The 142,035-nt window shown below is 45.9% G+C and overlaps 1 protein-coding gene across 1 annotated transcript; it reads right to left on the minus strand.

Annotated features, from left to right (window-relative positions):
* Positions 1–578: 578 nt before the first annotated feature.
* ENPP6 (ectonucleotide pyrophosphatase/phosphodiesterase 6) lies at positions 579–76,018 on the minus strand. The gene is made up of 8 exons (XM_052661548.1): positions 75,778–76,018; positions 44,927–45,106; positions 26,293–26,404; positions 21,289–21,430; positions 19,261–19,440; positions 16,276–16,413; positions 5,980–6,109; positions 579–790 (listed from the first exon to the last, which is right to left on the minus strand). Exons 1-8 carry the CDS (start codon positions 76,016–76,018, stop codon positions 579–581), a joined length of 1,335 nt encoding a protein of 444 aa, XP_052517508.1.
* Positions 76,019–142,035: the final 66,017 nt, after the last annotated feature.

The raw sequence follows: 142,035 nt of genomic DNA on the forward strand, positions 1-142,035 counted from the left end.
TCAGACTTTGGGAAGGAACCCATATCTTTCACTTTGTTCTCTGCATTCTGCAATTCTTAGTGAGTTTGACTGATGAGTGAGCCAAACTAAGATATGCCTTTTCTGGGACTTCATATAAGGTGAAGAAACATCACGAGCTGGGTCAGAAATAGACAGCAGCTACCGCTTTCAAATGGGCCTCCGTTTCCGCGCCCTCCCCCCACCCCCATGGAAGAAGACATACAGCATGGCTCCCAGGTGTAGACAGACCCCAGACAAGAGCCTGCTTTGTGCAAAACAGAGGGGCCAGGACTCCATAGAATACCCACCTGGGGTCTGGTCACTACAGCGGGATGCCCTGTTCAGACAAGCCATCTGAGTACATGAAAAAACAAAAGAAAATAACCTATAGTTGAACAAATGACAAGCTAGAATTTTCCTTACCTCTAGAAAAAATAAACAAAAAAATTTCTAAAGAAATAGGCACTTTTGTGTATGGAATCATCCGAGAAGAGATTAACAGTTGTATGGCCTTGCATGAATCAAGGAGGAGGTTAATTCACCCACTGTGCGGAGTGTTGGGGACACGGCGCAAGCAGCTAGGCCAGCATCACCAGCAGTGCCAGCAGGACGGTGACCAGTGCACCGCTGGGTGGGGCGCCCGGGGCCGAGCTGGCCGGGTCCTTCAGCATACACATCACCCGGGACCAGGACCCGTTGTTGGGCAGGGGGGTGACGCCTGTCACCTTGCACATGAGGTTGTAGATATCCACGACTCTGATGGGAGCAGCTCTGAAGTCGGATTTGAAATCTGCAAGGGAAAGGCAAGGAAGCAAGTGGTCAAGGCCACTCCTGGGCTAGGCAGGGCAGAGAGGGGTGAGTCACGTGGTGGAGGGATTATGCTTGGCATTTCAGCAGCTCTAGGACTGGTAGATCCCCCTTGTCCACAAGAACCTGGCCAAGGGATTGTGAACCTGGAAGGTGATCTGGAAGGTTCTAGGTGTGAAAGGAAGTTGCTTTCTATGGTTTATGGAGATGTGAGTATGTGCTAAGTCGCTTTAGTGTCTCTGACTCTGTGACTGCATGGACTATAGTCCGCCAGACTCCTCTGTCCATGGGATTCTCCAGGCAAGAATACTGGAGTGAGTTGCCATTTCCTTCTCCAGGGGAATCTTTCCAACTCAGGGGATGAAGCTGCGTCTCTTACGTCTCCTGCATCTGCAGGTGGGATCTTTACCACTTAGCGCCATGTTTCTTTGAAAGACAAATCAGACAACAAACTGATTTGTGCATAACTGTGCTTCCCTTTGTAACAACAGAACTTTCCTTGAGGACCCAAAGGCCACTTGAAGCTGCTCATTTCTGCAAGCCTCATCTTGCCCACCTCCTCAAACCCAATTCAGTTGCATAGGTCTCTACCAGGCCACCTATCTGGCAGGGACTGGTTAGCCTGGGTGCCCCCAGCTCAAGAATGTTTCCCATTTTTCTGCCACGTGGAGGTCCCAGGACTGGACAGAACCAGCAATTGTATAGTTTTTCTCAGTGTGGCTAATGCACAAGCCACAGAGATGGTCTCCCAAGTGTGTCTGGAAGATCAGTGGAACATTCCTTGGGAGCTTTTCACTAGCAGATAAAGTAACTTAGCTGTGGGGAAGATAAAGAAGCTGGTATTGGAGTTGGGGACCTGAGTGAAGGCTGCAAACCATCTCATGAAGGAGAATGCTTCCACCCAGTCGCTACGTGGACACAGGCCCCCAGGGGCAGGGCTGGCTGTTCACAGCATAGAAAGTAAGGCGCTGAGGGGACCTTCTCTTTCTCCATAGGAGGCAGAAGAGATGCTGAATGAATATCATTGACTCAATGGACATGAGAATGAGCAAACTCCAGGAGACAGTGAAGGACAGGGAAGCTGGGTGAGCTGCAGTCCATGGGGTTGTGGAGTCAGACATGACTAACTGACCGAACAACAACAAAGAGTGAATGTGAGACGTTAGTGATATTCATAAGCCGCTTCATGGTTAGGTTCCAAACTGGTGCTTCCAACAAAGTACCCAAAACTATTGAAGTTGAATTTAGGAGGGACTTTTATCTATCAATAGTGGCTTCCCTGGTGACTCAGTTGGTAAAGAGTCTGCCTGCAGTGTGGGAGACATGGGTTCGATCCCTGGCTCAGGAAGATCCCGTGGAGAAGAAGATGGCAACCCACTCCAATATTCTTGCCTGGAAAATCCCATGGACAGAGGACCCTGGTGGGCTACAGTCCACGGGGTCACAAAGAGTTGGACTTGACTGAGTGACTAACTTTCACTTTATCCATCAATAAAGGCCCAGACATGTGCTCTTTTAGTCCCTCCATAATTTTTTTAAAAGGTAGTTTGGGGGCTATAAGGACAAGTTTTCTATCTTAGAAAATAATCTTTATAATTGCTTTGCTAAAACAATCACGTATCCTTGATTTAAAAGCAAAGAAACACTAATAGCGACAGCAATGTGACCCAGAAGTGTCCACACCAAATTCTGCTCTTAACGTTAACCCTGAAATTACAAATACAGAAGCAACAGAGAGAGCTCTGCCAGAGTGTGTTAGATCCAGAGCAACAACTCAAATGATGGGTTTTGCTCATTTTGAGATATAAAAGAATTCCATATAAAGAAGTTCACGGGCTTTACAGAGCAGCCTGCAGCCACTCACCAGCTGGATAACCTCAGGGGATGGTCAGAGATGCTGCCTAAATCCTAGTTGCAGGCTCCTGTCTGTGCTCAATTGATGGGAGCTGTTGATATTAATAGAATAAGTGCCCAGCAAGGGAAGGTTCGCATTGAAAATATTTACCCCATAGCTTATGTGAAATGTTCACTTACTTCTAGGGTAGGGAGGGTAAGGATCTGCATTGCCTCAGGGAAAACACTAATTTCAAACAAATTCAGAGCCGCCCTGGGAAGGAGAATGTAGAGGCTGGAGTGCCAACCCTTCTCATCTGAAGGAAAACATTAAATTAGCTGAGGATGGTGGTTGTTGCTGCTGCTGCTGCTGCTGCTAAGTCGCTTCAGTCATGTCCGACTCTGTGCGACCCCATAGACAGCAGCCCACCAGGCTGCCCCCGTCCCTGGGATTCTCCAGGCAAGAACATTGGAGTGGGTTGCCATTTCCTTCTCCAATGCATGAAAGGGAAAAGTGAAAGTGAAGTCGCTCAGTCGTGTCTGACCCTCAGCAACCCCATGGACTGCAGCCTACCAGGCTTCTCTGCCCATGGGATTTTCCAGGCAAGAGTACTGGAGTGGAGTGCCATCACCTTCTCCGGAGGATGGTGGTTACACCTCCCCAGAGAAGAATCAGCCACAGCTGAGGAATCAGTGGGGAGGTGGTCCCGTGACACGGAAGACTTATCTCCCTGACTTGCTGTGGATGTAAGGTCACCCTGCCACATCACGTGGTGGCCGTGTCCTGTCACGTGTGCAGGTGGAGGTCAATAGCAAATCCAAGACAGCCGTCCCCAGCCTTTCAGACATCTCCTTCTTTAACATTTGGCAAGAAAAATTGAGGTCAAGCTCTTCTGACCAAAAAAAAAAAGTTAGTGGATGGACTTAGAGATTGTTAAGTAAGTCAGGCAGGGAAGAAGAAATATCATATGTGCTTAGTCACTCCGTTGTGTCCGATTCTTGGTGACCTCATGGACTATAGCCCTCCATGCTCCTCTGTCCGTGGGATTCTCCAGGCAAGAACACGGGAGTGGGTCATGGCCTCCTCTAAGGAATCTTCCTGACCCAGGGATCAAACCTTCATCTTCTGCACTGCAGGCGAATTCTTTACCATCTGAGCCACTAGGCTACCTAGAAATAATGTATGACATCCCTTATATGTGGAATCTAAAAAGAAATGATATAAATGAACTTCCTTACAAAACAGAAGGAAGACTTAGAGACTTAGGGCAAGGTTAGATTGTTCCAATTAGGAGCTGGGATTAACCAGAGAGAGCCTGTCTTCCAGAATGATTTCCCTTTCGCTTAGCTGGACCAGACTTCCTGACTTCTAAAGCTGTATCTGGGCAGCCGTAGTGATGCTCAGCATCCTGTATGAGCGAGAATTACCTCCAATTAATCAGGAGGGGAGTACGTTTATCTCAAAGTGCAGCTAGATTGTTATAAAAGACCTCGCTCTTAAATTTTCTTCTGCGTAAACAGTCAGTGTGTAGAGCTGTTCAATCTTGCGTGCAAAGTGAAGCCAGAAACGTGATGGTTTGCGGGAGGCTGTATCTGCCTGGAAACAGTTTTGCAATTAGCCCAGTGCATTTTCGTCTGGGGTCGTCTTTCTGTCTATAAAAGACTTGGGCTTTTAGTTTTAAAGGAGCATATGATGGAGGCCTTTGTTAATGGACAAAAAGCTCCCCACTGAATTTCAGCTGTTGCAGCTCTGGGTACTGGGTTTAAAATTTTGGTTTGAGGCTAGATTCATTTCTGTTTTAAAATCTGCCCAAGACGCTTGCTCGTAAACACTCCAGCTGACAAGTGTTTTGCGTTCATGATCTGATTCCTCTCTTTTAGGGAGGGAGGAGGTGATGCCTTTGAATGAAAGCACCCCTGTCTCACTGGCCTCTGTGTAAAGGCCATGGCCTTCGATGTCTCCATGCTGAGCTAGCGGTTGACCTCACAGCATCCTCAAGCCTCCATCCTGAACTCGGCTGGCTTCTGAGCTCTGCAGATCTAACCTGGTGCTTGGCTAACATGTAGCTGTTATTGGTTGACGGTATCAAGAGGGAGCATCCTCTGAACTCTCTGAGGCCAATGTCGTGAACCCAGCTGTGCCCTAGAAATGCTTGCAGCTACTGGTCCTGTTGCTTGCTTAAGGACATGGGGACTTGTATGATGTGTGGGCAATGATGTGGACCCACGTGTGTTCCCTAAGCTCAGCCTCCCAGAGGCACCCGTGGAGGGGGCGGAAGTTGACACCGTGTAGCTCTCAGCAGGCTTTTTTTTTGTGGTTGAGAGAGTGACCTGAGGTGAATGGAATGAAGGAGGGCTCACAAGCATCTCTGTCCGGTATGTTGAGGAGGAGGGCAGGGCTTCCAGGTGTGACCTCTAGCCTATCACCTGATAGGAAAGCGTGGGCTTTTGTGGGCTAAAACATTTTGATCGAAACATTCAGGAAAAGGAACTTTGACTGTGGATATCAGGGTAAGCTAATAAGCTTAATGTTTAATAAGGAGCGTGCATAGCAGGAAGGGAGACAAGGAGCTCGTGATCTCATCCGCTGCCTCTTGATGGTTGTTGACTGCTTTTCAGGCTTTTTTTTTTTAAGGGCATGTACAGGTAATAGTATGATTGTTAGAGCGTTTGATAAACTTCCAAAATGTGAATTTTACAGTGCTGTGTTAATTAAAGCAAATGACCAAATGGGCCCCCCTCCACCCCACCTCCCTTCCAGACCCAGGAAGGCATCAGGTCCAAGAAGGCAAAGTCAATTCGCTCTCATCCTAGACACTGCAGAAGTCATTCTGGCTCATCCTCAAAGTGAGTCACAAAACTGTTTCCTAGCCTGCCGTGAGCACATCCTAGCTTCTGGTGGGCCCTAGACTGGCTGACCCGCACAGGGGTGGCCGCTCTAGACAGGGAGGAAGTGTGGAAGTGTCAGACCCCTTGAAGCGAGCACGTCGACTCTGGGACTTGTGGCTGTCAGCAACCTGGTGCCTGATAAGCTTTCTTGGACATCAGATGGCTGTGAAGGGATGTTTTGATGAATTAAGTAAAAAATGAATCACAAACATGTGGAATACATTTTCCTCACTGTGCTTGAGATTTAAAACTTACAGGGAGAAGTATTTGGCCACATTTGCCAAACCCAAGAAGCATTTGAAAGCAAGCCAGCCAAAGACATTTCGTGGAGACCGGCTGGCTTTGCTCAGCTTTGCTCATAAAGAGGATCCATAAAGAAATCGCTCCAGCCTTTCCCAGCACCGTCAGCCCCTGATGCCTTGGGGGAGGAGTGACTAAGATCTCGCCTACCAGGTCCGAAGGCCAGGAAGATGCCCCTCATGGCTCTGAGCTCGTTGTCGTATCCGTGCCAGCCCCAGTGCCAGCCTTCAGGCTTGCGGGTGACAGTGCTGTTCATCCAGAATGGAAGCGACTCTCGATTCTGAAATCAACAAGGCATTGACATCACCCTGTGACCAGGCCAGGGGGTGAGCAAGCATCAGGTTCAAACTACCACCCACCCAGCACAGGGCTTTCCTGCTCAGGGGTCTCAGCCAGGGTTGTCCGACCTCAGCTGAATCACTTCCCACTCCAGGTAGCTCGAACCTTTAGAAGTGGCCTGTTAAATTGCCAGAGAGCCCTAGTTCTGAAAGTCTCTTCTTGCACTGGGCTGAACTGTGCCTCGTAATCAGTTTCAGAGCCACTAAACACAGCGTGTCAGAGACAGAAGGGACGTGAAAGCGTACCTGTGGTATAATAAAAAATAGAGTTGGCCTTTGTCCCAGGTTCCCTGGCCCAGAGCACCTAAACCCTTGGAATTTCCTGAGTGCTGGGGGTGTTTTGTGAGTCCTTAGTTCCCATACCTGAGTTTATGCTAATGGGATGACGGGATGATCTTTGGGGTCGGGGGCTAGATAGCTTCAGGATGGGGGCTGGTCACCAGAAGAACCAAGAAGAGAGTTAGAACTTCCAGCCCTATCCTCTGACCCCTCAGACTGAGTTCAACCCTGCGGGTAATGATCTTGTTACCTGAGCCAACACAGTGAGACCCCATGTAAACCCCCAGGAACAGCAGGGTCCGGGGAGCGTCTGGGTTAATGAACACACAGTGATGGGAGGCTGGTGCCCCCGACCTGGGTTCTCAGCACCCCTCACCGCCACAGTGTGCCCTGGGCCTCTCTTCCATTTGCCTGCCCCTGCGTAGCACCCTTTATAAGAAGACTGTCATCGTGAGTGTAGCAACTCTCTGAGTTCTGCGATTCATCTCAGTGAGTCATCAAAGCTGAAGGCGTGTGGTGAGAGCCCTCAGATTCGTGGCCAAGTCAGACACAAGTGTGGGCAGCCTGGGGACCCGGGACTTGGGACGAGCATTCAGATGTGCGGGCTGTCTTGTGGGCCGGAGCCTTTAAAGTATGGGTCTGCTCTAACCTGGGGTGGTGTCAGAGTGGAATTGAAATGGTAGGACACCCAGTTGCTGTGGGAGATATGTTGCTGGCAAACACAGCGGCTAATGGAATTGCTTCGTTTTCCTAGCCCAGCCTCAGAAGCCCAGAGGCAGCCGGCCTGCACCACCCCAGAGGCCCCTCCAATTGGAGGAATCAGCCCTGTCCTCTGTTTGTCCAGCTCCACCCCGAGGAGCGACTCCAAGCACAGAAGTCCTCCTCTCCACTGAGCCAGCCTTTGAAGATGGCCCCGTGTTCCTCTCCTCCATGCCTTGTGGATCTTCACATCCTTTGACCATTCTTCATTCGGATTGGCTTCCAGACCTGTCGCTGCCCTGTCACCCGTCTTTCCTTCAGAACTAAATTTTCCTAGGCTGTAGCAGCATACTTGAGAGACAGCAAAACTCACAGGAGGTTTTGCAAATCCCGAGGAGACTTTAGCCAGCTGGACACAAACCGAGCTCTTTGAGGCAGACTAAGCCTTCATTCCTGATAGTCTGATCATCTTCTGGCTCAACAGGGTTTAATATGACAAGTTTTCCAAATGCAGGAGGTAGAACTGACTAGTCGTGATGAATGCATGGAAGCAGCGGAGCTCAAGGACCAGGGATTTACAGGTCGGCTTCCCTGGTGGCTCAGACGATAAAAAATCTGCTTACAATGCAGGAGACCTGGGTTCGATCCCTGGGTTGGGAAGATCCCGTGGAGAAAGGAATGGCAACCCACTCCAGTGTTCTTGCCTGGAGAATCCCATGGACGGAGGAGCCTTGTGGGCTACAGTCGGTGGGGTTGCAGAGTCGAACACAACTGAGGGACTCACGCCTTCGCAAGGCTTGTAACAGCACATGTATGCCATTCTGTGTGCCGTGCGGTTCACTGAGAGCTTCCCCCGACATCCACTTAGACATCAACACCTCCTGCTGTGGACAGTATTTTTTTTTTTTCCCATTTTGGCACAGAGGGGTTCAGTGACACTCTTAAAGTCACACAGCTGTTGGGAGGCAGGGCTGGGCCTGCAAGCCAGGGCGTCAGTCTCCTGGTCTTTGTGCACCTCCAGGACCCCACAGCCAGAGGTCACTGCAGGGCTCCTACAGCCTGTCCCTTGCCGCTTCATTCACTGAGTGGCAGCCAGTATGGAGATGAGATTTTGAATAGGATGTGGGTTAAATTCTGGTTTGTTGCTTTCCAACTCTGTGATCCTGGGCAAGCTGCATCTCTTGTCCGAGCTTCAGCTTCCTTGCTGGATGTGACAACACCCGCCTCAGAGACTCTGAGGGATAACCTGACTGTGTGCTATGCCTGACACACAGTAGGTGCTCTATAAACAGCTGGGGGCAGTCTCCAGATGCCACCGGCTGCAGGGTGAGGTGCTCCAGGCTTGTGCAGCAGGGTTGATCCCTCCTTTGCTTATTTAGCTGTCATATCACATTCACGGCCGTCCCGTCTCACCCCATAAATCTCTCCCTGGCATTACTACTTTCCAAATCGCACTGTTTCATTGACTCTCTGTTTCCTCAATTTCCATCCCTCCTTCTCCAGCTTCAGCTTGTATTTTTCCACGGAAATATATTTATTAACTTACTGCATTTCTAGTTTATACCCACTTTTGTTCTTTGTGGTCATGCTCACAACACATGCCAGCTTAGCTTCGTTTGTTAATTTCATGTGCTGCTCCCCTCCCCACCCCAGTCTACAAGGCAGTGATTCCTGAAGAACTAGGTAGGACACGTCACTAGCAGTGTCACGAATTGTGAACCCCATGGGACACACATGTCCCATGGGGGAGGGACAGGTGGAAGGGAGACGAAGCCTGCCTGAATTTGAAAATTCCAGTCTAACTTCCACATGCAAACATACAGCAACAAGGCATCTCAGCCCTGAAGATGACGGGAGATCTGTATGATTGCCGATAAAGCCACTGGTATTTTTATTAACATGGCAAGTTGCTCTGGTGAAACAACTGTTCTTGCTTTTTTTTTTTTAAACAACTATGTTTACTGATTTTAACAAGTAATAATGACCTGGCTAGCTAGTTATGTGAGAAGCTAAGTGATTGAACGGATTACGTGACATAATCAGACTGAGTGGATTACATGACGTAATCTAATTACATGACTTAATGAACCTCAAGAAGGGGAGTTGATGAATTTTTCCCTTGTCCTTCCTGGTGGCTTTTACTGATTCACTTGGTCCTGTGTCTCCTCCCACTGCCCCACCCCCACATTATCACACCAGTGCAGGCCTGTGCAGCCGTGTAATGCACACCTCACACGTGCAACCCTGCTGGTGAGGCGGTCCACACCGTCCACGTCCCTGGGCTGGGGTGTCCTCAGGTTACTGGTTGAGGAGCCTCCATCCCTCCTGAAACCTCCCAGGTCCGGGGATCACCATACAGCGCCACCTAGCGACATCCTGGGGTGCCCGGGCCCTCCAGATGAAACGTGTGTGTGTGTGTCTGTCTGTCTGTCTGAGTTGGGGCAGTGTGGACACAGAAGAGAGTCCCTGCGAGGCCCGGGGACCTTGTGTAGTGACTGCACGTGGGAAGAGCATGAGAAAGAAGCAGCGTGAGGATGCTGGAAGGAGTGAGGCGGTTTCTGTAGGAGGCTGTGCCAGTCAGAGGGGCTGACCAACCATCTTGGTTTGCCTGGGACTGAGGAGTTCCAGGGATGCAAAAAAATATGACTGACCTGGGCAAGCCCGGACAAGTTGGTGACTCTGTAATGAACACTTCCTTGGCAAGTCAAATAAAACCTTCGCTGAGTGTCATTTGTTGTCCAGCACCTTCCGGTACCCCTCCTCTGTACAGGGCTGGATAGCAGTGCCAGGACCTCCCCCCGATTTATGAGCCCCTAAACTAGCTCGTTGTTTCTGATGAGAAGGACCCGGAAACCGTTCCCCAGGAGGAACACTGAGGAACGGCTGTTACTGTGTTTATAGACGTATGTTCTAGTATTTGCTGCCTGCCTTGTATTCTTGATGCCTCACTCCACTACCAGCTCACCACCAAACGCCTGCCAGAAGCTTGCTGAACTGGGGAAGCCAGGCGATTACTTGTGAGACGAGTGTTTTGGTTTCTAGACTAGATCTTTGCCTCATTCATCCGTGGCATTAACAACAACAACAACAAAGTAGCCTTCGCTGTTTACCCCCCAGATCAGCAAACCAGTTAATGAAGTTTGTTCAGCACTTGCCGGGACCCATCTCTTTGACTCGGCATTTTTGGATTCCTTTCTAGAGCTGAGCTGAGCTGTCGGGGGTGGGGTGGGGGCGCAGTCAGAAACGGGGGTGGCACTGGGAAGGAGGGTCAGGGTGACAGGAGTGATGGAAGGCCGGGGAGAAGCAAAGGGCGGCCTGGACAGTCTGCAGTCGCTGCTGTCTGTCTGTGGCTGAGGCACTTGCTCTGCTGAATTGTCCAGCATTTACTCACTTCGCACTGCTGCATTTGGAGACTATATTAGCACGTGCTGTTCTTACCGGCTCCTTTCAATCTTTCCTGGGAACAGATCAGAAAACAGTAGCTAAGCCACAGAGAAAATGATTCCTGAGGAGGCAGGAGGGTCACCAGGTCTGAAAACATCTGGACGCCAGCTCTCGCCTCACACCCCAAAGTGACTTCTCCCCTGATGGCCGAGGAGGTGGAAATCCATCCTCCGTGGGTTCCGTCCCCTGACCACAGGCGCTGGTGGGGGCCTTGTCTGCGTAGCCCTGCTCTGCCTGGGTGACCTCCTCTCCCATCTCTCCCTGGAAACACGCTGTCTACACCGCTGGATCCCAAGCCTGGCTGTGCACACAGCACCCTGAATTTATCCCGAGTCTCACTTTGGGTGTTTGGGTTCACAGGTGGGTAAGGCGGCGACCCTGTCTATTTAATAGTCATCCCCTGGGTGGCTGGGATGCATCGTCCGGCCTGGAAACCGCTGGGAGTCTTTCACCTGGCATTTGTCCCGGGCTGTGTTCAACGATTATCTGTCCTTTCCTGAGAATGCTTCGTCTTATGCTGGTTGCCACGCTGAGTCTGTGTTTCAGCCGCCGTGGGTGCAGAGTCAGTCTCGGAGTCGCTCACTCGGGGTGCTTTCCAAAGAGGAATCATGGCGGCCGACTGGCTTTTCCAGTATCCTTGGCCGGCGCCAGGTTCACTGATGGTTATACATCTTGACCGCCATCCCTCGTGTCAGCCCCTGAAAGTGTAATTCCTGCTGAGAAGTGGGGTCAGGGACCCGAGTGTCCCCTCCTTCTCTCTGGATGAGGCCTCTCACCCCGTGTCTAGGGTGCTGGGGAACAAAGGTGAAATCAGGTCCAATTAAAATCAGTAAGTAACATTTGAACCCCTGTCTAAGGTGTGTAACGGGCCTAATACAAATGAAATCGACCTTATTCCCCTAGGACAGGGTTGTAACAGGAGCTTCTCCTGCCCTCCACAGAGCAATAAGCTCACAGCATCTCAGGCTGGAAAAGGCACCCGGTGATATCTTGGGAGAGGCCTCAGTCGGGACTCTTGTGGAAGGGAGCACGGTTTAGCTGGCTCTGGGGTTTTGCTGCCAGGGTTAAGGTCAAGCTAGGTGACATAGCGCCATGTCTCGGGCTTTGTGGCATCACTGTTCTAAACCCTCCTCTCGAGAGGCTTCCTTTGGGGTGACTCTTCAGAGCCCTTGGGAGCGGTGGTCACAGACCCTCAGATGTTTGTTTGCTACCCTGCTGCGAAAACAAGTCCCCCCAACCGTTTCTCCGTCTTAGAAGGCTGCCTCTTTCTAAAGCAGAATTTAATGTCTTAGGCCCCAGGCCCTGGTCTCACCCTGGCAAGCCCACTGCCACGCACAGCCTCATTCTGGAAATTGGGAAATGCCAAACAGCAGGAGCAGCAGGGCCCAGAGGCGGCAGAGTTCCTCAGAGAAGAGAGAAGAGCTGGAGCAGGGCGCCCAGCGGGTGAGCTTCCTTCTACTTCTTTCCCCCAAGATCATGCTTGCTGAAGCCCGCCGAGGATGAGGAGGGCATCGCGTGCCCTCCAACGGCTTATGGTAATGACCTTGGTCACTGCCAGAAGGCAAGCGGCTTCCAGCCCCCGACGCAGGCATCCTGGACCTCCGGCATCTCAAGCCCGTGGGAAACCACTCCGGCTGCTGCTAAAACTCAGGAGCCATGCTCTCCAGCTTGTCTTGATTTCCCCAAGTATTTTGGGCCCGGGGCCTAACTGCCGCTCAATCCCAGGCCTGAGAATTGAGCCTGGCATTTCATATCCTTTGCTGGTTTTTGAAATAAATCTTTCCTCGGGAGACCAATATGGGCCTTTTTTTGGAAGCTGAAGCCTGCATTTGCTGCATTTCTCTCCACGCAGATAAGAGTCTGGAGGATCCACAATGAAGCTCCACGTCTCACGATCTTTCTCCATCTTCTGGCCGCATCTGGCCGCCTTTCTGAGCGTGGTGTCAGGAGGGGGACACTGTCCAGGAGAGGCCATGGGAATCAGCCCCTGAAGCTGAGCGGGACCGGGGACAGCTGAGGTGTCTGCCCACCCCTGGACTCCAGCTGGGGGCTAACTGGGCCAGGACAATGGCCACTGGTGGTTTCAACACCTTTTCTCTGTTGAAATCTCTTCTAGGGCTACTAACAATTAGTCCAGGTGAAAGGCTTGACTTAGCTTTCCTCTCTGGGTACTTAGTCACTCATTTATTAGCCTATAAAGTAAACAATTTGTCAAAAAGACCTTGATGCTAGGAAAGATTGAGGGCAAGAGGATAAGGGGATGACAGGATGAGATGGTTGGATGGCATCACTGACTCAATGGACGTGAGTTTGAGCAAACTCTGGGAGGTAATGAAGGACAGGGAAGCCCGGCGTGCTGCAGTCCATGGGGTTGCAAACAGTCGGACAGGACTGAGCGACTGAACAATAACAACAAGTAATCAAGAACCAACTGTCTCTATTTATGAATTCATTTCTTAATTTCGTATTCCACAAACAGGTACTGAGCCTCTGCCATGTACCAGGTTCCACAGAGGAAAACCCAGGCTAAGATGCTACAGACCTGCCCTCAAGGAGCTTCCATCCCAGGAAGCATCTGGGCCTGCCTCCTGAGTGTCTTTGGATCACCCTAGACATTGTGACAACTCCAGTGGCTCAGTGGGTGAAGAATCTGCCTGCAATGCAGGAGACGCAGGAGACGTGGGTTCAATCCCAGGGTCGGGAAGATCCCCTGGAGGAGGGAACTGGCAACTCACTCCGGTATTCTTGCCTGGAGAACCCCATAGACAGAGGAACCTGGTGGGCTACAGTCCAAAGGGTCAAAAAGAGTCGGACGCGACAGAGTGACCTGCACACAGCCTGCCCAGCCCCTTACTAAGTGCCCCCTGGTGGAGGGATGGATGCAGAGCCTGGGTGGGTGAAAAGATCTGTGGGGAAACCCCATGGGCTGGGGCTCGGTGAGTGCGGCCATGTGCGTGGCTCAAAAGCTCCAGTGACGGTGTGACCATTGTCCCCTGACAAGGACATGCAAACAGAGGGTTTACAGAGGATGGTGACCAGGTCTTAGAGAGACAGAGGGGTGGAGGCACCATTTAGGAAGCCCTGTTTCGATGCTTGAAGAAAGGAGCTTGGCAGGTGTGACTGGCTGGGGCTTAACCTAGGCAGGTGGCCTGGGTTTTTGTTTTTTTTTTCTTTTCTGCTACTTCATGGTTAGTCTTCTGGGAAAATGAACACATTCAGCTTCCTGCCCCTGTAGGAGAGGAAGCCAGAGAAGGTACTGGCACTAGTTGGAAATCCAGTCTGTATATTAACTCTCACAATGAAAAACAAACCGTGGGAGCCACTGGGAAGGGGGCCTTGCTTTTATAATGTCAGGGTAATGGTGCCATTCCAGGTGACAAAGTCAATCTGTTTCCCTGCCTTTATCTTTGTCAGTGACAGCTCTCCGAGCAACCATTTAAAAAAAAAAAAAAAAACAGAAAGAACTCAGTGGTATCTTCCTGTTGGAGCAGCTGCCTAAGAGCCTGCAGAACTTAAGTTGGTGGCCAAAAGTTGGTGTTTATATGGGAAGGACATTTTTGCCAAGGAAACCAAATCTTGCATGTTTATGGGATGGCGGTTGTAGGGGAAAAGGAAGGAAAGATGGGATTCAGTTTTATTGGCCCCAACCAGCAGCAATTTGTCCTGACTCAGCTGTTTTCATATTTAAGCCAGAAAGGAAAAAAAAAGCTCCTCTGATAGCCAAACCCAGACTCAGAGCAGCTGCTTTTAAAGCTGAGAAACTGTCCCGCTGCAGATGCAACCCAAGATCCCTCGCTGGGCACTGGTACAGAGGTTACAGAGCAAACACAGCGTTCTGTCACCACGTGGGGAGAGACTTTGCAAATAAGAATGGGGGTAGATTAATAGTCCTGGCACAGAGCAGCAACAGGGGCATAGAGCGACGTTTTCGATTCTCTGTAGTCAAGTAAATTTAGTAAACAGCAGGGAGACGTAAAAGAAAAAAAAAATCTAAGCAGGGAAAGAATGAGTGCTCCCTTTTAGGATTTTTCAGAAGATAGAGTAAAACCCCAATATTAAATCTAAGTATCAGAAATTATAAATTAAAATTAGAAATTATAACTTTTAAAATTATAATTTATGAATTATAAAATTATAAATTTTAACTAGGAATTAAAATCCTTAGATTATTAAAGCTAAGAATCAGATTATTATTTTCATATGTGAATCTTGAAAATAAAAAATCTGTAAATTCAAAGATAGTAAAATGATTAAGATATTCAGTCTAGGAGACTAAGGTACCACAAAAAACTGGCTGAAAGATATCTAAATTTCTCTTAAGGGGACTGGGGACCACCGTGATTTTCTAAGGAAACATTTATGTTTTTATGTTATATACACCTTGAGTTACAGTAATATATACTGTATATTCATTGCACTTTACTCTTTGAGTCGGCTTCTAGGAAGCTCAGAACCAGCTTTGTAAACTGCAGTTCACATCAGGGAATCCCCGTTTTCCATACCTGAGTCCCTAGATGTCCATTCATTTGCCTGATCAATATTTCTGCTGATGGCCACCTGCCCTCACTCTGGCAGATTAAACCCCAGTCTTAGGTCTGATATGATTGTCTCTTAGTGTCCGCAGGGAACTGTTTCCATGAGCCCCTTGGGTACCAAACTCCATGGACGCTCAAGTCTCTTGTACAAAATGGCACAGCATTTGCAGATAAGGACACACTTTCTCCTGGGTATCTCAAATCACCTCTGGATTACTTATGATACCGCAGGTAATGCAATGTGATATAAATAGCTATAAATATAATGGAAACATGATGTAAATAGTTACCAACACTCAGCAAATTCAAGCTTTGCTGTTTGGAACTTTCGGGAATCTTTATCCCCCGGAGTATTTTTGATTTGCAGTTGTTTGAATCTACAGATGCGTAACCTCAAATTCAACTGTACAACGACCCTCGTGTGCCAACATCTGCCACTCCCTTTTACCCTCTAGTCTGATCAGTTTGCAGCCCAGCTTCAAATTCATACCGACAAGAACTCAGGCCCTGTCTGGGAACCGAGTGTGCACGGGACTGCAGATTCCCCTGGAAGAGGGTGGGGGGTGGGCTTTCCCATCTGGCCAGGTATCAAAGCTGATGCAAGAGACTAATGAGCATGGGGTCCGGGCAGACAAGGAGAAGGCTGCTGAGGTCTTTAGGGCATCAGGCAGTTAGGGTTTGGACTCAGAAGGCAAGAGAAGCTCTGTAAAATCAAGCTGGCAAACCCGAGACCTGGACCTGCCTGCGGACTTTTGTTTGCCAGTCACTGCTCTTTAAGGTGAAAGCAAAGCGGAGCCTCTCCTGGCTCTTCACTGCCCTAAAGCAGTTGCTTTGGTTCGCAGTAATTGTTCCACTTTCAACTGAATAGGTTACATTGTAAGCCTGGGTAATTGAGGTAAGGCCCGTTTGTTAAAATACAACAAGTCTGGAGCCACAAAGTCTAAACCTTGGCTCTGGGTCGGAGCCTCCCGTTGCATCTGCAGTCATCTGACCAAGCCTTTCAATTCTCTCAAGAAGGAAATAAAGGCAGCCGATGAGAGAGTTGGGTAAAAAAAGGAACATTTTCAAGTGGAAAAGGTGAGTAATTATTTACCTTTGGCTGTTTGATAGAATTTGTATCATGGATGTCTTGTCGTGTGTTTTATGTTTACCTCAGTTATGAACCATCCTTCATCGGCCTCTAGGGTCAGAGGGGAGACAAACTTCCCTTTCTTGTAATAGAACCTGCTTGGAATGTCTTCCTTCTCATAGACAGTCATGTGCTCCACTCGCCTCACTTTGTTATATATCTGTAAAGAGAACCAAGAAGGACCAGGTTTGCATTCTCTTTCTTACATATGCATGACCATATATTGGACCTGGTGGAGAGGATCCTCTTATAAAAACTTACTTATGTCAAAAATGGTGACTGCAGCCATGAAATTAAAAGACGCTTACTCCTTGGAAGAAAAGTTGTGACCAACCTAGATAGCATATTTAAAAGCAGAGACATTACTTTGCCAACAGAGGTCCGTCTAGTCAAGGCTATGGTTTTTCCACTGGTCATGTATGGATGTGAGAGTTGGACTGTGAAGAAAGCTGAGTGCTAAAGAATTGATGCTTTTGAACTGTGGTGTTGGAGAAGACTTGAGAGTCCCTTGGACTGCAAGGAGATCCAACCAGTCCATTCTAAAGGAGATCAGCCCTGGGTGTTCCTTGGAAGGAATGATGCTAAAGTTGAAGCTCCAGTACTTTGGCCATCTCATGTGAAGAGTTGACTCATTGGAAAAGACTCTGATGCTGGGAGGGATTGGGGGCAGGAGGAAGAGGGGACAACAGAGGACGAGATGGCTGGATGGCATCACTGACTCGATGGACATGAGTTTGAGTGAACTCCGGGAGATGGTGATGGTCAGGGAGGCCTGGCGTGCTGCGATTCATGGAGTCGCAAAGAGTCGGACACAACTGAGCGACCGAACTGAACTGAACTGATGTCAAAAATACTATAGCAAAATTAAAATATGAATGGGAAATTGGTCTGCCTGGGATTAAATACCCCCAAGGTCAAAGAAGTGCATTTATTCTTTGATTAGACCTGGAGCATGTCCTACCTACACCTAATTCTAAAAGAACTAGTAGGGATGTCCCTGGCAGTCCAGTGGTTAGGGCGCCATGCTTCCAAAGTACGGGGGGCTTGAGTTCGAGCCCTGGTCGGGGAACTAGGATCCCATATGCCATGTGGCACCCCCCCAAAATAAAGTACTAGTAACTGTTTGCCATTAATTACACTGCTCATCTGACAAAGACGTAAACCCTATACGTATTTTTAGTATTTAACAGCAGTTTAAATCTGTATGGCTGAAATTAAAACCAACTGGCTGATGTTGATTCTTTGGTGCTTAGCCAAATCAGGCATTCATTCCTGGGTAGACCTGAATAGAAAATTGAGTTTATCCACTCAACTCTGAAAAATAATGAGTCTTTAGGCTGCTTGGTAGAAAGTTTCTAATGGCCCTGTGAGTTATGATTTCCTATATTAGAAAACCCGTAATTCTTAAGGAAAGGAGGGTGCACCCCCAGAAAGATTTTAGTTAAGTGGAAACTCCCATGGAACACAGGGGGTCTCACAAACTCTTGTGCCCATCATGTGGGGAGCTGTCACCCAAAAACACAGCCCCTGCTCCTGAATAATCCACCAACCGCTTTAGGCAGCTTGCACCTGCCTGACGTACACACCACACTGGAAGCAAGAAGCTCTTCCCAGCTCACGAGCCGCTGATGCTCTGGCATCCTGAGGCCCAGGTACCAAGTTGGAGACACGGATGGTGCTCCGTGCCCACGAAACAGAACTTCTTTGCAAGAAGCCATTGACTGTGGGAGCTGCCAGTGTGGAAAGCATTCTTCCCAGTTTCACACTTACAGAGTTCACGGGAATGCTGAGCACACATGTTGAATGCCTGCACTTGCTGACCATGGGGCATCTGTGTGGGGAGGGGATGAGGCTGGGGGGAACAGATTTATGGGCACTGTGTTCCTCAACCCCACACTGACAGATCTCAGACTCTTAGGTGGGAGGGAGCAGGCAGGGTTGGGAGGGGTGTCTCTCTCTGGGCCAAAAGGGAAGACAATCCCCCCCACCCACCCACCCACAGCCTGCACCAGCGCACCATCAACACCAACCACACCACTGCCGTGAGGACGGGTGGAGGTGCCAGGCCCAGCTCAGGCCCATTCCTGGCTCCCTGTGGGTGGTGCCCTGACTGCAGGTGGTGTGGGACCCCTGGAGGAAGACAGCAATTCTCTCCAGGAGGGGCGGAAGCCCCAGGGCCTGCCCTGGGAGACAACCAGGCCACACAGGGCCAAGCAGTCAGCCAGAGGTGCCACTTGCTCCTTTAGCTCCTCAGTGTGGTGTGCCAGCCACTCAGATGGAAGTATTATTCAGAGGGACAGGTGAGTGGGGGTCTTGCCATCCCAGGTGCCCAGTTCCTGGGGGGCAAGGACTGCCACACCCTTTTGGGAATGGCACTCTCCAGGGGTGGTCGCTGCCCTTGGTGACCGTCTGCAGTCCCTGCCGTGGGCCCAGCAAGCTTCTCATGCTTCAGAGCCACCCAGGAGGGCGGTGACGATGCTACCAGCTCCCAGGCGGGACAGAGATGCAGCAGGAAGGCTGGTCAGGGAGCCGCTCAGCTGCTGAGGGTTGGAGTCCCATCCCTGGCTAACCTATGGCACACGCAGCCTCAGCCCGGGTTCACTGGTCACCTTCTCCCCGTGCCCTGATGGGAACAGACCAGACTGGCCGCTTTCTTCCAGAGAAGAGCACACAGTGCGGGCATCCGCTGTGCCCGACACGTGCTGCATGTCGCCCAAGAAGAAAGCAGCCCTGTTAGTGGCTGAGCCCTTGGCAAGCTGAGCACTGCACATCCTTCGTCTCGCTTCAGAGCCACTAATGTTCCGAGCTCATCTCAGACAAGAGAAGACACGGGAGGATGAACTGCTGGAGAGAAGTCACCCGGCGAGGGAGGGGCCACGTGGGTCACCTATCTCCAGAGTCCTGGCATCCCGAGGTTACCTGGCATTTCTGCCTTGAAACTACAGATAAAGACCCAGCACAGACACCCCCGTCCCCTCCGACTCGGCCCACCACCCACCCTTCTTACCTCAGAATGCTTCCCGGGGGCCGGCCACAGGCTCACAACGGGCCCTCGCCCCTTCAGCTGCTGCAGGTCACGGAGGCTGATGTAGTTATCCAGCTCAATCACTTTGTCTGTCCAGGAAATGTCAGTCATCCCGTGATCTGAGAAGATGATGACGTTAAGGTCGTCCTGCAGCTCCCGTTCCTTGGGGGCGGGTGGGGGGCAGGAGAGGCGGTCAGGACGGCATCACAGAAGAGCCGTCTCAACACTGGCTGTCTTGCAAAGAGGTGTTTTCATTTTCTTTTTAATTTAATTTTTTTCACACCAAAACCATTCATTTTGTACTGGGGTATAGCCAGTTAACAATGTAATGACGGTTTCAGGTGAGCAGTGAAGGGACTCAGGCGCACATGCACATGTACCCACTCTATACTCCCAAACTCCCCTCCCTTCCAGGCTGCCACATAACACTGAGCAGAGTTCCCTGTGCTATACAGTAGGATTTTGTTGGTTATCCGCTTTAAATATAGCAGTGTGTACCTGGCCTTCCCAAAGTCCTTACTTAACTTACGGGCTTTACGAGAAAGAGTTCATCCTCAGTTCTGAATTTAATCATCTAATTGTCTGCCTTAATGCAACACGGCTCAAAATCGTGGCAGAAGGACTTTGGGGAGGGAAGCCCAGGAGCCCATGCTGAACCTGATATATACAGGCTCCAGGTTTTTAAGGTAGCCAGTCGGTTTTCATCCTCTTTGGGGCTTGCAACATCCTCATGTGGGAAATATGACGACTATCACTTGCCCATTTTACACACATTTGAAAAATTAAGCCCAGGAAAATTTTAAAAATTAATACTTTAAGTCAGACAGAGAAAGTCAAATATCATATGATATCATTTTTATGTGGAATCTTAAAAAAATGTTTCAAATGAAATTATTTACAAAACAGAATTAGACTCATGGGCATAGAAATCAAACTTATGGCTACCAAAGGGGAAAGTGGAAGGAGAAGGATAAATTAGGAGGTTGGGATTAACATATACACTACTGTATATAAAGTGAACATAAGGTGGTGGTGGTGGTGGTGGTTTAGTCACTAAGTCCTGTCCAACTCTTTGCAAACCCATGGACTGTGGCCCACCAGGCTCCTCTGGCCATGGGATTCTCCAGGAAGGAATACTGGAGTGGGTTGCCATGCCCTCCTCCAGGGGATCTTCCTGACTCAGGGATCGAACCTGAGTCTCCTGAGGCTCCTGTTTCGCAGGTGTATTCTTTACCACTGGGCCACCTGGGAATACTGTAAAAATATAAGCGACTATATTCAATACGTTGTAATAGCCTATAATGAAAAAGAACCGTGTGTGTGTGTGTGTGTGTGTGTGTAACTGAATCGCTTTGCTGTACACCTGAAATTAGCACATTTCAAACCAACTATACTGCCATAAAAAAACAAAATTAAGAAATAATACTTTGCTTAAAGTCATTCAGTAAGGGTGTGGCAGGATCAGGGAGAGAACCCAGGCCTGGTTTTGATGCCTATGGCGACCTGGTGACCGGACTGATAGGCCTGGGGTAAAGCATCGGCCCATCCCACCCGCTGAGCCAGGCGGCCATGCAGATCAGGTCACTTCAGCACCACTGGCCTGGCTGTTCACAGGGGATCTTGCGGTGTTTGGGAGATGCTATATGAAGAAAAGCTTCCCTGGGGGCTCAGCTGGTGAAGAATCTGCCTGCAATGTGGGAGACCTGGGTTCGATCCCTGGGTTGGGAAGATCCCCTGGAGAAGGGAAAGGCTACCCACTTCAGTATTCTCGCCTGGAGAGTTCCAGGGACGGTATAGTCCATGGGGTTGCAAAGAGCTGGACATGACTGAGCGACTTTCACTGTATGAAGAAAAAGAGAACCTACCCCCCCCACCACCGCCACCCCCAGTCCCTCGAGCTGGCCCAGTCAGCTCTCAGAGTAAGAAGGGCGATGCCGAGGGCTGGGACAGTCCAGGAGACAGAGGAGAGGGACAGAGGGAGGTTAGTCCGTGGGCCGGGTTTCCGGTCACCTGGATCCACTTGGTCATGTACGCCATCACGGTGTCCACGGCCTTCACGGCGTCTTTCCTCTGTGCCGACGAGGGCCCGTAATGGTGGCCTTCCACATCGACACGCTCATAGTAGATGGCTGCGAGGTCCGCCTGGCCACTCCTGGGGGGCAGGGAGAGACATGCGGCTGAGAGAAGCCCCCCAGCCTTCTCCCCTCCCGACCTGTGGCCCCGGTGGGGGCGGGCCTGTAGGCCGGGCACAGCTGACACCCTAAAACAAGCAAGCGGGTTCTCCGAGGGAGAGACAGGAAGAGTGCGTCTAGACCTGCCAGTCCCGAGCACCTTGGTGGCGAGAGCCACAGAATGTGCTTCTGCGTCGCCTCCCCTCTCAGCTCATCAGGACCCAGGAGTTGGAAGAGGTGGCCACAGGCAGGGGACGGTTCTGAAAGCCCCCCCTCCCTTCCCGGTGCCTTCGGAAGATTAGAGAAAAGAGGAGCAATCATTCAAGTAACGGCTGTCCCATTACTGCTGGCCTTCGAGGAAGCCTCTAAAGAAAACACTGAGCTGTAGGTGTAACTGACTGGCAAGGATACGAGCAAGCTTCACCAGGCCACCTTGCGCGAGGCAGACAGGTTTGTGTTCAAGGCTTTGACATCAGCAGATACCCCCAGCATGCTTGTTCCCTGGGCACCCAGGAAGGCTCAGCTCTAGGGTGGACACAGAGTGAATTCTAGCACTGACCACACTTCCTGCCTCCCAGGAAGACTCAGTGCTGGCTAAACGCCCTCTCTGGGCCAGAGTACTGGTGGTGAAAACAGCTATGTAAGCCTCCACGCGGGGCTGAGACCGAGTGGGAACTAGAGAGACGAACTGGACTAGGAGGCTGAGGGAGTCAGGGAGGAGAGAAAACACGGGGCCATGTGCCCTCCCTGCCCTGCACAGCGAGGGGCTTCCCACCGTGACTGCCCCGCCCCAACCCCTCCCAAAGCAGGGGAGCAGAACTACATTGGTGAGGATGCTGGTGATGACGAGTGAAGCAGTACGAGCAACTGACAAAAGAGGAAGCAATGGAAAAGGAATGAAGGCTAACTCCTTTGCTTGGACTTTCTGTAAAGATTAATAACAAATACTCTTGGCAGACTGCCTCATATCTCGAAAAACTATCTAAACACACAAGGGAGGCGGCAAGGTCTCTCTGGGTGTGGTCTCCCTGACGCTTAGAATGAGAGGATATGTGTCCTGAACGCCTGCAGTGCCTTGGGCCTTGTGATCTACCACAGGGGAAAAAGAACCCCAGAGTAGTTCAAGAGCGTGGTTGCACGAACGAACACCCCCGCCCGTCCTTCAGGTCTCAGGGAGATGCTGCCTCCTCCAGGAGCGTGTCCGGATGCCCAGGCTCAGCTGGGTAGTCCTTCCGGGCACTCCTGCAGCATTCCTGGTTCACCTCCAGGTTGTGACTCTTCACACTCTGCTCTAATCGCCCATTTATGTATCCTTCTCCCCTCTAAACTGAGGGATTCTTTCTCCCTGGGGTGCATTCACTCGCCGTTGTATCTCAGCTCAGCCTAGGATCTGGCATACAGTAGGAGCTCTGTAACTGTTGGTTGAAGGTATAATCATAGTAAGTGCTGAATGTGTGTGTGCATGCATGCTAGATCGCTTCAGTTGTGTCTGATTCTTTGTGACCCTATGGACTACAGCCTGCCAGGCTCCTCTGCCCATGGAAGTCTCCAGGCAAGAATCCTGAAGTGGGTTGCCATGCCCTCCTCCAGGGGATCTTTCCAACCCAGGGATCGAACCTGAATCTCCTGCACTGCAGGTGGATCTTTCACAGCTGAGGCACAGAGGGGGGAAGCCACAAGTGCTCAATAAATGATAGCTATTCTGGGTCAGGCACTATGTTGAGGGCTTTTTATGCATTATCAGAATTCATCCTTACAGCAACCCTATCAGGCACGAATACCAAAAGCAGAGCGTTCACTATGGTTGTCCATATCACTCAGCTCATGAGAAGCAGAGCCAGCACTGAGACCCCGGTGGGGCTGACTCGACATCCTGACCCAACACCCTGAAAGGACTCAGCAGCCCGCACCAATGGGAAAACATTCTGCTTAGCCCAACTGACTTGTGGAAATGGTTCTCATTCGGCTATCGGGTCCCAGCAACCCCACGAAGGCCAGTGTAAGGCGTGGCGAAGGCGCAGTCACTCTCATTTCCTGGCGTGAGCTCTGTTGTATGGGCCTCCAGGCTGTGGGTCTGTGGTGAAGAGCATCTCCAGAGAAAAGCTTTGGCAGATTTTGCAGGTGAGGAAATAGGCCAAAAGGGATGCAAGGAGTTACTCAAGGCCTCACAGACCCGAGTCACGGCTGACATGCTGTGTGCTTAGTCTCTCAGTCCTGTCTGATTTTTCGTGACCCCATGGACTGTAGCCCACTAGGCTCCTCCGTCCATGGGATGCTCCAGGCAACAATACTGGAATGGGTTGCCACACTCTCCTCCAGGGGATCTTTCCAACTCAGGGATCGAACCCAGGTCTCCTGCATTGCAAATGGATTCTTTACAGTCTGAGCCACCAGGAAAACCCAAGAATACTGAAGAGGGTAGCCTATCTCTTCTCCAGGGGGAGTCATGGTTAGGACTGGAAATTGTGAACCTTCTACATCCAAGGTCAGGACCCTTTGCTCCACAAGCCCAGGCTTTCGAATGTCCACACGGATGCCATTCACTGCACAGGGATGGAGTCCAGAGCAGGTTCGGCCCAGCATCTTCCTTCTCCACTGTCATACTCATCAAGAGGGCACAACCTTTAATGATACGGTGACGTTCTCATATCTTGAGGTGTACTTCATTCATGGTTTGGAGGAGACATGGCTTTCAAGGTAAGGAAAATTGCCAGTCAAGCGTGATTTTCTCTTTTTAGAATGAAACAGACTGGTCCTTCTTTAACAAATACCGTGTCCTCTCTCCTCCATGATGTTGTTGTTCAGCTGCTAAGTCATGTCCGACTCTGTGACCCCATGGACAACAGCACACGAGGCTTCCCTGTCCTTCACCATCTCCCAGAGCTTGCTCAAACTCATGTCCATTGAGTTGGTGATGCCATCCAACCATCTCACCCTCTGTTCTCCCTTTCTCTCCTGCCCTCAATTTTTTTTTAGCATCAGGGTCTTTTCCAATGAATTGGCTGTTCACATCAAGTGGCCAAAACATTGGAGTTTCAGCTTCAGCATCAGTCCGTCCCCCATGGTGGGGACTGGATTCAGTTATTATTTGGTCATTTCTCACAAATAATATTATCATCATTCATACTTGCTAACATGTGGATGACTAATAATAAATCCCCCTGCATTTATAGACAGCAGAGAACAAAACGTCCCTGAGGGTCCCCATAATGTAGACGGTGGGGAAAAGTTCTTTACTCGGGAATGGCATGTTCATACCTATCCCTAAACTTTTTTGAGGCCCATGTTCATTACACTGATAGGCTGATGGCATTTCCTTCACCATGTCTGTGCATAATAGAACTTTCCACAAAATCATGCCCTCAGACATGCTTCTACATTTAGCTGCCGTATGTACTTGAGCCTGGAGCATCCCAGACGTGCGGGTCCACACAGTACATCCTATGTTTACTGTGCACACCTCCAGGGTGGGGCTTGGACGCGGGGAGAATTTCACAAGGTTGACTGGTTGCCCTGAAGTTCAAGGAAATGCTTTCAGGTCACTACGTTTTAGACACTGCACCTTAATACAGCAGCCACTGGGCTGGCTTGTTTAAGGCTATTTGGCATATTCATAAATCTCCATGTGGTCAGAAAGCTAGTAAGTCTCACAGGTTTACCTGATGGCTTTGTGTCAGGAAGCTGTCAACCCCAGATGCCAGGAACACTGGAGCTGCGATGCTTGCGATTTGGGGATTTATATGCATGCCTTTTGTGAAAGACGTCTATGTGGGAGTGCGTTGATTCATGAGGGACCGGAGTCTTCAAGGGCTGAGTGTGCTTGCCTGTTTGGAGCTTAGCTGACAAATTCTTGGTGGCCAGCTGTTTTCCACATGGGTCTGGTCTCCATCACAGGTCAGCTCATTTGTAACGGAGGGGCCGGGTGAGCAGCGACGGATGGGAACGCCTACAGATCTGTTTCTGGCCCTTTATAGCCTCCAGCCCAGGAACCATGCCAGAAGGACATGTGGCCATGAGCCCAGTTACCTGAAAGCTATGTGGGGCCCCCAGCCCTGGGGTTTCAGGGACACCCAGATCTCCCATCACCTTAGGATTCTGTCCAGATCTCTTTGCAATATAAAAAAATTCAGGATGTCACATCCATTCTGTCCAGATCTCTTTGCAATACAAAAATGTTCAGGATGTCACATCCATTTTCCTTACTGAAGTGGATTGAAAAGAAGGACTTAGGCAGAGAGAAATGGAGGCAGTTTAAAGGGATAGTTGAAATTGTTGACTATAGAAAAATTCAAGACTTAGAAGTTAAGTCAGTTTCCCTGACTCTCACCTGCTATTCAGGAGAGCTCTACTGACTTCTGCGTTTTTCAAACTGGGTGTGATGATAGTACCATGGGGAAGAAGAAAAAAGCTTTTATGTTCTAATATGACAATAGGCTTTGTACGTTTCCAAGAAGATGGCAGAGGAGGCAATTTCTCCAAACGTTTGCCACCACAGATCTCCCCCCTCCCTTTTTTTTTTTTGCCAAAAACTTATCAATGTTTTCTGAGAGACAAGCATTCACTATATTATGATTAGAGAAACGCTGACATTCACATGGCTTTGCATAAAGAAGAAAGTCCCAAATACCCAGAGAGTTCCTTGCTCTCAATTCAGTGTTTCCAAAGACTGCTCCTACCTAAAATTTCTCATGCTAGCAGGTAGCAATCACCACGTGAAGGGCTCACCACCTCTCTGAAACATTGTGCCTCCTCTCCCAAAGGGTTCCTAATCCACTTGAGCATTGTTTATTGGTCCTGGAAACAAGGAAGAACACTGGCATGGCTAAGAATTTGGGACACTCACTTGAAGACATCAAGAGCGCCGCTGACTGCGTTGACAAAATTGATATCCGTTGGGACAGATTTATACTCCAGGCAGTAAGTAGGTCTGACACCAAGAATCTCAACTTCACAGCCTAAGGAGGAGAAAGATGGTAAATGGTTACCTTCTTCAGTAATCAAGATAGGGTCATAGGACAATTTTAGGAAGCAAATAACATTAGTCGAAACAAAATTTTTTGTTTCTTTTTATTAAATAAAAATGTATTAGTGATAGGTGGTGTATTTAGCTCTAATTTTGTTTAAGTGGGTCTTAAATGTCATTTCTATACAACATTTGGGTAGGAGGAGAAGAGGGTGACAGGGTGAGATGGTCAGATGGCATCACAGACTCAATGGACATTGAGTCAATGGACTTTGAGCAAAGTCTGGGAGATAGTGAAGGACAGGGAAGCCTGGCATGCTGCAGTCCATGAGATCGCAAAGAGTCGAACACAACTGAGTGACTGAACGATGAATGACAATACAACACTGGTATCTTCTGACAAGAACTAGCAAAATTGGTTAATGGTTATCTTTCTCAGTTTGAAACGACAAAAACTAATTAGAACACAAAATGTCTCAATTAAAACTTTTTTCTATAGAATGTTTACAACTACTAATTCTTCTAGTGTATCTTTGCCTGTTCTAGAATCAAGTAGAGAAAGTGAAAGCGAAAGTCGCTCAGTCATGTCTGACTCTTTGCAACCCTGTGGACTATCCAGTCCATGGAATTCTCCAGTCCAGAATATTGGAGTGGGAAGCCTTTCCCTTCTCCAGGGGATCCTCCCAACCCAGGGATCGAACCCAGGTCTCCCACACTGTAGGCAGATTCTTTACCAGCTGAGCCACAAGGGAAGCCCAGTATCAAGTGTAAGGTAGTATCTGACTAGCCTGGGAAGAATAATGACTGGACTCAGAAGTACTGTACTGATGGAAATGCCTAAAAATCACTGAGTTCAAGCAAGGATTCTAAGCTAAGCTCTTGCCTCTTCCAAAATGAAGTAAAAGAATGAAAGGCATTTAGATGTTAGGAGCTGTTGTGGCCTCAGTTTTTTCATCACAGGCCCTGAACAAGTTGAAATGGTTGCCCTGAGAAAGAGACACCAAACCTTATTGTCAGAAAATAGAGCAGGAGAGGAATGAGCCAGGCTCAGTTTAAAATAGTTGAGTCTATTTCTTGGGCACCAACTAGGTCACTATGTTCAGACATAGCATCTCCATCCGGTTTTGTTCTAGAATCTAGCCTAGTGGGAGAGGACCTTGTGAAAACAGTGTCAGACTCGAAATCTAAAGTGAGGTGCCTGTTTCCTGGGTGGTAAGGGGACTCAGACACAGGCACGTGTAATTCAGAAGTTGTTTCCCCCTGGAAGCTTTCCTCGAATCCCCATTTCACTCAATCTCATAGATTGTGTCTGGCCGATGTGTTGGGGGATGGAGGTGGAAAGAAAGAGATGCCCCAAGTGATGAGAGCGGTGGAAACAGGAGTTCAGAGGGAGAAACAATGAGGTGCCTGGAGACCAGCAAGTACAGCAACATTCCCAGGCAAGGAGGGGTCTGGAGGCCAGACGGTCAGCTTTCTTGTAGCCCAGAGAAAATGAGTCCCACGTAAACTTGGTATAATCCTTATGTATCCTATATAATACTGGATAGTGCCTCCATTTTATCAGGAGAAACTGAGGCAGAAAGGCGGCGAGATTTCCCACTGCCACAGCGCAAGTGTGAGGAGGAGCTGGCATTACAATCTAGGGTTACCTGACTCTGAAACTTCAGGTATTCTTTTAAAACAGTACCTGATGAATTCAGACATGCATGGACAGAAATTACGGAAACTAAGGACAGAGACATTGCAATACTATTAAGATTTACACAAGTTTATTGAGAAATAAGTCAAAATAAAAGAATCTAAGAATGAATAAGATCGGGTTCTAAAATAAAGCAACAGCAAATGATGAAGTCTCAAAAAACAGTTAAGTATTAGTAATAAGTATTAATGTAATTATGCGAAAATTTTTTTTGAAAAATAAGATGCATATTTCAAAAATGTTTAATATAATAACCTGTATCCAAAGTTCCAAGTTATTTCAACAAAAATGAAAAGAAAAGCATTTTTATTTTTGTTAGCAGGAAGGAATCAATAATATATAGCTTTTATTCTAGACACTGATTTTAAATGATTGGAATATACAGAAAAAAGGTGTATGCATAACTTCTAAGTCACTAAAGCAAAAAAAAGATGCGTAAAAATCAAAGTACATGAGAAGTTTTTTTAAAAAAGAAATATCCAAGAAGCACTAATACTGAAAGCATAATTAAAGGGAAAATCAAATATACTTGTTTCAAAACAAATGTGAATGGGTTACACTCTATTCTTGCAAGAATGTCAACATGAAGTAACTATAAACTATTTTTTTATAGTTTAAGTAAAAGGACACAGAAATATTAGATATAAAAGAGTAGACCAAAGAAACCCACCAAAAGTAAACCAAAAAATCAGGTCTATCAATAGTATTAAAGTTGATTATGGTCTCATAAGCCTGAAACAGCTACAAATCCACATTAATCATTTAGAATGTGAATTAGTATTTATGTACCATAAATATACACAACACAACACACAAAAGGCTTGGAAATATAAAGTGCAAAATTACAGTCTTGGTGGGAGACTTTAATGACAGCTCAAGATATAAAGAAAATAGAAATATATAAGATATAGCTACATAAAGATACAGAGGCTTTCAATGTTAGTATCAATAAGTTGTATTCAATGTGCGTGTGAGCTCAGTCACCTCAGTCATGTACAACTCTTTGCGACACTATGGACTGTAGCCCACCAGGCTCCTCTGTCCATGGAATTCTCCAGGCAAGAAAACTGGAGTGTGTTGCCATGCCCTCCTCCAGGGGATCTTCCCAACCCAGGGATCAAACCAGGGTCTCCTGCATGGCAGGCGAATTCTTTACCATCTGACCCACCTGGGAAGCCCAAGTTGTAGTCAATAGACTGAAAATTTATCTTATTATTATATAATGTTATTATTGAATCTTATTATAGAATTCTTATAAGAATGGAATTATTATAAAAATACAACAGTTGGAAAAGCTGACCATATTCTCATCCACAGAGAAAATCTCAATAACTTCCCAAAAGTAGAAACTTTATCGCACAATGCATATTATCTCTGACCACAGGTAATAAAACTAGAAATTAATCATAACAGTTAACTAAAAATAAATCCAACTCATTATAAATAAAAAAGAAAACCTCTATGAAACTTGATGTAAAGAGGAAATGAAAACTTCACTGACAGACTAGCTACTAACAATGGTGAAAATTCTACATTTCGAAACTTCGTGGGACACATTTTTATTTAGGTCAGAAGCGAATAGGAACATTGCCATCACCACTGTAATTTGTTACTGTTACAGAACTTCTTATCAAGACAGTTAACAAGAAGCAGAAATAAAAAATGAGTGCTGGAATCAGGAGGCACGCATGAGCATTCCTCTATGGGAACATTTTAAAAAAACTTTTTGTCACCCGTGGCAAAACACTCATTTTGCTTCATGACGCAGCACAGAACACACACACTCACAGAAGAAACAGATGTTGCGCCAAACTATGTGCAATGCCTGCTAATATTCTTGTTCTGTTTTATGTAGGTTTTTTAAAACACTGGTTTGTGATCCATATTTAATATCACTGTCCCTGGGAATCAAGACCAGTGTTTGAAAAACACCAATATGAGGGCATACGCCTAAGAGTGAATTTCTGGGTCGCGCTCCTCTATAGTGGCAATGTTAGGTAATACTTTTGCCATTTTTGATTGTATACGTGCTTTGCCTTGCAAGCCACTTCAGAAAACATATTCTAAGAAAATAAAATTGCATATACAAGCATCTTTAATGCAATATTATTTAGAATATAAAATTAAGAAGCAATTTAAACATTTGGTAATAGAGGTATGTTTAAATTATGGCACATCCAAATAATGAAATGCCATACAAGAATTAAAATTATGTCATTTGTATTCACTGGCATACTATTTTATGTGAAAAAAGGCTAGTGAATAGTTGGTAAAGGAATTATCTCATTTTTGTAAATATTTAAAAGATGATTATGTCTAAGAAAGAATGGAAGTGAATATAACAAAATATAAGAAAGGGTAAAATTTCAGTGGCTGATTCGGTAGACTTATTCTTGGCTAAACTGAAGTCATTCCGAAGTTCCTTTCCATCCCTTATAAAAAGAGGAAAACTTTCTCAAGTGCCCAGGCTCACTTATGACTAGGAATGGTCATGTGACCCACCACTGGCATTGATACATGCTGAGATGCTTCGAGTGGGAAGCTTTGTTTCCACATGAAAAATAAACATGAGATGCCAGCGCTATCTCTTTTCCCCTTTTGCAGTTAGCAATGCAGGTTGTAAGGATATGATCTCTGGACTGGTGGCAGCCGTTTCAAAACCATGAGTCCACAAGCATGAAGATAAAAAGTTAATATGCCAATATGGAGCAGAAGGATAGAAAGAGCCTAGGTTTTTCAACGGACATGTTAAGCTGCTGAACCACATAAAGTACATACTTCTTATGTGATACAAAGAAATTCCTATGTGTTTAGCCATTGTACACTGTTGGCTAGTTTTTCTAAAATTTGCACTAAGTAGTTTCTAACTGATACAAAAGGATCATAGTTGACTTTTAAATTCCTATTATTATTGAATTGAACAAACTTTCCTAAAATAAATACCTTTTATTTTTGTAATAAGAAACCAAAGACATATTTTTTAGTTGTAACTTCCAACTTCCTTCTAAAAGACCCATTAGAACATAAAAGTTCTAGTGTGAATATCCACTTTTTAAAAATTATGAATAATGCTGATATAAACATTCTCGTACACATTCTTGGATACACTTAGGTATGCATTTCTGTTGTAATCTGCATAGGAATAGATTTGCTAAATTTGGGATATGTGTATGTTCACCCTTTATTATTAGATAGTTCTGAAGAGTTTTTCAAAGCTGTTAAATTAATTTGCTCCTCCCAGCACTATATGAGCCTGTGTTTCTCCACCCTTGTCATCACTTGGATGTGTAACTATTAATTTCCATTTAAGAATGACGTTAGTTGCATTCTACTGTGTTATATGTAGTATTTTCATTATTCCTCAGTCTAAGATATTTTCCAAATTTCCATACTTACTTCTTTGAACTATGAGTTATTTAGAAGTTTCTGGTTATTTTACAAATATGTGGATTAAATTTTTCTATTATCGACCATAATTGCACTGTAGTCAGAGAATACGTTCTGTATAATTTCATGTAGTTCCAGTTTGTTGAGAAATGCCCTATGGCTAACATATGGTCATTTTTGACAAATGTTCCATGTACACTTGGGAGTGATGGGTATTTAGCAGTAGCTGGGTAGAGAGTTCTAGTAATATTAATTAAGTAAATATGTCAATTATGTTGCATAAATTTTCTGTATCTTTCTAATCTTTTCATTTTCTATTTTTTTATCTATTACTGAGAAAGATGTCTTAAAAATCTACCATCATTGTGAATTTACTTGTTACTTTTAGTTTCATCAATGTTTGCTTTATTTATTTTTAGATTGTGTAATTAGGAGCATTAAAATTTAAAATTATTACAACTTCTTGGTAGATTGAAATTTTACATCAATGTGAACTATTATTCTTTATTTAAAAATAGTCTAAGCTTAGGGTCTGCACTAGCTAATGTTATAGCTACACCAGCTCTCCTTTGGTGAGTGTTTGTGTGCTGTGTCTTTAAAAAATGCTATCACTTTAAACATTTCTGCATACTTACATTTTAATGTAAGTTGTTTTGTTTTACATTTTTGGCCCTACTGCACAGCATCTGGGATCTTAAGTTCCCTGACCAGGAATGGAACCTCTGCCCCCTGCAGTGGAAGCTCGGAGTCTTAACTGCTGAACCATCAGGGAAGTCCCAATGTACATCTTTTATAAGCAGCATATATTGGTTTTTGTTTTTAATCCAGCCTGACAGTAGTTGTTTTAATGTAAATTTCTATTAAAGCTTAACAAAAACACATACAAAGTGAATAAATGATAAATGTACTGTTGAACAAATTCTGACAAAGTAAATACAGCTGTGTAGCCAGCACCCAGCCCAGGAAACAGAACATGACCTTCACATACGAGTACCTTCTCACGCCCCCTTTTAGTCACTGCCCTTCCAAGTGTAAACACCATTCTAACACTGTAGATTAGCTTTACCTGCTTTTGAACTTTATATAAATAGACTCTTTCAGATTAATTGGAGTATTTAATGAAATATTAGGAAAAAAAAAACTTTTACATGTGATGGACTTAAGGAAATTTTTGTGTTTAAATCAGCCACCCAAATACATGTCTTGAATTCATGATTCATTTGATAGCTTTTGTCTCCTTTCTTATTTCCTTTCAGATTATGTATGTACGATTATTATTGTTCAATTTTCTCTCTTCTATTACCATGTATTTATATATTTTAATTAACCTCCATCTGGCATAGTGCCCTAAAGATGATATTTTTTAATTGAAATATTGGTTTATTGAAATATAAATTTGTACTCCTAAAACTTTCCAGGCAATGCAAAGACATCTGAACACTTCAACTCTGAATTTTACATTTCTCCCACCTTCTACGCTTCTCTTGTCATGTATTTTAATTCCTTATGAATTTTTAATCTAAAATTTATTATGAAATATTATTATTATTAATTTATCTTTTTCTACACACTTACTCTTTCTGTGGCTCTTCATTCCTTCCTCCATCTCTGTGCTTCCATTTGTGATCATTTTTCTTCTGCCTAAAGAGTTTTGCCTTGCCTCTACCCTAAACCTGCTGGCAATTAATTCTCTCAGTTTTCTGTCTCTAGAAAAAAATCATTATTTTGCCTCCATTTCTGAAGGATATTTTTCACTGAATACAGAGAAATGCTTTCCTTCCATCACTTTGGGAGTATCACTGTATTGTCTTTCTGGATTCCAACGTTTCTGTTGGAAAGTCCGCTGTCAGTCCTATCCCTGCCTCTCTGCACAATTTTCTGCTGCTGCCTTGAAGATTTTCTCATCGTCTGAGGAGTCAGCTGTTCTCATAGCCACAGTGTTCTCTCCTGGGTTTCACAGCACTTCTTGAGTCTGTGACTCGATATTTCTTGTCCATTTTGGAAAGTTCTCAAACATCATCTCTCAAATATCACTTGTATCTTATCCTCTGTCTCCAATCCTTCCTCATGTGGCCATTTCACGATGTCCCGTATGTCTTGAACATTTTTTCCTGCCTTTTTTCATCCTTTTGCCTATTTAAGCTAGGGCACTATCTCCAGCTCTAGAATTCACTTTCTAGAAAAGGTTCTAGTTTATTAGTACAAGTCTCCATTTTGTCACTTAGTCCTCTTATCATACCTCTCTTTAGGTCTTCTGATATCTGGATTAGTGGGTTTGAGTCTATTGTCTACTGTGTTTCTCTTGATTTTTCAGTCAAGATTGGTCTATTTATTTCCCCTGAGTTTTCAGTCAGGCCTTGTTTCCCCATATTCTGTTTTTTTTAATAGCTGAATGCTCTCTGTTGTATATGGAAAATTGTAGCTATCATTTGACGCTCTGTATGTTATTAACTTCTTCTGGAAAGCATATGCTTTTGCTTATCATGGGCATGTAGGCTGCAGGCAGACCATCTTAACCCAGAGTGAATTTACTTTTTAAGCTATTTATTTACTTGTCTGGCACCGGGTCTCACTTGCAGCACATGGGATCTTTCATTTGTGGCATGTGGGATGTAGTTCCCTGAGCAGGGATTGAATCCAGGCCCCCTGCCCTGGGAGCACTGAGTCTATACTAGAGGGCCACTGGGGAGGTCCCAACCCAGAGCGGATTTAGTCAGAGACGAAGATGATTCGATTTTCTAGTGGTCATGTATGGATGTGAGAGTTGGACTATAAAGAAAGCTGAGCACTGAAGAACTGATGCTTTTGAACTGTGGTGTTGGAGAAGACTCTTGAGAGTCCCTTGGACTGCAGAGGGTGATCCAACCAGTCCATCTTAAAGGAAATCAGTCCTGAATGTTCATTGGAAGGACTGAGGCTGAAGCTGAAACTCTAATACTTTGGTCACCTGATGCGAAGAGCTGACTCATTTGAAAAGACACTGATGCTGGGAAAGATTGAAGGCAGGAGGAGACGGGGACAACAGAGGATGAGATGGTTGGATGGCATCACTGACTCAATGGACATGAGTTTGAGGAAACACTGGGAGTTGGTGATGGACAGGGAGGCCTGGCATGCTTCAGTCCATGGGGTCGCAAAGAGTCAGACAAGACTGAGTTACTGAACTGAACTGAAGATGACTTGAGGCTCAGCTTGGGCTTTATAAGGGCTTCAAGCATCCAGAGGTCGTCACCCCCTGTCTGCTTCTAGTTCATTCTTACCCGAAGTTATTATCACGACTGAAAGCCTAGGATGTTTTCTATATCTCTTCTCCATGGTGACCCGTGAATGCCAATCTTTGTCATTTCCCCCATGCTGAGATCCTGTTACAACCTCAGGTTAGTGTGTTAGTCTCTCGGGGGCTGCTTTTGAGGTCAGTGTTTGAGTGGAGGAGAACTATGGTGCCGATGGCCAGATACACCCAGTTCTCCAGATCTTGGTCTGTGTCTGATGCATTACTTTCCCCCAACACACACAATCCAGCAGCATTTTCAGTTGTTGCTGGAGAGAAGAGTTGTTTCCAAGTGTCTTTGCCTGTCATTGTACCAGGTGCAACCCCAAATTTCAATAAATGATTTTTAAGAATAAAAAGTTAACAATTTTATTGGAAACACGTCTCGTAATGAAAAGAATAGGATCTTTTAAAAATCAGTGTGTATATCCATGGATGAATATGATGGATCTGTAGAATGAGACAAGTTTAGAATTGACTCTATTCCTATTTGTTAAATCTAAGTGCTAAGAAAGTAGTTTACATAAACAAGTAGATGGAAATAGAAATAGTTTGTCATTTAATTCTTTGAACTGCTTCTTTGAATGCTAACATTCACATAGTGATCTATCATCATACATTTTTAAATACTGCTTCAGCTGACAATCAATTAAGTTTTTCTTAAATAATTTAAAAGAGAGCATTGGAAATTACTTGTTTCTTTTTTAGGTTTTGTTATTTTGTCACTGCACGTATTCTTTTCTATACACCTACTCCAATATTTTGAACTGTTCCTTTGGTTGGCCCTGGAGGCTTTTAAATACTAGGGCAATGCACCTTAGTAATGTTCTTAATCAACAAGGGGTACTCCTTTCTTATATAAAGTCGGAAAAGGGTGTATTTTTAATCAGAACAGACTTTGCACTATATATGAAAGGTGATGATTTTCAAAGAGATTCCTTTAATGGTGCTCTTGGAAATCCTTACAGTTTGAAGACCCCTGAACCAGGAAAACAGGCATTAGTACTGCTACTCTAAGGGAGCTTCAGAAGGCAGCAGGGTTTAGTGTCATGAGGAGCTGGAGGTAAGATGTGAAGGGTGGCTGTCATTTATTCTCAGGCTTGTCCCCCAGCTGAAACTCTAGCAGCTGAGCAGAGAGAGGGAGAACCTTCACTGCAGAGAAAACCAAGCATTATTGCTCACTGTTTGCAGATAAGCAGAAGGCTAGATGATGGAGTGAGAGGATTGTGTCTCAACTCAGCAGAGATGCCCTGAATGCAAGTCCTGCGGGAACAGTTAATTTGGATAGAACCTATATACCTCCATGTGGATCCAGGAAGGGAGAGCCCAGTCCCCGAGTACACAGAAACAGGGGCCAGTGCAATCCTTCTGCACACTCTGTCCAGAACGGTCTCTCCTGGGTGGAATCTCAAAAGGCAACACCAGTCATCACCAGACCTCTAGTATTGAAAACCCAGAATGAATAAATAACTGGCAAAGGAAGCAGCCAGCCAGCAAAGACAGCCACGGTGGAATGAAACATGGAATTAGTGAGTGGTAGTTTTAGAGAGGGCAAGGCTCATTATTCCTGGGAGAATTTGTGTGGGGGTTTGGTTTTATTTTCCTTAGTCTTTATCTGATGGAAATCAGAGCATTGGAGGGGCTGTGTTGCATGGATCCCATGAGCTCTTTCTCTGGTCAGGAGTCTGTGGACCCCTCTCTGGATCCACCATGGGCTCAGTCTGTGGGCCTGGGCGCCCTGCGGCTGCTTCCAGAACATTTTCATGGCCTTCCCAGGAGCGTGAGTTTGGTCAACTGAGGGCCTTCAGGTCACCCTAGCTGTGCCTGAGGAAAGCAGGGATTCCTGAATCTCTGCACAGGAGTCTGTGGGGAAACAAGGGCAGTGGCCTGGCTCTAGCATTTTCAAAGATGAGCCGGGAACTTGGCAGGAAGCGTCTGGCTTCACCAGCCCATCGAGGGCAGGCCTTGGCTTTGCTGCATCTTGTTTCCTCGTGGTTCCCAGGGAACTTGGAAGGGAACTGCCCTTAATTAGGGCTCATTGTCTAGGTCCTCATCTTATCTCTGTCAGAAGTCTGTTTTCCCACCTCAGCAACCCAATAAAAATATCCTGAGCTGAAAATAAAGAGTTAGACGGAACTTAAAAGACAGCCCAAGAGAACCACTAATCCCATGCACCTTTATGCAAACAAGAAAAAATAATTAAGGCTTTCTTCTTCAAAACACTTAACTTCCATCCACTAGAAAATTATTTTAATATATCCTAGCAACACTTGACTCTCATGGACCAAAATACTGTCAAAATAAACATGGGAACCTGTGATGGTGACAGTGTCAGCCACACCCCCAAGGACGCGGCATCCGAATGCAAGGAACAGCCCTTCACAGCAGCCTCACGTCAACACGTTTTATTTTATAGCTGAGAAAACAACAGCCTCAGGTGGAAGAGGTGACTGCCCCAAGGTCTCCTTGCTGTCTACTAATCAGCTTCCTGGCTCTGATACTTTTCCGCTGTTTTCCTGAATAATCCTTCCTTCCTGGCAGCTCCCTCCAAGGACCACCAAGCTGAGCCCGTGAAAATCACGCCTCTCCAAACTTCCTAGAACACAGGTCTCACCTTCTAAGTGCCTCTCGGCTTGCCAACTCTGATGCGTCTTGTAACAATAACCCTTGCAAGCTGCATTTTATGCAGGTGTACGGCTGCTGAATACGTGTCTCAGGAGAGCTTATTAAAACAGCTAAGCCAATTAGCTCTCTTAGACACATGTAACCTTTTCCAGGGAGACACATCGGAGGCACAGGAGCTTGTGGGGACAAGTCCTTGGGGGAAGCTTGGCCTTTGATCTCAGAGACCCTTTCCCAAGTTGGCCTGGCCCACAGGGCTGGGAGGATTCTTCTGATCTGGGGGCCTTGGGGCTGGGGGGACTGGCCCAGGCACAAGGTGCCACAAGGGCTGGCCCGTGATCAGGGGGAGGGAGCTGAGATGAGAAGCATCCATCCAATAAAGAGGATTGTGGAAACTCCACCGAAAATGACTCACTGGGCATAAGAGGTGACTGATAGGAACCCAAGGGCGGGGGTGGCATGTGCCTAACCCTGGCTGGGCAGCTGCTTTTGGAAGGCAGTGGGGAAACTTCAGCAAGACATTGTGAGGCCATTGTCAGACACCACTGACGCGACTTAGCAGCAGCAGAAGTCAGTGGATTCACTAACCAGAACAAAAAAAGGTGTTTTGTTTTTTCTTTTCCTGTTTAATTGAAAAGTGTGGGGAAAAAATCATGACAAATTTTATTCTTTCTACATTTTGTTTCCTTCAAAAACCAGTATGAGATGAGGTACAATGATCATTGTCACTATACAAGCCCAGACTCTTCTGCAATAGAGGGAAATTAAAGAATACTGTGGGGTTATTATTATGAACCCTTCTTGATACTACACTGAAATTAAACAGCTACAGAGTTTGGAGCTGGCCAGTGATGCTGCAGATAATAAATCCAGATGCTGTCTTTGCCCCTTGGCAGGGAACCCTGGGATGGCCACTCTCTCCTGGAATCTTTTCTTTCCTCTCGTCTCTGCAGCAAGTGGGGCCAACAGATTTCAGCTGGCCTGCTCTCCAGTGGGCCCTCCCCTGCCCCTCGGGTGACGTCAGGCCGCTCATCAGATGCCTTCAAAGGGTGATGTCACTCTCCTTCATTGTACTTTTCACGGCTCTTCTGTCTTTCCTCCTGCTTCCAGAGCAACCCCTTTGCTTCCTCTGCAGCCTCACTCGCCCCATCTGATCCTCGAGCGCCACCTTCCCGCAGGCCATGCCTGGGACACTCTCCACTCTGCTTGTCGCCTCTCCCCTGGCTGACCTTCCCGGCCACAACTTCATCACCCCGGGTCCTCTCTGCACCACCTTGATGTGTCTCCAGCTCCCCTCTCTGAGCCTGTGACTTGACAGGGTCAACTCAGACATTCCTCTGCCTCCACACTGCTCCTCTTTCAATTCCCAGGTTAGGCAAAGACTCGGCCTCCCTCTGTACCAATCTGTAAGCTGGAAACCAAGTGTCCGGCTGGTCGCTGCTCGACCCCTCCATCGCAGATCCAGTGCGTTGCCAGGTCCTGGTGATTTTAGCCCCTAAGTGTGTCCCCAACCCCCCCGTTTCTCCCCGCCTCTGCTACGCTCGTCCACACTGTTCTCACCTCTCTCCTGGGTCCGTGCAGGACCTTCCTGGTGGGCTGGCCACCCTTCGTCCACCCCCTCTGGATGCCTGTGCTCCCTGCTCCAAGGCCCTGCCAAAGTCCTCTTATCAAATTCACATACTATACTGTCCCCTCCTTCCTTAAGACCTTCCAGTGACTTCTAGTTCCTCTCAGGATAAGAGTACGTTTTTCAGTTGGCCCATGCATGGAGCCTGGCCTGACCTCAGCTTCTCTCCACCCCACCCACACCCCGTCCATCCTCCTCTCTTAGTTTTTTGAAACTTCCAAGCTCCTCTCATCCCTTAACACGTGTCATCTGCTCAGATCGGATGCTCCTTCCGCCACTACCCTCCCACCATGCCCTCAGGTGTTAACATACATCGCCCTCTAGGGTGAAACCAGATCCCCTATTAGATGAAGTCATAAGGCAATCGACTTTTCGTCATTATACTTTAAAGAAGTGGACTTTTCATTTATCCAGGCAAGTATTAGATTATCATCTGTCTCCTGGACTGGATGGATGGTAAGTTCCCTGGGGGAGTGGGGCAGAGGCGGGGAGAGCCTGTATCTGGTTTTGCTCATGGCCGTCTCCTGAGAGCTTATTAGGGGCCCTGAGTCACACCCTTGAAAGATGTTTTATGAAGAAGCAGATTTGCCATGATTTGTGAAGAATGGGAGTGCGTCCCTGGGTTTCTCTTTAAGGCTTTCCAATGACTATAATGGATGTTGCTGAGAAACCCTGGCTGAGACACCATCCTGTGAGAGGAGCCTGGCTGTGGCTGAACAGCTCTGAAGGCTCGGGAGAGCTGGGGGAGCAGTCCGCGGCAGGCAGCACTCCAGAGCGACGCCGCCCTCCCCAGCCTCTCTGCCGCGGGACTGGCTGAGCCTCTAAAGGAGGCTTTCGAAGATCGATCACGCCTCTGAGACAACCTCTGACCTGAAATGCGAATGTGTCACCTTTTCCTTGCTGACGCAGACAGACCACAGCAGCATTGACGCAGACCTTACCCCCAGGTACCAGCAAACAAAGGAAAGCACCCCAGGTGCATTCAACCCAGAGCTGTTGTTCGGTCACCAAGCCGTGTCCAACTCTTTGTGACCCATGGACTGCAGCATGCCAGGCTTCCCTGTCCTTCACTGTCTCCCTGAGTTTGCTCCAACTCGTGTCTGTTGAGTCAGTGATGCCATCCAGAGACTCTTAGAGAATTCCGACCCAAGAGTACTTGGCAGACAAAATGAACCAGAGGGTTTGGGGGGTGTTATTGATACTTTGATGAGTTTTTGAGACATGTTTCTCTCACATTGGAAAAAAAAAACCCAAATCTACTAGATATTATAGATGTATATATGTTGTCATGTCAAAGACCATCTGGTATTTCTCATCACTATGTTCTCTTGTATTGTATGAGCATTGAATTGTGAGTGTAGTATGAATTGTGAGTGTTTTTTCTAGCAAGAAAACAACAACATAGTTTTGATCAGTTTCCAAAAGAGATCTTGATTTAGAAGTATAGGTAACTGAAAATTACTTACTGACTAAAGCCTCTTCGGGTCCTAAAATTGCAACCACCTTAAAGATCAATGCCAAACTGGCAGTGTTACTGGAAAATTTAGTGAAAATCTGGGTCCCTGTGTTTGAATGTTTGAAAAAAATATTCCAGTCTTTAATCCAGATGTTTGGAGTCACACATAGATAGAATCCAAGAACTTAGACATTTGCATGATTGATGCTGGGCTCCTAGACTGCCCCCAGACTAGGTTCATTCATCTAAGTTTGGCCAAGGGAAAGCTGTCAGGGACCTAGCATGGTGGGGCAGAGCAAGATGCTGTGAACAGTCCGCAAGTCCTGATCAGTAGCCAGGAACTGTCTCCTCACTTATCCAGACTAAATCAACTTGATTTTAATAACCCAAACTGGACTGGGAAGCTTCCTTGGTGGCTCAGACAGTAAAGAATCTGTCTGCAATGTGGGAGGCCTGGGTTTGTTCCCTGGGTTGGGAAGATCCCCTGGAGGAGGGCATGGCAACCCACTCCAGTATTCTTGCCTGGAGAATCCTCATGGACAGAGGAGCCTGGTGGGCTGTAGTCCATGGGGTCACAAAGAGTCAGACACGACTGAGTGAGCACACGCAAACTGGACTGGAGCTAGGTCACATACCCACCTGTTAACTCCCCACCCAGCCCACTTCTGGGAGGCAGGGGAGGAGAAGCTGGTTGGAAATGTGTCTTTCCCCACATAAGGTGTCTTATTTGTTTCAACACCTGCACAGGATAGAGGCCATATCCACACCCAACACCATCCCCAGCTGTATGAACATTTGCCCCCAGTTCTTCCTGACTGCTTGGCCTTACGGAGTTAGTGCTGCAAAATCATGACTGAAGATGTAAACTTAGAGTCTCCAGACGCTTGCTCCAAGAGTTTTAACCACAGACTCCTAAAAGGCTGCTGTTTTTGTTCCTTTGGGGGCGGGGTGGGGGGGGGTCAGTTCATCAGAGTCATGAGAATAAACTTGAAAACTTCTGCCATTGTGTAAAGTAACATCAGTTGTTCACAGAGCTCAGATTCTATTTCCATGCAATGGTTTACTTACCCTCCTATATTCCCCCATGTCACCTCTTCTCCTCAAGGCATCCTTCTCCTTGGTTTGGTCTCCATCTGAAGTGAATATTGGAGACTCTTCTCTTCCCTGCTCAATAAAACCCCCTGGACTTCGAACCAAAGGGATGGAACAGGGAAATAAAGTTAGGGGATGACACACCCTCAACTTATGCTTCACAGATCACTCCTAGATCCTGGCTGATCTGGGGGAGCCTTCCCTCCAAGTATTTGATTTAGGGCCTGGGATCATTTTCTGAGGGGATCATCTCCCCCCTGCACAGCTCCATGGCATCACTGGGTGGGGAAATGAAGGCTCTGCTTACAATATTAAATTTCTCAAGACTTGAGGTGGGGTCCTTTGGACTCTTCACCAGTGATCAATTTTTCAGTCTGCCGCTTTATCTACCTGACAGGAAGACTTGAACTCCTGCCATTTTTAAATTGCACTTCTAAATATTGACTTCATGGCGAGACTCGAAGTGTCATAACACAGCTCACTGGAGCAATGAAGATTTCCCAGGCCTCGTCAAGAGGTCTGTACAATGTCCAGTGGGGAGTGGAGAGGGGAGAGGAGGATTTGAGAAGCAAAGGAAACCAAGTCACATTTGGAAGAAACGCCACTGGACTCTGCTTAATCTTGCAGAGACCAAGGACCACACCGGGCCAGGCGCTGTGTCTGGAGGGGGCTGAGGTGGGAAGGGAAAGGACAGCAGTGGCCGCTAATGCCTTAGCAGTCAGCCAGTGAGAACGGAGGGGCCGGAGCATGCCGGACGTGGGCTGGGCGGCAGGCCCTTCAGAGCCAGCAGGTTCTCAAGGAATCTGAATTTGTGGATCCAGTTTACAAGGACTGGATGGTGTCTAAGAAGCCAGAGACTTTTCATCCAATTTCTATCAAGACTTCCACACAGCCAGACAGTTAGCTAATCTTCGTTTGGAGGAAATTCTAGGAGGTTATCTTTCTTAGCTTCTGCCCTCCTGACAGGTAACACCTTAAACTGACCTCAAGGAGTATTTGTCATGTCACATTAGCTGGGACTCAGAGAAAGCGACTGGCTTTTTCTTGCCCTTCAGGAGCCGTTTTGGAGGTGCAGCAAGATACTTTACATGCAAACTAGCGTCGAGACTTCGTAGCTACTCGGTGATATATAAATTCAAATTGTTGATTATGGTTACGGAGCCAGATGCCCCAAGGTGAGATCAAGAGTGAAGCTCTGTAGTAGGACAGAGAGAAGTCTGAAATGCGGCAAGTGTCTCCTTTAGGGTCTTCCCCCACCTTTCCGGGAGCATCGGCATCCAAAGCCACCCAAAAGGTCATGGGAGAGGGGGAACATAGGCCGATGAAGCATGTGAGGAGAGGGGAGGAGATTCCGGGGAAGATCCTCTTCAAGGCAGGAAGAACTCAAGTTCCAAGACACGGAAAGTTAAATTAATCCGATACCGTGGAAGGTGACCCTTACGGCACCGGGGCAATATCAGTCTTGATGGTCTGTTCTGAGGTGGTCCCTAAGACAGTGCAATCCATCTGTGCCTCTCCTGGACCTAAGCACCAGGATCCTTGTGCTTTTCGATGCTGATTACTGCAAATGACCTCAAAATGCAGCAACGTTTGGCTCTGGACCTCATCATGTTGTGCTGAAACTGAGCTTGACTCCTCTCGGAGTCTGATTAGCTTGGCTGAGGCACCCAGTTGTTTTCTTAATCTTACATCCAACTGTTTGAAAAATGGAGCCTCCATTTAAGGTGATGGCATCTTCTAAACCCTACCCTTGCTTGAAAGCTTTTTCTCACGTCAGCCAAGGTAGCCGTTAGGGACGAAACCCCAGGTGTTTCCTGAAGCAACTCTAATACGCCCCCAACTCTGCATCTGCCAGCAGGACTGGTCTGTCTGTTCCGCTGCTCAGAGGTGAAGTAGCAGATGTGATGTGAAAGCCGCCCTGGTCGTCCCAGGCTCACCTGTGGACGCTAGTCACTGCTCAGCGGCAGCTTTAGGGCACTTGCCGCAGCATGGCAGGTCGCCCCGCTCCCCATCTGTCTGTGTTCCACGCTCCTCCTCCGGGAGCTGGCATGGCCTTGAATGCCTGAACCACTCTCCATGTGACCACCGCCAACCAGCATCCTGCAAACTCCTGCTCAAGGCCCACGTCCTCGATGTGGGCCAACTGTGACTCAGCCTGGGCTTACTCACCCTTTTCTCCAGGCTTCCCCATTCCCCCAGAACCCGCCACGCTCTCACCATTTCATCAGGCTGCTTTGCCACCAGCCCAGCCCAGTGAAATCCCTCTAGCAGCTTCTCTGCTTGTACCCCTCATTTCTTCTAGGCCTCCCCCATCTCTCCTTCCACAAGAACAATCATGTAGGATTGCACCATGAAGCAATAGGAAAAAAGTGTCTGCAGCCATGTGTGTGGAAAAGTCAAATTGCCCACTTGCCTAGCAACACGTCCGGTCAATGGGAAGGCAGAGGTGAGTCGATTATTTTGTTGTCATGGAATCCTGTCATCCTTAATGACAGAGTTTTGGCTGACAAAACGAGAGCCTCCAGGACTTCCCTGGTGGTCCAGTGGTTCAGACTCTGCGCTTCCACCGCAGGGGGCACAGGTTCGATCCCTGGTTGGGGCAACTAAGATCCCATAAGCCATGCGGCGCAGCCGAAAAATAGAACAAAAGAAAAGGACGAGAGATGCTGAAGTCTCCTTGCGGCCTCCAGGACAGTCTACATGACTGCTTATCTCCCTCACTGAAGTAAGTTAAGTCCTTCAGTTTCTCACTGACTATATATATAGCAGGCAGACTATTAATATAGAGGCTTCATTGAATGCACAACCAAAAAGTTGCAAGAGCTTTGAACCCTCTTTTCAGTATTGTAGGAGATCTCAAAATCTACAGAAACGGTACTCCAAATTCTTTTGTAAGGCAAATAAGCGCCCTATTACTTATCTCTCCTGGGTATGCAAAATTTTGCCCATGAAAATGCATGCTATACTGCAGAAATATTGCTGAACCAAGGATAGTAAGAGATGGCATAGTGTCTGGTCTGATGCTAGTGTTCAAACCAAAATATAAAGGAGACTTCCCTGGTGGTTAAGAATCTGCCTGCCAATGCTGGGGACACAGGTTTGATCCCTGGTCTGGGAACTAACATCCCACATGCCGCAGGGCAACAAAACAGAGGAAAAACCCTGGCCTGGTCTTCAAACACATCTAAGTGCAGCAAAATATGAAGGAACACTTCCATAAGGTACTTTTTGACCAAAGATCCCAGTTTTTCAAACCCTGGCTTGGTCTTCAAACACCTCCATGTGCATGCTTGTCTTCAGAGATGCCACTGTACTTTGAGGTTTGGGAGGTTGGAGTGGCCTGGAGGTCAGCACACTCACCTGGCCAGTAGTACATGTAGACCTTCCTTTGTGCCTTGGTCAGAGTGACCCACAGAGGTTCTGATCCATTCCACCAGAGGGGCAACCGGCTGTCTCTGTTGATACCTAAGTCAAATGACTTGTTGTTGTCGGGGTCCCACATGTAGTTCCCGGTCATCTGATGGACCTCACAGTGGCGACCTACATTAACGAAGACACAAGGCTGTCAGTTTATTGTTCTGGTGTTTTTACACGTCATCTTTATTTTCTGAATTTATAAGCCATTCGCGTTCATTTAGGGAGCAAAGAACAGCATATATTCTTGGTGTGTTTTTTAGTATTATTATTTTTTAAATCATAGATGTTTCTTTTCTCTTAGATTATACCATAAAGGCAAACAACCCAGTAAGAAGTCCAATACTGATTGGCGATGGGGCCATTTCGAGTGAAAGTAATTGGCCAAGTCTGAAGCTATTTTAAGTTAAACTGAGACCATGGTGTGTAAAACCTGACCCGTTGTTCGTGGCTCGACGTCTAGAAAAGAATTTCAGTGTGAATGCTGTAGATTCCCGTGGGCTTGGGTTATGTTCTCAGCCTAGAGTTCTCTCTGCAGCCTTTCCAAACCCTCCTCCCACCAGATCACGAATCTGGACGCCATGGAGTTTGTTCCCATTTTTCCCAGATAAAGAGAAGTTATCGCTTCAAGTGCTGAATGATGATAGAACCCCTGATGTTTGGAACAGAATGGTGAAAAATAGACTCCGCTTTGAAAAACAAAGCAAGAAGACAGCCCTCCCAGTGGAGTGTGGTACAGACACGAGAGGAGCTTCTGTTGGGTGCAGAAGTGAAAGACACAGCGCTTGGACTCGTTTGAAACATGAGGCTTAAATTATTTATTTTGGAGCAATCTGTTACATCTTTAAAGTAAAAATAACACAAACATTGGCAAGTGCATCAAAAATTGCTGCGATTTAGTGAGCATCATTTGGCACCGGGATGAAACAGGCTTCATCGAGCTCACTGACGATGCTTCATCAAAGTGGCTTTTTTGTTTCCTTGTTTGTTTGCCGTTGTTCTTTCTTCTTGCCAGCGCCTACTCCTCAACACCCACACTTTACTTTTAATCAAAAAAGGAGAAACCATAAAATATAATTTTGAAAATTTGTAGACTCAAAATATCCCAAAGTAAAAACCTTTTATTTCATCATAGAAACTCAGGTGTTCCACAAGTGATGCTTTCAATTTAAAGCCCAGAGAGCCAAACAAAATTATTTTTGCCCAAAACTATAGAGTTAGTTTTTCGACCCTGACCAAAGCTTTCACATGTGAATTGACAGAATTAACAAATAAATAAAAACTTTGAGCAAATTATCCAATGACTAAAGAACTTCTTAGTTTCATTTATTCCTCCAACTAACATTTATTAAATGCTCCTATGGATTATACATTGTGATAGATGAAGAGATTCACATTTGAATAAATGTGGTCCCCATACTCAAGCACCTTGTTATGCGTGTTGTTGTTTAGTTGCTAAGTTGTGTTCGACTCTCTGCTCCTCTGTGGACTGCAGCCCTCCAGGCTCCTCCGTCCATGGGATTCTCCAGGCAAGAATACTGGAGTGGATTGCCATTTCCTCCTCCAGAGGATCTTCCCCATCCACGGCTCGACCCACGTCTCCTGCACTGGCAATTGGATTCTTTACCGCTGAGCCACCTGGGAAGCCCATTTAGCATTGGCCAAAAAGTTCAAATAGTAGGGAGAAGGGGTGTGTGTGTGTGTGTGTGTGTGCAGCAGTCTCTACTTTTAATTGGAACTGTTTTGATTACTCTAGAAGAAATGCATGAAACCCAGATGAAAGCAGGGGCTAATATGATTCAGTTTTGAAAATGTTCTGTATTCAGAGAAGCATGAAGCAAACAAACAAAAAAAATTTTTTTTAAGTATTTACAACTTCCGTCCTTTACTTGTCTCAGAAACCCTACAATAACATTTGATGAAATTTCCCTCTTTTTTTCAACACTCATATTCAGCACTCTAGACCCAAAGATTTTCAGGCTTTCTCACTATCCTTTGCTCTATCCCTCATGGGTGAAAAGTGATGGCCTCCCCTAGACGGTAGAGCTGTGATATGACTGGATTATGGGGTGTGTGTGTGTGTGTGTGTGTGTGTGTGTGTGTGTGTGTGCATGTATGTGTGAGAGAGGGAGGCAGATAGAGAATATTCTCCTGGAGAATTGCTGCTGAACTAAATTCTCTGCCTCTCCCACTTGTATTTTTCAGATACCCGTAAGGCCTCACTGAGGAGAGCTAAGATCTGCGTGTGCAGCTAATGCACAGCTCTACCACACTTTTACATTTCAGACGATGAAGTCTTCTTTCCTGTGGTCATCTGGGTCTCTTCACTTTTTCCCTAAAGGGTCTTTGGTTTTCAACATTAGCTTTTGTATCTTCTTTCCATACCAGTTGGTCATGGTGCCTGTAGACTCCGGTGAACCTCAGAGACCTTAATTATGGCCCTCTCCAGGGGAGTGCCTTTGAGAGATGACCTCCAGAGATGGCTTTGGTCACCACCGGCACCCAGGCTGGTCCAGGCTGGCCCAGAGTTGCACATCTCTTCTAAGGGGAGCTCAGACCTAAGCAGGTAAATTATCCATCCCCACTGTCCTGAGACCCAACCCCTCTCCAGAGGATGAATGACATGAGCACCAGTAGGGAGGGTCCCAACCACTTCCTGGGAGAGGATGGTGCCCAAGAAGATCCCGGAACCAGTGGTTTCCCTCCTATCATTAATGGGTTTCGAAGCGGAGAGGGAGATCTTTCAACAAGAAGGTCATCTTGGAACCCTGTTCAGAAAGTGAGTTTTATTCTTTTAGTGGATTGGGCCTTGAGTTGAAGTGAGAGGGTGTATTCTTCAAAGGCTTAATCACAGATGCTGGGCTGGTCCCCAGGGGCATCCCTTTGTTCTGGGAAGCACTGCCTTTCAGGGAAGCTGGCAGGAGACGGTGGCTCTCCATCTCCTCGTCTGCTCAAATCTTCGCTCCCAGCTGAGCTGATTTTCCTCCGCATGAATATATGAAGGCTGGCAGTCTGGCTGTGACAGTCTGAGTCTGCTCTTCCTCAAGCTGGTTTCCTTACCCACCCTGGCCCTCTCTCGCGCTTTTGTTTTTATTGCTTGGGGAAAAGAGGAAAAGAACAGAACAGAACGGAGCACATTGTACCGGCTTCTGCAGCCCACAAGCTCTCCTCTCCATATTTCTGCCTGACCCGTGTCTATTTTTAGGCATCTGCAACTCTTCTTGATTTTTCTCTGCTCTGGGCTTTCTAAACGGAGCCTCGCTGTAGTTTGATTACTCGGACCCTTTGCTCAAAACATCAGTAGAAACTTTCTTGACACCATCACAAACCACAAATCCCAGGTGGATTTCAGGTATGGTGTTAAGGAAGATCTGCCTCCTCTCCCTCCTCCCCCGCCTCCTCCAAATGCAGCTCTGTACACACATATGCCTATGAATACATACATGAACTGGAGAACAGCAACCCACTCCAGTATTGTTGCCTGGAAAATCCCATGGACAGAGGAGCTGGCGGGCTATAGTCCATGGGGTCGCAAAGAGTCGGACATGTCTTAGCAGCTAAACCACCACCACATAGATGAATACCTGGCACATAGTGAAACCTCTGAACATTAACTTACATTATGAACATGAGGGTAGAGAGTCACGCCGACAAATGGAATCTGGGGATCAGCTGGAGCCTCCTTTCTTCTGAGCTCTCCACGTCATTTGTCCCAGACCCATTTCCACTGAATTCTTGCACTTCCCCATGACACTCAGTACATCGCAGGCATCTCTCCTGCTAGACTTCTGCTTCCATGACATATGGCACCCCAGAAGTGACGCTCAGTGCTTTATTGCGTGGCACAAAGAAACCCGCTTACATGAAATATACATGAGTCTGGTAAACATAACTGGGGATTCAGTGGGGTGCGAAGAGGAAGACTGAGAGCAGAGCAAAGAACTGCGGATTGAGAGTCAGACATCCACGTTCTTCAAAGTCCTTTCAGCTACCCCCACCAAGGCTTCCTCCTTGGCCCCTCACTCAAAAACCTCTGGCCTTGTACACCTTACTGATTCATCTCCGCTACACAGCACCTACCTCCAAAGTTTCTCCGTGAATTTCAAAGTTCTCTCAAAAGCAGTTCAGCCCTCCAGAGCTCCTGCATCAATCCTAAGTTTGCATAGCTCATTAGCTTATGCATGTGTGCCAAGTTGCTCAGTCCTGTCTGACTCTTTTCGACCCCATGGACTGTGGCCTGCCAGGCACCCCTGTCCATGGGATTCTCTAGGCAAGAATACTGGAGTGGATTGCCATGCCTCCTCCAGGGGATCTTCCCAACCCAGGGGTTGAACCCAAGTCTCTTATGTCTCCTGCATTGGCAGCTGGAGAGTCTCAGTTGGAAACTAAACTGAACTGATAAGCTAATGAGGGCTTCCCACTACTGCCTCTTAGGAAGCCCTCATTAGCTTATCAGTTCAGTTCAGTTCAGTTGCTCAGTCGTGTCTGACTCTTTGCGACCCCATAGACTGCAGCACACCAGGCCTCCCTGTCCATCACCAACTCCCAGAGTTTACTCAAACTCATGTCCATTGAGTCAGTGATGCCATCCAGCCATCTCATCCTCTGTCGTCCCCTTCTCCTGCCTTCAATATTTTCCAGCCTCAGGGTCTTTTCCAATGAGTCGGTTCTTTGCATTAGGTGGCCAAAGTATTGGAGTTTCAGCTTCAGCATCAGTCCTTCCAATGAATATTCAGGACTGATCTCCTTTAGGATGGACTGGTTGGATCTCCTTGCAGTCCAAGGGACTCTCAAGAGTCTTCTCCAACACCACAGTTCAAAAGAATCAGTTATTTAGTGCTCAGCTTTCTTTATAGCACAACTCTCACATCCATACATGACTACTGGAAAAACCAAAGCTTTGACTAGATGGAACTTTGTTGGTAAAGTAATGTCTCTACTTTTTAATATGCTGTTTAGGTTGGTCATAACTTTTCTTCCAAGGAGCAAGAGTCTTTTAATTTATTAGTTTATACAATGCTCTTAAAAAAATGGGGGCAAGAGGAAGGAAGGAAGAAAATAAGGAAGGACAAAAAGGAAAAAAAAAGAAAATGTTTCTTTGAACAGGAACTGCCCACTTCAGAAGGCCATTCTAGTTAGAGTTGTTACATTTATTTTAGCTCCCCCCCACAAAAAAACAGTTGTAAGATTCCCAGTTAAATTTGAGTTTCAGATAAACAATTTTTTACTATAAATATACTCCCATTATTCCATGGAACATACTTCTCCTAAAAAATTATTTGTTGTTTACCTAAACTTCTAATTTAACTGAGTATCTTGTATCCTATCTGGCATTTCTACAGAAAGCATCCTTTATTTGCTCCTATTTCATAGTCACAGTGAAGGAGAAGAAGTGAAATTAGGAGGTGTTCAACTGAGGTGACAGCATGTGCAAATAATGGTGAGACGAGGGGGTGAATGTTTTATTCAGGTAAAACGTAGAACTGTCCTCTCTATCACTCAGGGCTCCCTTTCCTGGGAAGGCAAGATCTCCTTAATGACACGCTGGGCTAGTACAATTCAAAAGTGTCGGAGCTGCACTCAGCCAAGGTCCTGGCATGACACATGTATGTTGTCAAAGGGATTATTTGCAAAGGGGTGGCCAGGGCCCTGGGGGGCTAATAAGAGATGGTGAAGCAACCCGGGCTTTTTCCACTTTCACCCATCGTGCACCTGCCCCCCCCCCTCCCCGCCACCGCCCAGGCTTGCAGGGAAATCAATACCCGGCCTCTGCTGTCCCCTCAGTGCTGTCCAGCTGGGGCAATCCGTGGGATCCTCCAGGGGCTCCAGGCAGGCCAGAGAAGGGGGAGGAGGGCAAAGAGACCAGTAGAGAATTCCCAGCACAGCTGCCAAAGAGAATCCTAAGGTGTGGGCTTCTCACGAAAATCAATCGTGTTGACTTCTTAGTTCGAGGAGTGAGTCCTTAACTGGATATGGGGACCTCCTGAGCCTGAGGTCCCGCCACACGGCCTTGTGAGTGCATACGCCCCTGCACACATCTCGGGAATGGAATTGCCTGTTCTAACTTGTGCGTGCATGTTGCTCAGTCGCTTCAGTCATGTCTGACTCTGTGTGACCCTATGGACCGTAGCTCACTGGGCTCCTCTGTCCATGGGATTTTCCAGACAAGAATATGGGAGCGAGTTGCCATGCCCTCCTGCAGGCAATCTTCCCCACCTAAGGATCGAACTTCCGTCTCAGGTTCTTTACCATCTGAGCCACCAGGGAAACCCCTGGCCTAACCCACCACCTATGAGTTCAGAAGTAAGGAATGACTCTCCACATTTTCTATGTATTAGCTACAAAGAGGTTGAATATTTTGCTCACTGTCCCAGTGCTAATAAATCGTACTGGACGAGTTGGCGGGGGGTGGGCTGCAAAGAGATATGAGCAACTAGAACTTGGATCATCTCTCTTTCATCATCATGTTCTGGGCACTTCACTTTTCATGGTTGCAATACTTTTAGTGGTTATATTTGCAATCTGGAACATAAAACTATGCTGCTGATTTCAAGATGAGACCTCTTGGCCTTTTTTAGACCATTTATTTATGCCTCTAAACACATATGCTGAGAAACGACATAGTGAATTGAATCACTAAACACTCAGGTTCCACAACCAATGAGGAATTTCTCTATTATACAAAAGCTTTCTGAATTCTTGGGCTGTGTAATCACCTTTACAAAGTAATACTAATCTTTAGTTTCTAAAGCCATTCATTGTTTTTCTGACATCCAAGTGTTTCCATTAGATGAATATGGCCACATCTATTATATATCAAAATAGCTGGTTGAAAAGTGAAGTCATACTTTAGGCACATCAGTTTAGTCAAAACAAAGAGATATAAATACAGGTTACAAAATGTTAATGCAGACTTTGGAAGTGATTCTTTTAGAGCATACACATTTTCACCCAGAGGCAGCACTCAGGTGACTTCTGAGCCCAGAGCTGCAGGCAGGCCTCTGCGGCCACATCTGCGGAAGTCTGGGTTACAAGCATGCATGATGGACACCCGGCGCCAGCTGTGGGCAAGCTGTCCATCTCTGAGAGGTTGACGGGTACAGTGGAGACAGCATGAGCGCATGGTCAGACGGGTCAGAGTTGAGGTGAAGGGGTCTTCCCCCATTTCTAGCTGTGGAAATTGAGGCTAATCTTTAAATTCTCAGAGCCTCACATTTCCATCTCTAAAATGGGAATAATAATACTTCCCTGGCTGGACTGTGATGAGTATTAAAGACAAAAATAGTTTAAAAACATATGTAATGCTTACCATGTTCCAAGGTTTGTTCTAAGTCCATCTGTTACAGGTTGAATGGTGCTGTGCTTAGTCACTCACTCATGTCCGACTCTTTGCAACCCTATGGACTGTAGCCAAACAGGCTCCTCTGTTCATGAGGATTCTCCAGGCGAGAATACTGGAGTGGGTTGCCGCGCCCTCCTCAGGTTGAATGGTACCCTCCCCAAAAAAGAGATATTGAAGTCCTCAATGCCCAGTACCTCCAAAGGTGACCTTATTTGGAAAGTGGATCTTTACAGAGGAAATCAAGTTCAAGTGAGGTCACAGGGGGCCCCTAATCCCATCAGACTGATGTCCTTATAAAGGGGGGCATTTAGACACTGGGAGCGACACGCACAGAGGAAAGATGCTGTGAAGCCACAGGGAGAAGACGGTCATCAACAAGCCAAGGAACACCAGGGACCCCAGAAGCTGGGGGTGGCGAGGAAGGACCCTCCCCTGGCGCCTTCAGAGGGACCAGGGCCCTGCCAACTCCTTGGTTTCTGGCCTCTGGCCGCCAGAACAGCAAGACAATGCATCTGTGGTGTTCCAAGGCACCCAACTTGTGGTACTTACAGCAGCTTTAGGAAACCAGCAAGTTTAATCTTCACAATCACCCTAATGGGCAAGTACTCATGGTAGGCCCACTTTACAGGTGAAGTAACTGAGGCCCAGAGAGGTAGACTGATTGAATTCTCACACCAGCAGGTGACGTGGAGCCAGGATTCAACCAAGGGAGCCTGGACCCAGAGTCCTCACTCTTGACCACGATGACCCTCTAACACTAGCTCACTGGGGGTCACTAGTTCACCTGGCACTGCGTACCCTCTGCAGCCTTAACACGCCCACAGAGACGGAGCTGCTGCCGCTCCTGGATCAGCTTTCATGCCATCATAGAGCGTCTGTCCTCAAGGACTGGTTGACTTCTGGGGACCCTAAGGGGTCAGGGGTCAGGTTCCAGGAATCAGCCCACTCAGGAAGCGCTTTACCTGGGCTGGAGTTAGACTCAGGAGGGGTCATGACCTGAAGGCCAAAGGTCTGAGCCGCCTTGACAGGTGTCTGCTGATCAGCTTAGTAACAGGACTAGTTAGTTACCAGGTCTCGGCCACCTCCCCTGTACCTGGAACTCGGTGCTTCCATCTCGTTTAGTCTTCAACACAACTCTGAGAGGCAGATGATACTGTGCTCGTGCGGCAGGCGGGAGAGTAAGGCTCAGCGTGGCTGAGGGGCAAGGCCAGTGCTAGGCAGCTGGCAGGAGGGCAGAGCCCCAGTTCAAAGCCAGGTCTCCAGGACTCAGCGCCCGCACCCTCTCCAGCAGCCTCTGCCCTCCGGCCACCGGGTGGCTCCCTAGCCCACCGGGTGGCTCCCTAGCCCACCAGGGCTTGGTTATTTGGGTAGAAACTGCCCCAGATCCCGGGACTGCTGCTGAGACTCTCCCCAAGGTAATCACAGGGAGGAGCTCGGATCTTCAGAAAAGCCAGACCCGCCTGCCACTGGCAATTGATTGTCATGCACGAGCTGTACCATAAATACCTCTGCAGGAGGGGAGACGGCCAGACAAGGGGTGCTAACAAAGCGGACGGGCCTTTTATGCCCCCTCTCCCTCTGTAAGGCGTCCAGCTGCGGAACGAGAGGCTCCCAAAGGTCTGCAGTGTAGGGGTCTCCAGTTAATGGGTGCATTTTAGAGACTGAACGTATCTACAGACATCACCTCAAATTGACACGATGCCAAGAAGTAACTGCATGCTGGATTCAGAGCCCGGCAGCCTGAGAACATTATATAAGCCAGACTTTTCCACCACTAGATTCCTCTCTGCGCTTTCCCATTTGGAGGGTCTAAAGATGAGTTGAGACCCTGTTTAGACTAGTGAATGTTCAGGAACATCTTGATACCCAAGAGATATGAAAGAATGAAGAGTGCGCTGCTGGAAGCACTGACTTAACCTACAAACTGTAATTGGCTTTATGGGTCACCTCTGCTAGAAAATACACCTTATTTTCTTGTTCAAAGACAGAATTTGGTGTGTTAAAGAAGCGGTTTCGAGTGAAATATGCAAGATCAAGTTGAAAGAGAAGTTCACAATTTGCACATCTTTAAATGCAATGACTGATGTATGTGCTAGACACAGTCCTGATTAAGTCTGAGTCACAAATATTGCAAGTCCGAGATAACAGGCTTTGATTATAGTGTGAAGTGTAGGGACTTGCAACAAAAATAACACCAGAATGTTAAGAGGGGAGAGATTTTTCTATTAGAGATATTCATGCTCAGAGTTTTGAGGTCACTGGACTCAAAAGAATGTATTATTTTTCTGGAATATGCTAGCTTGGTGTAATTATTTAGCAGCTAGAAAACAGGTACAGAAACAAAAGTTATTTTCCAGAATAAGGACAAAAATGTAAGCTTGGGACTTTTAAACACCCTTTATTTGGGGAAAGCTAATTTTTACCGAAGCTCAAGGATATTTCCAGACAATTTAATGTATCCTCATCTCAGCACAAAGCTGGAAAAGAACTTGAATTGATTACTGCATTTAAGATGGAATCCCTTCTGAAACACACTCCCATTTTATTGAGCATTTCTGTGCTGTGCTGCGCTTAGTCGCTCAGTCATGTCTGACTATTCGCGACCCCATGGACTGTAGCCTGCCAGGCTCCTCTGTCCATGGGGAATCTCCAGGCAAGAATACTGGAGTGGGTTGCCATTTCCTCCTCCAGGGGATCTTCCCGACCCAGGGATCAAACCCAGGTCTCCCGCATGAGCATTTTTAGGGACTTCCAAAGATGGTAGGTATGAGACTTCCCTGACAGTCCAGTGGTTAAGACTCTGGACACAGGAGTTTTGTGTCTTGCAAGGGGCACGGGTTCAATCCCTGATTGGGGAAATAAGATCCCACAGGCCATGCAGCCAAAAAGTTTAAAAATAAAAATAATAAATAAAACTGAGTCTCAAAAAAAAATTTTTTTTTAAGATGGTAGGTTGTTGGAGGGGAAAAGTCCTTACTCCTGGCCCTTAGTCTTCCATACACAAAACTGTGTGTGTTAGTCACTCAGTCATGTCTGATTCTTTGCAAACCCATGGACTGAAGCTCGCCCAGCTCCTCTGTCCATGAAATTCTCTAGGCAACAGTCCTGGAGTGGGTTGTCATTCCCTTCTCCAGGGGATCTTCCCAACCCAGGGATCAAACCCAGGTCTCCTGCACTGCAGGCAGATTCTTTACGGTCTGAGCCACCAGGGAATACATCATACACAAGAGAGAGCCCACCAATACCTCGGTCTAGAAGCTTCTTCTCCCTCTCCCTAGTGATAAAGCATCCAGCTCCTCCCCACTCAGCCACCCTCCCCTCCCACAGTGACGTCAGGTCAGCCATGGTCCTCTTGCTACTGGAGTGGGGTGACTTTGGCATAAAACAGGCTCCCGCCGCCTCCCGTCCTGTCTGCCTGCAGGTGGTGGGCAGCCCCTTCTGTGTTCCCTCCCCATAAATTCACCCAGGACAGGAGTCTTCCTCCCACCAGCACAGGGGGTTACTCTAGTTCTCCAGCTGCCCCGACCTGTGACTGGGGCAGGGCTGGGGGTAAGGAGGGGAGTTCAATTCTGTTTAAAAAGGGAGAGGTCACACTTAGGTCCTGGATCCAAGCCATGTTCGACGATCTATCTTTTCAACTGGTGCACAACCTGGAAGGGCTGATGGGTGATCTCCAACAACAGGTACCAAAACAGTATTGGATCAACCATTAATGACAACAATGGATAGAGAATGATCAAATTCAGCTACTCAGGCATGGAAGGTAGTCACAATGTTAATGATTCAATCCAGTCCCTGGTGGCTTAGTTGATAAAGACTCATCCTGCAGGGCAGGAGACACGGGCTCCATCCCTGAGTTGGGAAGATACCCTAGAGAAGGAAATGGCAACCTGCTCCAGTATTCTTGCCTGGGAAATCCTATAGACCAGAGGAGTCTGGCGGGGTACCCTCCATGGGGTTGCAAGAGTCAGAACTTAGTGACTAAACTACCAGTGTGAACCCACCAATCTACAATGACCACCAAAACCCCCCATGTGTGAAGTATGATGCTAGCGCATGCAAGTTCAGTGCCTTGGGTCAGGTGTGGCTGTAGTGAGACCAGTATCCCACATCATGGGATTAAAAAATCAGTTTAGGTCATGGCTGTAGCCACAGCTTATGCGCTCAGGTCAATGAGAGAGCCACAGGCAAACAGACAGCATTTGGAGCTGATGCTGCACCTGGCCTAATGGTCCGTGTACATACTTCTGCTTAGGTGCTCTTAGCATATATAAAATGTGTTGAAAGATAACTTGCCCTGGGGATGAAAGAGTAACTCAAACGAGCAATTCATCACATGGCTAGATGTGAGAAGTATCTTTCTGATGTACTGAGAGCTTCCCAGTCCAAACTGAAGACGTCATCGGAATAGAGGAGCGTTTTGAGTTAAAAATAGAAGCATCAGGAAGGATGGAAACTGGCAGGAACTAAGGACCAATGAGAAGCACGTGGCCGAGCGGAAAGCACTTTGGAGCCCAACAGATCAAAGTCTGCCCCCGCGCTGGGATCTCACACAAGTCATTTAACTGCGGAGAGCCTCAGCTTTCTCCTCTGGAAAACAATCATACCTCTGTGTATGCAGGGTGCTCAGTCGCTCAGTCGCCTCTGATTCTTTGCGAACCCATGGACTGTAGCCCACTCTGCTCCTTTGCACATGGTATTTTCCCAGGCAAGAATACTGGAGTCGGCTGCCATTTCCTACTCCAGGGGATACTGCCAACCCAGGGATCAAACCCTAGTCTCTTGGGTCTCCTGCATTGACAGATTCTTTACCACTAGCGCCACCTGGGAAGCCCCATACATTTGTCCAGAGTTAAATAATTTGGGGTAGGCAAAACTTTAGCATGATGTCTGGCACACAGTAGGCACTGGGGAAATGCAAACCACCACCTAAATCCTCTTTTAAACGGCAACCCTACTGGGCTTCCCTGGTGGCCCAGAGGTTAAGACTCTGAGCTTTCAGTGCAGGGGGAGCGGGTTTGATCCTTGTTGGATCCCTCACCGGGAAACTGATATATCACATGCTGTGTGGCCAAAATAATAATAATAAATAAATAAAGGGCAACCTTATCAAACAGCATGCAGTGGTCAATGGCTCCAGGAGCGATAAGGCTGGGTAGCCTATTTATTGTCTCATGGTCACACACAAGCCCGTGAAGTAGACTCTCAAATCCCCTTAAAGCGGGGGAGGGGGAGAAAAAGGCACTACCGCCCGTTACCGTTACTCAAGAAGGTTTGTAACCAGTGGATCCCCAGTTCAGAAACTAACCTCAGGCGTTTATGACAGCCCCCCTGCGCCTGGCCCGACACTGCCCTCTACTGGCCGTCACAATAATCACCGCTCGCAGCCTCACCCAGCATCTCGCTGGGCGCCGCGCATCTTTGCCAGCCTGGTATTTTGTTCTGACATTTTTCATATGTAAAGGCATCCCAGCATCCCCAGAGCTGCTTGTGAAGATACTAAACATGCTGAGGATTCAGGCCGAGGCACAGAGAGAGGCCAGCGGGGCCAGGCGGCCACACACCCAGGGCAGCCCCCTTAGTCGCTGCAGCGAACTGTGAACCTGTAGGAGGAGGGATCCCTGGTCCGGACTTGAGTAGTAAACCAGAGTCAGACTAGCGGGACCTAATCAAGAATATGCGATTCTATCAGACAGATATCATATGTAGGAATAAGTGAATAGCTTTTCATTTTAGACTGCCAGCTGTTGCACAGCCAACAAAATAAACTTGAATGTTAGGAGCACAGATACTTTCCACCATTGACAGGCAAGCGGGCAACACTGATGTGAACGCTCTGAAAGACTCTCCCTCCTACAATAAGACAACAATATACAATATAACTAGATCTTGGGTAACACACACACACACATGCACGTGAGTTTAAAATATTGCCAAGCTCACAAGTGGTCCCAGGTCAGTAGTGTCCCTTCCTTCTTAGCAAAGCAGATGAATATCTTCTCTTGAGTAAAGTTCCTATTTAAGCCCTCAGATTTCCGACAGGCTAAGTTCAATCAACTATGAGCTAAAAGAAAGAAAGACCTAAGACACAGAGAAACACATCATATGGCTCAGGCAGGTAGCTCCTAGCCAACGGCCTTTACCTTCCTTCCATAGTGAATAATCGTTGCAACAGACCAGCCAGCAATTCTAATTTCCAGCCACCCTCGCATCCAGGTGGAGCCATGACCTGTGGTTTGGACAAAGGAAGGAAGGCAGAAGAGGTCGATGCCGTTTCCAGGCCTGGCCCACAAAGACCATGCTTGGGGTCCTCTAAGGGCCCTCCTGTCCACTAGCAGGATGCTGGCGCTCAGGGTGATCCTGGAGGCCACATGTTGAACACAGCAGAGCCTTCGTCAGTCAGTGTCCTTGAATGACCACACAGGGCATAGCCCCACATCAATCCGTCAACTTGACATGACGGAAGTAACAGAGAAAGACCACTGAGATTGTGGAGGTTCAGTGTGCAGCAGTTGATTTTGCCTTAACTAATCAGTCATTGTGAACATCAGCAGAAACAATAACCCACAAATTTAGCACCAAAGGCTTTAGAGTTTTGGGATTATCATATTTAGAATATGAAATAACCTTTATGACATGTTTAAAGAAATAAAAGAGAATCAACATTATCAAGGAACAAAAGACTATCAAAAATAACCCGGCAGGGTTAAGAAAGAGTCAAACAGAACTTTGGACATTAAAAATATAATCATTTAAATTAAATTTGGTGGCAAGATAAATCACAGAATAAACACAGCTGAAAAGATAGTGAAACTGAAGATATAATTGAATGACCCAGAGGAAAGAGATTAAAGAGAAAGAGATCAAAATACGAAAGAAAGACTGTGGTGGGCTGAATGGTGGCTCCTTAAAAGGTACATCCCCCCAGAGTTTGTGGATGTGATTGTACTTAGGAAAAGGTTCTCCACAGGTGAAATTAAGGATCTTGAGATGAGACCATTCTAGATTATCCAAGTGTCCTTATAAGAAGAGGACGTACAGTCGCAAAAAAGGAGAGGATGACGTGATGATGGAGGCAGAGATCAGAGTGATGACTACAAACCAAGGACACCAACAAGTTCTGGCAGCGCTGGGAGCTGGGAGAGAGGCACGGAACGTCCTCCCTCTGAGCCTCTAGAAGGAACCAAGCCCGCCAACATCTCAAGCTCAGAGTTTTGGACCCTCGAACTGTGAAAGAAAAAACTTCTGTTGTTTTAGGCTACCTGGTTTGCGGCAATTTGTTACAGCAGCCGTGGGAAACTAAGACAAAGGCAAGAGATGAGGCTAGAGTGGGAAGTTCTGCGTTACATCAGTTAAGAGCTCCAGAAGGAAGAACAGGGGGACGGGAGGAAGGGCAACGTTACAAGGGATAATGGCTGATACTTTCCCAAACTGATGAAATATAGGAATCCTTAGACAAGGGACCCAACATACTAAACAGCAGGTTAAAAGTTTTTAAGACTTGTTTTTGATGTGGACCATTTTTAAAGTCATTATTGAATTTGTTACAATATTGTTTCTGTTGTTTTATGTTTTACTGGGTTTTTTGGCCTAAAGGCATGTGAGGATCTTAGCTTCCTGACCAGGGATCAGACTCCTACTTCCTGCATTGGAAGGCGAAATCTTAACCCTTGGATCACCAGGGAAGTCCTAAAGAAGGTTAAATTGTAATACCAAAATTTACTAAAAAAACCCACAATGAGAATGATGAAAATCCACGTCTTCAGAGTCTATCTGTACCTAGGACCAGGATTTCTGGGTCACGGGCAGCATTTTCCCAGGACAGTTCTGATTCATAGCTGTTGTTTCTGATTCTCGGCAACTTTTTTCATTTTCAAAAGTATCTTCTTGATTTGCACAGATTTTGAATGTCACCAAACCCCACCCCCGCCCCTGCAAAAGACAAAAATAGCAGGACCAACATCCCATGGACAACAGCTACGGCAAAACTCCCTGTGAACCTCAAGGTAAAAAAGCCTGTAAGAACCACCCAGCAAGGGCCGCAAAGAGCCGCGGCGTCACATCTGTGGGGTGAGCAGGGGGAGAGTTGTGTGGACCCTCTTCTAGAAAAGTCCCAACATCTTAGAACTTTGTACACTTGTCATGCTGTCCTAACTTGGATGACCCCTTGTCCTAATTTGGATTCTTAAAAATGCACTATTCTTGCCAAAAAAAAGCTTTTAATGAATCTAACTGTGAAGAAAAGTCAGACAAATCTAAAGTACGGCCATGGGCTTCTCAAGAATGTCAACATGGTGGAAGTCCAAAGGAAACAAAAAGGCAGGGACATCAGCCTTGATGGAGAGCAAAGAAGCATGGCAGCCGAGTGGGCTGCTTGAACGTGATTAGGTTTTTCATTTCAGAAAAGGTTATGAAGGATTTTTTTTTTTTTTGGCAATGGAGAAAAATCTGAAAATAATTGTGGTCGCATGGAATTATATCCCAGACATGCTGCATTATTTGCGGGGGTGGGGCGGCGGCGGCGGGTAAAGTGTCACGATATTAACAACTGACATTCTTTTTTTGGCTGCACCATGTGGCACCTGGGATCTTAGTTCCCCGACCAGGTATCGAACCTCTGCCCCCTGCAGGGGAAGCACAGAGTCTTAAACACTGGGCCACCGGGGGAAGTCCCAGAAATTGACTTGCAGCTGATTCAGCAGCCACAGAAGCCAAAATAAAACAGAACCCTGTATTTCCTGTGTGAGCATAAAAGCAAACGTGCCAAATGTTAACAATGAGAGAGGCATAGCACACAGATACTCGTAATACTATTTCAGCATTTCTGTAGCTTTGAGACTTTTTCATTATAGAAACCTGGGGGATAGCCATATGATGGAATAGTACTCGGCAATTAAAAGGAACAAACTGTGGACACCTGCCACCTGGTGACTGAACCTCACAAACAGTTCAGTCCAATTCAGTCACTCAGTTGTGTCCGACTCTTTGCGACCCCATGGACTGCAGCACACCAGGCTTCCTGGTCCATCACCAACTCCCGGAGTTTACCCAAACTCACGTCCATTGAGCTGATGACGCCATCCAACTATCTCACCCTCTGTTGTCCCTTTCTCCCATCTTCAAGAGTCTTTTCCAATGAGTCAACACTTTGCATGAGGTGGTCCAAGTATTGGAGTTTCAGCTTCATCATCAGTCCTTCCAATGAATATATAGGACTGGTTTCCTTCAGGATGGACTGGTTGGATCTCCCTGCAGTCCAATGGACTCTCAAGAGTCTTCTCCAACTCCACAGTTCAAAAGCATCAGTTCTTCGTGGCTCAGCTGTCTTTATAGTCCAGCTCTCACATCCATACATGACTACTGGAAAAACCATAGCTTTGACTAGACGGACCTTTGTTAGCAAAGTAATCTCTCTGCTTTTTAATATGCTGTCTAGGTTGGTCATAGCTCTCTTCCAAGGAGTAAGCGTCTTTTAATTTCATGGCTGCAGTCACCATCTGCAGTGATTCTGGAGCCCAAGAAAATAAAGTCTCTCACTGTTTCCATTGTTTCCCCATCTATTTGCCATGAAGTGATGGGATGAGATGTCATGATCTTAGTGTTTTGAATGTTGAGTTTTAAGTCAACTTTTTCAGTCTCCTCTTTCACTTTCATCAAGAGACTCTTTAGTTCCTCTTTGCTTTCTGCCATAACCGTGTCATCTGCATATCTGAAGTTATTGATATTTCTCCCAGCGATCTTGATTCTAGCTTGTACTTCATCCAGCCTGGCATTTCATATGATGTACACTGCATATAAGTTAAATAAGCAGGGTGACAATGTACAGTCTTGACGTACTCCTTTCCTGATTTGGAACCAGTCTGTTGTTCAAAAATAGTATGCTCAGTAAAAGAAGCAAGGCCCAAGGGACCATGTATTGAAAGACTCCATTTACGAGAAATATCCATAAAAGGCAAAACTAAAAAGACATAAAGTAGATTAGTGGTGATCTGGGGCGGAGGTGATGACAAATGGGAGTCAACAGTAAATGTGCACGAGGGGTGAGACCTCATGAAGGGTGAGACCACCGAAATGGGGAGAGGGGATAAGCAAAGACCAGAGAACAAGCAAAGACCAGTGAACAAGCCTTCACTGGAGGCTCTGTGTGAAGGGGTTAGCAGAAGAGAAGTCAGTGGAACTTCGTATAAGGGTGGATTGAGAGGAGGGAGGAAACTTAGAATCCAATGAAGCGTCTGTTGAAGGCAGGGATGGTCAAAAGATAAATTCCACAGAGAGAGGCTGAAAGATGGCCCTGAATGTTGCTATTAGAAGGTTTGGCCGTCAGGCTGCTTCAGAGGCTCAGAACCCAGCAGCTCCATGTGCCCGGCCGGCCAGCAGGCCCCGTGCTGGAAGAGTGGGCTGAAGTCGATACATTAATAATAAATAGCTCCTCAAGATTACGCCTCGAATTGCTCCCTGGCTGCCCTTCTTTCCTTGCCACGGTTCTATGCAGGGATTTCTCCAGTGAAACACAGGGGCATGGAGTCCATTAGTTTTTTTCCCCAAAGAATTATTAAACTTTGTTCCTCGGGGAAATTGGTAGTGAAGGATGTGATTTTAACTACAACTTTCTGGCCGAGGTTTCTAACCCCCTCCCCCCGTACTCCGCTCCCTAATCCTACCTTAAACCAGGTGACTTTCCCTCTTTTTAAAATCATACTCTGGGGGCGACCCTGGTGGTGGCTCAGTGGTGAAGAATCCGCCTGCCAATGCAGGAGACTCGGGTTTGATCCCTGACCAGGGTTGATCTCACGAGTCGGAGCAACTAAGCCCATTGGGCCACAACTACTGAACCTGCACTCTGCAGCCCGGAGCCACCACTCCTGAGCCCACGTGTTGCAACTAGTGAAGTCCGCACACCCTAGAGCCCGAGCTTCACAAGGAAGTCACTGCACTCAGCCTGCGCACCGCATCTGGAGAGTGGCCCCTGCTCACTGCAACTAGAGAAAAGCAACGAAGACCCAACACAGCCAGATATAAATAAATAACATTATTATAAAAAAGAAGATGATACCATTTTTACAGGGTCTCTGGTAGTCCTTAAAAAAGAATCACAACTATTAATCTTAACAGGGCAAGGCGTGGGGATAAAAACAATATTCATCCTTTGAAAAGTAAGTGTATGGCTGTCTGGCTTCAAATGCCAACCACAGCTGCAGTGCCCTTTGGGTTCAGTAGCGACAGTTGTCCAGAGGGCGCACGGGGCAACACCACTCTCCTCCCTTTGACATGCATCAAGGTCGGAAAGTTCCAGGGGAAACAGACTGGAACTGGTCACAGCAGGGGACGACACTCCTGGCAGTCCAGCAGTTAACTTTCCGCCCTTCCAGTGCAGGGGGCACGGATTTGATCTCTAGTTGGGGAACGGCAATCCCACATGCTCCTCAATGCAACGTTGAGCCAAACAAATAATAAATAAAAATTTTAAAAAGAACTTGCATTAAAAAAAGAGAGAGAAGTGATCACGACGATAGATAAGACAGAGGACCTCGTCACAGCATTTAAACCCACTCCTTGGAGCCCTCAAGCTCAGAGGGGGCTTCCCTATAGCTCAGATGGTAAAGACTCTGCTTGCAATGCAGGAGACCTGGGTTTGATCCCTGGGTCAGAAAGATCCCCTGGAGGAGGGCATGGCAACCCACTCCAGTATTCTGGCCTAGAGAATCCCATGGACAGAGGAGCCTGGCGGGCTACGGTCCATGGGGTCGCAAAGAGTCGGACACAACTGAGCGACTAACACTTGGAGCCCTCAACCCCTTATTTTTTTTCTTTCAGGAAAGAAACTTGAACCCAGAAAGACTTGGAAGCCACAGGGTTTAGAAGGCACCGTAGCTGGACTAGAACTAATACCTCCTGCTTCTAATCTATCACCCTTCTCACGAAGAAGACACCAAAGACAGAGAGGAAGCGACCGGGCCACACCCAGCGTGACGAGCTGGTCAGCACCAGGGTGGGCGCCCAAATGCAGAGAGGGCAGGGACTCGTGTGATGGGACAGGCGGTTACACACGGCTTTGACCGGAAAGACTAGAAGACACGGCCAAGTCAAACACAAGGTAATCTTGTTTTGGCAGAAGCACTGCCTTTTTATTTCACATTACTAAGAAATTCGTATTCTGCTGACCACGAAACCACCTGAGGTGGAAGCTGGGTAAAAAGGATACCTTCTACCTCACACCCTTCGCCCGAGGGAACTGCTATTTCTGAAAACTTTTCCAGACTCCTGGTTATAAATGACTTAAACTCCCAAACCTAAAATCTCTTGGGAAGAAGACAGAAGTTGTTTTAAGCCACCAGAGCGCTGCAGTCCTCCCCGGTTTGGAATTTAGCAAAAAGGTAAACCATAAGGAGTTTCCAGTTGGCTGTCTACTCACTTCTTAAAAATATTTGACAGAGTGTGCAAGATACTTAATTATACACACTTCTGCTTTGCATTTCTGAAACCTATCCTCAACTGGTATGGACTGGGGCTGGGGAGAAGGGGGCTGTTGGGCTGAGTTTTAGGCAGTGTTTGCAACGTCCATTTGGATTTTTCATCCACTGTGAAACTACAAAGCTCCCCCGTGATGGCCTAGCCTCGGGGGCTGCCTTTCTGTAAGAAGAGGGGGTGTGATGGCAAAGAGAATTTAAGAAGAAATGGGGTGAGTATTGAGGATAAAGCAGTTTCCAAGTAACTTTAGTGAAAGTGCTTGTTGCTCAATTGTATCTGACTCTTTGGGACCCTATGGACTGTAGCCCACCAGGCTCCTCTGTCCATGGGATTCTCCAGGCAAGAATACTGCAGTGGGGTGCCATTCCCTTCTCCAGGGGATCTTCCTGACCCAGGGATCAAACCTGGGTCTCTTGCATTCCAGGCAGATTCTTTACTATCTGAGCCACCAGGGAAGTGCTGCTGCTGCTGCTGTTGCTGCTAAGTCGCTTCAGTCGTGTCCGAGGGAAGTCCTAAGTAACTCTGAAACAAACACAAAGGGATGCTTATTGGATTCCTACCAAGTGTCAGGGTACTGAGACACTGGAGGGGGCGGGCCCTGCCCTCACTGGGACCACCAGGCCCTCCCAGGCCCCAGAACCAAGTGTACGAACAAACACCTGGTCCGGGGTCACTGCGATGGCCTGGGTCAGTGTCCCAGATGTGGCTTGTCAAAAGAGGCCTGTTTAAACCATGCCGTACAACTGTTCAGCCGTGGCAGTCTGAGATAAGTAGCTAAGTGTCTGAGGTTGAATCCTCTCTTTTATACTCAACCCCAGAAGCGCTTATTGTTCGCATTGTCCATTGAGACACACAAAGTAGGGTTTAAAAACAGAGTTGTCCCTGAGGTTCTTGGTCTGGAAGAAGCCTGGAAGGGCAGGGACACAGGCACTGTGGAGTGTGTGTGTGCAGGCATGTGTGGTGTGGTAACGAATGCAGCTACAAGGTCTCTGGCTGAGGGGCAGACACTTGGATGGCCACAGGACAGCGCTGCGCCGAGAGCCACTTCCCTGAAAGCAGGTGGTGCCAACAGGAACACAGGACGCTGTGCTCCCAGGCTCTGCCAGCCTGGGGCCCTGTGAGCATGAATAAGCGCTTTCATATCTCTCAGCCTCAGTTTCCTCAGATAGAAAACCAGGGCAACCGTGCCTGCCTTACAGGGTTTTCTGAGGATGGCCTGAAATTCTATTTGAAAGCACAAAACACTAAGTGCTGTAGACACACAGCTGTAGAAATCCGGTAGGCATTTGGGAAATGCGCATTCTGTTCCCTCTTGACTGAATCTGGCTGCTTGTTACGAAGGAGGACAACAGTTGTGCTGCAGAGACATAGGCCTCCATTGTCATCACAGATTCTGACTCCAGCAACCAGAGGCCGCGTGGCGAAGATGCCGAGGGACGCATGGGGGGTGCAGAGGTCCTCTGTGCTGGTCCTGATTTACCCATTTCCTGGCTAGATAACCTCGCACTAGCTGCTTACCCTCCCCAGACTTGAGTTCTCTTATCTGTGAATTTGCCCTTACATAGATTCCAAGGTGATTATAAAGATCATTTGAAGATATCAAGATTAGAAAGTAACTGTTTTTATTTGCAGGAAATAGGATCTTGTGGATCCTTGTGATGTGGAAAATCCTGAGGAATCCACAAAATTCAATTAGAGCTAATAAACAAATTCAGCAAGGTAGTGAGATGCAAGACCAACGCCCAGAAATCCACCGTTTTCATACACTGCAGAAGTGAAATTAAAAAAATAATTCCACTCATAATAAAAGAAAAAATAAAATGCCTAGAAATTATTTAAAAAGAAGAGCGAGACTTGTGCACTGAAAATTATACAGTGTTGTGTGAAGACTTTGGAACCTGAATGGACGTCCCATGTTTGCGGATCAAAAAATTTAATACTGTTATGTTGGTAATATGTCCTAAATTGTTGTATAGATTCAACACAACACCTAACAAAATCCTAGCTAGAGTTTTTTTTTTCCCCCAGCAATTGAAAAGCTCATACTAAAACTCATTTGGAAATACAAGTGACTCAAGACAGCCAAAACAATCTTCAAGAAGAAGAAGTACAAAGTGGAAAAACATACACACCCCAATTTCACAACTTACTACAAAGCTACAGTGATCATGACAGTGTGGTCCTAGTGTTAGGGCGAACGTAGGGAGTTAAACTGAGAGCCCAGGAATAAACTCTAACATTCACGGTCAGTTGATTTTCTACAAAAAATGTCAAGAAAGTTCAGCAAGAAAGAAATTAGTATTCCAACAAATGGTGCCAGAACAGTTATCTCACACCACACACAAAAATTAGCTCCACATGTATCGTGAACCTAGATGTAAGAACTCAAAGTACAAAACTCTCAGAAGACTAATGATCAGGGCTGAAGTCCTAATGCCTTAGGACTGGGTATGTGGTCCAGGACCTTTGCAAAATCATCGAGGAGGAAACGAGGTCACATCACCGCCCACCCAGTAGGGACTGAAACTGAATCTCCGCTGAGCCCAGTGGGATGGAGGTCAGAGTCAGATTGAGATTTATTTATTTTTTATTGCAGTAAAATATACATAATATAAAACTTGCCACTTGAACCACTTTTAAGTGTGCAGTTCAGTTTTATGAAGAACATTCACTCTGAGTGTGTAGCCGTCAGCACCACCCATCTCCAGAACTTTTCATTATCCCAGACTGAAACTCCGCCTCATTCAGCATTAACTCCTTGTTCCCCAGCCCCTGATAACCACCTTCTACCCACTATCTCTGTGAATCTGACGATTCTGGGTACTGCAGGTAAGTGGAATCAAACACTACATCTCTTTTTTGTCTCTGGCTTATTTGACTTAGAATGTTTTCAGGTTTACCCAGAGATTTAGATTATTTTTTGTTTAAAGAAAATCAAGAAATGCACAATTTCTAATACACTCAATGGACATGAGTTTGAGTAAACTCCAGGAGTTGGTGATGGACGGCGAGGCCTGGTGTGCTACAGTCCGTGGAGTCGCTAAGAGTCGAATACAGCTAAGTGACTGAAGTGACTGAACCAATGTACTCAAGTTTGTGAACTTGGATCCACTTTACACACAGATGGGCTCATTCATCTTCCCCTAATTCTGGTCCAATTCTTATCTGATCCTGAAATTGTTTTTCTCTCTGATCCTCCACATTCAGTCTTGCCAGTTCCCCATCAGACCCCTGACCCCAGGTCCACTCCAGAGACTTGACTCCCAGGGTCCTTAACTCTCCCCTTGGTCTTGGACAGCCTTGTCCAAACCCACACAGCTCAGAAATATCAGAGAAATTGTCTCAAAGCCTAGGTCTGCTCTCCAAACGCTCCATCATTCCCGCCTCTGCCCCTTGGCTTGAATGATGCCAGTCACCCCCCACCAAGCCTTTTCTCCAGGTTTCAACTCCTCCCTCAGATCCTGGTGGCTCAGGTGATAGAGTCTGCCGACAACGTGGGAGACCTGGGTTTGATCCCTGGGTTGGGAAGATCCCTTGGAGAAGGAAATGGCAACCCACTCCAGTATTCTTGCCTGTAAAATCCCATGGACAGAGGAGCCTGGTGGGCTACAGTCCATGGGGGTGCAAAGAGTCAGACACCACTGAGCAACTAACACTTTCACTTTCCCACATCCTTCAGACTTTACTCAAATACCATCACCTCAGCAAAGTTCCTCAGAAGTGGTCCCCGCACATCCTGTGCCTATTCTGTCCTGGCCTGTGACTCCACACACACTGAGCTGTTCAGCTTCATTACAAGCTCATCCAAGACAGAGGACACATCCCTTCGGAAGAGCAGTTTCACCTAGAAAACGTTCGCATAGCCCTGCATAAGGAGTGATCATACACGAACGTACATTATGAATTTATGTCAAAGTTACATGTTGCTGTAATAATTACCAGATTCAGTGGTTCAGACAGTAAGTGGTCCAGGAGTCAGCCAATGAATGAAAACGGGCTCTCAAAGCACTACCCAGCTCTGAAATATGACCATCTGTGGGTCAAGGCGGTATGGGGGGTGGGGGCATCTTACTTTGGCCTGAAAGAAAAAGATGGGTTGGAGGGCAGCTGCAGCCAGGCTGGGGTTGAGGCCAGGGAGTTGCAGGGAGGGCGGGAGTAGAGCTCTCCCAGAAGTAAGAAGCGGTATCAGCCAAGGCAAGGACAGGACGTTCTGGGAGAGGCCTCCCACCAAAATGGGGAAGTAAAGAGGTCACTCTCCAGAGTTCCATCCCTGCAAGGCTTTCACGACTGGCTGACCAAACCCCAGTGATCCCTGCATTTGAAGGGTAGGAACCAGTCTGTGTCCACTGACAGAATCTCCCAAGGCGTGATTCACCACACAGCTGGCTGGTGGGTTCAAAAGTCCAACAGGTGGTTGAGAGTCAGATAAATAAAAAAGGCATTTTTGTTTTCATTGGATTATTTTAGCTTTCAGCAGCTGTTGACACAGTCTGAGAATGAACTCTCTGGAACATGATTTTCCTTCTTATCTGTTCCATCAGAACTCGGGGAGGCTATTTGAGGCTCGTGAAGAAGAGCAGCCATCCTCCGAGGACCATCCAGACCCAGGGAAGTGGGGAGGATGGGTGAGCTGAGCCCTAAACACCCCCATCTCCACCCCCACCACACACAACCTTCTAGAGGCTTCCGCCTCCCCCTTGACCAGATCTTGATGAAGTCTACACAGAAGGCTTCTTCGGATCCCATCTCTACTTCAACTTACACATCTCGGCAGATGTTCTAGAGGCTGAGGGAAGAAGCAAAAGCCGTCCAGCAGGGAAGCCCTACCAAGACAGAGTGGAGTGCTGAAGGGCGCCTGCCAAGTGGCAAGCATGGATGAAGAGGCAGGAAGGACCGGAAATGATGGCTCAGCTTCCAGCCCCCTGCATCTGAGGGAGGCCGTCCTTTGGGCTGGGACGCTCTGCTCTAGGTCCCACTTGTCCTGGCACTGCAGGAGCGCCCGCTCTTATAGGCAGGCGCCCCGGGGGAGTCACTTCCTCAGGGCGGGAAGAATGGGCAGGGCCCCTCACACAAGCCTGTCTGCGATTTCGGCCTGGGCAGCCCTCATCCAGGTGCTTGTACCCTGCATGACTCCATGACCAGCTCTCAAGCCCCTTCTCCTTGTAGGGAAAGGGCCGAAGACAGGAGGAGGTCACGATCAAGCACCAGATCCAACATGGGACCCAGAGGAGCCCAACCTGCCCTGGGGTCCCCGCCTGGGCGACCATGGACACAATGGCCTTATTCAGGGATGGGGACTCTGAAATCCGAGTAGGTGTTGCCGAAAGTGTCTCTAAAATAAACATTGACCTGCTGACTCAGGCTCCCTCTGAATCCATTTGAAGTACTCTTTAACCCGTCTGTAGCAAAGCAGCAGCCTGCGGTCCCATCGGTCAGCAGCAGGGAGAGGGGGGTGAGACGGGAGACCCACCTGGGGTGGAGACCGCCTGGCTCTGTGTGGGGAACCTCCTGAAGGAGGGTTTGCTGAGCTCAGAATCAAAGGCTTTCAACATGTCTTCAAGCTCTGCCGCCACCCTCGCCAGCCCCTCCTGCCAGGAATGTGTTTCTTGAAGCCAGACGAACCCCTGTAACAAGAATGCCCTGGCCTCACTGTGGACGCCAAGAGAAACAGGCTTTTCGAAAAGTGGCACTTCAGTGTAGACAGCTCTGGTGGTGGGAGCTGAAATAATGACGCGCCAAGAGAGATTACCTTTGTAAATTCTGGGAATGTGCTTTTTTTCTCCAGGCTTGAGCCTCTGAGTGCTCCTAACCGATTTGGCCACCCGGCCACCTCACACACCCACTCCTCAGCATCCACCACACACACTGTAGTTTTAAGTGGAAACGTGAAAAGATGCATTAGGTGTCCCCGGGAAGTAAGTGACAAAATTCAGAGAAAAGTTCATGCAGTTGAGAAGACAGATTTAACTGTGTGTCTGTGAGAAATATCCTCTACCAGCTGTGGGGCAAGTAGAAAGACAAGTCCATGTACGGGGGTCCACTGGGACCCACAGGAGCAATTTCTCTCTTGGACTCCCATCATTTTTCTACACATTTCTGGAACTCTCCTTCACTCTACTATCTTTGATCCCCTCAAGGGCCAAGTCCAGGTGAATATCCTAATCCAACCTGAAGTCTAGTCTGATGAAAATTGACTTCATCAAATAAACAGCTATCCAAGCTTTGCCATCTCTGCTCACAGGAGTCCCAGACTTCTGAATTTCTTGTAGCCTTGGAATTGACTCCGGTTCCCTTCCTCTTAGCTCTTCCATATTCACTCACTCATTCAGCAAGTTCTGCCCCAAGGGCATGCCTCAAATTCAACTGTTCACTTACAGCCCATCATAAAGAATAGATGCTCAAAGTACATCACTGCAGTACTAGTTACTATTGTAACTAGTGTTGTAACCAGGACATAAAAGTATCAACATTCATCAATAGAAGAATGGATAAAGAAATTGTAGCACATATATACAATGCAATATTATTCAGCCACAAAAATGAACGAGACTGTAGTGATGTGAATGGACCTAGAGTCTGTCACACAAAGTGAAGTCAGAAAGAGAAAATCAAATACCCTGTATTAACACACACGAATATATATGGAAGCCAGAAAAATGGTACAGATTTACTTACTTGCAGGGAAGGAATAGAAGCACAGATTCAGAGAAGGGGACCCAGAGGGGGAGGAAGCATTGACATATATACAATCGCATGCGTGCTCAGTCGTGTCCGACTCCTTGTGACCCCACGGACTGTAGCCCACCAGGCTCCTCTGTCCATGGGATTCTCCAGGCAAGAATACTGGAGGGGGTTGCCATTTCCTTCTCCAGGGGCTCTTCCCAACACAGAGATTGAATGTGCATCTCCGGCGTCTCCTGCATTGGCAGGCAGATTCTTTACCAATGTGCCTCCTGGAAAGCCCTATATATACACTTGTTTGTTGCTTGCTTGCTAAGTCACTTCAGTCATGTCCAACTCTGTGCAACCCCACAGACGGCAGCCTACCAGGCTCCCCCATCCCTGGGATTCTCCAGGCAAGAATACTGGAGTGGGGTGCCATTTCCTTCTCCAGAGGGTCTTCCCAACACAGAGATTGAGTGTGCATCTCCTGCATCAGCAGGCAGATTCTTTACCAATGTGCCTCCTGGAAAGCCCTATATATACACTAGCATGTGTGACATAGATCCAGGGGAGGGGAGGCCAGGGAGCCGGGAGGCCAAGTCCACGCTGCTTGTGCTGCAGGCTCACAGAGACCCCGCAGGTGAAACCTTGAATTCTGCAGAAGGTTGAGGATGTGGGCTTTTTCCAAAAAGTGATTTCTCAAGTACTATTTGCATTGATTTCCTTTGGCCCAAGTGACAGCTGGTTTTATTTAAATCAGCTATTTTCTTGAAAGCAAGGGAAAGCTTACCTTATCCCATAATCCCTCACTCCAGAATGTAGGGCCTTGCAGTCTGGGAAGAATTCGCTTCAGGTGGCATTTCTAGGAGGGCGGTCAGAATTGTACCAGCACAGATATTAATTCTAAGTAGTTAAATCTCTTGGTTTTGCCTTCATTCCAGTAGATGATCAATCAAGTGCCTCTGTCCAGGCTCCGGCTGCCTCCTGGACTGGTCATAAGGAGACCTCTGTTTGTGGATCCCAGGTCACACGCACCACCTTCAGGACATACCAGGACTGGAGTCAGCGCCATGCTGGTTCCTATGTGACATCTGGGCCTCTGAAGCCTGCCCTCCGATCTCAGCCCTGCCACTGATGCCCTCAGGTGTCTGGAGGGAAGCACTCAGTCTCCCAGCACTTTATTTGGCAGTTCAGTCAGTCGTGTCCGACTCCTTGTGACCCTATGTGACCCCGCTGTCGCCCACCAGGGTCCTCTGTCCATGGGATTCTCCAGGCAATAATACTGGAGTAGGTTGCCATTTCCTCCCCCAGGGGATCTTCCCAACCCAGGGATCGAACCTGAGTCTCTTCCATCTCCTGCACTGGCCGGCAAATTCCACCGCTGAGCCACCGGGGAGCCACATTTATCCTGCTGCAAACACATTTTGGGCTCCCCCGGTGGTGCTAGTGGTAAAGAGTCCTCCGGCCAGTGCAGGAGATGCAAGAGACTCAGGTTCGATCCTGGGTCGGGAAGATCCCCTCGGGGAGGAAGTGGTAACCTACTCCAATACTCTTCCCTGGAGAATCCCACGGACAGAGGAGCCTGGAGGGCTACAGTCCATGGGATTGCAAATAGGCAGAAATGACTGAGCACACAACACACGCAGCACACACAGGCCTCCCAGGAAGTGCCAGTCCTGACCCTTTCTCATTGCACGCCTGCTTCTGGCAGCAGCTGAGATTCTGGCCTGATCGGGGCCCAGAAACTAAGGAAACGGAGGTTCAGGGCACCGTGACGACTCGTGCCTGAAGTCTTCCCGACCCTGCGAGGACTCCCACCACAGCTTCAAGCAGCTTCTCTCCCAGCTTCAAGGCCAAGTTCTTTCCAGTAACCCATCATTCCTCATTACGCAAAGAGAACACCAAGGGCGTTATGTCTTGTGGTCAATAATTCACGTAAGGAAGTGAGATCATAGTCCGTCTTAGGAATTCTGAGGAACCTTAAGACAGTGTGTATTTCAGTACCAAAGGGATCTAGCGTGATTCTTTTGTTGGTTCATAAAATGCTCAAACACTCAAACCCTAAGTGCACTTCCCAACAGATATATCCTTCCATGTATATATATATAGAGAGAGGAATCTTTCAATATCAGGTGGAAAAATAAGCATGGACATTGGGGAAAATAGTCTAGATCTCACCCTGAGTCAGTCCCAGGGCAGTGGACACGATAGCAGCCTCATGGCTGGGCATTGCCCAGCTCGTAGTCCTGCTCCAAGCCTTAGGTCCACTCAGCGTGTATAAGACAAGCCACACCCAAAGACATCTGCACATGAACATGTCTTGCAGGACACAGCCTACACATAATATTGCTTCCATAAAGTAAAAGTTGGGGGCTTCCTTGGTGGTTCAGTGGTAAAGAATCTGCCTGCCAATGCAGGAGACACGGGTTCAGTCCCTGGTCTGGGAAGATCCCACGTGCCGCGGGGCAACTGAACCCATGCGCAACTGCTGAGTCTGTGCTCTGGAGCCCGGAAGCAGCAACAACGGAGCCCTAGGGTTGCAACTCCTGAAGCCTGCAAGTTTGAAAGTAAAGAGGTCTCTGTCAAACATTCCTGGGATCTGTACTGTCCCCCCATGAAAAGAGCGCTTCTGTCATGACCAGACTATACCCATAGCCTGACAAGAAAGCGTCTGCGTGATTAAGACTCTGTGCCAATTAGTCCTTGCAGGGATATCAGGAACGGGGGGGGTCTGACGAACAAAGGGTCGTGTCACTGGCTTGGCTTCTCCACGGAGACTGTAATGGTCCCTTTCTGCTCACTGGAGTCTGGCTTGCTCAGACTGGATTTTGTTCATCTTTTACTGAGACTGAGAAAAGTGCACATGGCAGTTTGTGAACTGAGTCTCCCGGCAAGGCTCTGAAAGACAACTGGCGTGGGGGGTGGTCTGCGGGTGTGAAAACCCCGGACAGACAGAGTGAAGCCGGGCTGTGACACACAATAGCATCTGTGTGTGGCCCAGCAGCCAGCAAACGGCTTCCTTCCCCACAAGGGGAGAGCCGTGCCAAGTGAGGACCAGAAGATCTTAGAGATGCTCATCATCTGTCTGTTGGAGGGAGACGTCTTAAAATGGGCAAATAATTTCCTTGCTGTGTGCAGTCTGGATTTTCTTTCCTCTCCATGCCCTTATTTCTAATTCCCAAACTCTCTCCCCTCCTTCATCTTACAGCATTTTTATGTACACATGCTTTCGGTCTCCATGCATGAAGTCAGAGACATAGCAATTTGTCTTTCCAGAATCCTGGGGCTTTGCCTGTTCTGTGAAGATCCATAATGAGGTACCAGAGTTCTCATTCCCTTCCTGTTAACATAATTAGTTCTCATTCCCTTCCTGTTAACATAATTCATGGAGCTTTTCCCTGTGCTCAGAGCACAGAGCTAAGTCCTACAGAAGCATCACCAATAACAGTGCATTCTCACCAGCGTCCTTGGACAGTTTGCTAAATTCTTTCTGAGCGCCTCTTGCTGGCCCTTGCAATGGTTAACTGGTAAACAAACTGGAAGCTAGGAATCCCACTGTGCCATCAGGGTGTACATTCTATGACAAAGATAGAGGATCAAATTCATGGAATCACATTTGGCGTGCCCGCAATCCCAGGTGAAGGTCATCTTTAGGCAAAAGTCAGCTTTCCCAAACACTGGCCCAGTTTGGGTGAGCTGGGGATTTGGGTTTTGTTTTCTTAACAGATGCTAGAAGTTAAAAACAGGAATCTGAACTATGTATCAATTTTTTCTTCTCCATGTCATTTTACCTGGCCCAAAAAGGCAAAAGAAGGAGCAAGCAGTGTTTCTAAGTAACACTTTAGGATATAACCTGAATACTCCCTCCAAGTCATACAGGAATCCCACGTGTAACTTTCATAGCCCAACAAGCCAAAACAGTTCCAGGATGACAGATGACTGCAGAGCAAAAGGGACAGAAAGAATTTGATCCAAACGAAGACCTGTCGGCTTTTTAAATTTCAACTTAGAAAATACGGAGTTGGCTAGAATTTTTAATTTGCAAAGCAAATAACCACTTTAACCATCGTCTAATCGTAGAGTCCTCTGTTCTCCACATTGCCAAGCCAAAACAGGTCCCAGGGAATAACTTTAGGAAAATAACACATTCATGCACACACAAAAAAAGGAACCTCAGCCGAGAACACACACTTCTTGCCTATCCCTGGGGTCCCCAAAGATGAAAGCAGACTGAATCTTTAAACACGATTCTAATGCCAGGAGCTCACTGTTCCTGAAGGACTCCAGCCCGCCCTCCGCACCCAGAGGAGGGCAGGGTACTCACCGGTCATGAGGCTGTAGTAATTGGGATAAGAGAGAGTGGGAAAGTCCGGGGTCAAGTAATCCACTTTGACCCCTCTGCTCACAATCTCTTTGAACCCGGGCAAGGACTCCAGGGCCTCATCGCTGATGTAGTCTGCTCGGAAGCCGTCCAACAGAAACACCAGGAGTTTCCGGCGGGCCGAGGCTGGCTGCGCCAGGCTGAGCACGAGGGCCAGCAAGAGGACCCCCAGCTTCCCTGCCATGCCGCCAGGAGCCTGCCCCAGCCGAGGATGCAGAGTCTGCAGCTATTCTCTCTTCTAGGGGCTGGACCTTGACTACTGGCCTTCCTGAGCCAAGTTCACTTTCAGAATTTAAAGGTACAGCACCCCCTTTTAAAAAACGTCTAGGCTCACCCTTTACTAGCAAGTCTGGAGATGGTCTCCTTCAGAGAAGTCAAGTTCCCAAACCACCCGGAATAAACACCAGGGGACAGAGAGAGTGCAACCCATCAGCCACAAAGGGGCACTTGCCATGGGTGCTTGCCACCTATTGTACCTCTACAATGGTGAAGTCACGTGCTGCTCAGCGGCTGACCTCTGACACCCCCCACCCCACCCCCCGCCAAGGAGTCTGGGGTGGAAGTCAGAAATGAGGCACTCTACGCCAGGAAACTGGCAGGGAAGGTCTTCGGATGGTGGTCAGATATTTTCAGGAGCTGGTTTACCCTCATATCCAGTTGTTTCCTCATATCCAGAAAAGCACTAAAATCCATCTGCTAGTTACTATATCTTGTGACTAGCAGAAGCTCCACGAGAACAGAAGAAACTCTACCAGAAAAAAACAAAAAAACAAAAAATATGTGCTTGATGGCATGTACTCCCCCTTTGCCAGAATCACATATACACTGTTTGTCCCCTTGACCTCTTTGGAGCAGTTTCCAAGAGCTATCAGAGGCTCTGTCTCCAGGCTGCTGTCCTCATTTTACCCCAAATAAAACTTAACTCACAACGCTCACAGAGTGCATCTTTTTTAGTCGACAGTTATGGCGACCAGTGAAGAGCCCCAGAGTGGACTTCCCTCCTTCCCCTGAACTCTATGAGGAACCTGAGCCTCGGTACCAGCAGCGGCCCCTCGAGCCCGTCCACCTCCTAGGGGAGTGCAGACAAATTTGGGGAAGTCTCTTTTGGTTCTAGGACCTCCCACAGTGGCTGAGGATCCCGAGTTCTTGTTTTTTTAATATGGGGAGAGGGATCAGGGCCCTGCCCACTGACCTTGCTGTGGGCCACAGGCCCCAGGTCTCTGGGGACGTAGTGCGGAGAGCACTCACTGGGACCAGTTCCCTCCATCCCCGGTGATCTGGGGCCAAGAGCACTGGAGGCAGAGCCGGCCTGGAACCCCACCGCTCCATCCCCACACTGGAGGCGTAGCCCTCAGGCTCCCTGGCAACTGAATCCTCCAGGCAGCTAAGCCTGGGTCCCTGCCCTGTCTTTTCATCACGTGGTCTTCCCAACCACAGAGACCTCTCGTTCCTGCTGCAGGTGAACCCTGGAGCAGCGAGGTGGGAATAGAGACAGGAGAAGAACTCCAGAGGCACTCTGGGTCCAGGGCTCACCTTCCCCTCAGGGCCCGCCCAGGGCTCTCTCCCGCCTGGGAAGGCATGGGGGTATCAGGCACTTCCCTGCAGCCCCTGCAGTAGCTCGTATCCTCTGCTCCCTCCCAGGAAGGGAATGTTCTGAGCCTTCCAAGAATCCCCGGCCTCTGCTGACCCGGCTGGGCCCATCTGGCTCTGCCTCTCTGTGATGGGACCAGGTCTGAAGGGTTAGAAGGGGATGGACAAAGCTGGGGTGGCTGGAGATGGATCAGCCACACGGGAGAAGGGAGCATCCCCAGGAACCCAGGATGCCACCTCTAGGACCCAAGTTCTTTCACCTGGGGGTTGGGGGGTGGTGGTGGTGTGTGTGCTCACCATGGTGAGCTACAACCCATGGGGTCCCTGCCTCCTCACCCCATGGTTCTTCCAGGTAAGAATACTGGGGTGGGTAGCCATTCCCTTCTCCAAGGGATCTTCCCGACCCAGGGATCAGACCCAGGTCTCCCGCACTGCAGGCAGATTCTTTGCCATCTGAGCCATCGGGATATATTGGAAGACACGTCACTTAAAGGACTCACTACAACCCAAATGGAAAGGCCCCCCATCAGGTGCTCTTAACTAGCTCATATGCAGCAAAATTAAAGGGAATTGACTATTGGATTTATATTTCCCACTAAAAAGGGTTCCTACACTGGACTGGTCTATAGAGAGGAATGCTAACCTCAAACTCACCTTAAAAGGACCCGCAAAAAAAAGAGGAACTACACTCACACCAGGACGAGAAGAAGACGACATCAGAAGTAGACAGCTCACCCGAGATGCTGGACCTGACTCCTACGATCATTTATAATTTTTCCCGACCTCTTGGACCTTTGCATATGAATCCAATGTTTTCATATCATGGATGTGATTCTATGCTAATTTTATAAATCAATCCAAATTGTTGGGTTTGTGGTCAATTACCTCTATCTAGTACTTCTGGGTTACATGGTGGATATCCCCCCTCCAAAGCTCTGTTTGACAGCCCTTCGAAAATGTATTTCAGAAGAAATTTTAATCCTATGCAGGCTACTCATGATTGCTATTAATATAGCATAACCATATTTATTTAAGAATGTATTTCCAAGATCAAATGGCAAAGTTCAACAATGCAGAACTGCGGTTACACTTGCACCAGTCTAATGGGATCCTCTTACCCAGCCAATTGATAATACCTGCTCTGACCCTGGTCATAGATTGAAAGTCTCTTTTCAGCTCATAAGGCTCAATCAAAACAACAAGCCAACTCTCAGTCAATAACTGTGATCTCTCGTTTATTAAAAGGAAACCCCCCACATTATGAGATGGGCTTAGACAGTTAACAACAGGCTTTGGTCATTTAAGTTTAAAAGCTCTTCAATGTTAGGAACAATTAAATCACACTAAGGATAATCAGCCTAGAAACATTGGGAAACTAGGCTGAGTGCCTTATGAACAATGCCTACATATTATTACCCTCAGAGACAGTGATCGGTAGGGAACTGACTGGGTCAGACAACCAGAGAGTCACTAGGTTGTACCAAATGGGATTCAGTGGATTTTTGGTACTAATTTATGGCCTTGGCTTCCACCTGGATGGATAGGAAAGTATACTCTGGGATTTGCATGGTGACTGACTCTTGTGACTCGCAGAAGCTTCAGGAGACCAGCAGAAACTTTCTACCACACACACACACACACACACACACACAGACACACACACACGTATATATGCTTGGTTGCATGTGTTATCCCTTTACCAAAATCACATATACACTGTCCTTCCCCACTACCTCTTTGGAGCAGCCTCTTAGAGCTATCTGAGCTGCTTTCTCCTGGGCTACAGTCCTCAATTTGCCCCCAAATAAAACTTAACTAGCAACTCTCACCTTGTCCATCTTTTTTAGTCGACAAACCGTATTATTTTGGGGCAAATATTCCAGAAATAGAAGCACCCACAGAGAGGTAGAATTTTAGATGACAGAAGTCAACTCTTAACTTTGCAGTTGGGCTGACCAAAGGGAGGAGTCAAGGAAAAGGGTGATCTCTTAATTTGCTGTTATCCCTCGTCTCTGCCCAATTTAAACTCTCACAGTGAATTCCTCAGAATTCCTCAGGGTGTCAACAGGAGACAGTAGACTTCTGTGGAGATACCTGTGAACTTTTCAGCGGTGCCCCCAGCTCCAGAGCATTTAACAACAAATTATCTGTCTACGTGTCAATCATTGTATCCATCTATGTGCAGAACTTACTTAATATTTCAAGGTGCTTGTGTTCAAACATAACTGTAGGAGGAGATACCTCTCAGCAGAATCATAGAGTCAGAAAGTTCCAGAGTTGGACAAGATAGTCGGGGGATCATTACTGGCACATTGGCCTGAGACAGCACTGCCCTAGAAGGGCAGCAATGAGAAAGACTTGGTGGGCGAGAGTTCGAGATGGACAAGCACAGCTAGGGACAACCATGAGGCTTTGTGCCAAGAAGGACCAGGCAGAAGAGGGCCTGGGAGGCTGGCCAGGAGGTCAATACAGGGCAGCAGCCACAGGTGGGTCAGGAGACAAAGCACGAAGTCCAGACACCAGGTATCTGTGGGTCTTTCACTTGGCAGAAAATTCAATATAAAGGCTTATAAAATGTGCGTGGCCCATAGCAAGCACTTGACGAATGCTATTATTATCATTATAACATTGCTCGGATCCTGGTGAAGCTTGCAAAGTTCTGGACAAAGCTTCCTAGGGACTGGAGGTAGTCTGACCTTAATCAACTCTAGAACGGCTGTCAACCAACCTCTGTTCTCTGCCTGTGATGCAATAGAGGCGTCAACTAACCTTATTGTGGTCATCTTTTCACAAATATATATCTGTACTGAATCGAAACAAAAGAAAAAACACTCTGCAATGTATAAGAATTAAACTTTTTTTTTTTAAGAGTAAAAGGCAACATTAAAAAAAATTCATACAACAATCATTCTATGCCTTCCTACTAGGAAAGCAGTTTTATCTGTGCACACTTTAAATTAAATGGTCTTCAAGAATGTACTTGGGCTTCCCAGGTGGCTCAGTGGTAAAGAATCCACCTCCCCAAGCAGGAGATGCCTGCATTCGGGAAGATCCCCTGTGTTAGAAAGGTCACCTGGAGGAGGAAATGGCAATCCACTCCAGGATTCTTGCCAGGAGAATCCCATGGACAGAGGAGCAGAGTCGGACACAACTGAGTGAGCACCCAGGTGCACAAGCACGCACCCTGTACATACAGGGTAGCTAAGTGAGCAAGATCACCCAGACACTAAGTGGAATGGCCAAGAGCTGCTAGCCTGACTCCTAATCTCATGCTGTGGTCCTGCTTGGGCCTTTCACGGTGGGGAGCAGGGGCTCTCTCTTGATATGATCAGTCTCAGTTGGGGCTGCAGAAACTTGTCTCCTATGGTAGACCCTGGCCTCACTGCTCCAGAGTGCAGACTGAACCCATCCCACCACAATTCTAGTCTGTAAGACTGGGTTATTATAGACCTTTAAAGATGCCTCCCATTTTTTTTTTTTCCAGTTACAGCTCAAGCAAGCAGAACTTTATTAAACAGGCAGCAGATAGTACACCCTTGAAACGCGAGGGTGGGCTGACCTCGAAGGAGTGGCCCCTCATATCATTTTGATCCAAAGCCAGGCTTGGGAACCACTGCTGACAAAGACAGGCAGCAACAGACAGGCCTGAACAAGGTCATGTCATCTTCAGATCTGCATGTTAGAAAGCAGGATTCAGAAGCCATGAGGAGGCGACATGGGTGCTGATGGAGGCAAGAATAATAACATCCACCTTTCTTGATATTAAGGACTTTACATGCGGGACTTTCCTGGTGGTCCAGGGATTGAGAATCCACCTGCCAATATGCCAATGCAGGGGACATGGGTTCGATCCCTGGTTGGGGAGCTAAAATCGCACATGCCTCAGGCGAAACCCGTGCTTCACAAGAGAAGCCTGAGAATTTCAAAAAGCTCCTCAACTAGAGAAAGCCCAAGCCCTGCAACGAAGACCCAGTGCTGCCACACACACACAAAAAAAAAAACTTTACATGCACTAATTCACTTAGATCACTGATCATTTATAAGGCAGGTATTTATATCCCTACAATGCAAAAGAAATTGAGGTTCAGAGACGCCTAAGGTCAAACAACCCGAAGAGTCAGAACTGCAATTCCAGCCCAGATCTTTTTTATAGCTTTGTATTTTAGGGGAACATATTCAGTTTGTGAAATTAGGAAGAAAAATCAAAGTCTGTGTGAAAGAAAAAAATAATAATAAACCCTAAATATCTTCAGCTTCTCTTGATTAAACTGAGAGGGGGAAATAGGAAGTTGCTGTGAGAACACTGCAGAAGTGACTGTTGCAGGCAATATCCATTGATGGATGCGAAAATTAGTAGAAGAACCAGAAAGTGAGAAAATGTTCATAAAACAAAAGAATGGGGCCCAAGGCAGGAGACATAAGAGAGACACAGGTTCGATTCCTGGGTTGGGAAGATCCCCTGGAGGAGGGCATAGCAACCCATTCCAGGATTTTTGCCTGAAGAAGAACCCAAGACAGAGGAGCCTGTTGGGCTACAGTCCATGGGGTCACAGAGAGTTGGACACAGCTGAAGCAAGAGCATGCACACACTATGCATTTTGTATTAAGGACTTGAGCATCCATGGATTGTGGCCTGGGGATGCAGGAGAGTCCTGGAAACAACTCCCTGCACACACCATGGGAGGACTGTACCTACTGTGACCCTGATGATGGACCATCTAGAGTTATTCTGCATCTTCTCATGGTAAAATTTCTAAATCTTCTTACTGAAATCAGCAGAAGATTTTTTTGTGTATCAAAATATGTTTTAGTGGTTCCAGTGATGACAGAAAACTTAAAACACTGTGACCATTAAAAAAAAGTTTGTCAAAGGAAATCATGAATGCTGAGCTAACTCCACTGTGCACCAGAGAAGCTGTCATGGATTAGCTTGTACAAGGAGATAGATACGGGTATTTATTGTTACAGTGTCTGTAATGGCAAAAAAGTAAAAATAATCTAAAAATTTGTTAACAAGAGTATGAATAAGTGATATCAGTTCTCAAAGAACAGAACACTATAGCTATCCAAAAGAACTGAAAGTGTTAGCTGCTCAGTCATGTCCCACTCTTTGCGACCTCATGGACTGTAGCCCGCCAGGCTCCTCTGTCCATGGAACTTCCAGGCAACAATACTGGAGTGGGTTGCCACACCCTTCTCTAGGGGATCTTCCTGACCCAGGGACCAAACCCAGGTCTCCTGCTTCACCAGGCAGATGCTTTACTGTCTGAGCGACCGCAGAAGCCCCAAAAGATGTAGACATAGAATGAGAAGTAGATGTCTAGTTCTTGAAGATCTCAAGAATAACAGTAAGTGAGAAAAACCAGTTGGAGATGAATACATACAGTCTAAAATATTAACATAAAAACATCCAGCACAATATTCCGTATAATAGTACCAACACCATGGAAACGATAAACATCAAAATCAGCACTGAGGTTTCCTCTGGAAAGGACAGAAGAGAGTGAGACCAGAGAGAGGTGCACTGGGGGTTTCAACTTTGTAATGTACTAGTCATTTAAGAAACAAAATAAAAACGCCAAGGGTCCATGTAGGACAAAATGCTACAATTTCACAACCATGAGGGCTGGGACAAGGGTGCTATTTATATTATGCCCTTGGATTTTGTGCAGGCCAGAAACATATTATAATTTAAAAATCATCAGCAGCCCTGGTGATGAATTGAACACGTGGGTGGTAAGAGAAAGGGGTCTTGGATAGTTCCCAAGGTTCTGCCTCCGATGACGGAGTAGCACCATTTGTCAAGATCAGTACTGTAGGAGAATTGCCATCTTTAAGCAATCACCTCATCATATAAATCAGAAAAAAAGAGGGAAGTTAACCTAATTCAAACCACGATTCAAGGTAACAAAGGAACTTTATCTTCAGAATAGAACTAGGGAAGTGATCTCAGCATGGCTGTCAAGAGTACGCAATTCTGAGCCCTGGCCCAAACACTCCTGTACAAATGACCTAAGGGTCTCTCTTTATGTCTTTGCTGGATAAATAGAAATGATCATGTAGGCTGAGGAAAGTAAAATGGATTATTTAATAATTACATAAAAGCTGAACGTAAAACTCACCTTAAACCAATAGAAACTCCTCAATGTTTTTCAAGAAAACTGAAGAAATGGTTAGTCAAAGGAGTTTACATTAAATATGTGAAATATGAAGGGAAAATGCAGTAGCATGTAAACCTTGATAAGGAATTGCTACAAAAAAAAAAAGAGCGAGAGAGAGAATTGTCACATCTTATTTGCTGCCAGATGGGAAGAACTGCTTTGAAAAAAATCAACTACAATCACAGAATTATAGAGTTGAGAATATGAAAGAGACTGCAGACATAATCTAGTGGTAATCTGTTCATTTTGGAGAAGAGAAAGTTGCATGTCAAATAGGGAAAGGAATGAAAGATCACAAAGGTAAATAAAATAATGAGTCCAGAGTAGGTATCATCTCCCATAATAATGCTTTTTAAAATTTCAGCTTCATTTATTCCACCTCTCTTCCCACCCAACCCCCTTTCATTGTTTATTTGCCTGTAATATATTTCTTTCCTGCTTTCCTGTAATGTCCACAGGCACTTTGAAACCCTTGGGGCCAGCTACGTTTGGGAGTTGATCGTTTTTCTGATTTGAAAAGGTAACATGATGCATGTAGAATATATCATATAAACTCCAGCAGCATCCGAGGCATCACCCGATTATCAAATCTGTTAATATTTCTACAGAAAAATGAATGTACGTTCACACTAAGTGGGATTAAAGAAAAGACCACAAATAGCCTCCCATTAGATCAAGGTGAGTGTATGCCATCCAGTGAGTTGAGATAAGATCAGGATTTTCCTCAAGTTATCATGCTTTCAGAGCTTTTGAATTCCAGAAGTGGTTAATGACATATGCTTTAGGAGAAAACTCTAAATGTATCAGGAGAAGATAAATACTTTGCCCTTAGTCTATAGCGCATGGTGTGGCCGAGTCTATGTGGAGTATTGTTAGAAAGACAGAACGGACAGGGTGGAGCCAGTCTCACTTCAGCCTTGGGTCCTTGCCAGCTCCATTTCTAGTCCGCAGAATCCTTTCAATGAACCCCCAGCTTCAAAAGGGGGTGTGAGTGAGACGGATCTTTGCACCAACAGCCACCAGTAAGACTACTAGTTGCCAAGACACAAAAAGTACCTCTTTCTTTTTTAAGATGTTTTTTAATGTGGAGCATTTTAAAAGTCTTTTCTTAAATTTGTTACAATACAGTTTCTGTTTTTTATGTTTTGGGTTTCTTCAGCCACAAGGCAGGTAGGATCTTAGCTTCCCGGGATCGAACCCGCACCCCCTGCATTGGAAAGCACAGTCTTAACCCCTGGACCACCAGGGAAGTCCCAGTATCTGTTTTCAAACCAGGGCCTCACTACTGGGTTCCAGAAAGAAGTCTCCAGTCTCCCTCCTTGAGAAATTCTAACTAACGTTAATGATGCATCTGCCTTAACTGGGTCAGGTGGAACCAGACCAGCTCACCAAGGAAGATATTTACTAGACCTATGTTTATCCAGGCAGATAAGTTTGGTCTTGGTTTGACCCAGGCTCTTCCCTGACTGCAAGAGGCTGACCTCAAATGTCCAGTTATTGGGAGTCTGTTCAGTGAAGAGATCCAAGGATTGAAGCAATCTGCAAATAATAATTCATTACAAAGACAGTTTATCTTCTTGAAAACAGTGACTAATTTTGAACACCAAATGCTGTTATTATGCAAAATACGTGCAGCACTCTGACCTCATGCTATAAAAGAACTAAATGTACATATCACAGAGAATGTATATTTCAAGTCAAAGTTTGCAGCCTGTAACTGAAGTTTAATTTTACATCTGGTTATAGAAGTAGAGCCAAAACAATCTACAGAGTTCACTCAGCCTTATCAGTTAATTGAAGTAGCCTCTTGATCAAGAACACACCACTTACCAATAAAGAAAATGTATTTTACTTAAAAGAAGGAAGAAGCAGTCAACAAAACCTTTAAAGAGCCTGATAGGGATGTCATTTCTAGGAAGATGATGAACCAAGACTGATCTGCCTGGTGAAAACAACTAAAATGCCAAGTGATTTCATAGTGGAGACCCTTTCATCTCTTCAAAACACATAAAGTGAAAGTCACTCAGTCATGTCCAACTCTTTGGGACCCCATGTACTATAGAGTCCATGGAATTCTCCAGGCCAAAATGCTAGAGTGGGTAGCTGTTCCCTTCTCCAGGGGATCTTCCCAACCCAGGGATCGAACCCAGGTCTCCCACATTGCAGGCAGATTCTTTACCAGCTGAGCCACCAGGGAAGCCCACAAAACACATACACAATATGACAAATCCCTGTTAGTAACTGTGGTTTTGGGGGCCAGTTCTTCCAGGTTTGAGTCAAAATTTCTGCATAAGAGGAGGTGAGGCGGGCACAAGTTATTATCCAATAAACCCTCGCATCTCTGAAATTCACCACACAGGGCGTCGGGCTAAAGACACTCGGCTTCTTTCCTCCTGGGCCCTGCCTGCAGATCTGGTCTCGCATGATCTCCATACTAGACATTTAACTTCATAGAAAGCAACCTGTTTACTACAGAAGTTGCACTTTCTAAACTAGGAGATGTCAGGAGCAACTCTTACGTCAGGAAACCCAGAACTCTCTAACAGAGAAAATACGCCTTGGTTCCCATTTCAGAATAATATTGTTGAACACAGAGGAGCTTGTCTGAGTGAGCAGGGGCCTGTTTTAGGCTCTACGTGACAGCACTTGAAATCTTTAGGACTCTATGTTTTTACACTGAATCAGTTCTAACAACTTATTGAGCTTTATCTCCACAAAGTTTATGCTAAGGCAGAAAGACACAGAAGTTTTGCTAATGATAAGCTGCCAAGGGCTAAGTAAAAAGGACCTTTGCTTTGAGGGACAGTGATGACTATGGAAGAGGGAAGTGATGAGGAGGGCTGTTCGGTGAGGTCTGCACTGAGGTTGAGCGCTGGACTTGCCCCCTTCTTTGTCTACCTGTAAGGTCTGCCCTGGATACCTGTTTTAAAACACAAACAGGATTTCATCTGTTTATGCCCATAAACAGGAGAAATGGCCTCAGTTTTTCAAAGAGCTGTCTCCCTCTAGTGGCCAAAGTTGTTGTTGTTGTTTTTTTTAAGCCTCAAGCTTCCAAAGGAGCCTGGATCTGCTAAGAATATAAAACATCTACATTATTTTATGGGGAGTATGTAAATAATCCTTGAATTTGGAAACGTCACTATGGTATATAATAAGTTCTCTCACTATAAATCCTGAATAATAATGCCAATTTCAAAGGGTTATTGTGAGGAAATATTTTGTTGCTGTTCAGCTGCTCAGGTGCGTCTGACTCTTTGCAACCCCATGGACTGCAGCAGGCCATGTTTCCCTGTCCTTCACCATGGCTTGGAGTTTGCTTAAACTCATGTCCATTGAGTCCATGATGCCATCCAACCATGTCGCCCTCTGTCGAAATATCTGAGTATCATCAAATGAGATCAACAAAGGAGCCCTGTTTTGGTTTGGCAACTGGAGGCTGATGAGGCGCTCTCACTGGCCAGGCAGTGGCTTTGGCTCAAGCTCAGGAGCACAAAAGTCCAAGAGCAAATGTCATATGATAAGAACCCTCATGATCACTTCCAAATAGTTGAAACCAAGAACCTTCAAATGATGAGGCAAGACTATGAACATCAAGGTCGGCTGTGGGGACTCCTCCTGACAAGTGGGGATACCCTGTCATAGGCAGAACAGGTAGCGCTAGTGGTAAAGAATCTGCCTGCCGACACAGAAGATGCAGGATACTGGGGTTCAATCCCTGGGTTGGGAAGATTCCCTAGAGGAGGAAATGGCAACACACTCCAGTATTTTTGCCTGGGAAATCCCATGGACAGAGGAGCCTGGTGGGCCACAGTCCATGGGGTTGCAAAGAGTCGGACACGACTGAAACGACTTAGCACTCACCAGCACGCAGCCGGGAGCCCAGTCCTTCCTGCACAGGAGAAAAGGGGGAGCAAACAATGGGTGTTCCAGACAACTCCCACCCGGTTCAAGGCTGCACTTCCTTTCAGCTTCTGCTGCTCCAGCTGGACGGCAGCCACCACAGGCCCACAGGTTCACACGTGCTCCCGAAGGGGAGGTGTGAGCACACGCGCCCCGCCACTGCCAGGCTTTGGGAAACCAGGCTTGAGCTGCCGAGGCTGCCGTGCCATGGTTATGGCTCACAGGCGGCGCCAGGCGGTTCGGCAGCAAAGCCACATCACCTCTTCCACTTTCTTAGCTGTCTGCAATAATCTGGGAGAAGGCAATGGCAACCCACTCCATTACTCTTGCCTGGACAATCCCATGGGTGGAGGAGCCTGGTAGGCTGCAGTCCATGGGGTCCTTAAGAGTCGGACACGACTGAGCAACTACACTTTCACTTTTCACTTTCACTTTCAGGAAATGGCAACCCACTCTAGTGTTCTTGCCTGGAGAATCCCAGGGATGGGGGAACCTGGTAGGCTGCCGTCTATGGGGTCGTACAGAGTCGGACACGACTGAAGCGACTTAGTAGCAGCAGCAGCAATAATCTGGGGGCCCTGGGCCTGCAAATGTGATACTGATTTACATGAAACCCCAAAGACCCCCAAAATCACTAGCCTGTGCTGACTAATGGTTTCTTAGGGGTGATGCTGTTCTGCGCTTAGGCGCTCAGTCAAGTCCGACTCTTTTGCGACCCTATGGACTGTAGTCCACCGGGGTCCTCTGTCCATGGGATTCTCCAGGCAAGAATAATGGAGTGGGTTGCCATGCCCTCCTCCAGGGGATCTTCCCAACCCAGGGATGGAACCCAGGTCTCCCGCATTCCAAGCGGATTCTTTACCGCCTGAGGCACCAGTGAAGCTCGTCTTAAGATTTCCTTACTGAGTTACAACACCTTTCATTCTCAGAGCTGGACAACCTCCTCTACCTGCCCCCGCCCCTAGCACACATGAGGCTGTTGTGGGGGGTCTCCCTCAAGATTTTTATGGGGAGCCGCTGCCATTCACTTTGGCTGGGTCTTTTGTGGAGGGCTTTACCATCAAAATTCTCACTCTGCCTGCCCCATCAGTAAATACCCTTTTCGGGCTTCATTCCAGGCTTAAAAACTAGTGTGGGTAATTTTCTTCCTGAGTTTGATTCAGCAGTGTCTTGTTTCTATGGAAACCCGGGCTGCTACAGAAGCCCAAGTCTAACTTCCTATTGCCCAGCCCTGCGTTTCACCAGTGATTTTAAAGTTGATTTTCACCTTCCCCGTGTATTAACCTCTGACTTTCAGAAGCTGAAGTAGCTCTGTGGAATGCATACGATCCACGCTCAGAGAACTCAGAGAAAGCAGAGTCCAAAGGAGCTATTTTACACTGCGCGGTCTTCAGACACCGAGGCCCGCAAACGGTGAAGACAAACATGGCGGATTCTCTAAGATGGCGCGCAGCTGTGGACAGGGTGGCTGGTCGACCGCAGCGTGCCGGGATTGATTGGTAATGTCTGCCACAGGCATCAGGGAGGCCATGGGCGCACACGCTCCCCCTGAATCAAACACCGTCTACTTCAGAGCAAAGCAGCATATTTAGGCTGCCCGTCACCCGGGCCTCTAGTTCAGGGGTCAAGCAAGAAGGTTGCCAGAGTCACTTCTCATCCACCCAGACAACAGCCTTCTAGAGTCTGGTTCCTTGGGGTTGGAGCACTGACACCCCATTCCTTTCATCTGGTCAAGCACTTTGATCTAAACGTTAAGCGTTGGCCCTGTTCTGCATAGTGAAGGGGCAGGGAGTATCTGATTTGCCCTTCCCGGAATTGGAGACTCCAGGACTCTTAATCGAGGAGGTTGTCGTTGTTGGTTTTCCAGGAGGAAAGCTGGCCTGAGCTGTCTTAGGCGAAGCCCCGGACTATCCTTGGGAGGGGGTGGAGAGGTGGGGGTGTGTGGCAGTGAAGACCTCAGTGCACCCCGGGAGAGGCAGGATGCAACCGGGTCTAGGGACGACCATCCAAGCAGGCCTCTCCCACCCTCTCTCTGAGAGTCTCATCACTCCGTCGTTGTTTCCAGACTCTTGCCACTGGCTCCTCTAGAGAATCAACCTTCTCCCTCAGCGCCTGAGCCTGTGACTCCCCAGGAGCAAGACTGCCTCCTTGCTTGCACTCAGTAAGTTTGGTGGGGTTGGCTGTATGCTCACTTTCACCTTGATTCTCTGCCCCAAATCAAATGCTGTCAGCGAAGGCTTGACTGCAGCTAGAAACAGAAAACCAGTTACTTTAACTAACTATTCAGTATTCATTAATGGACTCTGGAGAATGGCATGGCAACCTACTCCAGTATTCTTGCCTGGAAAATTCTGTGGACAGAGGAGCATGGTGGGCCCCAGTCCATAGGGTTCTGAAGGACTAGACAAGGATAAAAGTAAAAACTCCTCAACATTTGACAGATTATAGTTCCATTTGAAACAAATAAGAAAGCATTAAATTAAATTCATTTAGTAGGCTTATAATTATTGTCTAAATAAACAGACATTTCCTAATGAAGAGGCCACATTTTACATATATTTCTAATACTGAATCAATGAATACCAAAGTAAAGGTCACTACTCTTGGGAGGACTTTTTTAAAGTGTTGTATTATGATCACTGACAGGAGGGACGTTTAACCATAGCACTCTTGAACCTGAAAAACATTCATAATCTTTGGCCCAACCATCTTCTCTCTAGGAATTCAATCTGAGGAAATAATTAGAAACAGAAAAGATTTTGTTTAGATATGTTCACATTAGTATGGTCTATTCAGCAAAAATATTGGTTATAAAATTGCATTTTTTCAATAGAATTGAATATTGAGAAACCATTAACCATTATTTTTCAAAACTTAATGTTTTGGGAATATACAACATAATGTTTATATAAATGAATAGAATGTAAAACTTTATAATAAATAAAATGTTATATGTAAGGTACAGAATAAGTTTATTTTATATACTATATTTAATAATATATATATTATGTTTCACTGTTGTTGTTTAGTCGCTAAGTTGTGTCCGACTCTTTTGAGACCTATGGGCTGTAGCCCACTAGGCTCCTCTGTCCATGGGATTTCCCAGGCAAGAATACTGGATTGTGTTGCCATTGTATTCTCCAAAGGATCTTCCTGACCCAGGGATCAAACCCACATCTTCTGCATTAGCAGATTCTTTATCACTGAGCCTCCTGGGAAGCCCTACATTATGCATACATACATATATATCACATAGAAAAAAAGCTGTGAAGAAAAATACACTAAAATGCAAAAAATAGTTTTCTCTAGGTGGTGGGACTGTGAGTGGTTTTTATTTTCTTAATATTGCTTTTTTGTGGATTCAGGTTTCTCATATAAGCCTGAAGATCTGCCAAGAAGAAAGGAATATGCTGGCCAGGCTGACACAAGTTGGATGTAGACATGTGTGACAATTATACATCCAATTCTAAAATAATAAACTACCATTACTTTTAATTTCTTAAGATAAATATTTAGTGGCAGTTTAAAAAAAAGAAAGAAAGAAAATAGTCATGATGAAGTATTTGGGAAGTACAGAAATGTAAAAGCATCAAGGAAAGAATCAGGGAGAATCCACCAGTCAGAAGGAAGGGCCACCATCAGTATGCTGAGCTTGCCCGAGCTGCGCCCTGGAGTCCTGTGTGCACCATGCAAATGCCTCAGGAGGCGTCACAGTGGAGAGTGGGGGCCAACCAGGTCCTCAGTCCAGTGGGGCGCCGAAACAGACCCCCCTTCCCAACTTGAGTCAATCCATTTGTACCTTAGACTATTCACTCCCCTTGAAGAAAGGCTCCATGGAAAATAACAGATATAACATTTGAACACCTCCATATTAAGCCTCTTCCCTGAAACTAAATGTTTAGATTGCGTCCAGTTTTCTCTAATGTGATGGAAGGTTACGTGAGCAGCTTTGTATTGTAATCTTTGCCTATATTTCTGCCTCCATAATTGAAATTTCCAAGAAAAGAGTAATGATCGTTTTCAGAGTTCTTGATGTTACTAAGTTGCCCCCATAAAGTCAACCTGTTTATATTCCCAGGCATCTGCCCATCCTGCCGCACCCTTAGCTGAGCATAATTTAAAAAAAAAAAAAGATTGTTAATTTGACAGATTTTAAATATTTGCCCATTTAAAATCCTGGGTTTCTTCCCCCTTGGATACCTCTTCCAAGAAGTCTTCCATCAGCAAAATCTGCTGTCCATGGTCCCTGTGAAGAGGACATGGGTGCCCCTCTCTAGAGTGACCGGAACTGTCCAAGGAGGCTTGTACTTGGACATTTTCTCATGGTCCCAGGCCAGCCCCATGACCACCCCAAAGTGAGCCCAGTTTGTGGAATAAGGCTCCTCCCCCTGGGAAACAGCAGATGCCAAGGGTCTGAAGTCCTTCTTTCTTTCCAAATCCCCTCTAGACCCACAGAATCTCAGCAGCAGACATTCCCCTTGGGAGACTCGGCCTTCAGGCCTCTGGTTACATAGATAAGGGCTCTGAGCCCTGGTGGCGAAAACAAGTGTACAGTCAATGGAACAGCCAGGAAGAGACCTGGGAGTCTTTGCCCAGTATTCTTCCCACCACCAGCCTCCAACTGTCCTATCTGCTGACACTCTGGGAAGGGTCTGTCTTCGCCCTACAGGCGTAAAGACAACACGGAAGGGTTCCCCACCAGAGGGCAAGGGGAAACTAAAATCTAGCGCAAGTACAGGAGTAGAACGTAACAGCAGAAAGAAAACAAATTCAGAGACGCTTCCTGAACTGGCAGATTCTTAGGACCCTAGCGGTCAGCCTTCGAATGGCCACTAGGTGGAGCTCTACTTTCAAAATAAAGCCTTAAGCCCTTGGCTCTAAGCTGGCTTTCCATTCAAACGGCCTTAGCCTGACAATGTCAACGGCTTATTACAAGGATTTGCTCAACAAGTCCATTGGATCCCATCCAGATTTTGTACCAGTTTACAGTTTGTAGGCAACCACGAGCTGAACTTTTTCCATTTTGGTCCCTAGATTATTGTCTTAAAAGTAAATGCAATGGAGATGCACATATACATTTAAAAGAAACAAGGGAGTTACAAAACATGTTTATCTCAACAAAGATAATTTAAAGCATATATTTAAAATATATTCTAACAAAATATATATTTTATATGTATTATGTAAGTATAATGTAAAATGCACATATATTGATTTTGTGTATAATGTATATTTACTTATTGTGTTTTATATATAATCACAGTTTACTCCCTAAGTCGTGTCTCTTTTGAGACCCCCATGGACTGTAGTCTGTCAGGTTCCTCTGTCCATGTCTCCAGGCAAGAATACTGGAGTGGGGTGCCATTTCCTACTCCAGGGGATCTTCCGGAAACAGGGACTTAACCCTCATCTCCTGCATTGGCAGGCAGATTCTTTACCGTGGAGCCACCTGGGAAGCCCATATATGGTATATATTAAAATCTCTTTTCTGCTGTTGAGTGATAAATACATAGTTTGTAATTCCAATCATATATAAACACCTGTTAAATGTATTCTATATTATATGTAATATGTTAAACACAACTCGAGGGACGTGAGTTTGAGTGAACTCCGGGAGTTGGTGATGGACAGGGAGGCCTGGCGTGCTGCGATTCATGGGGTTCCAAAGAGTTGGACACGACTGAGCGACTGAACTGAACTGAAACATGTATTTTATATAATAAAATTTTTTCAGATGTATATTTAAAGTTCTCTGTGGCTCAGTGATAAATACAGATTTTCTAACTCCTGTGGTTCTGCTTTCTCCATAATAATCACCAAAACCCTTGGGAAAGCCGAGTAGCCTTTTCATTAACTCGTTCAAGGTTTTTAAAATCTATGTTTCTCTAGCCCATATTTGTTCAGAAATAATTAAAAATAGAAAAGAAAAGGGGGGAGATTCATTTAAAGAGAAATAGGCATTTACTGTTGGTTCTCCCTTAATCAGGACAGAGAGCACAGAGGAAAATAAGAGAGTCTGCTGTAGCTATGAGATGAGACGCTTTAAATGGTCTCAACAAAATATGAATATATGCATATATTTCTTCTAATTCCCTCTAGTGCCGGTTCCTAACATATAGCTGATTGAGAAAAAGTATATATTTAATAATTATTTATGCTGCTTTGAGCAAAATCATGTCAGTGTCTCACATAAAATAATATTATACTATTAATATATTGTTGCTTTTAAATGAGATCTGCTTGGCAACCCTTAAATGTAGCTTTTCTCAATTGCCCAGGGAAAAACAAAAATTTATACCACCACCAAAACTAGGATTGACAGATCATCTAATGGAAACTATAGACAAACTCTGTGAATGGCACGGCAGGCAGAACGGGGTGGAGGGAACCTGCCTGCAACAGTCTTCACCTCAAGCACATCCAGGTTTCAGTTCAGGAAGCTGAAAGCACGTAAAAGACGTTGGAAGATACGTTGTCTTAATACATCCCTGCAGTCTGCTCTCTCCTTCTGGGACCCAGGATTTGAACCCTGCGACAACCAGAGAATCGCACAGGAGTTCTTTGTGATTCCACTCCCATCCCCGTCCCCTTTTAATCTATATTCATTCAGAGGTAGGAAGAACTTTAAAAAACAAAAGCTTGTCAGAGAAAAGCAAATATCATGTATTAAGGCATATATGTGGAATCTTGATAAATGGTATAGATGATGTTATTTGCAAAGCAGAAACAGAGACAGACACTGAGAACAAATGCATGAATACCAAGGGGGAAGGAGGGGTGAGATGAATTGGGAGGTTAGGATTGACATATATATATATATATACACTACTATGTATGAAATAGATATATGAACCTGCTGTACAGTACAGGGAACTCTACTCAATACTCTGTAGTGACCTAAATAGGGAGGAAATCCAAAAAAGAGGGGATGTATGGAAATGTATAGCCGATTCACTCTGCTGTACAGCAGAAGCTAACACAACATTGTAAAGCAACTATACTCCAATAAAAATTAATATTAATTTACAAAATCCTGTGCAGAAACTAGAAGGGACTGGAAGTTGCTCACACGTTTCAGGAAGAACAGTCCCCACAAGTGAAGTGCTCCAAGTAACAGAAGAGTAGGAAATACACTGTTTAACAATATATCAGAAACCTTAAGTTTTCCATGCATTTCTTGGACACAGAATACCGCATCAGAGAACCAATTAGTTAAGGTAGAAGTTGGCAGTCTGGTGAAACAGAGCTTCTGTGGGTGAAATTCTGCCAGAAATTGAGAACAGGAACCTGTGTTACCCACCTATCCTCTGGCTATTGGTCTGAGAATGAGATTCCACACAACCACAGGCAATCAGCTGACCTATCTCTTTACAAATACTAGTTCTATATAGATGTCACTTCATTTAAGGATGAAGCAATAACGGGGGAGGTGAAATGCTCCATTACATTTGAAAGAAAAGTTATACAATGAAAAATGTATACTACTAGTAAATTCTACCTAAATCCTGAATGTCTACAAAAATTGGGAAAGGTGAGTGAAAATTTTGACAGGGAGCGACGATACTCTATGTGATCTGTTTTACATAATTGCTATGAAGAAAATGAATAAGGCAATGGTTTAGAGATTAGCAGGCAGAACTACTTAGACGAAACAGTCAGGGCATCTCTAAAGAGCTACAGTTCCCCGACTCTTCTGTAAGGGGAGCTGAGGTTCCAAAAGAAGGACAGGCTATTAACATGTGGAACCCATTGCATTCAATTAGGCGCAGAACTGACCCAAAGGAAATAACAAGACACAACTGAAACCCATAACCGATAGAGAAATGGAAATTAAAGGCAATGTATTTCTTAACTCAGCCTTACCTGGTATATAGATGTTTTAAGAAGATAAGTCAGGCATCTTATCCTTCATCTTATAATTAAAACAGGGTAACATTTAGTGGGCTTCCCAGGTAGTTCAGCAGTAAAGAATTTGCCTGCTAATGCAGGAGATGTGGGTTCGATCCCTGGGTCTTGAAGTTTCCCTGGAGGAGGAAACGGGGGTCTCAAAAAGAGCTGGACACAACTTGGCAACTGAGGACAACATTTGGTGAATATTTACAAAATGGTTAGCATACCATTCAAGATACAGACACTTACTCTGTATCTTGTCATCATAGAGCTGTTGTGCCCGCAGTACCAAGAGCTGTGCTAAGCACACAATGGGAGCGCTGTTTGATGAATGAATGAAGGAGGCAGCTAAGGGCTCTGGGGGTGTTGCCACCATCATCACATTTCTAACGCCCACCGGGCTTGCAGGACAACGCATATTGCTTTCTGGATGCTGCACAGGGACATCAACAATGGGCAAATGTTTTCTAGAATCTCACCCCTCCTCCAACAAGTCTTCAGTGAGATGAAATAAAAATTTCTTTGTGAATCTCTGTTTTTGGGTGCCATCCAGCTCTCAATCAAGCCCAGACCAAAGCTTTGACTCTTGGGATGCGTCAGAGTGTGAGGGAGCCCTTGTAGCTTACGTGGCTTCTCATACAGGTTTCCATAAGAATCTGCACACATGCCTGGTAGACGATTACCTTTCATAGCGCGCTGTTCCTCCAGTTCCATGTCTCAGTGGCTGTCGTAAAGCACGGCTGCCTTAAGTGTGGCGGTAGTTAAGGGCACGGTGAGTCCCCTCCTGTCCCTCGTGCTTTAGGTCAGTTCCCCAGACAGACCTTCCCTGACCAGTGAATGTGCACAAGGTCTTGCAGTGCAGAAATGAACATCCTGACGGGTTGCTTAGGCTTGTAACTCCACCAGACGCTCCACCAAGCACTTTCCCTGTGTCTTCTCATTTGGTCCTCATAAGCAACCCTTGTTATTAGCCCATTTCCCAGATAAGGAAACTGAGGCTTAGGAACATCGCAATTACTAATGAAGGAGTCTGGACGTGAATTCAAGTCTGCCAGGCACTAAAATTTGTTCTCTTAACTTATAGAGAAAATGCCAGGTGAGGTGACAAGAATTACAGGTGCCTGGGTTGTGTGCTCTCTGGAAGAATCTTCATGTTCTTGTAAACATCTTGCACATCTAACTGGCTGGCAAAAAAAAACAAATGTTTTTTGCTTCTGCACATTTTGTTGTAAGCATGCATCGATGAATGTTTATGTCCCACAAATCTAAATATAATGTATTTTGTTTCTAAGTTACAAACAACTAACTAACAAGCGGAATTTTGGTCTTTAGCCTGTTTATTAAATCAGGCACTTTCTGAACTTCTGTAAGAGGAGGAAAGGAACGAGCATTTACTGAATGCTCATTATACGTTACACGGTTTACAGAATAAGTCCATCTAGTCCAGTAGCCAAGGAGACAGGCTCTTCCCTCAGTTTATAGGTAAGGACGTGGAAGCTTAGGCACACGAGTGGCAGAATCAAAATCCAGATCAGATTCCAGTGCCAAAGCCAGTCTGTCTCCATGGCTCCTCTGAGTTGGCTGGCATCTCCCCGCGCTGAGCATCTGGGGTGGGCTGGAAAGCAGCCATGGCTCTCCCAGACGCTCCCCCAGGAAGGAGGAGTCACGTGGTCAGGGTGCCCAGCACAGAGCAACCCTGAATATCAGCTATCTGTGCTCAGCGGGCCTGCTCTCAGAATCAGAGGGAACTACAGCTTGAAAAGCCTCTGTTGAAGATTGTCAACGTGACGGGGACCCCCTCAGGCCAGTGATGAGTGTCTCCCTTAACACAGCATTGTAAAGTAACTATAGTCCAATCAAAATTAAATTGACATAAAAGTCACTCCTGGTCCAAACTCCAGCCAGGCTCCTCTGAGCCCTCTTCTCAATGAAGCCTCAACTTGGTCTTACAAAGACTTGAACAAAATACTAACCTAGTTTCTCACAGCTCAGGCCTGCATCCCTAGGTGACCCTAAGCCCTCCTGCCCTTAAAGTACCAACTTGAGAAAACTCATGGCTAGCAAAAGGATTGGCCATTCCGGCCAACAGCCCAAGACGGGGCCCCTGGCTACCTGCCTCTGCAGGACGAGGGAGGCTAACCTCGTTAAACGCCAGTTGACAAACCCAGATGAGTTTTGTTAACTGGAAAAAACAAAACAAAACAAAACACACAGCCTGGAAGTCGAGAGTTCTGTTCCTTCAGCAGAAATCTTTAGGACTTCAAGCCCGGGAGACAGCATCTCAAGTGACCCAGAGAGACCTGCTCGGAGGAGGCGAGTTGGGGAGCCAGGTTTCATAGAAGTTTTGAAACAAAGGGCAGGCAGTCTGAACGTCAAAAGATTATTATTAAGTAAAGAAAACCAGGTATCTTAAGTTAAGGAATTTAGTGCTTTTCTATATATGAGATGATGCAAGAGTCTGGGCTCACTGACACCATTCTTTTGATATCCACCTCAGCTACCTTGGGCGGTATCCTGTGTTTTCACTTCCTGCCTTTGCTCAGGGCTCACAATAGGGAGTGGCTGCAGTCTGATGGCTGCTAAACTGCAGGCATTCTTTTCCTTCCCGAGTGTCCTCAGGGTTCATGGGCTCACAATGGAGGACTGCCATCACTGATAACTGTGATGTCTTTGTTTACCGATATAACAGGAAATATTCCATTTCTTAGTATCTTATGGGGCCCATCCCATCTTCTCATTTGTTGTGATTTTTCACTTATCTGACTCTACTGAGCTCTGTCTACTGTCCGGCATAGTCCTTCATTCTCCTTTGAAAACACTCAGTTACTTCTGTAAAATCAAAGTGGAGTTCAGTTCATACTAGTCTCTTTTCCCTAGGACAGAGGCAGACTACCGATTAAAATCCATCCGTACATTTTTAAAGTATTTTTGATACTAATTTCTCATTTAAGTGCTTTCTTCGCTGCAATCAACGTCTGTGTTTTTTCGGTCTTCTAACTTCATTGAGGCTTTGAATGGCTAAAAGTCAAAGATCTCTCTTGGGAAATTTCACATTGACCTTGAAAATATATGGGTTCCTTTCAGTATCTTTTGATATTGATTTCTAACATAATTCCACACTGATAAGAGAACAGACTCTGTATGATTTCAATACCTTCAGACCATGAAATGTTTGCACCTTGCTGTGTGTCCATGATATGTTCCAGTGTCTCCTGCTCTATACTATGGGAGCTTGAATAGATTCTGTATGCTACTGTTGTGTGAAAATTATATAAATCTTGATTATTTTGAATTGGTTCATGGTGTTTTTCAGGTCTCCTACATCTTTCTACTTTTCTGTATATTCATTCTATTAATTTTTGAGAGTTTGATATTTGAAACCCCAACTAAAAATTATATTTACCTACTTACTTAAAAAATACTCGCAATATGCAGTGGAACTAGATGTAACTTTGTTCTATATTTTCCACGTCTTCTGTAAATGTGTTATCGTACTTTCATAATTTAAAAAAGAGAAAAGAGAGAGAAAGACTTCTCCACGGAGTGTCACTCCAGGGAGCCCATTTTCTTTTCCTCCTTGATAAGCCCTGTCTGGAAATATACCATACACTATGGCCATCAGAAGTTCAGTTCAGTCGCTCAGTCGTGTCCGACTCTTTGCAACCCCATGAACCGCAGCACGCCAGGCCTCCCTGTCCATCACCAACTCCCGGAGTCCACCCAAACCCATGTCCACTGAGTCATGCCATGTCCATTGGTGATGCCATCCAACTGTCACGCAAGTGCATGTTCCTCGGTTCTTGGTCTCGTCACAACAAAGACTTGGAGTGACGGACATTAAAGCCCCCTCGGCGTGTCGCAGCTCTCAGGTCTTGGATAGACCGTGTTATAGCTCTCAGGTCTCGAATGGACCATGTTAGAGCTCTTAGACAAATCAGTGTTACAGCTCACTGTTACAGCTCTGTTTTATTTAGAAGATAGCAGGAAAATCCATCTTTGAGGCGTGAGGGCACGTCGATCTAAAGACACGAGAGGAGCGCCCCAGCGCGCGGGGGAGAGCGAGCTGGCTCTGGCTCCTCTATTTATATGTTTCTCTCTCCCTGGGCCTGTCCTATGTAAATTGGGCCAGCCAGGAGTGTTGTTTGTTTTACCTGAGGTCCTCACTCGGGTCCTCGGACCTTCTTTTGTTTCATTTTCGCGGGCTTTTCCCTTCCTTGTCTCGTAGCCACCGCCGTTTTGGACTCCTTTTCCCTGTTCTACCTACCTAACACAACCATCTCATCCTCTGCCGTCCCCTTCTCTTCCTGCCCTCAATCCATCAAAAGAATAAATAAATAAAATCCTCCTTAACACTTTAGTCTCTGACCTCAGGCAGGGCTACCCCTCAGTGACTATCACTCTGAAGACCCCACTGTCCCTTCCCTGACCCTGGCCAGTGCCCCGTCGGCCCTCACCCCGACACTAGTCCTGGCAACCACTCTCCCTGGCCTCCACTTCCCCCAGCCTCCAGCCTCTCCTGCAACTCCTCCAGGGTTTCCACTTCTGGTTTCCGGGAGGAAAAGTAGGTTTCGCCTGAGTTGGGTTCTGGCATGAAGTAGAAAATGTCTGGGCCAGATGGATGTTCCCTGGTTACTGAAGCAGCGCATCTGAGCGTGACCCTTTTAAACCTTCCAGAACAGTCACTAAGGAGATTGGGAGGATGTAGCTTGCTTCTGGGAGCCCAAGAACAGAGCTGCAGAGAAAGGAGGTGTTGCTGGGAGCACTGGCCACCAAGCCCTCGGTGCTGCTGGAGCAGCCCCTGCAGGGCTCACAGCCCAGCGCTGAGAAACATGATGATTCCGGTGGAGATGGAAGAGCTCCTGGGCGCTCAGCCCCCTTGAGGGGGAGGAATCTTCACTTCACTGGCATCTTCACTTCACTCTTAGCTGCCTGCCCTTCACAGCCACTTCGCCTGTCTGCAAAGATGGGGTGTCAACTGGGAGGTTCATGGGAGTTGGTAATTTCCAGATAGCTTCGTGTTTCCGCCCAAGCTGTGCACAAGACCAGATTTATCTATGCTTTCAAGTTTTCAAAAGAATTGGGGACCTCAGGTTTTGTTGCGGCAGTGTTACTTTATTTGTGATGAATGTCAAGGGTGTAGCCCAGCATCTGAGCCTGTCTCTTCTTTGTGAATTTGAGCATGACCTTGGAGTCCCTGGACAAAAGGATGCTCATCTGTAATGTGAAATCATTGGAGTAATGACATCCAACGTATCTGTGAACTTTAAAAATATTTGAACGTTGCATTTTTATATTTTCCCAGCACTATTCCTTGCAAATTGGTGGCCTAAGAAGTAGAATCATAGAGAGATTACATGTGAATCCTGGAAAATTCTGGGACTCTTTCTATCACTTTACGACCCATCTTCCTGCTGTACTACATCCGAAAGAAATATAAATCTAACTCCAAAAGCAGTGACAGCAAAGTCATCAACCACTTGGCAAAATTTCATTAAATGTCACTAATCTCAGAAACTTCTCAGCCAGAAGTTTTCATCTTTCTCTCTCCCTTATCCCTTTCTCAAGTCTGTGAGCTCTTTCTTCCACCCAAGGGAACCTCCTGTTTCTCTCCTCGCCTGCACTAAGTTTTTCAATGTTTGCAGCTTTACATGTTACCACTGAAAGGAAGGAGAAAGAGGGGAAGGTCTTCCTATATTTGTCTCTGTCATATTTGAGTCTAAAGCACAAGTAACAATATCTTCCTAGAAGAAGATATTGTTTACTTGAAGAGCTAGCAATGTGAATCCTCAACCTTTCAACACACAGCTCCTCTAATTTTTCAAGGCAGTCTATTTATATTTTTTTAAGTTATTGATTCATTTACTTTTGGCTACATTGGGTCTTAGTTGTGGCACACAGGATCTTCATTTCGGTGTTCAGGCTTAGTTGCCCCTGGCATGTAAGATCTTAGTTCCCTGATGGGGGATTCAACCTGCATCTTCTGCATTGGAACGTGGATTCTTGACCAGTGGACCACCAGGGAAGTCCCTCAAAGTAGTTTGTGTGCGCTCAAGTTGCTCAGTTGCATCGGACTGTTTTGAGACCCCATGGACTGTAGCCCATTAGTCTACCCTGTCCATGGGATTCTTCAGGCAAAAATACTAGAGTGGGCTGCCATTTCCTCCTCCAGGGGCTCTTCCTGACCCAGGGATTGAACCCAAGTCTCCTGCATTGGCAGGTGGATTCTTTATCACTGAGCCACCTGGGAAGCCCTCAAGGTAGTTTACATCAGGGCTTTTGAAACACTTACACGCTTTGGAAATCTGTAGATCTTCTTAAAATGCAGACTTGAATTCAATTTTTCTGGGGTGGGGTCTGGGATTCTACATTTCCAATAACCTCCCGGATGACGGCTGGCGATGCTGCTGCACCTTAGACCTCACTTTGAATAGCATGGCTTAGATTACCTCATTTTTTTCTATAATGACTGGAAATATTGGAGTTATCACAGTTATTCTCATGACTGCATTTGTCATCTTACAAGCAGGCAACCTAAGGAATCTTGGTTGGCCTGTGATTTCATCTTCTCTTAGTTTGTGGTTGTTGTTGTTGTTGTTGTTTTTAATTGCTTTACAATGGTGTGTTAGCTCTACTATGCAGCAAAGTGAGTCAGCTGTTTACATACATCCCCTCTTTTTTGGATTTCCTTCCCATTTAGGTCACCACAGAGCACTGAGTGGTGTTCTCGGTGCCACATAGTAGGTCCTCATTCCTCTTGGCTTTGAAGCCAGAGCTGGAGCTCTCTGTGGAGGCTTTTCTAAGACAGAGACATGTTGACAAAGAGATACTAGTTGGGACATCGCTATATAAATCTTTTTTTTTCCTGATTTTGGATCTGGCATTTATTATCATTATCATTTTGCATAACATATGGAACTCCACTCCGTGTTATGTGGCAGCCTGGATGGGAGGGGAGTTTGGGGGAGAATGGATTCATGTATATGTATGGCTGAGTCTCTTCGCTGTTGACCTGAAACTATCACAACGTTTTTACTTGACTATACCCCATTATTGACTATGACCCAGATAATCACGATGGTGTGATCACTCACCTAGAGCCAGACATCCTGGAATGTGAAGTCAAGTGGGCCTTAGAAGGCATCACTACGAACAAAGCTAGTAGAGGTGATGGAATTCCAGTTGAGCTATTTCAAATCCTGAAAGATGATGCTGTGAAAGTGCTGTACTCAATATGCCAGCAAATTTGGAAAACTCAGCAGTGGCCACAGGACTGGAAAAGGTCGGTTTTCATTCCAATCCCAAAGAAAGGCAGTGCCAAAGAATGTTCAAACTACCGCACAATTGCACTCATCTCACACGCTAGTAAAGTAATGCTCAAAATTCTCCAAGCCAGGCTTCAGCAATACGTGAACCATGAACTTCCAGATGTTCAAGCTGGTTCTAGAAAAGGCAGAGGAACCAGAGATCAAATTGCCAACATCCACTGGATCATGGGAAAAGCAAGAGAGTTTCAGAAAAACATCTATTTCTGCTTTATTGACTATGCCAAAACCTTTGACTGTGTGGATCATGGTAAACTGTGGAAAATTCTTAAAGAGATGGGAATCCCAGACCACCTGACCTGCCTCTTGAGAAATCTGTATGCAGGTCAGGAAGCAATAGTTAGAACTGGACGTGGAACAACAGACTGGTTCCAAATAGGAAAAGGAGTACGTCAAGGGTGTATATTGTCACCCTGCTTATTTAACTTCTATGCAGAGTACATCATGAGAAACGCTGGAGTGGATGAAGTACAAGCTGAAATCAAGATGGCTGGGAGAAATAGCAGATATACAGATGACACTACCCTTATGGCAGAAAATGAAGAAGAACTAAAGAGCCTCTTGATGAAAGAGGAGCGTGAAAAAGTTGGCTTAAAGTTCAGCATTCAAACAACAAAGATCATGGCATCTGGTCCCATCACTTCATGTCAGATAGATGGGGAAACAGTGGAAACAGTGGCAGATATTATTTTGGGAGGCTCCAAAATCACTGCAGATGGTGACTGCAGCCATGAAATTAAAAGATGCTTACTCCTTGGAAGGAAAGTTATGACCAACCTAGACCGCATATTAAAAAGCAGAGACATTACTTTGCCAACAAAGGTCCATCTAGTCAAGGCTATGTCTTTTCCTGTAGTCTTGTATGGATGTGAGAGTTGGACTGTGAAGAAAGCTGAGTGCTGAAGAATTGATGCTTTTGAACTGTGGAGTTGGAGAAGACTCTTGAGAGTCCCTTGGACTACAAGGAGATCCAATCAGTCCATCCTAAAGGAGATCAGTCCTGAATATTCATTGGAAGGACTGATGTTGAAGCTGAAACACCAATAATTTGGCTACCTGATGCGAAGAGCTGACTCAGTTGAAAAGACCCTGATGCTGGGAAAGACTGAAGGCAGGAGGAGAAGGTGATGACAGAGGATGAGATGGTTGGATAGCATCACCGACTTGATGGACATGAGTTTGAGTAAACTCCGGGAGTTGGTGATGGACAGGGAGGCCTGGTGTGCTGCAGTCCATGGGGTTGCAGAGAGTCGGACACGACTGAGCAGCTGAACTGAACTGATACCCCAGAACAAAACAAAAAGTTCCAAAAAAAGTATGAATCTTTAATGCACTGTGCATATGGCTACTGTTTAAAATAAGGTCTTTTATAAAAATAATTTATTTATTTATCTTTAGCTGTGGTGGGTCTTCTTTGCTGCACTGGTTTTCTCTAATTTTGGCAAGTGAAGGCTTCTCTCTAGTTGTGATGCACAGGCTTCTCATTGCAGCGGCTTCTCTTGTTTTGGAGCATGGGCTCTGGGGCTCACAGGCTGCAGTAGTTGCAGCTCCCGGGCTCTAGAGCACAGGCCCAACAGTTGTGGCACATGGGCTTAGTTGCTCCAAGACACGTGGGATCCTCCCGGACCAGGGACTGAACCCATGTCTCCCGCATTGGCAGGCAGATTCCTTACCACTGAGCCACCAGGGAAGCCCTCAAAGAATGTCTTGAATGGGTGTCTTGGACAATCCAAGGTGCCTCTGTTTAGGACAGCTGTCAAATGTCATTGGAGCATCATGCAGGAAACATGTGAAAGACTGTTTTCTATACAAAAGAAAAGGAGAGGAAGAACCTCAGAATAATGGGGAGCCACAAGGCTCCTCTTTCAGCTGAATCTGCTGGCTCTCATGAGTATAACCTCCCTTACAAGCCTGAACTGACAAAGGGAACTTGGAGGATACAGCCTATGGAGGGGATTCTGGGACCTGGGAGCTGAGGGCTGGGGACTAGGAATCCGAGTTGTTAAAGAGCAAGACTGAGGAGTCAGTGACCAAACTGCTGGGCAGAGAACATTCTGGAGGGAAAAACACCAGCCAGCTGCATTCTTAAACGTTAGACGAAATCAGAGTGTGTCACAGATGAAGGAACCTCAGCGACCACCTGGTCCTAAGCCTCCACTTTGAAAACCCACCTCCAGAAAGTTGGGTGATTTTTCTCAAAGTCAGAATATTGGTTGGGGCTTTTAGCTGGCTTTTGAACTCATGGTCTTGAGCTCTTTGCATTTGAACATGTTAATCAACTCTTACACATGAAATTAGGTATAAAGCAGTTCTTCCCAAGAATAAATTTAAAGTCTATTTCTGAGACTCTACAGGAAGTGGCCAGGAAAAAAATATCAGCAAAAAGAGCCTAGCTGTGACACCTGCAGGCAACTGCACAGTTTGAGGAAGGCTGAAATTCTCCAAGCAATATGTCTCTCCAACAGAGAGCTGATATCACACCCAGGAGCATATTTTAATTCCCACAACAGCCCATTAAGTAGATAATATTAACCCCATTTTATAGACAGGGAAACTGAGTCTCAGATTAACTAAATGGTTAGACATTTGTAGGTCAGACATCCATTGACCTGAGATGTGGGTCTGCTGCTGCTAAGTCATGTCAGTCGTGTCCGACTCTGTACAACCCCACAGACGGCAGCCCACCAGGCTCCCGTCCCTGGGTTTCTCCAGGCAACAATACTGAAGTGGGTTGCCATTTTCTTCTCCAGTGCATGAAAGTGAAAAGTGAAAGTGAATTCGCTCAGTCGTGTCCAACTCTTCACGAGATGTGGATCTACCTTCTCCTGAATCCTGTGCTTCTTCCATGTTCTGTCGGGGCCCTCCCCCAGCTGAGTCGGAGTTTTTTCCCAAACCTCTGGGAACAGGACTTGATTTTCACAAACACTGGGAGAAGTAGTCAAATCCAAGAGTAGCATCTGAAACTCGGCTGCTGGGAGAAGCAAGATAAAGGGAGGACAAGCAGAAAAGTTAGTGGAGAAGGTTTGCAAGGTGCCCAGAATTGACTGTGCAGTTTTTCCTGTCTGCTCTTGTTTCTACGAAGGGATCACTCAAGGTACTTTCCAGCAACTGTTTGAGGCTCTTGTTTTGATGAACTGCAACAGCAGCAGTGATGTTGGTGGCGGGAGCCCCCTTTCTCACTTTTCTTTCCTTCTTTCCGGTCCTGACCCCAGAGGCTGTAAGTCGCCCATATAACAGCCCAAGAGTGTGTCAGGTCGGGGTATCCCCCAATGCTACCATTGCTTCACAGTGACTACTCAAGGCTCGTGCCCTTGGACAGCCTGAGCTGAGTGCCTGGGGAGAAAGGCAGATGTCTACCATAAGAAGACAGCTTTGCTCCACACTGACCATCTTTGTGTCGGCAGTAACATAGTCAGCTTGAAAACTGATTTCTATTGGGAGAGAGAGACTTTTCTTAATTATTTTTAGTAGGTCAAAAACCAAATTAGATGACCCAGATCATTTTCCACACAGATAGAGAACCTGCACCCGCCCCCATCCTTCTGAGACAGCTACGCAGGTTGGGCTGTAATCCTTGGGCAGAAGGATGCAGTGACAAGGAGGAAATTGGAAGCCCAGGGCCTGTTGTTTCTAGGACTGAGGGGTTGCAGGAGGAAGGGAAGGAGGTAAAGGAGGACACGCTCTGGGGCTTTGGTTTGCCTTTTCTCTCAGGACCAGCTCTTAGGAAGAGGGGAGCTGTAGAAGCGCCGAGATCACTGAAGGGAAGCTGGAACCTCAGGGTTGGAAATCCACATCTCTGGGTGTTGCCGTGAAAAAGAAAAAGGAGGAATGAGTTTTGCTTCTCTTTCCTGAGAACAAAGAGGATAAAGAGAACAGTGAGCAGGCCTGATCACTCCTAGTTTTTCCTTTAACTGACCCGTGGTCTGTACCTAAGCTTGCTTTTCTGCCCCTAACTCCACGAGCTACATTCTGCATCAGTGCTCAGTTGAGTCTGACTCTTTTTGACCCTGTGGACTGTACCCCACCAGGCTCCTCTGTCCATGGGGTTTTCCAAGCAGGAATACTGGGGTGGGTTGCCTTTCTTCCTCCAGGGGATCTTCCTGACCTAGGGATCAAACCTGTGTTTCCACTGCAGACAGGTTCTTCACCCACTGAGTCATCAGGGGAACCCTACTATCCTTGACCTCTTTGCTAATTACATCCTGTATCTGCTGCTTAGCTTTACAGCACCCTCTTTGCAGACCACTCCGTGTAGTTTTTCTCTGTTTGCCTTACAGAAAGAAGGTCAGGGTACAATACCCAAAAGACAATGGCCCCAACTACCAGGCTACCTGATGCCAACCAAGGCAAGAGGAAGAATACAAGATCCTTACAACTTTGTTGCTCATCACCTCCCCTTGACTGCAAGCCCTCATCTGTATAATCCCCCCAGTTCCTCATGGAAGGCGGGCACAGTTTTGAGGCAGGTGCCTACTGCGTTCTACCCTCTACGAGCTGAGGATTAAAGCTACCCTCCTATTTTCTCCAAACTCTGTCTTCATATTTTTCAACTCAGCTTTGGTGTGTGGGCAGAGAAAGCCAAGATTTTGGCGGCAACATGGGCAGAGGAAGGGGAAGCTCCAGGTCCTTGTGGAACACCAGCCTTCAGCTCAATGCTACATCCAAAATGGTGCAAGGTAATGGCAAGTGGGTGACAGAAGAACCCAAGGCCCTGGATGCCTGGACTTCTGGATGCCTAGGCCTGCCTGTGGCTTGATGAAGCCCAACTGTCCTAGATGCCACCAGAAGGGAACACAGCTGTGTTAAGAATGCCACTCATCAACAGAGATCTCAGGTCACTTCAGAAAAGCCTTGGGGGTTTCAGACATAAAGATCAGAGAAAACAACCAGGTCTCCAGACTCCAGTGCGCGCTGCAACATAACACCCCAAAGGGCCAGATGAGGCTAGGAGCCCACCAGAGGGACCAGGGCAGGAGGGAACCCCATCCCCTCACTCTATTGCGTAAACTGGTGTGTAAATAAAGGATGCGAAATGGATGCATTCATTCTTTCTGCCATGAGGTAACAAGAGCCATGCCTCTCCTCCATTACCAGGGATATATCTTCACCCCTTCATGCTTGTCATCCCAGAATAGCTGTTAATGGCACTCCTCAGTGGTAAAGCATACACTTGCAATGCAGGAGATGCGGGAGACACAGCTTCCATCCCTGGGTCAGGAAGATCCCCTGGAGAAGCAAACGGCAACCCACTCCAGTATTCTAGTTAGGGAAATCCCATGGACAGGGGCCTGGCGGGCTATAGTCCATGGGGTCGCAACGAGACAGACACAATTGAGCACACACGCTTCTAATGCTTCTTTTCTATCTCAAGCATGTCCCGAATTGGCCTGGCATATGTGGTTATAAATAATATAGAATAAGAGGCATATTGTGATTCTATTTATTAATTACAAAAGTATCACCTGCAAGTCTCAGGTTTCTTTCTGTTTGCACATCTGCAGTGAACATGTTTGGAAAGAGGCTGCTAACAATGGTTCCCTGAGCAGGAGGTGGTGCTATGAAAAGTGTTGTGCTCTTTTATATGCTCAGCTTGTTGTACCAGTTGTGTGTGTGTGTGCTTTTAAAGTGTCCCATATGGAGGATGAGTTACAATGGTCACTCCATCCAGGACACAGGAATCATCTTGAAGAAGAACCAGGGAAGACAGTGGAAACTGAGAGCCTGAGCATTTCTGTTAAAGGCACTGAACACTTTTCTGAAACTGGGACCGTCTATGGGCTTCCCTGGTGGCTCAGATGGTAAAGAATCCACTTGCAATGCAGGAGAAATGGGAGACCTGGCTTCAGTCCCTGGGTTGGGAAGATCCCCTGGAGAAGGGAATGGCTACCCACTCCAGTATTCTTGCCTGGAGAATCCCCACGGACAGAGAAGCCTGGCGGGCTACAGTCCATGGGGTCGCAAAGAGTCGGACACGACTGAGCGACTAAGCACAGCACACCCACTCCAGTATTCTTGCCTGGAGAAGTCCATGCAGCTTGTATTATTGCAGACAGATGAAGTGCACCAGCGTAAGTTCATTCATTCTAAGCAGACTGTAGTTGGTTTTTCCTGTTGCCCTGTAGGGGTGGGCTCCTAAAGAAAATCAGACAAGCCAGAGAGAAGCACCTTTTCTGCGCCCATCTGAGTATCGGGTGAGTAGTTTTGTGACTATGCTAGTGTGGAATCTGACTACTACTTATGAAAGGCTGTTAACTCATTTGTTCTAAATGACAGAAACTATAATCTCCATTTTTTGAAGCGTGACCTGTGATATTTCTCATTTTAAGGTTGTGCTTTCAGTCCACACTCAGGCCCATAATCAGAGCCAGATTCCAGCCAGTGAGAGTACCGCAGCCTATTATAGGGCTGCAGGTGGGCTCCTGGGGATGGTCACAGCACCCTCAGCTTCGGAAGGTCAGGCAGGGCTGGGCAGTCACTTCCAGCCTGGAGAAGCCTCTCCATGGACCCCGGTAGTTGAGTGAATGTCAGCATTTGCCGTGTGGGCCATGATACTGTCGGCTTTAAAAAAAAAAATGCACAAAGTGAGAGTTGTGAGTTGTTTTATTTGGGGCAGAATGAAGACTGCAAGCAGGCAGACAGCACCTCAGATAGCTCTGAGAACTGTTCCAAAGAATGCAGGGGGCTGGGGGGAGGATAGCATATATATGATTTTGGTAAAGGGGGAATATGTGCAATCAGGCACATATTTTTCCTAAAGGTTTCTACTAGTCTCATGAAGTTTTTGCTAGTCACGATAAACAGTGACTAACAGAAGGATTTTAGTGCTTTTCTAGATTGGAGGAGATATAAGAATTGGGTTCATAAAATCAGCTCCTGAGACTATCTGACCATCTGAAGACCTGTCCTGCCAGTTTCTCCCTGAGCATGGAGTGGCACATTTCTGCTCTCCTCCCTGAACTCCTGCAGGTGGTGTTGAAGGTCAGCACTGCAGCAGCTCAAGACTTAATCCTTGTAGAGATAGATGGCAAATGCCCGTGGCGAGCACCAAATTGTGACGTGAAAATAAGTTGGGAAGCACCTCCAAGCACTGATTCACAACAAATGAGGTCTTGTGAAGGGTGACAATGTCAGTAGAAGCATTATTGACAAATCTAAGAACACCACAATAAAAGATGACTTACCAACTGCTCAAGACTTACGATTTTAACTGGAAAGGAACAAGATAATTATTTTCAGTTTGAAACCAATCTTGAGTCATTTAGGTAAAAAACTGGAAATAGAACTGCCTTGTGACCCAGCAATCTCACTGCTGGGGATACACACCAAGGAAACCAGAATTGAAAGAGACACGTGTACCCCAATGTTCATCGCAGCACTGTTTATAATAGCCAGGACATGGAAGCAACCTAGGTGTCCATCAGCAGATGAATGGATAAGAAAGCTGTGGTACATATACACAATGGAGTATTACTCAGCCATTAAAAGAATACATTTGAATCAGTTCTAATGAGGTGGATGAAACTGGAGCCTATTACACAGAGTGAAGCAAGCCAGAAAGAAAAACACCAATACAGTATACTAATGCATATATATGGAATTTAGAAAGATGGTAACTGATAACCCTGTATGCAAGACAGCGAAAGAGACACAGATGTATCGAACAGTCTTTTGGACTCTGTGGGAGAGGGCGAGGGTGGGATGATTTGGGAGAATGGCATTGAAACATGTATAATATCATATAAGAAACTAATTGCCAGTCCAGGTTCGATGCAGGATACAGGGGCTTGGGGCTGGTGCACTGGGATGACCCAGAGGGATGGTATGGGGAGGGAGATGGGAGGGGGGTTCAGGATTGGGAACTCGTATACACCCATTGCGGATTCATGTTGATGTATGGCAAAACCAATTCAATATTGTAAAGTAAAAAAAAAATAATAATAATAAAATAAAATTTTAAAAAATTAAAAAATAAAAATAAAAAACTGCCTTATGCATATTTTTATTTTATCTTATGCTTAAAAGTTATTATAAGATATCTGGAAAGGGTTTTCCATTAGATGTGCTCAAAAAGATATCTGAATATAATAAATTTGTAAATGAAATGACGGTGTTTAAGGGGATCCCGTGGATAAGGAGCCTCGCAGGGGGTTGCAAAGAGTCAGACACAACTGAGCGACTGAGCGCGCACACTCACAGGCATGAAAAACATAATTAGCTTCCTTAAATATAAGCGCATTGTCCCACTTCTTTAATATTCAGATTTCTTTTTAACTATTTAAATTGCTTCATTTCACTTCATATATATGTATATGCTTATATGACAGACTTTCCCAAATAGTGGATATTGTGAACAACAGCAAAAAAATAGTGTCACTCATCATCCAGGTGTATAAAAGGTTAAGCCACAACCCATGCAGTGGCTCACCAACTGTGCACCCTGGTGGGAATTCAGGATGGAAAAAATAAGAATGAGGCATTCTGTGCTTTGGATAAAGGAGTGCACAGATAATTAAGATGCATATCTCAGGAAAAATTCCAATGATTCCAGATTCTTGTATCTTCCCAAACACAGAAAAGCACAAAGATCATTAATCTGAGATGTCTGCTCTTTGAGGTAAACAGTCGTCTTTTACTGAGATGTATGTCTGGGGATTTCCCTGGTGGTCCAGTGGCTAAGACTGTGCTCCTGACTCAAGGGGCCTGGTTTCGATCCCTGGTCAGGAAACTAGATCCCACGTGCTGCAACTAAGAATTCGCATGCCGCAAAAGACGGAAGATCCTGTATGACTGCAGCTAGGACCCAGTACAACCAAATAAATAGCTTAAAAAAAAAAAAGATGTACGTTTGACTACATGTATTTTCCTAGCCAAAAAAAATTCATATATACGTTGGCTCCTCCCCTACCCCTTTAGATCAGTTCCTCTGAGCTACTAAGAGGCTGTTTCCTGGGCTTAACCCTCAGTAAGGTCCCCGAAAAAAACGGAAACTCACAGGTCTTACATTGTGCATTGTTCTTTGAGTTGACTGTATGATTGTTGAGAATGTTACTTGTACTAATAAATAAAACAATGGGGTTTGGAAGTTGAACTTCAACACTTAAGGGAGAAATAGCTTATGTTTAAATTTTTGTAATCCTCAACAAGTTAAATACTAATTTTGAAAACCAAAAAAATTAGTATCCTACTTATTGAACACTTGTTGGCCTCTAAACAATCTTTTCTACGAAAAAAATTGTGTTTTTTTTTAGAAAAAAACAATTCCCAAAATTTACCCCTGACACACACATGGGCTTTTGAGTAGTGAGCCTTGTGCAGAACAAGAAGACAGGACCAGTCCATCAACACTTCGCCTTGCTGAACCTCAGTTGGTTCAGTTGGTGCAGTGAACTTCAGTGAATGAGAGCAGTTATATTTAGCATTTCTTCTTCCTCCTCCCTTTCAGTTCTAAAAATTCCAACACTGGGTGTCAGTATTGCTCAAAGGCACAGACCTATTCTTACTTAGAGTTAGGACGTAAACTGTTTAAGTAAATCCATTGACAAATCACCCAGATAAGTTTTAAATATGTTTGCAAGCTTGACCACAGAAACAAAGCAAAGTGTTATTCTGATCTCTGAAGTTGGCATGCAGGTCTCACCAGTCCTCCCACCTGTCCGGGCTGCAGTTCTCCAAGTTTGCAGACCGTGGGCAAACAGCTTCTCTCCCAGCCCACCTGTCTCTTCCTGTGCAAGGCGCCACCTGTTATGAAACCAAGGAGGGACTTGAAACCGTTTGTCCCCTTCGTGGAGGATAACTACTTCATGCAGGTATAAAAGCAGGAAGGGGGACAGAGATTTTAAAACAGCAGAGGAAAAATGAGCGATGAAAGAAAACGAGTTGAAGGAGATTCAGGAGGCAGCGGGTACGTGTATACTTAGAGCTGAGGCCCGCTGTACAACAGAAACCCACACAACACTGTCAAGCAATTATCCTCCAAATTCAAAAAATAAATAAATTTTAAAAAAGAAATGAACTCACAAGGTCACGGTTTCTAGAATCATTCCCAGCACCTGAAGTTCACCTCCTGCATCAGAAATGCTTCTTCCTTGTTCTGCCTCCCTCTCCCCCCATTTACTCTTCCCATACTCTAGCCCCAGACTCATGCGGAGATGCTGATTTGTTTGCTGGGTTGCTTAATTGTTTTAACCACAGCTGCTGGCACTTAGGATCCAGATTACTTTCCACCTGCGTTTTCAAATTGGACTCTTTCTCTGTCCCCTTAGCTCATCTTGCTAAGATGAGCTCTTCCCACCCTCCACCAGCTCGGAGAACACCAGCTCTCACTCAAGTTCCAGGGCTGCTGGGGCGGGGCGGCGGGGGAGGGGCATGGTTAAACCTGAAGCGCACCATCCTTTGTGACTATGGAGACCTCTCTGGTCTTTTTCTCCTCGAGATTTATAGTCTCTCTCTCTCTTTCTTCTTTCCCATCCACCTCTTTTCTCTCTGTTCTCTCTTCTTTCTTTCTGTTCCTTTTCCATAATGTAAAATCTATTCCATTGAACGGTTTCTCTCTGACTAATTCTGCTATGTGAACAGAATTTCTAACATTCATTTTTGACTTTCAAAGGGGGCCCTCGCCGTATTGTGTGAGAGTTTTCATGACTGAATGAAGATGAGCCGTTTCTCGATGAGCCACTGGAATGGGGCTTGTAGGTGTCAACCACCTAGCTTTGCCCTCAGAAGGAGGCCTGGGGCTCTGTGTGCCAGGGAGTCCCACCTAGGAGGCATGTTACTGTCCAGCCAAGCGAGGGCTTCCCAGGTGGCGCTAGTGGTAAAGAATCCTCCGACCAATGCAGGAGACGTGGGTTCCATCCCTGGGTCAGAAAGAACTCCGGGACGAGTAGATGGCAACCCACTCCAGTATTCTTGCCTGGGAAACCCCATGAGCAGGGGAGCCTGGCAGGCTACAGTTTATGGGGTTACAAAGAGTTGGACACGACTCAGTGATTGAGCATGCATGCACCCAGCAAAGTGGGAAGGGGAAGGTCACACTCTACTCTGAGTAGATCTTCCAGTAGGAAGAGGAAGGGGACCAGATCACCCCTAGACTGATCACATCCGGCGAAGCGGCAGATCTGGGTACAGCTGGGCCAACCCCAGCTTGATCCTGACTCCAGAAGGGTCCTGAACAAAGAGTGCTTGTGATGGACCCATCCCCAGTGGCACCATTAGCACTTCACTCACATCCTCCACTTGGCTGCCTGGCCACACTTTCTTCTTCCTCAATTTCTCTAGCCCTCTGTTACTCCATCATCTTACTGGGGATCATCATTTCAATCACCAATATTGTTGACTTTGGTCTTAATGAAGCTTTAAAAAGCTTTTTGGCTAGCACTCTCACATTTTGTGATCTTATATGCCTGCTTTGGACTACTCAGTTAACAGGTATTTAATAATGTACACACTGTTGGCTAATCTGCCTTTTCCCCTTGACAATCACTGTGAACATTCCACCTCTGTTATTTACTAGATTTGTAAATATTATTTGGATGGTTGTGTTGTAATCCGTCATGAGATATCCCATGAAATATTTCTTGCTGTTGGACATTTAGGTTATTTCCAAATTTTCGCTACTCCAAGTAATGCCTCCATAAATATTAGCGTAGCCAAAGCTTTGCAATCATTCTTTCAAATATTTTTAAACTACATATGCAATCAGCCAACACATGCACTTGGTAAAAACTTAAAACAGTACAGCTATGACTAAAGTCCCGGTGAATGACCAACTAGTCATTCTAGTGACCAGCTAGTCACTAGACAGAGAGGTTCAAGTCATTGTCTTTCAGATAGAGATAACTACTATAATTGGTTAATGCCTAGCCTCCTTTTTTTCAGTGTGTTTACATATATTTTCATGTATCTAAATAAAGTATATAGTGGTGTATGGTTTCTATTTGCGAGGCTAGGAGTGGCACACAGATGCTCACATGCTGAATGTATTCACTCGGCAGCAAATGCTGAAGCTATTTCCATGTTCCCACATGAAGCTCTGGAACCCTCTCTGTAACTGTCGGGTCAATTCCATAATAAGGACAAATCACTGTTTATTGAGTTAGTTCCCTACTGCTCTGTATCTGGTCTCATTTTAGTTTTTTGCTAAGACAAACAATGCTGAATTTGATCTCTTCCCTACATACATGTGCAAATGCTTCTCTGGTGAGACTCAAAGATGTAGAATTGGTGATCATAGAGAAAGCACATTTTTTAAATTTTAAGATCTACTGTTAAACTGGACCAGTGTGGCTGCACAATCAGGCTCCACCAGTGAACAAATGAGGGTGTGTGTGTATCACTACCACCTCATCCATGCTTTGTATGGCCAAGCTTTAGATCGGTGCCTTTCTCATAAAAATGGATCCCATCATATTTCATTTGCATTTCCCTGATTTCTAAAAGATTACCTTTTCAAGTTTCAGTTCAGTTGCTCAGTCATGTCTGACTCTTTGCGACCTCGTGGACTGCAGCACGCCAGGCGTCCCTGTCCATCACCAACTCCCAGAGTTTACCCAAACTCATGTCCATTGGGTCAGTGATGCCATCCAACTATCTCATGCTCTGTCGTCCCCTTCTCCTCCTGCCTTCAATCTTTCCCAGCATCAGGGTCTTTTCAGATGAGTCAGCTATTTGCATCAGGTGGCCAAAATATTGGAGTTTCAGCTTCAACATCAGTCCTTCCAATGAATATTCAGGACTGATTTCCTTTAGGATGGATGGGTTGGATCTCCTTGCAGTCCAAGGGACTCTCAAGAGTCCCCTCCAACACCACAGTTCAAAAGAATTACTTCTTTGGTGCTCTGCTTTCTTTATAGTCCAACTCTCATTTCCATGCATGACTACTGGAAAAACCATAGCCTTGACTAGATGGACCTTTGTTGGCAAAGTAATGTCTCTGCTTTTTATTTTTATTTATTTATTTATTTATTTTTCTCTGCTTTTTAATATGCTATCTAGGTTGGTCATAACTTTCCTTCCAAGGAGTAAGTGTCTTTTAATTTCATGGCTGCAATCACCATCTGCAGTGATTTTGGAGCCCCCCAAAATAAAGTCTGCCACTGTTTCCACTGTTTTCCCAGCTAATTGGCATGAAGTGATGGGACCAGATGCCATGATCTTAGTTTTCTGAATATTTAGCTTTAAGCCAACTTTTTCACCTTCATCAAGAGGCTCTTTAGTTCTTCAATTTCTGCCGTAAGGGTGGTGTCATCTGCATATCTGAGGTTATTGATATTTCTCCTGGCCATCTTGATTCCAGCTTGTGCTTCATCCACTCCAGCGTTTCTTATGATGTACTCTGCATAGAAGTTAAATAAGCAGGGTGACAATATACACCCTTGACGTACTCCTTTTCCTATTTGGAACCAGTCTGTTGTTCCATGTCCAGTTCTAACTATTGCTTCCTGACCTGCATACAGATTTCTCAAGAGGCAGGTCAGGTGGTCTGGGATTCCCATCTCCTTCAGAATTTTCCACAGTTTATTGTGATCCACACAGTCAAAGGCTTTGGCATAGTCAATAAAGCAGAAATAGATGTTTTTCTGAAACTCTCTTGTTTTTCAGTGATCTGGCGGATGTTGGCAATTTGATCTCTGGTTCCTCTGCCTTTTCTAAATCCAGCTTGAACATCTGTAAGTTCACAGTTCACATATTGCTGAAGCCTGGCTTGGAGAATTTTGAGCATTACTTTACTAGTGCGTGAGATGAGTGCAATTGTACAGTAGTTTGAGCATTCTTTGGCATTGCCTTTCTTTGGGATTGGAATGAAAACTGACCTTTTCCAGTCCTGTGGCCACTGCTGAGTTTTCCAAATTTGCTAGCATACTGAGTACAGCACTTTCACAGCATCATCTTTTAGGATTTGAAATAGCTCAGCTGGAATTCCATCACTTCCACTAGCTTTGTTCATAGTGATGCTTTCTAAGGCCCACTTGACTTCACATTCCAGGATGTCTGGCTCTAAATGAGTGATTATCTGAGTCATGAAGATCTTCTTTGTACAGTTCTTCTGTGTATTCTTGCCACATCTTAACATCTTCTGCTTCTGTTAGGTCCATACCATTTCTGTCCTTTGTTGAGCCCATCTGTGCATGAAATGTTCCCTTGGTATCTCTGAGTTTCTTGAAGAGATCTCTAGTTTTTCCTATTCTATTGTTTTCATCTATGCGCTGATCCCTGAGGAAGGCTTTCTTAGTTCTCCTTGCTATTCTTTGGAATTCTGCATTCAAATGGGTATATCTTTCCTTTTCTCCTCTGCTTTTCGCTTCTCTTCTTTTCACAGCTATTTGTAAGGCCTCCCCAGACAGCCATTTTGGTTTTTTGCATTTCTTTTCCATGGGGATGGTCTTGATCTTTGTCTCCTGTACAATGTCACAGTCCTCCGTCCATAGTTCATCAGGCACTCTATCAGATCTAGTCCCTTAAATCTATTTCTCACTTCTACTGTGTAATCATAAAGGATTTGATTTAGGTCATACCTGAATGGTCTAGTGGTTTCCCCTACTTTCTTCAATTTAATTCTGAATTTGGCAATTAAGAGTTCATGATCTGAGCCACAGTCAGCTCCCAGTATTGTTTTTGCTGACTGTATAGAGCCTCTCCAACTTTGGCTGCAAAGAATATAATCAATCTGATTTCGGTGTTGGCCATCTGGTGATGTCCACGTGTAGAGTCTTCTCTTGTGTTATTGGAAGAGGGTGTTTGCTATGACCAGTGCCTTCCCTTGGCAAAACTCTGTTAGCCTTTGCCCTGCTTCATTCTGTACTCCAAGCCCAAATTTTTCTATTACTCCAGGTGTTTCTTGACTTCCTACTTTTGTATTCCAGTCCTCTATAATGAAAAGGACATCTTTCCTGGGTGTCAGTTCTAAATGGTCTTCTTAGAGCCACTCAGCTTCAGCTTCTTCAGCATTACTGGTTGGGGCATGGTTTGGATTACTGTGATATTGAATGGTTTGCCTTGGAAACGAACAGAGATCATTTTGTCAGTTTTGAGATTGCATCCAAGTACTGTATTTCAGGCTCTTTTTTTGACTATGATGGCTACTCCATTTCTTCTAAGGGATTCTTGCCCACAGTAGTAGATATAATGTCATCTGAGTTAAATTCCTAAAATGTCAACATTCACTCTTGCCATCTCCTGTTTGACCACTTCCAATTTGCCTTGATTCATGGACCTGACATTCCAGGTTCCTATGCAATATTGCTCTATACAGCATTCGACCTTGCTTCTATCACCAGTCACATCCACAACTGGGTATTGTTTTTGCTTTGGCTCCGTCTCTTCATTCTTTCTGGAGTTATTTCTCCACTGATTTCCAGTAACATATTGGGTACCTCCCGACCTGGGGAGTTCATCTTTCAATGTCCTATCTTTTTCCCTTTTCATACTGTTCATGGGGTTCTCAAGGCAAGAATATTGAAGTGTTTTGCCATTCCCTTCTCTAGTGGACCACATCTTGTTGGAACTCTCCACTGTGACCCATCAGTCTTGGGTGGCCCTACACGGCTTGACTCATAGTTTCATTGAGCTAGACAAGACTGTGGTCCATGTGATTAGATTGGTTAGTTTTCTGTGATTGTGGTTTCAGTCTGTCTGCCCTCTGATGCCCTCTCTCAGCACCTACCATCTTACTTGGGCTTCTCTTACCTTGGACGTGGGGTATCTCTTCACAGCTGCTCCAGCAAAGCACAGCCACTGCCCCTTACCTTGAATGTGGAGTATCTCCTCACAGCTGCCGCTACTGACCTTGGACATGGGGTATGTCCTCAGTCACTCACCTCTGCAGTGCTGCGCAGCTGCTTCTTGCCTTTTTTGAGTTTATCGGCCTTCATAGGTCACATTCCTGAAAGTTTAGTTACTGAGTCAAAAGATATGCAATGTGTGTGTATGTGTGTGTACATTTGCATTTCTGTATGTGTGTATGTATGTACATTTGTCTAGTAACTACCTCTTTAAAGGTTACATATTTTTTTTCTAAAATGCTGTTTTGTAATAACTGAACCAAATGTATACTCTCACTACAGAGTATATAAACTCTATTTTTTTCATACTCTGAACAGCACTGAGTTGTTTTCTTTTAACTTTTTATCTTGTATTGAGGTATAGTCAATTAACAATGTTGTGATGGTTTCAAGTGAATAGTGAAGGGACTCAGCCATACATATACATGTATCCATTCTCCCCCCAAACCCCTCCCACCCAGGCTGCCACATAACTTTGAGCAGAGTTTCTTGTGGTCAGAAATGAGTTTTAAATCTGTTGTTGGTTTGACAGTTTGGTAGGTAACTATAGCATCTCATTTAATTTAAATTATTTTTAGTATGAATAAGACTGTCTATCTTCTTATAGTCTGGGGCAATTTTTATTTCCTTTTTTTGTGAATGGTTTATTTCTTTTTTGTGTGGGGTTGTTCCTCTTTATTTCTGTGTGGATTTATAAGACCTCTTTACATGCTTAAGAATGTTAACCTACCTCTGAGGGTTCAATAAGGTCCAAACAGTTCAATTAAAATATTATTTCTAGTATGTAAATACATACAATATAATACACAGGTATATTATTATATAAAATACAATAATATTTCTAATAATAATATGAATTCCTTGCAGGGGACTAACACACTGCCACAGGAAGGGCCCCTGGGAGAACCCACTTTGGGGACCAGAGCCCCTCAAGTAAATAAATATAACTTTATAAGAAGACTGTCTTCCTTTGGTTCCCACACTGTCTCTTCACTTATAAAGCGTCCTGACAGAGTGTCGCGCTACAGCAGCGGATTTTGAATGTTTGCGTGTGACTGGATTCCAGCTGTTCACTGTTACAGGGTCTGTCAGTGATGTTTGCTGAGTCCCTGGCTGGGACCTGCAGCTGAAGCAGCAAGGCGGCTTCTTACTTCCCTCATCTGCAGGGAACCCTCCCTTTCTCCCAGTAGGAGAAAGTCTGCCTTGGTTTTTACCCTTTTCCTCAGAATCTGTATGTTCTATGTGAAGGAGAACAGGTTCCCGAGCTAGAAAGCTAGCTGGCAATGAAATGAACACACATCGCGGACGACATGTAAACCAAACTGAAGGCAGGCCAATCAGGATCACTCACGGCGGGTTCAAATCCCAGTTCCACCCTGAATGACCCGGGGCTCAGCTTTCTCACCTATAAAATGGGAACCACATAAGTACTTACCTTTAAGGCAGCTATGAGGATTAACTGGAGTCGTTCGTCTATGGATTCTGGCCCAACAAGCATCTTTTGGGCAATATCTCTGATCACTGTTTTTCTATCTATTCTCTAAACAGAGACAGATCTCTGGGTGTGAACTATACTTTCCCAAGCAGTAGAAAGGGGCAGATGAGGGCATACAAATTCTACACCGTAAACACCGTAGCTATAAAAGAGTCTGGTGTGGGTGAAAGGACTTTTCTTGTTTGTCCTGGATATGACATTAGGTTTTTTTTTTAACTCTCACTTCAGTTGAGGAGTCTGGCAACCATGGATTACCCAACAACGGTTACTATGGCTGCGAGGAGGCAGCAGAAAGAAGCTGCCAGCAGTGTTTACTGAAGAAAAGGGAGTCAATAGCTCTGGTAGTTAACTAATGACGGTGCTTTGTCCTTGAGACTAAAAGACAGGAATGACCGCAAAACCTGCAGAAAAACACAGCCTGGCCCTTTCCAAGGAAATCGCAGCATGTATTCCTCTTGAGAGGAGCTGTCTCCACAGAACTCCGTCAGCGTCTCCCCACACAGAGAAATATGCCCAAAGGTCTCCTTTATTCAACATTGTAGCCGATTCTCTGTCAGGAGCTTCACTATATTCTATTGCCATGTTTATGTTCTTAGCATTTTATGGACACTATTCTCACGAAGTGAACATGGGTGATTCATACTGGGCCAGATTTCTGGATTCATTTCAAGAATTATGAAATGGGGGTGGGGTGGGGTATGAAATCTCTGACCTGTTTATGTCTGTTTGCAATGATAGTTCATCATGACCTGTAACATGGGCATACCGACAGTTACGGAGGAAGAATGAGCCTAAGTTGAGCAGATCTGGCTTTAAATTCTGTCTCTACCTTTTAGAGATTATGTGACACTTGTTAGTTATTTAATATCTCTGAGCCTCGAGATGATATAGGGTGGGAGGTGGGAGGGGGATTCAGGATTGCGAGCTCGTATACACCCATGGCGGATTCATGTCAATGTATGGCAAAACCAATACAGTATTATAAAGTAAAATAAAGTAAAAATTAAACAAATAAATAAATAAAAAATAAAAACAGTCACCCATCAAAAAAAAAAAAAAATATCTCTGAGCCTCAAAAGTCTCATCTGCAAACTGAATGTAACACTTATATTAAATATCACACTACCATATGATCCAGCAATCCCACTCCTGGGCATATCTATCTGGAGAAAACCATAATTAGAAAAGATACATGCAATCCAATATTCATTGTAGCACTATTTACAATAGCTAAGACATAGAAGTACCCTAAATATCCATCGATAGAGGAATCAATAAACAGGATGTGGTATACACACACACACACACACACACACACACACACACACACTGGACTATTACTCAGCCATAAAGAGTGGAATAATGCCATTTACAGCAACGTGAATGGACCTAGAGAGTGTCATATTGAGAGTGAAGTAAATCATAAAGAGAAAGACAAATATCATATGATATTGCTTATATATTGAATCTAAAAAAACAGGGTACAAATGAATTTACCTACAAAATAGAGTTATAGATGTAGAAAACAAAGTTATGTTTACCAAGGTGAAAGGGGAAGATTGGGACTGAAATATATACACTTCAGTTCGGTTCAGTTCAGTCGCTCAGTCGTGTCTGACTCTTTGCGACCCCATGAATCGCAGCACGCCAGGCCTTCCTGTCCATCACCAACTTCCGGAGTTCACTCAGACTCATGTCCATCGAGTCAGTGATGCCATCCAGCCATCTCATCCTCTATTGTCCCCTTCTCCTCCTGCCCCTAATCCCTCCCAGTATCAGAGTCTTTCCAATGAGTCAACTCTTCGCATCAGGTGGCCAAAGTACTGGAATTTCAGCTTTAGCATCATTCCCTCCAAAGAACACCCAGGGTTGCCCTCCTTCAGAATGGACTGGTTGGATCTCCTTGCAGTCCAAGGGACTCTCAAGAGTCTTCTCCAACACCACACAGCTTCTTCACAGTCCAACTCTCACATCCATACATGACCACTGGAAAAACCATAGCCTTGACTAGACGGACCTTAGTCAGCAAAGTAATGTCTCTGCTTTTGATATGCTATCTAGGTTGGTCATAACTTTTCTTCCAAGGAGTAAGCATCTTTTAAATTCATGGCTGCAGTCACCATCTGTGGTGATTTTGGAGCCCCCCAAAATAAAGTCTGAGACTGTTTCTACTGTTTCCCCATCTATTTCCCATGAAGTGATGGGACCAGATGCCATGATCTTCATTTTCTGAATGTTGAGCTTTAAGCCAACTTTTTCACCCTCCCCTTTCACTTTCATCAAGAGGCTTTTTAGTTCCTCTTCACTTTCTGCCATAAGGGTGGTGTGATCTGCATATCTGAGGTTATTGATATTTCTCCTGGCAATCTTGATTCCAGCTTGTGTTTCTTCCAGTCCAGCGTTTCTCCTGATGTACTCTACACACTACTATATATAAAATGTGATAACTAATAAAGACCTACTGTATAGCACAGCGACCTCTACCCAATACTCCATAATGACCTATATGGGAATAGAATCTAAAAAAAGAGTGCAGATATATATTTTTATATCTATAACTGATTCACTTTACTGTAAAGCAGAAACTGACACAACATTGTAAATCAACTATACTCCAATAAAAAAACTTAAAAGGAAGTTAAAAAAAAAAGAAAAGGGGGAATTTGAAGACAGACACACAAAATCAGGGAGAAGGCCATGTGAAGATGAAGGAAGAGATTGAGGTGATGTTTCCATAAACCAAGGAACACCGAAGATGGCCAGCAAACCACCAGAAGCCAGGGGAAAGCCTGGGAAACAGATTCTTGCCCAAAGCCCTGTTGCCAATACCTGTGAGACAATAAACTTCGATCATTTAAGCCACCCAATCTGGAGTGCTTTTTTCTGGCAAACTTAGCAAACTACTACAGGCCGCAAACATGGCTTTATATATATATATTTTTGCCATTGTATCTAAAAAGCTTAGCATAATAGGAGCTTAATGCATATTTGCTGAAAGAAACATTTGTACTCTGGAGAACAAAGAGTTGTGGTTCCTGCCCTTGAACATCTGATAATGCGATGGAAAACACAGAGAAGGAAAAAGACAATTCAAAGCGTAGGCTTAAGGCCAGGTCACAGACGTGTTTGGTCAAGCCAAGCCCTACCTTGGATGGGTAGGCACCACTGGACAGCCACCCCGGAAATATCCCAGTGCCTGAATGCTGAAGTATGAGTTAATCAAGCAGAGAAAGAGAACTGGAAAAAAACAGAACAAAACCCAACAGCAAGTGAGAACATGGACTGTCTGAGGACCTGTGAGTAATTTGGTATAAAGATAAGCTGGAGCCTGATCTTAAAGGGGTTTGTATAACCTGTGTAGTCTGGGAACCAACGAGCTGGATTTAAACATGGGGAGTGAAATGTCTGAGCAGGCTTGAGTTCTAGAAGTTTTTCTCTGGCAAAATGGGGGTTGATGACAGGGGGAGTGAGTCACCACCAGGATGCTCACTGCTCTTTATGGACTTTAGAAGTCGAGGGGAGAATTTTTAACAACCCCCCCAAACCTCTTGGGCAAGCAGCCTCCCCAGGGCTGGGCCTGGTTGGGGACTGCCTGTAAGGTACACACCCTGCCCCACAGACCAACTCCTATTTTGTCCTTTTAATGGGCAGCAGTATCTCATCACCAGATGTGTTGTACTACTTACTATTTTTAAGTCCAGACAGTCCCCACTCTCCTAGAATCTGCCTCTAATTCTTGGAAGTTGGGGTAAAACCACATGTTTTTCAGCATTCCTCAAAACCACTAGCTCGGAGCACGTAGCTCTGTGACACTGGGGAGGAGGCCGTGCACATCTGTGTGGTGTCTCTGTTCCCACTCAGGCCTCTCCAGTAGAAGAAAGCAAAACGGTGCAAAGCTGGGGAGACCACGGGGAGGATCAGAGGATAGACGTGGTCCTGAAGGAAGGAGGCTGCCGGAGTCATACCTTCCCCAAAAGAGACAGGAGCGGAGGAGGGGCTCCCGGATCTGAGGCCGGCCCCCCAACTCCCGCTGCAGGGCACACCCAGGGGTTCTGCTCAAAGTCAAAACACTACTGCGGTCCTGTCTTCTCCATCACCTCTCGGGAGACGGTGGTTGCTCTGCACACCGTGCTCAAGTCTGGAAGGAAGGCAAGCTGAGCGAGCTCGTTCTAGAGGACGGGAAGAACGCGCTTAAAGAGCACGTTCGGCTACCGCACCCATCCAAGGGGCTTCTGTGTCCTCAAACACTGTCCCCCAGTGGCCACCAGGGCCCAGCCCAGTCCCAGGCCCCATGGAAGCCAGTGGATGGATGTGGTCTGGGCTCTGTGGCTGGGGGTAGTGACAGAACCTATCCACCCCTGCAGACCCCAAATGCCAGGGGACCCAGCTGCTGACCTTTAGATTATGACATCATGACAGGGCTGGTATTGACATTTGCATTGGCACCTTCAGCCAGCCCGGAGCCTACCACGATGGGTCATCCTTCTGACAGTGCCTCAGAGGCACTGAGAGACACAGAACGGGGGTGGGGGACACCGCAGAATGATGGGGTCACCGCAGAGCAGGGCTCCCACCTGTGTGGGCAGAACCCAATGACATGGAATTTCCCTGCTGGTCTGGACGAGGCTTCATGGGCTTTGCTCTTACTTCCTCTCTTTGATCTTTAGACAATGTGCCCAGTGTCCTGTTACATTCTAGTAGAGGTTACATTTCAGCAGTGGATCACAGAGGTCTCTTATGTGTGAATTGGGCCTATACATCCTCCTGAGATGCTCATTCCTACCTCTGTAGCGTGGCCATCGAGTCTGATCAATGTATGCAGGGTTAAAAGGCTGATTTCTTAGGATGCCAAGAGAATCAAGCAGTGAGAGGCTGTTTAGAGAATCACGGATCAATACGAGAAAAATTAATCAATTGAATCTGTTTTTTTTTCTTGTTAATCTGTCTTTTGCCAATATAATTCACAGGGCAACCAGATACCAAATGTTGGAAGGTAGAGAAAATGTTTTTCCTACCCTGCGGTATCATTAAAAACGTAAGACATACTGCAGTTAAGGCTTGGCCCACTCTGAACCGATGCTCCCAATCCACAATCTCAAACCTATTTTTCTCCTCCTGACCTATAGAAGATAAAAACCAAAGACATTTAGGAAGGTAACATTAAAGATACCCTTATCTAGTTGGGTAGAATAGCTGGAAAAGTCCATTTAAGAGTAAGATGACCCATAACTAAAGGTGAATTATCACCAGTTTTAAATTTTTACTAGATGTTGAAATTAAATGAATAAAAGCATGGGGCTTAAGGTCTAAGGAACTTTAAAAATGCTCCCAGATCCCAATGCTGTTTCTTAGCAGCTTTTGGCTTTGGGGAAGTTATGTATTATCTGAGCTTTGATCTGTGCTCCGTTATTCAGCTGTGTCCGACTCTGCGACCCCATGAACCATAGCCCACCGGGCTCCTCTGTCTATGGGATTTTCCAGGCAAGAATACTGGAGTGGGTTGCCATTTCCTCTTTCAGGGGATCTCCCCAACCCAGAGTCTCTTAGGCTCCTGCATTGGCAGGCGGATTCTTAACCACTAGGGAAAGTGGGAGGGAAACCCGAGCTTTGATTTGCTCATCTATAAAATTCAGTTGGTATCACGCAGTAAGAATACAGCAAAGGCTGGAATCATTGAATATGTGGATAGATGAGGGGTAGACAGTCATTGACTCAAAAAATTGTTAAATTCAGGCTTTGTGGTTCCAACTCAAAGACCGTGGAGCTAACAGAGAATTGTTTTCAAGGGCTAGCAGGGTCCATGGAGGAATGAGCTGAGAAGCCCCTTGCCTGGTTCCTTAAGCATTCTGGTTAAACATCCAAGAACTATTCTACTGGCATGAAACCTAATGATAATTAGTCCAAGTTTTTATGAACGGACAATCACTCATAGTTTAATGCATCCAAAAAAATCTCCTTGGCTTTCCTGAATAAGGCCACACCCAGCTGGGTGGGCATAATGCCTTATAAATGGAACTCTCCTGCATTCCACTGGCATAAATCTCAATCAGCTCCCCTGTCCCCATCCTCTGGCCTTTAAAGAAGAGGCAATTGTCCTCCCAAGGAAACATATTTTTTTTTTTGCCACTAACAAAGAGCAAAGGCCCTTTCTGAAAACGTTGTTTGCTGGCCTCTGTTGGAATCATTTAACACATGTCGATTTTGTGTTTATGATGGTTTCTCACAGAGTGGCCACAAAGCTTAGGTCAAGGCCAAGAGTGATAACAAGTTAAACTGACTATAGCTTTTCAACATGAATGTTCATGGTAGTGACATGTTACTGTCGGCTTTCTCTGCTGTTTGGGGTGCATGCTTACATATCACACACATACCCCACTATGAGGCATAAGTGTGCATCAGAGAAACAGACACTTCTCATTGACACCTTAATGTCCACGGTGACTTGGTTATTCTAAATGTCATGCAGTTAGTGTCCCAAATAGCTCCTCCCACAGTCATGCTTTGGCTCCCAACTGATCGTTTTGTTAACGTTAAGATTAGACAGAAAATATTGTTTTTAGAGAGTCTGGAATTTCAGTGAGTCTAAGGACTCCTGATGGTCTTATTTATTTTATTGGTGGGGCTCCCCAAAGGAATTTCACACCACAGATAACAAGAAGTAAGCATTTTCTCATTTACCAAAACCAAAGTTGGCGTACGCAGAAATAGAGTGTCACTCAGTGGTGTATGTGTGGTACAAAGATGTGAGATCGGGGTCAGAAAAAAGAAGTACATCACCCGGTGTGGTGGTCCTGAAAGATAATTAAAAGCAAACAAAATAATGGGCTCAGTGCCAAATAACTTGAAGCTGAGCAGGTTTTCTGAAGCTGTGAAATTAAGAAGGGCACTTGGCTCAGGCCAGCAGGGAGAAATTGTAGCTTTAGCGGGAGCTGTTGGCTACAGGGATATTAGCCCTGCCTGAAGTATCTTTTTCAAAAGCTGGAAAGGATTCTTCACACATATGACCCTATAAACACAGACACACACATTAAAAAAAAAAAAAAAAAGTTGGTTCCTGGATCGGTGAGATGCCCTCTTTAATTTTCTCCTATCTCAATACCATCTCATACATCTTATAAGTCCTTCCAATAAAACAACTGAGGCAGCTTACCCTAACGGGTTTAATGGTGGAAAAACCAGTATGTAGAAATGTAAGGGGGCAGAGAAATGAAGACCACTTCAGCTGCTGCGACCAGGAGGCTTAACAATGGATTCAGGTTTTATTCCAGCTTCTGAGAACCTCCTTAAACTAAGGGACATAAACCTTCACTCGCGGGTGTCATGTGGGCCTGTGTGTCTGCAGCAGAGGTAGGGGAGGGCTACAGGGTCCAGTCTTCATCCTCATTTCTCAGTGGCACAGTCCATAGGGTCTCAAAGAGTCAAACACGACTGAGGACACCACACACACACGCACACACACACACACACACACACACACACGCACACACAGACAGACGCACATATCTGACAAGGAAAGTGAGTCTCAGGCTGAATTCCATAAAATAAACATTTAAAGGCAGCAGGCACGAGAGAGTTGCATAACCAGTTCTGTAAACTCAGTGAGGTATCTGTTCTCCGTCCTCCTGGCGCGCTGACAAATTCCTTGTATAACAGATTCACTTAGGCAGATGTGACAATATTTGAGCACTAGATTTAGCTACACTTCTAGACAGAGTCCTGTGCGAGAAATGTTCCTACAGGTCCCGCTTCAAATCTGAAGCCAGAGTCAGCCCTGGGAAGGGCACACGCTATTAATTAGGTTCTCTAGACCATAATGACCTTTGTAAGCAAGAGCCAGAATGTCTGATACAGTCCTTTCAACCAACTCACGTGTGTAGAACACCTCTTCTTCTACCACGGAAAATTACTTCTAAGATCCGTTGAGTTAAATGTCCAAGCTGCTGGCGTTTATGGAGAATGAGGACAAGGGAAGTGCTTATAGCTGCCCCGAGAGCAGGGTCTTCCTAATAATCTCCCTGCAAACCTCCCCTGGAGTGTGTATTCAATCCTGAGGAGCGTCCTTCACAATTGTACTTGCTCCTGGGGTTCAGTTAAAAAGAGGCAGAGGTCACACTGCCTATGTCACTTGCAGACATTACCGTGTTTTTTATTGTGACGTTTTATTATTTCCAGTCTGAACTCAGACAGGAGATCCAGGCCTTCAACCAGGCTCTGAGCTTAAGAGAGCCCTCTCTTGGGTTTGCCAGGTAGCTCAGTGGTAAAGAATCTGCCTGCCAAAGCAGGCGACCTGAGTTCAATCCCTAAGATCCCATATCTCGGTGCAACTTAGTCCGAGCACCACAACTACTTAGCCTGTGCTCTAGAGCCTAACTCCTGCAGCCGGTGTGTGCTAGAGCGTGCGCCCTGCAACAAGAGAAGCCATCACAACGAGAAGCTTGTGCACTGAAACTACAGAGCGGCTCCTGCTCACCAAAACTAGAGGAAAGCCCGCGCAGCAGCAAAGACCCAGCACAGCCGTAAATGCATAGTTTTTTTTTTTTTAAAGAAGAAGATTTAATTCTTAGAAAAAAAAGAGAGAGAGCCCTCCCCTTTCCCTTTCCCCATGGCCTGGAGTCGTGGTCAGAATCTGCCTGTATCCAACAGCGGTACCCGTTTCCTCTTGCCTAAGCCCAGGGCCAGCCCTATTTACCAGATGATGCTAACCAGGTTAGAGCTCAATTCCTCCCCAAGGTCACCAGTGGAATTAGACTGAGGAAGGGATGTTTTGGCCTCAAGCAATCAGTTTGAACTCTAACATTGTCCCTATATAACTCTAAATGCTCTGATGTGTCTTCTCATCCTTCAATAAGCAAAGCCTGCTGCCTTCAGGGCCATGTTCCCGGGGACGGCAAGCAGAAGCTGCCAGCTCTCTTGAGCCTGGGTTCTGGAACTCGCAAGTCTCTTCTGGCACATTCTACAGGCCAGAATAAGTCACAAGTTCTTCTCAAATTCTAGGGAGTGAAGAAACAAACTGTGCCGCTGAATGGGAGGAGTGGCTAGGTCATGTTGCAAAAAGCATGTGTTCTAGAAAGGGAGGCATAAGCAGCCATTAAACAATAAACCAGTTCCATTAAAGGTATTTTATCTTCCTCACGTATGAAATGAGAACAGTACCTAATTTTTAGGGTTATTATGGTAATTAAGTGAAATAGCGTCTTTGAAAGGCCGAGTATTAAAAATACCTGGAGAGGGGGTACCTATTATTAAGGCCCTTGACAGACTAAGATTATAGACAGGCATCTCTCATAGGCAAGTCTTGTTCTAAAACACTTGTCTTGTTAATCTTTCTTTTTCGGTTGAACCTGCAGGACATATGACAAGGAACTGAGTTTTGTTGCCAAATTTTAGGGATAAAATCTTACTTATCTCTTCCTCACTGTAAGCTCCAAAATGTAGGAGTAGGAGATTAAGGATGTTGAAATTTTAATTTGATTTGCTTTCAGTTTTTTTTTTTAGTTTATTTGTGTGGGTCAGTGTCCAGTTAGCAAAACAGAAACTACTCTAGGACTTTCAGATAGAAGAGCGTTAACATAGGAAATCAGCTATAAATGTTTTGAAGGGCCGGAGGAAAAAAAGAGAGAAGCTGAGATCACTCAGAGATTAGTAACTGCAGGAAGCTAGCACCATCCTAGAGCTGACCAAGAAAAAAAAAAGTGTTGAGGGAAAAAAAAGGCCTTCTCCAGAATGCTCCATTGCTTTGTGGCTGAGGCTGCTCGTATAGTCACTCCTCCACTGCTATTATTCTTGGAACATCTCTCAAGAAGCCAGGAGGCTGAATTCCCATTCATGCTTGCCCATCACTGATCCTGCTGCTTCCAGAGCCGGGGTCTAGGAGCACCCCTGCCTCCACTGCTGAAATTCAACTACCTAAGCACAAACCCACATCACCCACTGCTGTTGCTGCGGCCACTGCCGAAGACTTCAGCAAAAAAAAAGAAATTTTTTTTTTAAATGGGCTTCTTCCTTCCACTCACCTTCCAGTCTCCCACCAGTGTCTGCCTTTGGTAGAGCTCACTGGGAAGCCAGCTGGCTGAGGGGTCTGGGAGATGTGGTTTGCAGGCTTCTATCCCCTCTATAGAGAAGGGCAGGAGGTGGGAATGGAACTGAGAGACTATAGAGGAATAGCCAGCACCGTGCTCCACACGCACAGGTGTTTCCCACAGATGTGTGCGTATCTCCAGATGCTTTCTACTCGGGTCTATCTGAAGCAAAGAGAACACACGTTGAACGTTTGAAAACCTCTAATAGAATATTACCTCACCACATTTAACCATCTGATGACCAAACCGCTCTTCTTCTCAGCCATTTACTCCTTTCTTCCTTGGGATTGGCGGGGAATGTGCCAATGCTGGTACTAACTTGCATGTCACACTCCTCTTGGAAAAACACCAGTGGAATCATTCTGGCTTCTTTAGAAACAGGGACACGGGGGACCTCGCATCTAGTCAGCAACACAACCAGTTTCCATGCCGGGCTATTCCACCCGCACGTCAGTATGGGTGAATCCCAGTGACTGGCTACCCCTACAAGGGCTGAGAGACGAGCAATCGTCACCAAGCCTCTATCCTGGGCCAGGCACCACACTGTGTGTTTGCACACAGAATCCAATGCAGTCTTCCTAACTACTCTGACTGCTAGGCATAGGTGCACCCATTTTTCAGAGTAAGAAAATAAAGTCTAACGTTATAAATGGTACAGTCAGAGAATTTGAACCCAGGTCTGACATACTCCAAAGCCAAATTATTTCCATAACACCCGCAGCCTCTAGATCTACCTTGGGATAACTCCCAAGCATCTAAAGAGCAGGAAGAGGGCTGGGCAGAAGAAGACAAGAGCTGAATGACTGGTTGGTACAGGAGAGGCAACAGAGCTAGGGCTGTGATCGTCACCACTCATCACAGCCATCTTTCCGCTTGTGTCCCCTCTCCCTGCCAGTATCTCTCAGAGGTTGAGAGAGGCCTGGGTCACTTGCTTTTATTGTTTTTCCCAGAACACAGTATAAATTTGAATTTGGGGTTTCTGCTGATCTCCCCCACAGTGGGCCCCTGGGCTGCCCCTCCTTCTGTCTGCACCCTGATCTGCTGGGCTCCGAGGGGCAAGTGTCTTACATGACACATGAGACCTCCTCTTTCAAAAGGTTGTAAATACAGCTGGTCAGATCCCAAGCCTGCTCTTTAATTGCTTTCCCTCAGGACCCATTACATCACTCTGCACCCAGGGGAAGGCCTATAAATATCTTCTGACCAACTGAAAAAACACACTAATCTTTTTTTTTTTTTTCCCTAAAAAAAATCCTCATCATTTTAGGAAAAGAGTGACCACTAAAGTTGATTTCATGGGATCACTTTGGGATTTGCAATGTTTCGTGCGGCTACAAAGCATGAAGCCTGTGGCATTGAACAAAATGAAAGAAGCAAACCATAAATATATATATCATTTTCTAAAATCTCTTCCTTTTAAAATTTCATGATCTGAGACAGTGTTTCCTGCCTGGGCAGCCCTGTAGTCAGGTCCTCACCCCACACACATTGCTCTCCTCTGAAGAAGAATGAGAAAGAAAAAAAAAAAAAACAGAAATCTTGTGCTATTGGGAAACTGCTGGCTAAAAACTCCTTCTATCTCAACACTTTGTCCTCCTGACCCAGTTCTGTAAAATATCTTCATGGTCGAAAGCTTTACACATTTAAGCCAAACAGAACTCAGAATCCAGGAATGAGAGAGAAAATGAGATGATCTGAAGTGATAAAATATGCTATTTTAGCCTAGTCTTCCCTTCTACATAGATATCATTTACAGAAAAATGGTTTTAAACACCATTTTATGAAAACCCATCACTGGGAAGCAATTCAGAAGAGGTTTCCTTCCAGCGAGGAATCTGGTGCAACTTTTGGAATTTCACATCTACCATATTTTCAGGAGCTGATCAAAAAGTCAGTCATGCTCCCCAGACAATTTTTCAGTTTTACACCAGCTACCAGACAGATTATCCTAAGGGTCTGAAAACAATATATCCCTAGTGGTGATTTCTTAGAAGCTTTGAAAGACTTCTAAGCTGAGATGGCTCAGTGAATTCCATATGCATTTTCTAAATGTCGCTATCCTGCCTTCAATTTTAGTTCCTCTTTCAGCTGTGGAACAGCAAACGCTGCTGCAGAAATTAGCTTCTCGCACTCCTCTGGGGTCTCTGAAGAGAAATGGACAGAGAGATGTGCATATAATATTCTGTCTGTGGGCCCATGGGCCTGTGCCTGGGGTGGGGTGGTGGAGGGCTCGGGTGACCTGCAGTACTTCTCGACAGGGGTCAGATGTCTATTGCCTCAAGAATCTACCCAGAAAGCTGGGGAAACTTCTCTTGCAGAGTGATAACAACTCTCCTTCCTCCGGCTCAGGCACTGGCCACAAAAGACAGGAAGGAAGTCACAACTTAAAAATAAAATTCACACATAAGCATTCAGCCAATGTTTTAATCTTAATGAGAGGTCTCATGGCGTCCTACCCCGAGCTTCACCCAATGTCCTCAACAGTCACGTGGATATTCAGACACCCTAGACCATGCCCTCTGGCCGGGATCTTCCTGGGAGAGGTGCCCCCCAACCCAGAGCCAGTGTGTCGCCCTCTGCTGAGAAAACCCTGCCCCTGGCTGGATGTGAGTCCCACACTCAAACCCCCTAGGTTGCCGCTGTGTCCATCCGCCTCGGGATGAATTCCCCAGGCTTTAGGACCGTGTCTTCGGATCTCTTCAAGTTTCCCTTAAGGAGGGTTTTGGAACTTGCCTCCTGGCCACTAATGATGGAAAGCTTGTCGCTGAGAAACTTTCAGTCAAGTCTCTGCTTTTCATTCAAGTAAAGGCTTCTTCCCCTGGAGCTTGCCCCATCTGGAAGTGGACCCCGGGCACCATCTGGTCACACACAGAGCCCCAAACCAGCCAGCTTTCAGTGTCTCCACCCAGAGAGAAGATGGGTTTTCGTACCTTGAAGTGAATGAATTACTGCAAACAGCCTTTCAGTACAAGATCTCTGTTCCAGCTTTCGATATGCATATTTATTCTCTCTCTCATTTTTTTAGATCACTTCCTGGTAACAGCCAGGACTCACAGAATGACTGACTCATTTCATATTCCCCCTAGTTGGCCTCAGTGCCTACCCAGCCTTCCTAATGGCAAGGCTCTGTTACCCAGAGGTTGCTGTGAAGCCAGCAGCAAGCCAACTGGCCCCCAGGACGTAGGACATCATCATTTGAATCCACTGATCAGGGTCTATGAAGAGACCTCGGTTTGTAGACCTTGGTTTGTAGCTTCATGAGATGAGTTGGTTTTTTTTCTAAATGTAGACTCCAAATCATCACTCCATACCAACGAAATTAAGTCAGACACCTCGCCCTAAATCTGCCTTCAAAAATTATTGCTCTCAGACTATTTACAGACTCAGTCCTTTCCCTACCTGCTGGCTTGTATGAACTGTGTATTTATTTGCTGACCAAAGTTCCTTCTTTAGTCCTGGTGGCACAGAGTCCTCCCTGCCCCCACCCATGCTGGAGGCTGCATAAACAAGCTTATCTTCTGGCAATGATTTTTCAAAAGCATGTAAGTCCTTTTCTTTCCTCTCCACCCTCCAGCCCCCCATCCTGTACTGTATTGTACTAGTGTCGACTTCCCAAGCCTTTCTCCAGAGCATTGTGCTGGAATAAGGTCCATGGAAAAACACCACCTGATGGATTTGCAGATGCGGAGGGATGATGGGATTTCAGTGGATCGCGGAACACTGCTCTGCCGTGTTAACGGAAGGTCAAGGTCCACTGTACTTCATTCATGTCCTTCCTTTAGAACACAAAGGCCAACCTGATTCTCCCCTTCTCACCGTACCAGCTTCTGGACCTTGGTAGCAGATGGGTGTGTCAGCATGGTGATTTGCTGAACTAACTAGTGAGCAAATATTTACCTATGCAGGTGTAGCTTCCCCGGCCAGGGGCCTCACAGTTAGAATTACCTCCTCTGGCCTTTAATAAGCCCCCGTGTCAACAAGTTTAATGGATCCATTTTTTCAAGCCTTCCAGAGAGAGAGATTCATAATTGCTCCAGAAAGAGTTCCTTAATGTGTCATTAAATCCAGTTCACTTAGGTATTCGATCTGTACCTTATTGGCACATATTAATCCATTGTGTGTAACTCATTTCTCATTATTTCATTTTTCACTGAAGTACAGTTGATTTGTAATATGTTGCCGATACAGCAGAGGGATTCAGTATTTGTGCAGATTATACTCCGTTATAGGCTATAACAACTTAATGGCTATAGTTCCCATGCTATACAGTGTATCCTAGTTGCTTATCTATTTTGTACATAGTCGTTGATATCTCTTAGTCCCACAACCCTAATTCATCCTTCCATTATTATTATTTCTTGAATAAGTGAGTCAAAAAATTTGCACATATGCATCTCCTTCCCAGACCTGTTTCTGGGTCTTTCTGAGATGGTGACAGAGCCCCCCCACCCCACTTCCTGTGGCACGTCCCTCTCTGGAACAGCTCCCTGAATGCTGGCTATGTCTTGTTTATTGTACAGAAAGAAAGGGACCCTGCATCAGTGGAAGAACCTCCTTGACGGGTCCCCCCAGCACCTGCCGTCTTTCCCCAGCCGTGTGGCCTCAGTCTCCCCGATCGTCTCTGGGGCTGTCCTTTGAATCCTCATAATCATCAGTTTCTCCCCTGACATCCAGCCATGCCTGAGTTTACTCCTGAATGACCAGCAGGCAGGTGGACAGCGGAGAGTCTGAAAACACAGTGAGGAGTGCACAGCCCTCTTCGAACAAAGGCCAAGGCCAACCCTGAGTCCAGGATGCGGAGCGTGGACAGGGCAGGGACAGCACCAGGCCCCAGGAGCTGCCTGTGTGCTCAGTGACCCAGGGCCTGGGGCCACACCCAGGGCTTTCCAGTTCCCGCGGGACGGACACTCACAGTCCCTTCCCAGCTGGAGCATCATCTTTACCTCTAGAGGGTGAATTTGAAGGGGTGAAGGGGAGAAAGAGACACACAGAGAGAGAAGCAGGGGAAGGAGAGAGAGAAGCAGAGACTGCATAGGACGTGGAGGAGGAGGAATAGACGTGGATTAAGAACAGCTCCAAAGTCAAGACATGGGTATAAGTAAATCTACAGACGCTCCTAACCTCCACGAGGTGGTGTATGCAACTGGAAAGCCCACTCCCCCCATAGTTGCTTTGTGGGTGAGACCTAAGCTTTCTGTGATAGGCAGAGGCATCAGCATCATTTGCAGGACCCTAGCTGCAGACATTGGGAAAGTATGCACATCTAGAGCCCTCTCTTCTGTATTTTTATTTCTTCCAAGAGTGCCAATGCCACAAAATCATGGGAGGCTGTTTTTAAAGGAAAATTATAGGGGTAAACACAAAATATTTAAAATATATAGAGAGACTAACAGTGGGAAGCGGGGAGAGGCAGGAGGGACAGATATAAACAGACTTCCTGAGCCTTTGCTTTGTCAGTCAAATGCTCAAACAAATTCAGACTCATGTGCATTTCAAGCTTCTCTCCCTTCAGCCCTGAGCCCAACCCCAGCACTATAGATACACAGACGTACTCACGTTAACCCCATGCTTCCCTACCTCCCTGTATTTAAAAAGTGCAGTCTCCTCCACCTAGTTCTCCTTCTTGCCTTCCTTATTTTGCCAGGCTTCACTTAAATCAGGGGTTCCAACCTCCAAGACCAAATAGTGCCTGATGATCTGAGGTGGAGCTGATGTAATAACAGAAATAAAGTGCACAATAGATGTTACTCACTTTCAGTTCAGTCACTCAGTCGTGTCTGACTCTTTGTGACCCCAGGGACTGCAGCACGCCAGGCTTCCCTGTCCATCACCAACTCCCGAAGCTTGCTCAAACTCATGTCCACAGAGTCGGTGAAGCCATCCAATCATCTCATCCTCTGGCATCCCCGCCCTCAATCTTTCCCAGCATCAGGGTCTTTTCCAATGAGTCAGTTCTTCCCATCAAGTGGCCATAGTATTGGAGTTTTAGCCTCAGCATCAGACCTTCCAATGAATTTTCAGGACTGATTTCCTTTATGATGGACTGGTTGGATCGCCTTCAAGTCCAAGGGACTCTCAAGAGTCTTCTCCAACATTACAGTTCAAGAGCATCAATTCTTTGGTGCTCAGCTTTCTTTATAGTCCAACTCTCACATCCATACATGACCACTGGAAAAACCATAGCTTTGACTAGATGGACCTTTGTTGGCAAAGTAATGACTCTGCTTTTTAATATGCTGTCTAAGTTGGTCATAACTTTTCTTCCAAGGAGTAAGCGTCTTTTAATTTCATGGCTGCAGTCACCATCTGCAGTGATTTTGGAGCCCAAGAAAATAAAGTCTATCACTGTTTCCACTGTTTCCCCATCTATTTCCCATGAAACGATGGGACCAGATGCCATGATCTTCATTTTCTGAATGTTGAGCTTTAAGCCAACTTTTTCACTCTCCTCTTTCACTTTCATCAAGAGGCTCTTTAGTTCTTCGCTTTCTGCCATAAGGATGGTGTCATCTGCATATCTGAGGTTATTGATATTTCTCCCGGCAATCTTCATTCCACCTTGTGGTTCCTCCAGCCCAGCGTTTCTCATGATGTACTCTGCATAGAAGTTAAATAAGCAGGGTGACAATATATAGCCTCAATGTACTCCCTTCCCGATTTGGAACCAGTCTGTTGGTCCATGTCCAATTCTAACTGTTGCTTCCTGACCTGCATATAGGTTTCTCAAGAGGCAGGTCAGGTGGTTTGGTATTCCCATCTCTTTCAGAATTTTCCACAGTTTATTGTGATCCACACAAAGGCTTTAGCATAGTCAATAAAGCAGAAATAGATGTTTTTCTGGAACTCTCTTGCTTTTTCAGTAATCCAGTGGATATTGGCAATTTGATCTCTGATTCCTCTGCCTTTTCTAAATCCAGCTTGAACATCTGCAAGTTCATGGTTCACGTATTGTTGAAGCCTGGCTTGGAGAATTTTGAGCATTACTTTACTAGCGTGTGAGATGAGTGCAATTGTGCGGTAGTTTGAGCATTCTTTGGCATTGCCTTTCTTTAGGATTGGAATGAAAACTGACTTTTTCCAGTCCTGTGGGCACTGCTGAGTTTTCCAAATTTGCTGGCATATTGAGTGCATCACTTTCACAGCATCATCTTTCAGGATTTGAAATAGCTCAACTGGAATTTCATCACTTACACTAGTTTTGTTCGTAGTGATGCTTCCTAAGGCCCACTTGACTTTGCATTCCAGGATGTCTGGTTCTAGGTAAGTGATCACACCATCATGATTATCTAGGTCATGAAGATCTTTTTTGTACAGTTCTTCTGTGTATTCTTGCCACCTCTTCCTAATATCTTCTGATCTGTTTCTCTCCTTTATTGAGCCCATCTTTGCATGAAATGTTCCCTTGGTATCTCTAATTTTCTTGAAGAGAAATTCACTTGAATCATCCCCAAACCATCTCCTACTCCTGTTTGGTGGAAAAATTATCTTCCACGAAAACAGTCCCTGGTGCCAAAAAGGTTGGGGACTGCTGTTTCTTTCACGATGAAGCAAGAACCTCAAATTCACCGGTAACAATATTATGGAACAGAGCCAAGCCATTCCTGCTGTCTAAATTCCAAACCCATAAAATCCCTGAACGTGTAGTAGATGGGTGATTGAAGCTGCTAAATGTCAGGGATAAAATCTCGTGCAGCAACAGTAACTGGCACACTAGGTATGAGCATAGACACATGTTTCACTGAATTTTCTGTCTTGGAGTATTCCTGAATCGAGTCATCATTATCATATAAAGAAAAAACATTTGGGGGAGATAAACCACTTTTCTAAAAGAGAAAAGTGTGTAGAATTTGGGGAGGGGGTGTTGCACCAGTGCAGATGGGCACAACTCCCCACCTCCCCAGGATCCCTCAGGGTGAACTGTGCTCCTGGGAGAGGAAGCACCAGCATCCAGAACATGCACAAGTGGTCCCTGCAGGAAGAAGACAGCAAAGGAAGCCTGTCCGGCAGCTTAGGGATTGGAAGGGCAGTCATGGGGAAAACCCTTTTCTGTTGCATCTTATTTACGCCTTTATTATGCCACATTGTGGGTAACATACATACACAGCGACACCACACTGCCCTCCGCCGCTGATAGGGCACAGGACTTCCTGGTGATTGGATAAAGTAATTATTGCTGGGAAGAGAAGGGAAGCGTATGCTTCCGGTGAGTTTTGTTTTCTGTGGCTGAAATGTGAGGAACTTGGCGAACTTCCCAGTCCAAGGAGTTCCTGTGACAGACTGATAAAGGAAGGAGACAACCCCCCTCCCCAAAGTTACTGAAGCGAAAGTGAGCTGTGCTTACACAGGATCCTTCCTTAAGTGGAGAAGAGTTGAAATGAAAAACACAACACGGTAGATTTTGTAATATTATCTTGGCGGTTACGTATTCATCTAGAGGTATTATTAAGACATTTAAGAACCCCAGTGATTAGCATTTGGATGATTTGTTTGACTTCCTGGCAAATGATCCAAAATAGCCAACATAATGTTGAAGAAGAAGAAGAATGGACACTACCTGGGTTCAAGGCTGGAAAGTTATGACAATCAAAACCACATGGTGTTGGCAAAAGAATAGACAAATGGATTAGTGAAACAGAATACAGAACCCAGAAACAGACCCCAATAAATATAACTAACTGATCTTTGACAAAAGAGCAAAGGAAACACAATGGAGAAAAGATAAGTCTTTTCAACAAACAGTTCTGGGACAACTGACCATCCACTTGCAAAAAAAATAAAAAAGATTCTAGACACACACCTCCTACTCTTCATGATTATATGCTGCTTTTATTATCAGAGTTTAGCTGCATCTTATTTCTTTTTTAAGAATATTCATTTATTTGACTCCGCTGGGTCTTGGTTGTGTTATGCCCAAGTCTCGAAATCTCCCAATGACCACCAGGAAGCCAGGATATTTCCGATGCAAAAGCAAGAGAGTTTTTATTACCAAGCTCGAGCTGGGGCTCCCACCGATATCGACGCAGAAGCTATATATAGGGAGGAGCCCTGAGCTCTGGGTTACATAGGGTATTCTCATGCGAGAAACTTGAAAAACAGGAGTTTCCGGGTTGGGAGACGTCTAATTGGTTACCTTCTGTGAAAGAGTTAGGTGTTGGTTTCTGATTGGTTTTCATTTCCCGGGCTGGCCACGGGTTCTGATTGGTTTCCATTACCTAGGTAGACCACGAGTTCCTGAACGTTAAGTCGGAGATTCTGGTCTGGGGTCCGATTGGCTCAAGGGTGGTGGGGTGAGGTCAGGGGATTTCCAAAGGCTGTTGGATTTTTAAGGCTCTTTTCCTGGAACCTTACAAAATGGAGTTTTTCTGTTAACAAAAGGGAGTAGCTTAGGTCCTTCAGTTGCAGCACGTGGGATCTAATTTCCTGGCTAGGGATTGAACCCAGGCCTTTTGCATTTGGGAGCTCAGAGTCTTGGCCACTGGACCACCAGGGAAGTCTCTGTACCTTAGTTCATAATCAGAGACTAAATATTTTCCCAAGTCATTTTGGACACCTACAGTTATTCACAGCCTAACGAGGAGATGCTGTCTTTCAGTCATACTAAATAGCTTGGCCTTTGCTGCAATGTAGATTGACAGTGTAATTTGAAGGCATCACAGAGAACCCTAGGGATGTGTTGGCATTTCCTCTTTGGTTAAACTTATAATTTCGTTTTTCCTTTTTTAAAAAGCATTAAACAGCTTCTGTTGAGAGTCACTAGAAACCTTTAAAAGATTTTGAGGCCTAAATGATAGTTTTTTTATGATGCATGAAGGGGTCACACCAATTTCTCCCAGTTTTGAAAATTTTTATAATGTACCCTGTGTCGTGGGGCAATGTGTAATGCTCAATATGTGCACACGAGGTGACTTCTGCTTCAATACAGTAAAGCAGTGTAAGCTTTTTGAAGACATTTTCGGTGACCACTAGGACATATATCCATTGATAAGTTAATAGCATGTAGTGCCACCAATGCAAACAGTGAACCAGGAGTGGCGAAGTGGATGAAGAGATACTTCTACGCTGGCAAAGCTTGTGTGGCCATAGGCAGTGCCAACTGTCTTGGCACCTCACTTCTCTGCCCAGCAGCAGGCAAATCTTTTTGACAGGGCTTGCGTTACAGATCCCAATTTCATAAATGTTAACATATGGGAAAATAAACTGAGTGTTAAACTCGAGAAAATAGGGCAGCTTTCAAATATTCCAAGCCCTTGGAGAATTCTGCAGAGCTGGAGCTCTGTCCACCAGCTAGAAAGTTGTGTCTGCCTCTATCCTTTGTCATCCCAACTCCTCCTCCAGCTTCAAACCTGGAGATCACAGAGTTCAAGTCACAGCATGGAGGGAAAACCAATCTAAAAAGGAAGAAGAAGACAATGGTTATGCTTATTTTAAGCTTCCTGCCTGAACTACCATGAGGCTAATTTCTTCATTTCCTGAGGGCTCATAAGCAAATGTGTCTTTTCATGGCTGTGCTAAGACACGAAACCTCCTTTTCTCAGGAGGCTCATTTGAATGAGTGTGAGCACACAGCTATTGTGAAAGACGGACTCCCATTTGATAAAGGAATGAGGAATAATTCCAATAAAAGCACTTTGCAGTTTTGCATGTCCGTGTGTGGTTATTTTTGCTTTGGGTGTTCTTTGATTCTTTCTTTTTAATAAAATTATAAAGCAAACAAACTTTTAATGATGGTTCCAAGTGCTCACACAGAAAAGCCGCTCCCCTTCCTGCTTAGCAATTAAGAGCTTTGCTTTGTTGCCTATGAAAAAAATTCTTAGCTTTAAAAGAAATAGTAAGTCCCCTAGTTTGGAAATATGCGACAAGAACCTATAGGAGGACAAAGTCAAACCAGGCCAAGATGCAGATCCCTGGAAGGAATTTACACAAATCTCTGGGAGAAAGAGTTACCTTGTGGGGGCTCAGTTCCCCTTCACTCAGAAGTTAATTTAATGAGACCATAAAATGAATATGTGATCAATTTTTCAAAATTATCCCCATCCATTGCATTTGAAAAGAAGATATGATCACTACTATTAGGGTATAGTGTTGAATATACATGCATAAGTTCCACCTTATTATTTACTAAATTGTTTAAAACTTTTATCTTTGTTTTATTTCCTCCAGACCTGCCATGCTGAGCATGGGGTGTTGAAGTCTCCTTTTACTAAAATGTTTCCATCTCTTTCTATTCTTATTTTATGTAATGTCTGCATTATATGCTTGGTTGCTGTACCATTTGGTGCAGAGATGTTCGTAATTTATCTTCATTGTGAATCGTGATTTTTCAGCCTTAGAAAGCATATCTTTTTCTCTCATGTAAAGCTTTTTAGCCTGAATTCACTTTATCTGATATAAAAATCATCACCCTTCTTTCTTACTGCTTTTATTTTTCTGTTAGAACTTTGCCTGTTTCTTAATTTTTGGTCTTTTGAATCACTGTGATCAAGGCCTGTCTATTAAATATAACATTGCCTTGTAAGCTAATTTGATACCTGGCTCATCTGTCACTACAAGAAACCAGTAAAGTCTGTTCCATTTGTTGATACCACTCCTGTTTAGTCTCAAAGCTGTCATATTATTTCATGTTATATTCACTGCATGCTGTGTGCACTGTATTTCCTTCTTCGTTTGGCACATTTTCTTTGTTATTTCTTATACGTTTATTTTTTCAGGTGACCTGCCTCTGCCCTCTCCAGGGTGGTTCCCATCATTCTACTTGATCTGCTCCTGAGTCTCAGGCCACTGCTCGTCCAACCACTAAAAATAAAAGAACCAGGAAACTAAAAAACAAGCCTCTGCATAGGGGAAGCCTGGCGTGCTGCAGCTGAAGTCCATGAGGGTTGCTGAGAGTCGGACACAGCTTAGCAACTGAACAACAACATCATAAAGGGGGGTGGGGGTCCTGAGATGGCAGCTGACATACCCTCAGGCACTCTCTCGCCTCGGGCTACA

This window comes from Budorcas taxicolor, chromosome 24 (assembly GCF_023091745.1).
Source record: "Budorcas taxicolor isolate Tak-1 chromosome 24, Takin1.1, whole genome shotgun sequence".
Taxonomy (NCBI): Eukaryota; Metazoa; Chordata; class Mammalia; order Artiodactyla; family Bovidae; genus Budorcas; species Budorcas taxicolor.

Bases quoted from the DNA above. Each gene is read 5' to 3' on its own strand.
- ENPP6 (XM_052661548.1), bottom strand. From the start codon at position 76,018: ATGGCAGGGAAGCTGGGGGTCCTCTTGCTGGCCCTCGTGCTCAGCCTG. The intron at 26,405-44,926 runs GTGAGTGTGCTG...TCTCCTCCTTAG, and splicing joins CTACATGTACTACTGGCCAG to GCTGTGAAGTTGAGATTCTT. The intron at 21,431-26,292 runs GTGAGTGTCCCA...CCTGCCCCCCAG, and splicing joins GGCGCTCTTGATGTCTTCAA to GAGTGGCCAGGCGGACCTCG.